Genomic DNA, 144,179 nt, shown 5'->3' with positions numbered 1-144,179 from the left:
GGAAAATTACAAACATGCTAATGAAGCTTTTCATGAACAGGAAAACTACAGCTGAAGATTTCTTTTGTACTACAAACTGTTGTTTTGTGCACAGAATGTTGAATATGGCACTCCATGACTGCTCAGTTTCTAGGTAGGCAACTGCTTTTCTTTTTCTCTGTGCAACTTAACTGCAATTAATGAGTATAATTTTATCTATTATCAAACAGCTGTTTAATTCGCTTGCCATATGGAGATATTTAAGAACCAGTTCTACTACTGAATGTCACCTTTTCTTCCTCAATATAGATAATGTGTAAGTATAATATTTTCTTCCAAGCTTCACATATTGATTACAATATAGTAGTTACATACTGTAGGGAAAGAATCTACACAATATAAAATGAAAAACACATGAATAAGGTGTTTCAAAAGATGTTGGAAAGAGCAAAAATGCAGTGTTAAAAACACAAAAGGTGTCTGTGAAGTCCCTTTTTGTAAAATGGTTCTTAATTTACTTTTTGCTATTTGTAACAGGTTGGAAATATTTTCCCTACCAACTTTTGCTTTCCATTTGTCTAATGTGTGATTTCAATTCACCTTTAAGCCCCACCATTTAAAATTGAGGTGGAAAAAAACAAGGCATTATTTATTTTATGCAGCACCTTGTTATACCAAAACATATTAGGACAAGATGCCAGTAGCAGAAACTAGCATCAGCACAGATCTGAGAATTGTTTATTAGTTAAGTGCCATCACACAGAGCCAGTCTGTTATTGTTTTATTGAGTAGATCAGAGTAAGCACCCTGGCGGGATGGGCCAGTTTGTTTACCTGCCGCGTCAGCAGGTTTGGCTGATCATGACTCCCACTGGCCGCAGTTCGCCGTCACAGGCCAATGGGGGCTGCGGGAAGCGATGCAGGCGAGGGATATGCTGGCTGCAGCTTCCCACCTCCCCCATTGGCCTGGGATGGCAAACCGCAGCCAGTGGGAGCCACAATTGGCCAAACCTGCCAACGCGCAGATAAACAAACTGGCCCGGCCCGCCAGGGTGCTTACCCTGGCAAGCCGTGTGCCAGAGGTTGCCAACCCCTGGAGTAGGTGCTAAACAAAGGAAGGGCAGATTTTCTTACAAGAATATTTGCCATTTAGAGACGTTTATGAGAGTATAACACTTTCAATGTAAGTCTGAATTTTGGCCTAAACACTTCAACATTGATCCCTCTTGTGTGTTCAAACTGTTTTATTAGAAACTGGGGAAGGTTAAATACATAATCATATTAATAAAATCACACAAATACATGCAAAACAGAGAAACACTTCTGAGACTGAAAAAAACAAACATATGGATTAAAGAGAAATAGTGTAAAAAAGAAGAGAAACAAATAAAGTATAGAGATATAGATATATATCATGCAAGACATTGGCCAAACATATTTTGTCCCCTAAACATTTTGACCACACAAAAGGATACTAGCCTGTTACTGCTTATAACTAGTGAAGTCAGTCTTCTAGCTCTGGTGCTAGAGGCCTGAGCTGGAGATCTAAAGTTCATTCTCTACTGATGATCTAGCCAGGTGCTCATTTAATAAGTTCTGCTACAAAAAGGAGAATACCTTATGTCATCTTCCTTTTCACTACGGATATGCAAGATTTTCAGTGTACAGGGATGACCTTGCTTCCTGTGCAACTTACAGGCTGCTCAGAACCCTTTATCTTCCACCCACTCACACTTCATCCAGGACAGTCTTGAAACCATCATCCTTTACCCCACATCACAGCCTTCATCGTCACACTGCCTTCAGTGTGTTGGACAATTGGACCCTTTCCACTTCTGGACTTTTGTGGTGATCCGGTGTGTTCCCTATCCCCAAAAACTCTGAAAATATTTACTTCCCACTAATTGTCCATGGCAAAACTCAATAGATGCTGGTCATCAAAATGCTCCACTTATTTTGCTAAAGCTGCCTGAAAGGAATGTCACCTGTTGTGTCCCAGAATGTGCAGCATGCTAACAGGTAATCATGTAATGGGGTTCAGTTAGGGGATTCCTATTACCACCCACTACATTTGAGGTCACATCAAAACAAAACTCCGGATAAACTGCTTTTGGTTTCACTTTGAGCCATCACTGCACAATCACAGAATTTTAAACGGTTGCAACTTGAGACATAAACCGACACAGGTTTCCTCAAAAATGAGCCAAACTCAGCAAACCTTTCTGTGAATTTGGCTCTCATGTCAGGTTTGTCATTAAACCCCAAGACACAGGTTGGTTGGCAGGAGGTACAGCACTTTTATGAACCACATGAACAGCCAGGTCAGTGGGAAACTGTTAGCGCTTCTGGAGAACATGAAGTTCACACAGGGCATGTTCTGAGGCTTTATATATAGTATATAAAATTAACAAAGCCAAACCTATATTAGCATTCTGTCATTAATTAAAATAAGCACTCACTGACTGATAATGGGACCCCGACCCTTACAACAAACGGGTGAGTTTTGTTACAAAAACTGTCTGGCCTGGTGCCAAGACAAAGAGCCATGGGAAGGCAGCTACAAATCCCAGAGAGAGGCTGGGTGAAGGCAATGAAAAAGAACTGCTGTGCAAGTGGGGCAGGGGAGGGGACAATCATTCTATAAAAGAGATGGAGAGGTTCAGTTGATGTTGGTGTTGGTCCTGCTTTGAGCAGGGGATTGGACTAGATGACCTCCTGATAGTCTATGATTCTATACAAAGATAGGGCAGAAATAAACAAATCAAAGGAGAGAAAAGAATAAAGATGGGGGTGGGTCAGAGGGAAAGAAATATATTAAACCCAACTTTAAGATAACTGCAGTTTATTTAATTGATTCAAATAATTTCCATTATTTGTGTTTCCCTAGCAGAAAAGGGGACTGGAAAGGAGTGGTAAAATCATGGTTCCGGGAAGAGCAGGAGACGGAGAATCTTCCAGCCAATCATTACCATTGAGATGTAGGGGAAAGAAGAGCAAAACAACTTTTGTTTTCCTCCAGTTCATTCACTGCTAGATAATGTGGTAGTTTGAAAATTGGTATAACCCAGTGGTGAACTAAGCACAGAACTCAGGCCTTCTAGATTTACAGCCCAATTTACTGGTACACTCCAGATGTTTTGAGCTATTATTGCAATGCAAAGCAGCTGTAAACCCAGTTTTAGCTGTCTGTTTTGCCAGGTTCACATCAGAAAAGCAGGAGTGTACTGGTGAATCTGGATCTTGATCTTTAGTTCCTGAATTGGTTTTGAGGGGCAGAAATAAAACAACAAACTCTTAGTCTAAAGGTCTTTATTTTTCGGTGAACAGGCCCATTGAAATGGACCACACTGGGAATAAGGCACTACTCAGTGTGCATAAGGGCAACAAAATCTGGCCCTATGAAAACTAAGCAAGAAAATCTGATAGCTGTCCAGATATTTTATCCAGTGAACTGATCCATGTGAACTTGCCGTAGGGAAAACCATGAGGGAAGAAGATACAAACAAAAATAAGTCTATTTCTGTAAAGCTTTGATGTTTATTATTAGTAGCATTTATTTATTTATTTATATTATCGTAGTGCCTAGGAACCCTTGTCATGGAACAGGACTCCATAGTGCTAGGTGCTGTAAACAGAACCAATCTCAAGCCCCAAACATCATACGCATCAGCCATAACTGTATGGCTGTTGCCATGTGTCAAGCCAGTGTACAGTTAAGGGTGTCTATATCTCCATAAATTAACATATTTGGATTTATTTTATGTCAAACCTGAACTCTGAATTTCCTAAATGTATAATGTTTGGGTTTGGGATAATTACAATATCCATTTAAGGTTTCTGTGCTAAATTTGGTATGTGCTCTCAACTTTAACTGCAGGTTTTGTTGTTTTTTTCCCCCCGGTAATACAATAAAACTGTTGTTCTTGACTGGGTCCAGAAGCAGTCACTTGTGTCTTCCTTATACTTAACCATACTTTTACCCTGCAACCAAGGGCATGTCAGGGTCTGTTAGGGTTACACTGCAGTCAGGAGGTGTGATTGCAGGTTGTGTAGGTATACTTCAGCTAGCTTTATTCTAGCTAGCATGAATACCCCTAGCAGTATGGGCTAGCAACTCGAGGAAGTACACAGGGTCCAAAGCATAGCTGTACTTGGGAGGCTCGCTGTGCCACTGCCCCTGCTGCTGCAGTTACACTGCTTTGTTAATCAAGATAGCTTTATTCTATCTAGATCAAAGTTGTTACCGAAATTGGGCCAGCTAGTAAGCTTAGGGAGGACTAATGACTCACCAGAGTTTTTAGAAAGCATCATTTTTATTATACCAATAGCTAAGCTCAAAAGAAGGCAAGGGAGGTCACACTCACACTTGAATACTCACGCTCCCAGGACAGGCACGGCACTGGAGATGTCAGGATTCCTCAAGATAAGTGTCCCACAGCACAGCCATGGATGGTACAATGAAGGTAAGTCTTCCCGAGGCACAATGGAATGCAACGTGGCGAACCATTGGCTAGGTGGTGTGGGCGAAGGGCCTTTACGGGAGGTACAATCTTGTGAGTGCACTGCTGAGGACATGGCCCTTTCCCCCTTTTAAGGACCTGCTCCTCATGGCCTGTGACTAGAGATGACTTGGCCACATCTGGTTGGTCACACTCCACCTCAGGCAGTGTCCATGCATTGGGTGTGTGAGCACTGCCTAATTAGAGTCCCAGACATCTTGTCTATCTAGGAGCTCTTCTGATCTTCCAGCTGTTCAAACAGCCCATTCATTCCACAAGTATTCCAGGAGGGAGGGGAAGGGGGAAAGCCACTTCACAGGTATTCAGAGAGGGAGAGGAGACAAAAGGGGCGGGGATGGAAAGTGTAACAGACCTTTTGAGCATACAGGTTATACATAGCATACAGATCACTGGTGTTCCTACAACAAAAACTAGCTCAGGTATGTCTACACAAGCTGCAATCATAAGCTGCTGATTGCAGTGTAGAAGTACCCGTAGGTAGGTTGAGAATTATGAAGTAGCATGGATACACAGTGTAAAGTTGCTGAGACATGTAGGAAATACAGTTAAAAATGGACTATAAATTGTATTTATTCAATGGATAAGTCTATTTCCTGGGGATTTTTTTTCTTAAGGCCAACGGCCCTGTGTGGTATTGCAAGATTTACCCTGTTTTACACAAAACAACAGTAGGTAGTCAGAACACACCAGACGGCTATTGTTAGCTCAAATTGATTATATTTCATTTCACAGTAAGTTAGATTTTCAAGGTGCCTACGGTACATTGTTATCACAGCTTGCTGTAAAAGGCTGCCTTTGGTATGTTCCTGGATTTATAACCTCTTCCTAAAGTTAAATGGTATTCGCCAATAGTAACAAAGAGAATCTGACATGAACAGCTGGGAAATTAAGTTTTAGAGAATCAGTAGATAGCTTTTGATATATATTGCTGATACTTTAACCTTTCACAAAACAAGTTTTCATTTTCAGTATAAGTTGAGACTGTCCTTGGGGTACACAGATGGTTCTAAAACCATATGGCACCAAAACCTTTTTACTGTACATAGTTGACATGGAAACAGCTAGTCATCAAAGAATGAGAAGTATTGTGGGTAAATCATCTGTTCCTAACGTTCCACTTAGAACATTTTATTTACATTCGAGGAGCATGTTTAACAAAAATTAGACAACAATTTACAGTATCTCGTTAGACTAATTTGTCCACAGAACTAAACCAAATTAAAATCCTTGGGCTGTTTTTGTACTGGGCTGAATGGCAGTAACTGACAAAGCATTCATGAATAAATAAGCAGTCATCAACATCTGGGTGACTTTTTTTTCATATGTTCAGCTTCATTCTCATTGTATATCATTACATTGTTCTAAATTGTTGAAGTTGAAGGTGAAAACTAATTCACATTTTAAAAAGTTGACTGAAATGGCAGAATCTGCTTTGCTTCCTTGGAATTAATAAATAAATAAATAAATAAATAAATAAAAATAACAACAAGAAATCAGTGTGAATACCCAGGCCATTTTTAAAAAAAAAAATGGGTGTGTATGACGGTAGGTTTCTATTTCTATCAAGCTATTATTTGGGTGCCTAAATATGGATTTAAGAACTTTGTCCCAGGCACACATTTTTGACAAGTTTTGGTCCTAAGCTCTTATTTGGGTACATAAGTAATTGGCTTTACTTGCAAAAATGCTTATGTCTCACTAAATTCAATACTGGGAAGGTGTGGGTTCTTGTGGAAAAATAGATTTTGATAATGTAATTAAAGACTGTATCCTAATGTATTTGGAGGAAGGGGCTGAGGTAAGGTTACATGGCCAATCTCAATTCTGGCATTTTCTAACTTTTGAGTACTTTAAGACTTTATAGTCTTAGTTTTCTTTAACATAGTTTTTTGTATGTAACAAAATAAGAAGAGTAACAAAGCTACTGTAATCTAACCTAACAGTATTTCAGTCCATGCCAACGGTGTGTGTGCACGCATGTCTCTCAGCAAGGAAATGTAGCAATGCACAGTGCGCTAAAATGTATAGCAACCTGAAGATTTCCCTTTATCTGACTGTGATAAACTGTAATGACACAATACTTCTGCACGAGCCACAATCAAAACAGTATATATTTGTTCTCATTTTCCATATTATCAGCTCCTCTGACTTTCACATACAGGTCAAATTGACTTCAGTGGAGCCAGGATTTCACCTCAGCTCTCCTCAATATTCTCCATATTTTTGACAGTGGATTTTCTCATTGCAGTGACACAGAAATAACTTTCTCCTTGCTGTAATCAGCATCATTTTCTCAAATAGTTGCAGTTTGCTGTGGTGTATTGAGGGTTGTGTTGGAATTGCAAGTAGGGCTGTCAAGCGGTTAAAAAATGAATCACAGTTAATCACACTGTTAAACAATAATAGAATACCATATATTTCAATATGTTGGTTGTTTTCTACATTTCCAAATATATTGATTTAAATTACAACACAGAACATGAACGGTACAGTACTCACTTGATATTTATTTTTATTACAAATATTTGCACTGTAAAAAACAAAAGAAATAATATTTTTCAATTCACCTCGTACAAGTGCTGTACTGCAATCCCTTTATCATGAAAGTTAAACTTACAAATGTACAATTATGTACAAAAAAATTGCATTAAAAACAAAACAATGTAAAACTTTAGAGCCTACAAGTCCACTCAGTCCTACTTTTTGTTCATCCAATAACTACCCAAAGCAGTGCCGACCAACATGTTCATTTTACTCATCTGAGTCAGATGCCACCAGCAAAAGACTGATTTTCTTTTTTGGTGGTTCGGGTTCTATAGTTTCTGCATCAGAGTGTTGTTCTTTTAAGATTTCTGAAAACATGCTCCACACCTCATCCCTCTCAGATTTTGGAAGGCACTTCAGATTCTTAAACCTTGGGTTGAGTGCTGTAGCTATCTTTAGAAATTTCACATTGGTACCTTCTTTGTATTTTGTCAAATCTGCAGTGAACGTGTTCTTAAAATGAACAACATGTGCTGGGTCATCAGACAAGACTGCTATAACATGAAATATATAGCAGAATGCAGGTTAAACAGAGCAGGAGACATATAATTCTTCCCCAAAGAGTTCAGTCACAAATGTAATTAATGCATTATTTTTTAACGAGTGTCATCAACATGGAAGCATGTCCTCTGGAATGGTGGCTGAAGCATGCAGGGGTATATGAATGTTTAGCATACCTGGCACATAAATGCCTTTCAAAGCCAACTACATAAGTGCCATGCGATAGTCCGTTCTCACTTTCAGCTGACATTTTAAATAAGAAGCGGGCATCATTATCAACTGTAAATGTAAACAAACTTGTTTCTCCTAGCGATTAGCTGAACAAGAAGTAGGACTGAGTGGACTTGTAGACACTAATGTTTTACGTTATTTTGTTTTTGAGTGCAGTTATGTAACAAAAAAAATCTACATTTGTAAGTTGCACTTTCACAATAGAGATCGCACTACAGTATTTATATAAGGTGAATTGAAAAATACTATTTCTTTTGTTTATCATTTTTACAGTGCAAATATTTTGTAATAAAAATAAAGTATGAAGTGAGCACTGTACACTTTATAGTCTGTCTTGTAACTGAAATCAACTTATTTGAAAATGTAGAAAAAATCCAAAATATTTAATGTTTCAATTGGTATTCTATTGTTTAATAATAACATTATAACTGTGATTAATCGTGATTAATTTTTGAGTTAATCATATGAGTTAACTGCGATTAATCTACAGCCCTCGTTTAAAATATTCTTCTTTTCCAACAAGGGACAATTTCAAAATACCAAACCCTTTGGAAAGTCACACAGTATATATTTTAAAGTTAAATTCATGGCTAAAAAAAAATCTCAATTTCAAGATAAATATTTCTGTAATTGATCAATCTGACTGTGGAAGGGCTCGGCCGAGGCTCATCCCTCCGCAGGGCTGTAGGGTATCCCACCGCCTCGCACTAGTTCGCTCTGGGCCCAAGCCCTGGGTTAGGGTGGGCCAGTAAACAAAAAGTCAGGAGCTCGGGCCCTTAAGCAGTGGCTGAGCCAATAGTTCAATATGAGCCCTGGCCCTAGGTCAGGGCGGGGCAGCAAATACACAGTCAGGAGCTCAGGCGTCTGAGGGCAGGTCTACACTGGGGGGGGGTCGATCTAAGATACGCAACTTCAGCTACGTGAATAGCGTAGCTGAAGTCGAAGTACCTTAGATCGAATTACTTACCATCCTCACGGCGCGGGATTGACGTCCATGGCTCCCCATGTTGACTCCGCTACCGCCATTCGCGTTGGTGGAGTTCCGGAGATGACAGGAGCACATTTGGGGATTGATATATCACATCTAGATGAGACGCAATATATCGGACCCCGAGAAATCGATTGCCACCCGCCGATCTGGTGGGTAGTGAAGACGTACCCTGAGTGTCTGGTGCGAGAGGGAGACTGCCACCCGTGAGTGGGGTGGAAGCGGGGACGCAGACCCACCCACTCCACTGCATCCCAGCCCAGGGCCCTAGCAGCGGCAGAAGACTCGCTGCTGCGTCAGTGGGGATCCTGACCGCAACACACTGACATTGGTTCTGACCCTGCTGCAGCCAGGCCAGGGTCGACTGCCCCCGGGCTACTTCCAGACTCCCCCTCGTAAGGTACCTGAGTTTGGCCGGTGTCCTCGGCGGTTCCCAGCACCATCAGTTCCTCCGGGTAACTAGCAAAGGGTAGGCTCGGCGCCTCCTTGGGATAGCTGGCGAGGGGTAGGCTCGGCTGCCCCAGCCAGTAATCGGGTCAGCTGTGGCCTGCCGGCGTCCCCCAACCCGGAGCTAGGCCACAGGCATCTGGCCTCTCCAGTGGCTGGCTTCCAACTGAGCTTTACAGTGGGGCTTTTCTACTTCCTGTCCTGCACCCTGCCCTCTGGCGGGTGGGCACAGGATCCACTGGCTCCGCCCATGTTGGTGCTAGGGGAGGCTCGTCCCTCAGCGGGGCTGTGGGGTATCCCATCGCCTTGCTACACTAACCTTAAATAGATTTTAACATCTTCTTTTTCTTAATTGCTGTGTATTCCTAGTCCCACACCTATATCACAGTAGAAAGTCATCTCACCAGATATCATTGCAACTAACAATATATGCCAAGTGGTCTGTCCCCTACTTTAGAAAATTATTTAGGATATTATAGGGGGCACATATGTTTTCCTTTTCCTTTTTTTCTGAATGGCTATTTCCCTCCCTATTTTACATCTGTTGCACCCTATTACATATCAACTACAACTTCAAACAGAATGCAAACCTGCCAAATGAGAGGAAGAATGATACCTCTGAGGTATTATTCTGCAACACTTTGTTATTGGGATCTTGAGGTCAATGGAGCAGAGGAGCAGCTTGCTTGGTCTTGCTCTCTTTTTTTGGTTACTGAGGGTCCTTGTTTTTTTTTTTTTTAATGAATAAAAGTAGTTTTACACTGCAACCTTCCAGCAAGAGTGTTTTATGTGTTTTATCTAACTTCTCTGTTATGCTATGAACATAACAGTTGCTCTATCCTATTCCCCAAAGGAGGCAGAGAGTTGTTGGGGATATGCTGCATCCATCCATCTTTCCTTCCTTCCGAGTACACTGGTATGGATTTATGCATCGTGATCCATGGCACTTTGCACCTCCTGAATCTCCATCCGTGCATAACCTATAATGTACATGGTATGCCACAGCTGGTGTACAGCATTACTTGTGTATTGCACATCCCTCCATTTATACTCTAAAAGCCAAGTTTGGTGGAAAAATACTTCTACCTAACTACTGTGAGTGGAATATGGCAGACAATCTCTGTAGAAAAAAAATATTCCAAATGGTGCTAGGGGTGAAGAAAAGTTTTGAGGTGATAGAACTCTAGCTGGTGAAAATCACCCTATCTCCATTGGCTTGAGATACACACTCAGAAACTATGAAGTTGCAGCACCTCGATAGAAAGTTACCTCGTTAGGTATAAAACCAGAAGTCTGCCTCTGTGTGCAGTATGGAATGCATTTACTTTAATGTCACAATTTGATGTAAATAAACTATGTGGGAGGTAGGAAACTAGACAAAGCAATTGCAGATGTAAAAATCACTTTATTTTAGGGCTACATTAATAATAGAAGATCACTGCCTCAAACTAAAGCAAAATACCAAATTCATAGACTCCAGAAAATAATAGAATAGCAAATATATTTTCTTCTGATCTCTTCACTCTTGGGTATGAGTGGGTATTAACTTTAATAGAGTAGACCTTTTCATCCATGAAAGCCAAATACGTTTCCTCTGTATTTTGGTGATCCACAGCACATATGCTCTACATTCATAACTGAGACACCAAATAAAGTTCCCACAATCACTAGCTTTAAATTAATACAATACCAAGGAAAGACTACAGCAGAAGTGAAATTTCTATAGAGAAATGGATAGTAATGTATATATGTGGGAGTGGGGAGAGTTCTGGGGGTGTGGGCTCTGGGGTGGGGATGGGGATGAGGGGTTTGGGGCGCAGGAGGGGGCTGGGGCAGAAGATTGGGGTGTTGGGGGGAGTGCAGGCTCCGGGAGGGAGTTTGGGTGTGGGAGGTTACTCCAGGCAGGGGCAGGGGTTGGGGTGCAGCAGGGAGTTCAGGGTGCAAGGTCCCAGCAGTGCTTACCGCAGCTCCCAGGAAGCAGCTGCCAGGTCCATGCAGCCCCTAGGTCAATGGGAGCTGCGAAGCCTGTCCTTGGGGTGGGGACAGCGCACAGAGCCTTCCTGGCAGCCCAGGCATCTAGGGGCTGCAGGGACCTGGCGGCCGCTTCCGGGAACTACACAGAGTTAGGGCAGGTAGGGAGCCTGTCTTAGCCCTGGGCCTCCATTGCACTGCTGACTGGACTTTTAAGAGTCCAGTTGGCAGTACCAACCACAGCTGCCAGAGTCCCTTTTCAATGGGGCATTCCAGTCAAAAACTGGATGCCTAGCAACCCTACGTCTGACCCTGCTCTCATACAATTCTATAGCAAATATCTCATTAACTTCACTGATGCAGGATTGAGTCCATGATGCCTTCCTTATATAGGGCTCAGTCCTCCAAGGCCCTGAGCACTATACCTGATCCAGAAAAGCTCTTTAGCAAACTATGTAAGTAGTCCTGTTAAAGTCAATGGGAGTGCTCACATGCTTAAAATTAATCACATACTTAAGTGCTTTGCTGGATCAGGGCCAGAAAGTTGAGCACCTTGCAGAATGGGGTCCATAAAGAACAGAGACATGGCTACTTCTGCATAGTCAACCTTAAATTGATTACTCCGGTGTTCAATTGCCCAAGTTTTTCTTCCTGTATACTGTTCTTCCACCCACTATTGGTTACTGAGACAAAGAAAGAAATTACCTTAATGCAGAGATGGCTGTTCCAACACTTTGCTCATCCAAATAAATTCCATAATACACATATTTTTTCCTCCCATTCCCCCAAAAGAAAACCTTGAATTCTCACAAGTTACTAGACATTGTCATAAACACTTCTGTCATATTCCAGGGTGCAGTCCAGACCTGTGAAGGTTTGTGAAACCACCTGCCCCACAACCTTGGGTGCCACAAAATGCTTTGCTGTTGTAGCTCCCAACCAGGGCAATTCACAAACAGCCTAACAACATGCAGGTCAGACCCTGAGTGTCTGTGTACTGTTGCAGCCCTGGCCCAGCAATTCTGACCCTACAGCAGCCTGTCAGCAATGTTCTAGTCAGACTGGCTTCCACTAGCCCTTGTTACTATTTGTAGCGTGACTCCAACACACTTCCAGTCCTGAGTTTTCCCCTAAACTTGTGTTCTGAACTGTTCAGCCTTTTCCTGGACAAATCAGATATTAAACGTTTTTTGCCCCATTAGGGTGGGGTCAGTATTCAGCAGTTTGCTGCTTTAACTGGAGTTACCAAACAGTTCAATTTAAATACAACACTGGATTAGTTTTGATTAAAAAATAAAACAAGTTTACCTTACTACAAAGAGAGATACTGTGAGTACAAGTATAAAATATTAAAATCAGAAATTGTTGCAAGCCAAATCTAAAACGCTTTCTAGTAGCTAAACCAAGCCAGACTTGGTTGAAGTTAAAATTCTTACTGCATGTTCCCAGCAACAAGGCTTACCAAATTCTCAGGTCAGGATCTCCCCCCAAAGTCAAAGGATTGGTTTCTTTGTCTTCTAAGGTGAAAGAGAGAGAGGGAGGGAGATGCCTTGGTGTGTTTTTGTCCCTCACCTTTATACTTCAGTCACTCTTAGAACTGAGGATTACTCCTCAAAGCAAAGTTTATTCAAACAGTAAAGAAGGCCACAAGGAGTCTGGTGGTTAAGGTGGCTTCATGCTTTCTCCTGTCCCTCCTCTACCCCAGCTGAAATGCAAATTTGCCTTGTCTCCTGCCATTTCCCCCTCTTGCTGTCTCAATGACCCTGTCTACTACTTATATGTAAATTGAAGTAAACACACATTCCTTTGTTTAGGATAGACCTAAGTTTAACAACTTTTGCCTAGCCAGTTGTGTGTGGGTTTGAAAATCTGCTAACAACATCATGCAGGGAGAATTCAAAACTTTACATATGTACATTTTACCATGATATTATTGACCAGGAAGTCATTTGTTTTCAAACGATAACTCACAAGGCATATTTTGTACAATGATTATTACAACAATGTGTAGGATGTGAATACAGGGGTATTTTCAGTCACATTAGTTAATGAGACAAAAAGAAATTACCTTTCCACAGGAATGACTGCTCTTAACGTTTTGTACATTTAAAAAAATCCCATGATACACATCTTCTTCCTTCCCTCTCCCAAAAGAAACCTCTGAAGACCTCCATTCTCACAAATTACTAGACATTGTCATAAACACTTCCATTTTCCACTCTTAAAATAATTGACTTTAATGCTTCTGGAGACCTATTCTGCCACTGTAGATCAAATTACATTGGACCCTTATAACTGCATTTTGGGTTCATTAATCCAGTCTACAAGGTTAATTTCTGTAATTTTGACCTACTCTTATTTCAATTTATTCTAAAATATAGGGTTCCATCAAAATAATCCTCTCCTAGACATTGTATACACATCTTTCCTACATTTCCAAGTATTCAATCAATTTTATTGAGAATAATATAATTTAATTTGATTCTATCTCTTTCATTTCAAGAAATAGTTTGACTAAACGTTTATGAACCAGCTATTACATTACTAACATTATCTAATGGCAAAGTTCTTTCACAACACAATCAGTAAGAAAGTGGTCTGGGAAGTTTTTCCCCTCTCATACAACATTTGCTGTTTAGCCAACTAATCACACTACTCACCTGCATGATTTTAAAATAAAATGCAAACAAAATAAATGGTAGTGAATTATTCTGAAAATTGATTTCACTTTAAAAATATACAGTTTTTAATTAATAAAAAATAGAGCCTTTCTCTGAAACATAGAAACAGATTCACCTCCTTAATACTTACCTCTCCTTTGAGGCTTACATAAAATTGCCATTTTCAATCCTGCCATCTTCTTGTGGCAAAAAAGTAGACTTTCATTTGCATAAAATTACATATAATTTTGCATAATATCACACAAATGTGCACAAAATGCAGCTTGATGGTGCAGAGGGATTTCAGATTCTCCCAGAATGCCAATTAATTCCATATCCCTCCAAACCCATACTGCCTATTTCCTAGCCCTACATCAATTAATTATACACCCCTCAACCCAATATCAATTAATGTAGTGCTTCCCTCACTCTGATGGGATTATCCCACATGCCCATAGATGGGTCTGAAAACTCATTCTAAGGGAAAACCTGTATAAAGTTGTCAGGCCTGCTTTTGACAACAACTAGACAAGTGGTGAGTTTTGAATACTTAGACTGATTTCTGCTGATTACATATGTGAATTGTGCATAGGGATAGTTTATGCTAAAGCATTCTATTGCTCCTCTTAGACAGTCCCCCCTCCCCATTACCCACTTATTTGCTTCATCTGTAGACTGTAAAATAAGGGCTGTCACTTACTATACTATATGTGGGTACAATGTTGGGGGGGGGGGGCGCAACCTGTTTGAAGTCTCTGGCTGCTACTGCAATGATAATAATAATTTACATTTATATATAAAACGTTTCCTCCCGAAGCACTTTGTAGAGTGTGGGAAACAGTGCAGCTTCTGCATAATAAATAAATAAAAAGTGCCTACTCACAACAGCATGTCTGACTCTTTTTAGTCATTTTCTGTAAACATTCATAAAAGATACATTTATATCTTCCTCAAGGATCTTGACAGAAAGCAAAAATCTTGTAATTTGCTTGGAGGTTTGTATCAGAAAGGTTAGCATGGCCATCTTGAAGTCAATCTGATTCTTCCCAACCCCCCCGCCCCATTTATTTTCCCCCCAATCATTAAGACAACTCCTTGAAATCAATGAGAGCTTCTCTGGATCGGGGAGGGGAGGTAAAAGAAATACCATGGATTTAACAGATGAAGCACACACTATGAATAATGACTAATAAAAGACATAATAGAAGTAACTGCTTTGTGAAGAATCCATAGGGCAAAATATGTGTGCCTATAATGGCTGAACAATCTTAAATAAACATTTTCTTAAAGGACAACAAACAAACCCATCCCCCAAATTTTGATCTCAGCTATTTCATTCACAGAGAAAAGGTCTAAATTAATTGAATATATCATTCTCAAGGAATCATAGATTCTAAGGCCAGAGGGGATCATTAATCATCTAGTCCAGGGGTTGGCAATCTCTGGCCCGCGGCCCGCTAGGGTAAGCACCCTGGTGGGCTGGGCCGAGTCCGCAGGTTCGGCCGATCGCAGCTCCCACTGGTATTTGCTTCTTTCCCTGGTGCACTGTGATAATATCCGACTTTAAAATCATTACATTAGCTGTGGAAAATTACCATTTTGTCCAAATCACAAATTAAGGGAGTATGAACTTGTGTAATAGTGAAGATATTTGAGTGAAAATCTGTGACAACAAATTGTAAATTTCAGAGCTCTCTAGCATTAATGGTAGCTTCAGCAAAAAGAGTTACCTCTAAACTACTCAATGATTTTGTTATTTTGTTCTACTGGCTAAAAAGCTTCCATTTCCTTTTCCAAAAGATCTTCTGGGATTTTGTTGACCAATTGTGAATGTACCTGCTGGATAAGCCAGTGTTTCAGCTTTTAAGATGCAATCTCCAGGCACACTACAGGCATAGGTGGCAGGTTTGTATAATTTTTGGTGGGGCCCAAAATGGTGGTGACCCCCCGCTCCCGCCCTGTAAGCCGATATAAAATGAAGCTACAACGCGTCAGTGCCACAAAATTACAAGGGTCAATTAAAAGTGGAAAATCAGAAGCAGCACTTGCCTACTTCAATATACAGTATTATATTTTGTTGCACCTGTTGTGATGAAGTCGGAATGTTCTTAACATTTTCTCTGAATACTGTGTGGGTGCCTCAGTTTCCCCTGCAAGATGCCAACTGAAGGTGTTGGGGACAAAGAGATCAGGTGGCCTCCTTGTCCGGAAGAGACACAGAGGCCAGAGGAGGGAGTGTCAGTTTGGAGCTGGCTGGGAAAATGGGGAGAGACCCAGAACTTGGTTCTGGGTGGCTCCCCACCCCCCAAGATGGACCTGACAGAGGGGTTCTGTTTTCTGTACCAACAAGCTCTGTTTAAACTGTGTTCCCATCATCTAATAAACCTTCTGTTTTACTGTCTGGCTGAGAGTCACATCTGACTGCGGAGTTGGGGTGCAGGGACCTCTGGTTGCCCCAGGACCCGCCTGGGCAGACTCGCTGTGGAAAGTGCATGATGTGGAAGGGCATGCTAAATGCTCCGAGGTCAGACCCAGGAAGGTGTAAGCTTCTTGCCCTGGAGACAGTATGCTCCGAGAGAGGAGGCTCCCCCAGAGTCCTGACTGGCTTTGTATGGAGTTGTTCCAAAGCATCACAGCATCCCCTTCCACACCATGCACTTCCCAGAAGTCCGCACAGGCACTGACACTCCCTCCTCTGGCCTTTGTCTCTTTTCCAGGCATTAGGAGGCCACCCGATCTCTCTGTTCTCCAACACCTTCAGTTGGCACCTTGCAGGAGAGTGGCCCAGGCCATCAGTTACCAGGAGACAGGGTTTCAGCCATTCTCTGTGCAGACAGCTCACACTGTCCCCCTAGGGCTCTACAACAATCACACCCCCTTATCCTACCATCTAGATCCTTGAGAAATGCAGAGAGGAAACTGAGGCACCCACACAGTATTCAGAGAAAACATTAAGAACATTCCCACTTTGTAATACCTGTATACGACTAGTTATATACTTTAAAGGGGTGTAAAATAGTCAAGTATCGTTCTAAACAAAATGATACTCCAAACTGACCACCAAATTTAAGTTGCATGTTTTTCCCCTCAGGTGAGGGTTCTGGGGTGGGGCTGGGGATGAGGGGTTCACAGTGCAGGAGCGTGCTCGGTGCTGTGGGTGCAGGCTTTGGGGTGGGGCAGGGCTGAGGATGAGGAACTTGGGGTGCAGACAGGCTGCCCCAGGGCTAGGGCCAGAGAGGACTCCCCATCACCATCACTGGCAGCAGCAAGCTCCAGGGGAGGGACCCCTCCTCTCCCCTCCTACCCCCCACAGCACACTCACTCTGCACCACAGTCACTGCACATGCTCCTAGGGCCCCTCTCAGGTCCAGAAAGCTCACTCACCTCCCCTATAATGGGTACTGGGGGGGTGGGGGTTGCCATCACAGGTGGCTTTCCATGTTGCTACCCCTCACCATAACTTCACTGTGGATGGGGGATGGGGCTGCCCCTTGCCCAGCATGGGGCAGAAGTGGGGTCTGCAGGGTGGTGGCTATGGGGCAGGGGAGCAGGGTGTCATAAAATTCACCCAAGCCCCAGCTGCTCAGGTCTAGGAAGCCTCCCTCTCCCATCCCTCCTGTGGCGGGTGGGTTGGTGGGTGCTGGGGGAGAGGGCACTGCCTTCACATGTGGCTTCCTGCCTCCCTGACCCCTGCTGCAGCCTGCTGCCCCTCACCATAGCTTCACTGGGGGATGGTGGTAGGGGATGGGGCTGCCCCTTGCCCAGCATTGGGCTGGGGCTAGGGCTGGGGCAGGGGGGGAATCATAGGGTCAAACACTCATGGAAGCCCCAGCAGCTGCTAAGGTGAGTGATGTCCGTCTCCTGGCCGGAAGTCCCCTCGCGTCTCCCCCAGGTAGGGGGAGGGGAGGGGAGGGCTGCCAAGCACGGCACGGCCCCCTCCACTCCCCTCCCCCTCCTGAGGTGCTACAGTTACAGTTATGCTGTAGCCCTTAGGCGGAGGCAGCAGCAGCAGCAAGGGAGAGAGACGCGCGCTGCGCGCTCTTTACGTTCAGGCAGGGAAGCTGGGTGGGGGGGAAGCTCCAGGCCTGGCGGCAGCGACGGGGAGGAGGTGAGAGCAGTGATGAGCTGCCAAAATACTAACAACCGGTTCCCTCCTCCTCACCCCAGGAGGGGGTCATGCCCCCCCGGGGGACTCCTGCCCCATTCAACCACCCCATGTTCCTTGACAGCCCCCCCCCTCGGAACCGTGCCCTATCCACCCCCCTTCCCTGTCCCCTGACTGCCCCCTGCCACCCCATCCAACCCCTTCTCTCATTCCTGATGGCACCCCGGGACCCCTGCCCCATCCAACCACCCCTTCTCCCTGTCCCCTGACTGTCCCTTGAATCCCTACCCCTAACTGCCCTCCACCGCTCCATCCAACCCCTGCTCCTTCCTGACTGCCCCCCCGGGACCCTTGCCCCTGTTCAATCCCCCTGTTCCCTGCCCTCTGACCGCTCCAACACTAATCCACCCCCGCAACTCCCCAGCCCTCTTCCAACACCCGCTCCCTGCTCCCTTACCCTGCTGCCTGGAGGTGGGGGCCCAGCTGGGCTGGGGCTGGGACCAGAGCCACCCGGCCGACATCGGGGCCGGAACTGGGGGCTGGGGCAGGAACTGCGCCGCCCGGCCAGACCCAGGGGCCGGACCCCGGGGGCCGGGGCAGGAACCGCGCCACCCGGCTGGACGTCGGGGCCGGACCCCAGGGGCCGGGGCAGGAACCGCGCCGCTCAGCCAGACGTTGGGGCCAGACCCTGGGGGCTGGGGCAGGAACTGCGCCGCCCGGCCGGACCCAGGGGCCGGACCCGGGGCCGGGCAGGAACCGCGCCGCGCTGCCCTGCCCGGCGAGGTCGCAGCTGGACCCCGGGGGCCAGGAGCCACACCGCCCTGCCCCAGAGTCCGGCCGTGACCTCGCCGGGCGGCGCGGCACCTGGAGCCCTCCTCCCGCTGGCACCCCCACCCTCCAGCCTTGGCCCCAGCTCAAACTCACCTGCAGGAAGCCACTGCTTTCTTCTCAGCCCTCCCAGGCTTCCCGCACGAACAGCTGATTCGCGGGAAACTGGGGAGGGGGAGGAGAAGCCGGAGGAACATTCAGAAGAGGAGGCGGAGTGAGGTGAGCTGGGGCCAGGGGAAGGGTAGGGAGCTGCTAGAGCTTTTTAAAAATTTAAAGCCCTTTTTGGAACTGTTTGTCCTCCAGGAAACAACGTTCTTAAATGGGCTTCTAAATTCTTTCTTGAACAGTGAACGCTGCTCACCAGCACTGGGTGAGGGGCGAGGGGGGGGGGGGGGGGGGGGGGAGAGCAGCTCAAATATTGGTGGAGCAGAGCCCCTGACTTTGAATATTCCTGGGGCTTTCGCCCCAGGAGCCCATATAAGTTGGCACCCATGACTACAGGGTAAAATAAAAAAATGACAAAACACTACTTAGCATCTGTTGAATGTATTTTACACTGATTTTATCTACTTTTTTGCTTCTGCAGTTAGCAAACAATACAATGAAAATGAATAAAACTGGTTATTAAAGCAGCCTTTATTTTCATATTGTACTCAGATTATCTGCCAACATCCTGTGCTACAGGTCAACAAGAGAATATATTATTATGATGTGAGTAATATTTGAACATGGTGCAGTAAATTTTCCATCAATACATTCATTCCATGGTGCACTTATAAATGCTTATATATTTCTTTCATTTACAATCTAAGGTACACTTAGCTATATTTAATGATTAATGGTTCATTTAATGATTAAATGACCCTGGGAGGAAAAAAAATCAATGGGCCAAATTCAGACCTGGTATAAGTGGGTACAACTTCACTGATATCAATCCACTCTTGAAGTCAGTGAAATTGGATCCACTTACAAAAGTCCCCAACTTGGTTCAATTAGAGGCAACAAGTGTGATGTTCTCTGGGCCTAAGGGTCCAGCTACACAGACTCAGTTGCAGGATCAGGGCTTTAAGCATTATAATGTGAATGGACAGACTCCTCCTGCTAACAGACGGCTTGCCGTGGATTGAATCCATAACTGAAGGACTCTTGTGTTTTCAAAGACCTAGTTGCAGGATCAGAGCTTACCTCTCTCCTACCCTTTTGTAATTTTTTTTTCTTTTACTCACATTTTATATAAGAAAATTGTTCTTCTTCCTTCCACCCCACAAGTGTTTTGGGAACATTTTAACAGCTGTCTAGTAACTATGATCATATTCTTTTTTCCCCATTTATATTAAAGTTTGATGCATAATCATCTAAATAAATGGTTCAACAAATTGTCCCTTTGCAATGCAGACTAGCAAAATAGCTCTCTCTAGTACCATAGAGTTATACTGCGAAACATTATAATCTGACATGTTGTAGATGCATACCTCTATTCTGCAAACAAGGCTATAAAACCACTTTACTCTGATAATTTTCACCACACTGAGATCACTTGTTTAAAGCATAAGTCAATGACAGGTTTCAAATGATACTGACCTCCCAAAACAGTATTTCGTATAAAAAAGGAGACCCATCCTGAAAGTGGCATTGTTTATGAGGAAAATAAAAACAAGGGTTGGGTTTGTTTGTATGGTGTTAGAACAGGACTTCTTGCTTATGAGGCACAACACACATGCGAGTCTCAAGTAGCTTCCTTCTGGGATTGACCTCAGGAGCTGAAAAGAAGAAAGCCACCTAATCCCATGGCTGGTAGGACCCAAAGGGAGGAAGTTCTGTAGATGAAAAGAAGCAACCCACTCTTTCCCTCCCTCCACTGCTTCTGACTGCTAATTCTTTCCTTCCCAGCACCAGCCAGAATCCTCTTCCTGCCACTTCTACCTCCCAACAATATCCTCAGTCATTGGCACTCAAAGAGATATGCATTCCTGCCATTATTCCATTCCTGCAATCCTCTTCAGCCATAAGATGGCATGGCATGTGAGTAGGTTGCAACAAGAAATCATAGCTGGCTTTAGGGTGCAGGTGAAAAAGGTTTTAGAGCCATTAACTACAATGACTGTGTTTTGCTTTGTATTAATAACAGGTATCGGGATGTGGATTTTATATTGTACATGATCATGGAAGCAGAATACTATATTACTAATAATGAAACATACAGATTGAACATAGATAAATGAATGGTAATATATTGTCCAGTATAGCTTCACAACAAGTGAATGCTAATTACTGTAGAAAGCAGTATTAGGGGAAATGATAATGGGTTGTAATGAATAAGAAATATTATCTATTATTTGTACGGGAGTAGTATCTAAAAGCCCTTGTCAAGAATGGGGTCCTATTGTGTTAGGGGCTGTCCACACACAGTAAGATAAGCCCCTTCCCATAGAACTTGCAATCTAAGGGCCTCATTGAAGATAGTGGAGTGACTCATTGATTTCAGTGGGTGTTATATCAGGCCCTGTATCTCAGTCCTGCAAGTAATGCTGTGAGGGCTAAGCTTCATATCGGTTTGGAGCCCTTCTGAGGTCAGTGCTACTCCTTCTGGGTACACGTGTCAGTTAAGACATTTGCAGACACTAATTTAAGACAAGACACAGCAATTGAGAGTAACAAACAATAGGAGGCAATGAGGTAGATATCATAGTGATATCAGCAATAAGAGCTAATGGTTACATAGGAGGCGTTTTGTTTGGTGCTGAAGTATGTGATGTGTAGTTAACCTTGTGGTATGAGAGGATGGAATTCCTCATACAAGTTTAGTATGTTGGATCAACAAGTATTTATGCATTTGCTTAGGTTATCCAGGTTTTTGTTTAATTAAAATGCCAGCAATATTGTTTATTTTAATTACTCTTTAATGTGATATAAAGAAAGTCTACATCTCCTTAAAAGAGAACTCTTTCACACAGACCTCTTTCTGACACATAACTACATCTTGAAAGATTTGGCCAGATCCTTAATGTGTGTACATTAACAAAGTTCAATTGACTTAAATGGAGCTATGGTGATTTACCCTACTTAAGGATCTGATTCAGTACAAGGGCCAAATTCAGCATTGGCATAAGTGGGTGTAACTGCTGAATATTTGAAAAAACACACCAGTACAAAGTGACTTCAGCGGTCACACACACACACACATACGCATGCTTGAGTTTTGCCAGAATTGTCCATTGCATAGATTATTCATGACTTTATTAACTGGGAATTGCAGTAGGAAAGTTGCAAGCCAAGCTTTTTCTTTATTAAATAAAATCAATTATTATTTAAATGACAATTTCATTTAATCCAAAAGGTGCAAAATGTCCACATTTCCCTGATGCTGTTGCTAAGGTAACAAACTGGGTCACAGACATACAGACACCATGATTGTCAGTGAAGGTTGAATCCATCACCTTTACAACCAAATGCCAGCTTGTATCTCCTGAAGTGAATTAGGCTTACTGGGGAAACCCATTAGAGGAAGACAATCACAAGAACTAAGACAGTGTTTTATACTCACACAATTCATTAACACTTCTTGTTTCTCCTTGATCTCTGACTCTAGATTTATCAAATAAGAACCACGGCTGTGGGACATCACTAATCATATTTGCTTAACTAGCAGGACAGGAGAAAAAATATCATCTGACTGCTGTTTGTAGGTAATACCATCTATGGGCCAGATTCTCCTACACTTACCAATATTGAGTAGCACCTTAATCAAGGGGCAGATCAGTGAGAGTATTCACAGAGTAAGTGGTTATCAGAGCCCATTCCTTAGAAAGGATTCAACATTGTATTAAATTCTTACTGTGGTATTATTGCAAGAAATCTTAATGTTAGAGAAATAATAAAGTACAAAATTATCTACAATGAAGGGTCTGCAGTGATTACACATCAAACTCTATACATCATAATATTGAGTAAAATGACAGCCACTTAATAGAATATTATCACACTAACTGCAGTATACAGCACTGTGACAAACAGACATCAATAACAGACACAAAGATTAACATGAATTCAGTGATTAGAAGTGTTAGTCCTCTTTAGGTTTTCCTTTATAAATCTTTGCTTGAAGAAAAGACAATTACCAGATTAACTGTGAACAACATCTTTAATTTCCAACTAGTGGAGCGTGGATATGTTTATATGAACCTCTCCCTGTTCCATTTAAACTACTGATGTCAGTGTTTTCACAGTAGAAAAAGATTTAATTATAATTCAACTAATTTTCTCTTCCCAAGCTAATCTTAATTGTTTGAGTTTCTAAGGGATTTTCAAAAGCCATAGAAATTCACATACTTCAGAAAAATGATAATTTAGTTTTAGAAAGCTATAATCCCAATCCAGATTTTCCTCAGTAAAATTAGTTCAGTAAAACTACTCTTCAATTTTACTCATATTCAGTGAACCACCACCATTAGCATAGCTTTAGCCCCAATTTAGCAAAGTACTTGAACATGCCTCTGAGGTCAAAGGGACTACTTAAGTGCTTACAGTTTCATTCACATTTAAGTGCTTTGCTTGACCTCTATTTCCAACTATGGCAGATTCATTTAGCTCTTACCTTTCAGGGTCCTGTGTTTTTAAAACCCCAAATTTATGTTGACCTCACTGGTGTCTGCAAATAATTTGTGGCTGCAAAAGTGAAAGTAAAAAAGGAAGTTTGACGTCACTCAGGCCCACAATACCGAAATTGTGCCCCTATTTGTGCCTCCACACACACTTCCAGTTTAGGGACGCTGAAGTGTTGAAATCTGCTTACAAATTGGAGGATTTCTTCATTCATGTCATCATGAGCATATTCTTAGCTGGGTTCTTGCATGATATTCCAAGTTCTAAGAAATAAGATAGTGTTATGTTGGAACCTTCCAGCAAGAGTATTTCTGTATTTTTATCTTATTTATCTGTGTATATGCCATGAACATAGCAGAGACATGATTGAGAGACCATGTCTTTTTCTACCTTGTTCCACCTCCCTTATTGGCCCTCTAAAGTCCATCCCCTTAAAAGAGAAGAAAGAAACTCTGCAAACTCAACCCTGCTAAAACTTCTGGAGACCTTCTTCCTTTCCTTTGAGTCTATCAATGGGAGGGGACAATTTGGCTTCTGATTCTTTGTTTTTTAAAAGTATAGAAAACACAATAATTGTCAGTTTTCATTTAGAAAAAAATATATCTTTTATCAAGAGGTAAGGCCATTTTGTGCGAAGCTTCCAATATTTTAACGGTCTGAATATTAAAAATTCCTCTTACTGTTATAATTTCACATTTATATTTTAGTACCATCTAAAGACCAGCTAGGTTAGGGCCCCATTGTGCCAGGTACTGAACAGACATAGCTAGTCCAATGTATCACTAAAGGTATATTATTAGATGGAATCCCCCCAAAAGCATGACAGAGTTAGGCATAATTTTCTTTTTACTTCATGTGTGATTTGCCTACAGCTTTAAGAAAATCTATTACACAAATGTTCATGAAAGAGCCAGGCATAGGGTTGCCAGGTGTCTGGTTTTCGACCGGAATGCCTGGTCAAAACGGAAGCTCGGTGGCTCTGGTCAGCACCGGTGACCGGACCGTTAAAAGTCCAGTCAGCAGCGCAGTGGGGCTAAGGCAGGCTTCCTGCCTGCCCTGGATCTGTGCAGCTCCCTGGAAGTGTCCGGCATCTCTGGCACCTAGGCACAGGAGCAATCAGGGAAGCTCCATGTGCTGCCCATGCCCCCAGTGCCAGCTCCACAGCTCCCATTGGCCAGGAACTGTGACCAATGGGAGTTGCGGTGGTGGCGCATGCCCTGATTCGCCTGGCCATGCCTCCACCTAGGTGCTGGACATGGCGGCTGTTTCCAGGAGCAGTACAGGACCAGGGCAGGCAGGGAACCTACCTTAGCCCTGTTGCACCACTGACTGGGAGCTGCCTGAGGTAAGCACTGCCCAGCCAGACCCTGCACCCCAAAAACCCTACCCCAGATCGGAACCCCATCCTGCACCCTAACTCCCTCCCAGACCCTGCACCCCCACCCGCACTCCAAACCCTACTCCAGCCCTGAGCCCCTTCCCACACTCCAAACCCCTCAGCTCCAGCCCAGAGCCCCTCCTGCACCTCAAACTCCTCATCACTGTCCCCACCCCAGAGCCCACACCCCCAGCAGGAGCCTGCACCCCCTCCCACACCTCAAACCATGCCCCAGCACGGAGCCCCCTCCTGCACCTTGAACCCCAAATTTCTGGCCCCACCCCAGAGCCTACACCCCCAGCTGGAGCCCTTACCCCCTCCCACACCCCAATCCCTTGCCCCAGCCCACTTACACTGAGTGAGGGTGGGGAAGAATGAGCAACGGAGGGAGCGGGGGCTGGAGTGAGTGAGGGCAGGGCCTCAGAGAAGGAGAGGGGCAGTGTGCTTGGTTTTGTGCAGTTAGAAAGTTGGCAACCATAGCCAGGCAGTGCCGGCTCTAGGGAAAGTGGCACCCTGGGTAAACTTGTATTTTGGTGCCCCTGGCCCCTGCTGCCTCCCTGGACTCCTCCCAACTTTCTCATTGCTCCTGGCCTCCACTGCTTCCCCAGGCTCCCCACCCCCATCGTCCCTGGACCTCGCTGTCTCTCCTCACCCCATTGCCCTGAGTTCCCTTCTGTTGCCTCACACCCCAGGCCCACCCCACTCCTTGTCTCTTGATCACAGAGCACCCCACCCCCCGACCATGGCACCCTGGGCTCACCAGTAAGGCTGGCCCTGGGCCAGGCATGTTCCCTACAGGTTTTGTAGAAATAACGTGCCTTATGATATGCCTCTTCTGATCATATTTTAAAAAATTTGGTGCAAAGTGCGGGAGACGGGGGGAGCAGAATGCAGAGAATTTGGGGAAAAGAACTGAGTTTCATAATTCAGGAATGTAAATCACAGAGCAGTGATATTTTCTCAGAAACTACTTAATGATCACTTACTAAAATAGCTGAACCAAGAATGCCAGCCATACAGCTGCAGTTTCTCAAAACAAAAACAAAAAAAATCACAACTAAAGTATGTTTTCCTTTTGTTCAATACTGTACATCCAATGTAATTTCTCCTGGTTCTCTTTGCATGGCAGCCTTAGATCATTCACTTAGAAGAGAAATTAAATGTCTCATTTTTATATATTAATATAGTTAAAAAAGCATAAATTCATTTACTATTTCAAATGGGGCAAATTCTGTAGTCCATATTTAAGAAAAATTCTCAGTGGCAACAGATAGCCGTAGAATAATACATATTTATTTATGTATTTGTAATGCAGTAGCACATAGGGTTCCTAATAGTCCCTGCCTCAAATGCTTGAATTTTAATATATTCACATGCATCCTACAGTGCTTTGCACTTTTATTTTCAATTATAGAAGCTGAAACCAGTTGCTGAGAGCCAAATCTTTGTAGTTCTCCCTGCTCGTAAAAGACACTTGAAGTAGGAACTTGAAAATGTCTTTAACTATAGTTCATCCTTGATACTTTCATCTCTCCAGAGCTTATTTAAACTTCAAAGTCTTGACCCATTCAAATGACTTAAATGGATACTCTGAACTTGAACAAGATATACGACAACTAATAAAATTGCTCATAATATGAGCTCTCTTTGCTGTGATATTTCCTAGATGGCAGCAATAGAGAAAACGTCAAATATCTGAAAGGAGGAAGTAAGTTAGATTAATTATATAAAATACTGTAGTGGACTTTAAACATGAAACACTCTGAGGACATATTCATTCCAGCCTAATAAGCATACACTTTGTTGACCATTTTTGATGCAGGGAATTGTTCCATATACTTATAAACTGAAATCACAATCTCTCTCCGAGTGTCAAATCTGCACAAACCGACTGAAGAGGAAAATAGTGACAAGATTGATCATGTTTGAATAAATAGATTCTGGTTTATCTCCTCATTTAAGGAAACAGGACCACATTAATCTTTTAAATCAGGTTGAGAACTATTTCATTTAGATTTTTTGTGCGGTTAAATCCACTAATTGATCCTTTTTATTATTTTTTTTTAAAAAACTGTCTAGTGTAAACAAATCCTTTTCCTTGACTCTTCCATGATCACCCCCAAAATTACATCCACCCACCCCAACATACATGAAAAATGGCATGACAGCAATCTAAAAATACTTTGATGTAGCCAGGAATAAGGTATATTTAGGTTTTATAGTATTCATTAATTTGGTAATGCAAATACTGTAGGCCTGTAAGATAGCTAGCTTAGCAAAACAAATCAAGGCCTAACGCCTTAATAAGGTTCACACAAGTAACTAACTGATAAGTAACCCTGAAGTCCCCCAATCAAGTGTTGCAGTAAAGAGCTTTGCTAAATGCTGGTGACTATGGAATAAGAAACTGCAAAATGCCAGTTACCGGTATTTCGAGCAATTCCTAAGAAATAAGGGTAAGCAAAACCTGCAGATGTTGAACCCCATTGCTATAGTGACTGATTGGTGTAAATGCTAATGAGTATGAGGTGAATAGCTAATAAGCCTATAGGAGTTAGGAATCACAATATTAGTATGATGGAAAAGCACAGATGACGGAGTTGTACACATTATGAATACTCATAGAATACAGTGGGCATCAACGTATCCCATCGTGAAAGGTGCCACTCAGAACAGGGCAATTTATTGAGTGATCCATCCCCAGTTGTCCAGTCCCAGCTTCTGGCAATGACAAGTAATGCAAGTGCTATACATTCTGTATCTTGCTTCTCTCCCTCGTTATAGTACAGTGTTTGTGGGTATGGTTGTGTTTGGTATAAGAATATTAATAAAGAAAAACGTAATTAGTTTAAACTGTGTCTCAAGTGCTCATCAGGTCTCTCACTCTGATATTAATCCTGATACTGTAGCTGACCTGGATGCCAAATCCCCTCAAACCATTGCTGTCTAAATTGTCACTCCATAATTAATCTCTAAACCTATCTATTGGGCAACAGTGATACCATCGGTGTTGCTAACTCCTGCAATTTTATCACAAGTCCTGTGACTTATGGGGTTTTTCTTAAAGCCCCAGCTCCTGGAGTTATGTGAATTTGAAAATCTCCACTTTCTTTTCTTTTCTTTTCTTTTAAACAAACAATTTACTAGCCTTTATAGCTGGGGTGAAAAGCTTGAAAACCTGGCTCAAAGGCATCCCTAAAAGGTTTTTTTTAATTATATATATATATATATTTAAATCTCATGATTTTTGGATTCACAGGTTTTAAAAATTGGGGTTGACAATACTGTAACAGAGCTAGACTGTAAGCCCTACCTCCCACCATTATGTGGCTTCTGAGACTACATGTACACTACTGCCTAGGGGTGTGATTTCCCTGCTCATGTACATATACTTGTGCTAGCTCAATGAGAGATAGCACAGATATAAGTAGCAATAGCACAGGGAGCAGCAGCAGAGGCCTGGCTGAGCCATGCCAAGTACAAACTCACATGAAACTGGTGGGTATGTACTCAACATGGCTCAGCCATGCTTCTGCTGTTGCTACCCATGCTTGCCTGGCTACCAGTACTATTTGTACTTATGCCTGCTTAATGAACGCTAGTGTGAGTATGTGACCATGAGAGGGGGACTCACACTCCTAGCTCATAGTATAGACCTAGCCTCTGTGATGGCTGGAAGGAGTAAGAAGCTTCCCCCTTCTTTTCATGGCCTGCATAAGGGCTGTTCAGAATAGTAGCCCATGTATTTGGAGAGTGCAGAGGTTTTTCTGAGTAATTCCCTGAATCCCTGGAGGAACTCACTGGAAAAAACGTACGGTGAGGGATGTGGAGTAGATGATACCTTATCAGAGACCCTCCCACAAAAACCCACTTCACCATGTACTAGCCAACAGAACTAGCCAATCATGGCATCACTTTTTAAAGTGATGTAAATTACTGTGCCCTTAATATAACTTGGATGCTTCAGGAGACATTATGCCTCTCCTGCAGAATAATATTTTTATATTGATCCAGCATTTTATTGGAATCAAGAGGTTGATAAAATAAAAATTAAAAAAAAAATCTGATTACATATTAAGTCAGATCTGTAACTCCCACATAGTTACCAGAACTTTACAGTTCTTAAAAGAACCTTCCTTAAAAATCTGACAAAAAAAAACATTAAATCACAATTTCCTCTACATCACAGAACTGGAAAGTTGAATCATAGACATGGATATAATAGTTTAAAACTACGTTCAGCTTTGTTTAAATTTTTCTTCCTCTAATGGCGTACTCATGCTCTCATTGGCTTAAATGGGAGCAAGCTCAACCCCTGTTGTTTTATCCGAACCACAACAGGTCAAATTGTGGTATTCTGACTCCTGTTGAAAAGTGTCTTACACTGAGAGTAGCTCTATTAGAATCAATAAAAATTTTGTTACAGGCTTCAGTAAAAACAGGATAAGGCTGGAGGATGCAGAGCAATTTCAATAAAATGTATTATCTGTCAGGCTCTTCTGTTTCTCTCTGTGCCACAGTGGTGGAATCAACAGGACTACTCAAGGAGTAAGTACAACTCAATGTGAGTAAGTCTCACTGAATATAGTCATACGTTTGACAGCATTATCCCCACAATGGCAGTGCTGCTGCAGTCTTCAATATAACAAAAATAAACTACCAAGGCAAAGATCTGAGGCCATTTTCTCCGCAAACTATATTTCAATCGCCTTTCAACTAATTCATTAGATCAAAAGTGCAATCACAGAACTCCAACTGTCCTTTGCAGACACCAGTGATGAGATCAGAGAAGCAAACAATAATTTTAGACACAGCCTTCTTCATGAGCATCACTATTTAATACAACGATTTCCAACACTGAAATATTTAGATACTGTAGTCCTGAGAATCTGGGATGAATTTTGCAGTTTTATTTTCTAATACTCTGCTGACATCTTCTGGAATGCTACCCTTTGGTAACTTTAAAGCAGGCTCGTTTTTCTGATAATGATGGATTCTTGTATTTGTCAACACTATTCACCATGCTGCTGTTTACAATACAAGGAAACATTTTGGTGTTGCTGCATCTCCTGAACATACTAACTTTAAGCCTCCTGATGTATTTCACATTCTTATTTTCTAATCTTCATTGATTTTACAGTATTAGAATTACAGATCATAAAGATGAATGAGGAACAGAACTGGTGGTAGAGGATCAAGTTTCAGGAGAGTCGAATATTAGAAGCATTTCAAAGGCCCATCTTCTGGAGCCAAGTGATTATGTGACAATCTCAGCCTTCATTTAAAAAAAAAAAGAAACATAAGAATGGCCAAAGGTCTATGTAGCCCAGTATCCTGTCTTCCGACAGTGGCCAATGCCAGGTCTCCCAGAGGGAATGAAAAGAACAGGTATTTGTCAAGTGATCCATCCCCTGTCACCCATTCCCAGCTTCTGGCAAAAAGAGGCTAGGTACTCCATCCCTACCCATCCTGGCTAATAGCCATTGATGGACCTATCCTCCATGAAATTATCTAGTTCTTTTTTTAATCTAGTTCTTTTTTGAAAAAAGTAAGTGTCTGGCCCTTATGAATGCAGAGAAAACCTTGAAAATGTGACTTGAGTGAACTCTAGTGGCTCATAAAACAGAATTCAAAGAAAAATAAGCCAACCTTTATTTATACTATCGTCTTTAAATTTTCCTAAAGATGCAAAAAAAAAGTAATTGTAAAAAAAATTAAGTACATCAGAAGTGGGAAGCTTGCCAAAAAAGGTAGTTAGGCTACTAGATGACTAGGTGTTAAAGGAGCACTCAGAGAAGGCATGGCCATGGCAGAAAAGCTAAATGAATTCTTTGTACGGGACTTCACTTCAGAGGATGTGATAGAGGTACTCACCCTATTCTTTTTGGGTGACAAATCTGGAGTGCTGTCCCAAATTGATATGTGAATAGAAGAGGTTTTAGAATAAATTGATAAACTAAATGAGACACCAGGACCAGATGGTATTCACCCAACAGTTTATATGCATCTTATCTAGGAAATCACAGAGCTACTAACTGTGGTATGTAACCTATCACTGCAATCAGACTCTTATCAGATGGTTGGAAGGTAGCTTACATGTAACACCAATTTTTTAAAAAGTGTTCCAAAGGAGATCCTGGTGACCCTAACTATTATGGTAGAAATTATATTAAAGAGTAGAATTTTCAGACACTTAGATAAACACAATTTAGTGGAGAAGAGTCAACTTGGCTTTTGAAAAGGAAAATCATGCCACACTAATATATTAGAATTCTTTGAGAAAGTCAATAAGCATGTAGATCAAGCTGATCCAGCCCATATAGTGTGCTTAGATTTTCAGAAAGCCTTTGACAATGTCCACGCCAAAGGGTCTTATGGGAACTAAGTAGCCATGAGATAAGAGGGAAGGTCCGCTCATGGATCAGTAACTAGTTGAAAGATAGAAAAGAAAGGGCAGTAAAAAATAATCAGTTTTCACAATGGAGGGAGGTGAACAGTGGGCTCCCCTAGGAATATGTACTAGGACCAGTGCTATTCAATATATTCATTAATTATCTGGAAAATGGGGTGAATATTGACGTGGCAAAGTATGGAGAGGGTACAAAATTATTCAAGATTGTTATATCCAAAGCAGACTGCAAGGCATTACAGAGTGATATCACACAATTGGGTGACTGGGCAACAAAATGGCAGATGAAATTCAATGTTGATAAGTATAAAATAATGCACACTGGAAAAAGTATAAAGTCATACACATTGGAAAAGATAATCCCAACTGTACATATACAATGATGGGTTCTAAATTAGCTGTTGCCACCGAACAAAGAGATCTTGGAGTCACCAAGATAGTTTTATGAAAACTTACACTCAGTGTGCAGCAGCGATCAAAAGACTAATGGTATTTAGGAACTATTAGGAAATGAATTAAAAAACTGTCAAAATATTATAAGGCCACTATATAAATCCTTGGCACATCCACATCCTTAATATTGTCTCCAGTTCTGGTCACCATTATTTTAAAAAGATGGTAGTGGAATTGGAAAATATTCAGAGAAGGGCAACAGAGATGATCAAGAGTGGCTATAGTGGACCTGGAAAAGGCAAAAAAAGATGATAAAGGGTACATAAAGGCATCTGTAAGAGGAGATAGTAAAAAGATTAGGCTGGCCATTTAGAAAAAAAAGACTACTAAAAGGGGATATGATATGGGTCTATCAAATCATGAATGGTATAAAAAAGTAAATAGAGAAGTGTTATTTACCCTTTCACACAATATAAAAACCCGGGGTCACCCAATGAAATTAATAGGTAGCAGTTTTAATACAAATACTTTTTTCACACAACACACAACTAACCTGTGGACCTCATTTCCATGAGATGTTGTGATGGCCAAAAATATAACTGGCTTCTAAAAAAGAACTGGATAGGTTCATGGAGGAGAGGTCCATCAGTGGCTATTAGCCAAGATGGTTAGGGACACAACCCCATGCTCAGGGTGAACCTAAACCTCTGACTAACAGAAGCTAGGAGTGGAAGACAGGAGTGGATCACTCCATAATTGCCCTATTCTATACATTCCTCCTGAAGCTCTGGTATGGGCCACTGTTGGAGACAGGGTCCTGGGTAATGTGAACCCAATGTGGCAGCTCTTACATTCTTATAAAACTCATGATTTTAAGCCATTTTCATATTTTGGGGAGGTTTGTACTCAAGATGTTTGAAGACTTGGGGTTGGCAATACTACACTGGTGAGGGATTACAGACTGCTAGTTGTTAACCTTTTGGGTTCTTCCTGATAGTGAGATGGAGAAAAACACTGTGAACAAGTGATACTGACATCACAGAATGTTTACTAATGCTCAGTTTCTTAAAACTCTGCCTAGTTGTTATAGCAAATATTCCTAATTAAACATTGGTAAAATCTTCATAGATTACCTCCTCCATCCCCCTTTCAGTTCAGGATTATTCCCTATTGCACAATTTCTAGAGCTCTTCCAAGACTCCTTGTGATGAGACTTCCTCTACTTTCCTTGAAAATCTGGATCTTTCTTGTACTGAGTTGCCCAGAACTTTTCCAGAAGTGGTCATCTGAGAGCCAGATAGAGAGAGACTTACCCTTTCTTATTGTCATCCCACCCAACAGAGATGTTAGGACTTAATAAGGTTTTGGTAATTTATTTCAGTTCAGTCCGCTGAATTAGATGTCAGACAATCTAATGTAACACTTGTTCAATTTATTTCTGAAATGTGTGAATAGTTTTACTAGAGCTGGTTGAAACAATTTTCAGTTGGAAAGTGCTGATTTGACAAAATTGGAAGATTTTGTGGGAACATACAGCTTCTCTGAAATTTTTTATGGGAATTTTCACATTTTTTATTTTTTTTTAAGTTGTTACCTGGCAATAATGACATTGCTGCTTGACCTAATGGCTTGTGAGGACCATAATATCCCTACACAGATGTCATGACACATTCAGGCACCTACAAGTGTCCTCATTACAGCTAATTTGTACTGGTAAGACTGAACACTTCACACTGGTAAGCAGTTACTCACATGAATAGTCTGCTATTAACTGTGAGTAACTGTTCACCAGTGGGAGTATGGGGCTCACACATCTGACCTTGAATTATACTGATGGAGATCACCACAGTGCTATAATGTTAACCAGAAGTTTTGGTTTTTTCTTTTCTTTAACACGAAAGGGCAAACAATTAGGTCAGATAGGGGAAAATAAAAAGAAACTTTTAGACCAATCTACAGGGCAAAGTGTGTATCTGAGCAGGGGAGGGGATGGAGGAAGACCACAATCAATGCATGTGGGAAAAGGGGGGTGATCCAGGCAACCAAACATATTGAAATACACAGTGTGAAATGAAAAGCCATAAAACTCAATTTATATAATACAGTGATAGTGTAGTTTCAAATGGAGTGGGGACATTACATACATACTGACATAAAATTGTCAATAGATATTGCGTGCCTGTACTCCTCTATTTCTAAATCCATTTTAAGAGCATTTCTATTTTTCAGAGACGTCGTAATTTAAACAATGAGATATTCTAGAGGGGATTTGTCTTTTGCTGTTATCGTGATTTTGTGTTTTGTAAACATGTTTTATAGCTTTCCTCTTCCTGGGTGAAGATTTGCTATCTGCTAAAGAAGACTTCTGATGGGATTTAGTGACAAAACCACCACAAAAAAGCCTTTAGCCTAAGGTTTCTGCAGGCAGATAAGAACTCCTGGGGGGGGATGGCACTTAAATATAGAACCACTTCTCTTGTAATATTGTTGTGTCTCTTGGAATTGTAATGTGCCTATGTGGTCCAGCAATTTTAAAAATCATATTGTATTGGAGCTTGATCATTCAGTATGCTGAGGGAAGCTAAGAGGAGGACTGAATGCCAAAGTGTCAATCTTCTTAGCACCTGTTGCAGACAAGCTGCCACAGAGCTAGCTCTGGAGGTATCAGACAGGAGTCAGCACAAGTGAAGTCAGCAGAACCAGGTATGTGAATACCTCATCTCAAAGAGGAAGCCAGAAGCAGCCAGAGGGCAGCAGATAGAGATTGGATTGCTTGTGCAGCTGCTTTTGAGAGAAGGAGGGCAGGACTTAAAAATTGCCAACAGTTCCTCTCCCCTGGGTTTGGTGTGAGAAAGTGAAGATCCATCCTAGTGGCTCTCCACGCAGCAGCATGGGAGAGAGCCTATGAAGGGGAGCCAGCCAGGAATGTGTAGTGTGTATAGGGAAGAAGTGTGCATGGGGAGAGGTAGAAGTCAATGGTACATGAGAGCAAAATAAGAATAGATTATAGGGGGGATGCACAAAATCACAAACACAAAGGAAGTGATGTCTCCCCACACTGAGCAATTCTGAAGTGTCCTAGTTGCTGGACTTGCACATGATGCAGAGAATTGCTCACAGTGCTTAGGAATAAAAAAGTCTATTCTCACCACTAAGCTGAGCACATGACAATGGAGGTACATGAGTGATAGAGCATGAGTGGGGTATGGGAATTTAGTGTGAGCCAGTGAATGAAAATAATATGGAAACAGCCATTTTCCGCTATTCCTAACAGCAGCCATGGTAGTAGCTACTCCAGTGTGTTTGAGAGCTGCACTAAGTAGCTCCCTGTTTATTCAGGGAAATATGGCTTGGCTGTGGATTCTAAGCAAACAAGATTTCTCACAGCCAGCTTCTCAGGTCCTCAAGTCATATGCCAGGCACAGCATCCTTGCTGGCTCAGCTCCCTCCTCTTACATCAGCTAAGAAAGTACCAAGCCCATCTGTTCCAGAAGAGGTTCAGTATTACTCTCTGCCAACTTGCATCCACAACTGTGCAACTGAGCCCTCTGTGCATGATATCTGGCCCTGGGGTGGAAGAGAACAGAACAATGTTTACAGGATATAGCAGCATGCAATGCATTTATCAATAAAGCAGTATGAAAACGTTATACAAATATGCCAGTTTGAATATGTACTTCCTTGGATCAAATATTAATCTGCCTTCCTATTATTTATGGGTGCAAATATAAAGTCCAGCACTAAAAATCACTCCCAAGAAATGTATTGGCCAGTTGTTGGTGGTGGTTTTTTTACAAGCACACATTTAGCTGTTTTATCAATTACCAGGCAAGAGGTTTATTGAAGTTAATCTGTTCTTGAACTGAACAGCAGCAATAGCTAGCAAAAGCTATTCCACTCAGGGTATGTCTACACTACAAAATTAGGTCGAAGTTATAGAAGTCGATGTTTTAGAAATTGATTTCATACAGTCGATTGTGTGTGTCCCCACTTAAGACCATTAAGACCATTAACTTGGCGGAGTGCATCCACAGTACCGAGGCTAACATCGACTTCCGGAGCGTTGCACTGTGAGTAGCTATCTCACAGTTCCCGCAGTCTCCACCACCCATTGGAAATCTGGGTTGAGATCCCAATGCCTGATGGGTCAAAAACATTGTCTCGGGTGGTTCTGGGTACATGTTGTCTGCCCCCCCTCCGTGAAAGCAATGGCAAACAATCATTTCTAGCCTTTTTTTCCTGGGTTACCCATGCAGACGACATACCATGGCAAGCATGGAGCCCGCTCAGCTCACCATCACCGTATGTCTTCTGGGTGCTGGCAGATGTGGTACTGCATTGTGTGATGGAGCAAGGCCGGATGGCTACAGGAAAGTACTCAGGAACAGGTATGTTAGCCCCAGGCTAAGCAAATCCCTAGTACCATGGGAACCAAAATGGCAGTTGCTCCAGGGTAATTAAGGCACCTGGGGCCAATTAAGAACTTTCTAGAAGGCACCGGAGAGAACTACATTGATTGGAGCACCTGCAGCCAATCAGGGCAGGCTAATCAGGGCACCTGGTATAAAAAGGGGAGCTCACTCCAGTCAAGGAGGAGGAGACAGAGGAAGGAAGGGCGTATGAGGAGCTGGGAGCCAGAGACACAAGGAACTAAGAAGGTGTACTACTGGAGGATTGAGGAAACACCATACAATCAAGCAGTATCAGACACCAGGAGGATCCTATGGTGAGGATAAGAAAGGTGTTTGAAAGAGGCTATGGGGAAGTAGCCCAGGGAGCTGTAGCGGTCAAGCAGCAGTTACAAGTAGCACTATAGAGACTGCTGCAATTCACAGGGCCCTGGGCTGGAACCCAGAGTAGAGGGCAGGCCCGGGTTCCCCCCAAGCCTCGCTACTCCTAATCAGACATAGGAGGAGGTGATCCAGATTGCGGGTTTCATCCAAGGGGAAGACCACTGAGGGGAGGAAATCTGCCAATAAGCGCAGGACCTACTAGAGGAGAGGAGGAACTTTGCCACAATTGCTACACAGCAGCAGCTCATTGCCTTTTGGCAGAAGATGGTGCATTACAATTGGTAGCCATCGTCGTCGTCTTCTGGGTTCTCTTTTAGCCGACCTTGGTGAGGTTTGTCAGGGGTGCCTGGACATAAATGGGAGTGACTCCAGGTCATTCCCTTTTTAAGTTTCGTCTCCTGGAGATAGAGACCTTCCTGCAGTTGTAATGCACCATCTTCTGGCAAGCAGCCAGGAGACAACGATGGGTAGCAGTCGTACTGCACCATCTGCTGCCAGCCTAAGATGTATAAGAGAGATGAAGTAGATCAAAACAAGAAAGAGACCAGATTTGTTTTGTATTCATTTGTATTCATTTGCTCCCCGCTCCCTTCCTCCGTGAAATCAACGACCGACAATCATTTCAGGGAGGTCTGTTAGGGGCACCTTGAAACTTTTAATGGAGGTTCAGTCCTACCTGTACTAGCAGGGGGAAGGGTAGCTCAGTGGTTTGAGCATTGGCTTATTAACCCAAGGGTTTTGAGTTCAATCCTTGAGGGGGCCATTCTGTATGACAGTTGTGTGACTTTCTCCCTGATGCAACCCCCCACCCCCCTTGGTTAATTTTAATTCCCTGTAAGCCATGTCATCAGTCAACCCTCCCTTGGCACTGCTGCAGATCCTTGTTATAGCCTCTGTCCTTCATGCCCTTAGAGATTTTTTCAAATGTTTGGGCATTTCGTCTTTTGGAACAGAGTTCTGATAGCACGGATTTGTCTCCCCATACAGCGATCAGATCCCGTACCTCCCGTTCGGTCCATGCTGGAGCTCTTTTGCGATTCTGGGACTCCATCATGGTCACCTCTGCTGATGAGATCTGCACTCACCTGCAGATTGCCACGCTGGCCAAACAGGAAATGAGATTCAAAAGTTCATGGGCCTTTTCCTGTCTACCTGGCCAGTGCATCTGAGTTGAGAGCGCTGTCCAGAGCGGTCACAATGGAGCACTCTGGGATAGGTCCCGCAGGCCAATACTGTCGAATTGTGACCACACTACCCCAAATTTGACCTGGCAAGGTCGATTTCAGCACTAATCTCCTCATTGGGGAGGTGTACAGAAATTGATTTTAAGAGCCCTTTAAGGAAAAAAAAAAGGCTTTGTCGTGTGGACGGGTGCAGGGTTAAATTGTTATAACGCTGTTAAATTCGACCTAAACTCGCAGTGTAGATGAGGGCTCAGTTTTGGTCATATGACTTGTTTTTCTAGGTTTCATGCACAAGTATACTTACAATGAATGCCATTTTTAAGTTGTGTCAGTGTTCTTCAGTGTTTCTTCCCTTCCAGTCCATGTCAAATTCAGTTTTCTTAATCTTCTCCTTAGTTAATCCCATCCACATCACCACAGCTGGCCTCCTTAATGATTATGTATTATTCCTCTCTTACCAGTCATCTTCAGGGGGTTGCTGGCAGAGCTTACTGTTCACCACATATGCCAAGTACTGCTATGAGCCAAGTTGAAGAGCCAATTTCTTTGTTAACAAGTCAGTAAGGGGATGGGGGAGGAAATGCAGTGAAGCACCAGAGCACTTTATGGAGCCATTATCAAGATGTCAGCTGTCCTGCACTTCATACAATCACAGAAGTGCAGGAATGGAAGGGACCTCAATGGGTCATCCAGTCCAGTGCCCTGCACTCAACATTGATGAGCTGTCATGGGAAGATTGAGTCTACTCAATTTTCTAGAAATCCAGTAACTAGTGAATCTGGTTTACTTAATAGTGGGTAACATCAGGCTGCCAGCCTTGTTAATAAATTTTTATTCAACCATCATTGTAAACTACAGTTTAATTCCTTTGCAGTGATGCTTTTGGAACAGCTCCTAACCACTAATGTATTTTATGTCCACTGATCATATTCTGCCTATAACTTAAGGATCCAGATAACTTCTTGTTGGCAGATATCTAACCAAGTGAGATGGGGGACTGGCTGCTTACCATCTTTTCTGGAAAGATCTATAAGGATGTTTAAGAACATATATTCTCCTGGGGAAAACAAAGAAACGTGCTAATCTTTATATCAGAACAGTTTGTGAGCTTAGCTGATAGCTCTAAGGGAACCAGCAATGCCTTTGGATGCCCTTGTCAAAAACTCTTATCTTGTTTTTTACAAACTACTTCAACATCTTAAAACTTAGAAATATCCTATTTTTAAATTTAATTTGTAAACAGGATGTTCCAAAGTTTTACCCACTTCCGAGGCTGGATATTTAAAGCAACATCAAAAGTTGCCCCTCATTTGATTAATATTGCCTGTGTACCAGTACATTCCTAGAAGTCACTTTCACGAAGGTGACCTAATGGATGTAAAGGGAATATAAGTAATTAAAAATAAATGGAAAATTCCCCAACTACTTCAGCCTGTTCACATACTAATGAATAGGAAAAACACTGAAGGACTCATTGCAATTTTTTGTATGCTAATGAACTTAATTTCCCACCTTCTTCCCTCCAAGGGAATTGCTGATTGAAAGTGCTCCTGTTTTCAGTTGAAAGGTAGTGTGGGGGTTCATTTACTGCTGATGTTAATGGACATTTTAAACAATGCATACTCCTTGAGGAAACGGCTGATCAGTGTATTGATTTTTTTAATATTCTGCTGTGCTAAATGTGGGTGGGGGACCGTGAGCTCTGTCTTGCACACTGAGTAACCATTTTATCTAGGCAAAGTGGGTGGGTGGATGGGGGGCACCAAATCAGAAAAGCTGCCTTTTACATCCACTTCACCTTCTCTTTTCTCAGGTTTAAATGACTACACTGGATGATCAAGATACTAAAGGAGCTCTCAAGGAAGATAAGGACATTGGGGAGAAACTAAATGAATTCTTTGCATCAGGCTTCACTGCAGAGGATATAAAGGAGAATCCCACACTTCTGCCATTCCTTTCAAGTGACAAAGCTGAAGTAAATGTCCCAGATTGAGGTATCATTAGAGGAGGCTTTGGAACACTCACAAAGTCATTGTGTGACTCATGCAAAGAAAGGGTTGAGCATCCTGCAGAATAAATTACTCAAACTTAACCCTTAAAACATTGGTAGAAGTCAACAATGTAGTCAAACAGTCCCTGTCTATCCTGTATTCTGTTAATTCAGAGATCAAAAGCACATCCTAACATTGAAATGAACTGTAGACATAGGATATTGCTGTATTCATCTCTCTTTGAAATGTATAGCAAATCATCTGCAAAAAAACAGGCAATTGTCTTATGTTAATCTGTGTGAATAATTACCAGTGATGCTTAGGAAATGGGTCCACTTCAAAATCCCCATGAGTGCCTAGTGTTTGCCAAGGGACTCCAAGCTGTCACAAGAAGGCCTGAAATTGTATGAAAAATGGCTTGGGTCCTGATCCTGTTTATCTCAGATGTACTTGAGGCCTCATGCAGGGGAAGCCCAAACCACAAGGACTGAGATCCCAGTTCTGACTGGACATCCCTGAATACAAATATTGGACTATAACCTATGGACTATTTCTGAAAGAACTCTTTGCATTTACAAAGCTCACCATCTCTGCCATGAATCTGAATCTCAAGGTTGTACTCAAGTCTGTATCTATACTGATATTTTAACCAATTCTCTCTCTTTTCTTTTAAAATAAATTGTATTTTAGTTAATAAGAATTGGCTGTAAGCATGTATTTGGGTAAGATCTGGAATGTTCATTAACCTGGGATGTAATATGTATGATCCTTTGGGATTGGTAGAACTTTTTTATATGATGAATAAGACTTTCAGTGATCCTCATATTTGACTTGGGTGTCTAGGTGGAGGCCTGGAGCTGTGTTACTTTAAGGGAACTGTGTTGTTGACTTCTGGGTAACCAGTGAGGTATTATAGAAGCTGTTTTGTGCTGTTTTGGTAAATCTAAGTATTGGAATATCCACCAGCTTTGGGGATTGTCTTCCCCATTTTTGATAGTTCACCCTAATTGAGTGACCTCAGATGGTTCCCCTGGGACTCTGGTCACACATGCACTCAAAGGCTTGGTCCTCAGCTAGTGTAAATCCATTGACGCCACGTTGACTTACACCATTGGAGGATGGCAGTATTGAACTGTTGGAGGAGGCTGATTGATTGATGAGTATGTGCTTTATAAAGATCAGTGACATCATTTTTTAAAATAGCCTTTTACATATCTTTCCCACTCTCCATTATTTGTAACATCTTCTTAAAAGCTGTTTAGTAGTTAGGGCCTGGTTAGATGAGATCCTGGCCAGCTGTCATTCCCAGTCACTTCAAGAAGATTTGTGAGGGTGACAGACTGACAATTTCCTGAATGAATATTATTGAATTAGGTTAATACCTTTGGGGCACTGTGCATTACCAATGTAATTGGATATATGTTATTGTGGAATTGTATGTATTTCCATGGAAATTGTAAATAGGAGAACAACATGGGGTTATTAGACACATTCACTCAGGTTGTGACATATCCAGAGAAGCCACCCCACTGGGAAGGTGTGTGTATACTGGATTCCTTCAAGGACTTCTTTTCTGCTCCCTTCTGGGATGGGGTGTGGCAGGACTGAAGGGCCTTCTAGAGGGCCTCAAAGAGTCTGGTACACCCTGCCACATTTGTATAGGAATTTATGTGCAGTACCATAGGCAACCTGTCTGTGCTAGGAATAACATAGTGAAGGCAGGGAACAGTGCAGCCTGGAAATACTCCAGTGAGAGGGGAGCAAAGTTTCCACCCAGAAAGGCAATGGCTGGGGAGCTGTGAGCCTGAGAGTGGGTGTCCTTGCTGGACCACTGACTGAAAATATAGGTGCAGCCCTAATTGTTTTGGTTTCCAGGAAGGCCTGTAAGGGAAAAGCTATCCCTAAAAGAGAAGATGGGCAAAGAAGAGTAGGAGATACAGGGCCTGGTCCTCTGACATTCTGAGTACCCTTCACTCCCATTCAAGTTAAAGATTGCTGACAGTGCTTGGCCTATCACAGGAGGAGACCCTAATGACAGGAAAGCCCAAGAGAATGGAGACATGGTCATCCTTTCCCTCACCCCAAGAAAGGAGAGATGCTTCCAGCATACAACACTGGACTGCTGCATAGCCACACTGAAAATTATTGTTATTTGTTTCAATCAGCTCTCACCGTAATAAGTCAGCAACAAAAGTTCCCCCTTTTTAAATATACCGTTCTAAGCCATCAGGATGATACTCTTTCCAGGGCTGCCAGAACTCAAAGTTAATCACACTAGACATCAGCATTGAGAGACATTTTGATTTACTCTCTGTGAGTGCGAGGTCCACGCAGGCCAACCTGAGTTAGACCTTGGTTGGACTATTGATAACTAGGTGAACTCACTGTGTGAGACACCCACTGTCTCAGGCAAGCCAGTGACAGGCTCCCATTATTATAGTATTTGATCACTTCTCAGTCTTCCTTCCTCAACAACAGAGCCAGGTTAACTGGCTTTATACAGGTGCACAGAGAGTGGAAGAAACCTCTCCCTCTTCAGTTGAGTGCCCTGTGTTAGGGCCAGGGATAATTGTACTTATCGGGGGCTCAGTGCTTGCTCTCTGAGCGTGACTACAAGGGCACTTGTTGCTTCCTAGACAATTGGCAGACAGCAGGCCATAACCAGTCCCTGACCTCAGCGCACTGGGGAGAAAATTGCAATAACCTAAGACAGGGGTCGGCAACCTCTGGCATGTGGCTCGCCAGTGAAGTGGCGCGGGCGAGGGATGTGCTGGCCACAGGTTCCTGCCACCCCCATTGGCCTGGGAGGGCAAACCCTGGGGAGCCGTGTGCCAGAGGTTGCTGACCCCTGACCTAAAAGATCAATGTGATCAGCAGGCATGAGAGTGTTGTCGGATTCTCGACTGTAACCCCTCTTTTTGTGTGAGGCATCTATTGTTTTAGCAAGAAGCTGGGTTGGGAGAGGGAATGAAGGAGGACAATTTCCCTCAACTTTTATCTCAGTGGCTAGGATACTCACCTGGGATCTGGGAGACTGCTGGTTTAAGTACCCACTCTGCCTGAAGGAGAAACAGGATTTGCCATCTTAGGCAAGTGCCCAAACAGTGAGATATTCTGATTTAGGTGACCCTTCATCTCTCCTGTTCAAGCTGGTGCACTGTGGCACGATAATTTTTAAAAGTCATTAGAGCAGGGGAACTGGATCTTGGGTCTCCCACCTCTCAGATGAGTGCTCTAACCACCGAGCTACCGAATCATTCTCATTCTTGTGCGAACTTAATCTCTTTTGCTTTCTCTTGTTCCCCCGCCCCCACCCATATGACATCTGGTCACCGTAGTTATGAGAGAAGTTCCTCTCCTCACCCTATGTTTTGTATAACCTCACCTACAGGTGCCCAGGTGAGCTCTGAGCACTCTTCCCGGATTGGGCCCTGCAGGTGAGTCAGGAAGGCAAATGCCTGTCTTTCCCTGGTTCCTGCACCGATCTGAGGTTTAGGCACACAGGCGCCTGGCATGAAGATGCAATGAACATACTTGAAAGCAGAAACATAGGCACCTAGGAAACTTACAGTGAAAATTTAGGCACCTACATTTTTCAGGGGCAGCTGAGTGGGGTTTTGTGAATCCCAGTGGAGTCTAATTCTGGATTTAGGTGCCTAACATGGCAGTTAGGCACCTTAATTCTTTTGTGAATACAACTCCTTTTACACACCAACAAATCAAATAGGAAGCTATATTATGAGATTTTTCAAGTTGCATTGTGAAGCATACAAAAGTCATGAAATGCCAAAAGGCAAGACGGCACGTACACTCTTAACTCTGTCCTTTATACATATGCATTGCAATATACTATTTAATTACAGGATTGCACACTGCTTCTCATTCAGTATAATGGCATGCCATGTTTTTTTTTCCTCACTATTTTAGAACTGTGCAACTTCTTTATGAGCAACTTCCATTAAAAAAAAAAAGAGAGAGAATGTTAAGGTTGCAAGGTTAAACTGCATAGTCAGATGCTGTCCCTCTGAAGGTTTCATATTCAATCTTAATTCTGCCTCTGGTACAGATGCAGTATACTGATATAAGCTCCAGTCCTGCAGTGGGATATTCATGTGTTGCCCCCTGTACCCTACCTCTGTAGCAGGAATCTGTAAAGATGTAAGGGGCTGAGCTAATGGATCCTGGTGCAGGATCAGTCTATATAGTCCTTCATTACACAATCACATATTTGGCCACATTCTCGGTTGGTGTAAATTTCTGTAGACTTATTCCAGCTGAGGATCAAGCTGATGGTTTTTTGAAATAATACAGTGCAATAGCACATGGTGTTTTTTGTTTGTTTGTTTGTTTGTTTTTTTCCAATAACCTGGTCACATGCATCTTGTAAGGTTAGTGGAACCCTTGTTTTGGCTTTATTTGCCCAACACCTGACAACAAGGCAGTTTGTACAGCTTGATTACAGGAGTTCTTCATTGCAATTCTATGATCTTTGCTTTAACCTATGGTATCTTTTGGCTTGGTGGGGTAAAAGGGGAGTGTAGCGGGGTGGTTGCCCCGCTTCCGCCTAAAAGGGCTAAGAACAGCCCAGGAGAGGGCTGTGATTGGGGAAGCAGCCTCAGCTGGGCCACACCCCAAACAGAGCACAGCTGGCCCTTATAAAAGGGCTGTGAGCCAGTTGCTCTGAGGCGCTCTCTCTAGCCTTTGGAGAGGGAGAGACCAGGCTGCCTGAGGAGCTGAGGAAGGTACAGAGGGTAGAGCAGCACTGGGGAAGGGCCAGGGAGCTGGGGAGATCCAGCCTAGCAGAGCTGCAGGCTGAAGTAAGGGCCCACTAGAGGGTATTAGGGCTACAGAGGGGCAGCTCCGCTATAGGTAGAGGCAACAGGTCCAAGCCTAACCTTGCCTGTGATGAGTGGCTTATACTGCAGTCTTCCCCAGGGAACAGGGGCTAGTTGGTGACTGGAAGTAGCCTACGACTGAGGCGAGGTGGGGATAGGAGGTGCAGGTTCCTTGGGGGTTTACTGCCAGTGCAAGGGGCACCGGGTCTGGGAGGGACATGGGGGCCTGGCAAAAGCGGGGCAGTGGCCTACAGAGGGCGCTCTGACAGGTGGAGAGCTAATTCCCAGGAGGTGCTGCAGGGGTTAGTCCCGTGCAGTTACAGGGAGGCACAAAGGACAATGAGGATGTCCTCTCCCATTGAAAGTTAATAAGAGTTGGACACCTAATTTTCCTCTGTGCCACTGAAAATCTCCCCAACATGAATCTCCATTCCCATTTTGGCCTTACAATGACTGGATGTATTCTTGACTTTCCCCTCCCCCTCTTTATCCTTTGGCAGGCCACAATTTTTCTACCATCTTCCAGAGACATAAGGATCAAACCTAATGAAGGCCAAAGAGTAAATGATGCATCCTCACTACCACTTAACTTGAGTAATTGGCTGCCACTGCTTATTTTGCAGATTTCTGAGTGAAACCTTACAAGCAGAAACGTTAAATGAGGTTGAACAAAAGACTGCTAAGCTTTTCTTGTCATTAGGTGGCAAGTAACCTACACAATATTAACCTTCTGAAGCTAACTATCCCCTCAACATAGAACCAGAGCTAAGGTGTAATTATAATCAGAGCTGTGGATCCACAGTTCTACTGCAATAAAATCCTCCCAGTGACTGAAATTTTAGCTGGATAATAATTGCAAATGGAAGTTCTTCTATACAGAGCAACTGTGGTAGCAGATCTTCCTTGAATAACTGCAGAGAGCATAAAGATTTTTGAACTGCCCTGAAAGAAGAGCAGTGCAAAAGTGAGGCTGAAAGCTCTTTTGCAGGGAAACCTGAGACCATAGCTTTTGCATGTTTCTGTAGACTCACCTGGTTTGCAGAGTGAGTAAAAAAAATAAAAATAAAAATCAAATAAAAAATCTAATAAACAAATGCACAAATTTATGGCAAAATTGTTTTCTGTTAATTTTCTGTATATCCCGGTGTAGAAATGTGATCAGTACTGGATTGGCAGGTATAAAGATAAAAGTCCTCTATCTGAAACAAGTGTCATAAAGCTGGTGTCATTGCAAGCCCCCTCACATCTATATTTTTGCACATGCTTCATAATTTGCTGAGGTAAAACCAAGTAATCATTGAAGAACTGCCCTTCTGACTCCCAGATTTTTGGCTACACTCAGATAGGAAGAAACTGTGGAACTACTCAGATTTGGGTGGCAGCCAAACTGCAGGTGCAAAAATACCAGCATAAGTGTCATTCACTCTGATCCAGGCCACAAAAGATAGGGCTGAAAATATAAGCATTAAGTCACTCCATTGGCATAAATACCCATTAATTTAGCTTTATGACAATGAAAATTTGAGGAGTTGAAATCCAACCTCATAACGCAAGATTAGGGGGCTGCACTGAAGTGCAATCCCACTTCCTATTCCAGTTTATAGACTGGCATAGTAACCCTGTCTAGGACCTAGGGAATATAGAGTAACCTCTGCATAGTTGCTCCACCAGTGTCATCCTCTGCTCCTCCACCTTACCGCCCCTACTCCAAAGAAATGTTAACAAGAGGTACAAGAAGGCCTTCACTCCTACTTGTTGTGTGGCTGTGCACTAGCCCTGAATACATGGGTGGAAGTCACCCTACAAACTTGACCTTTTTATTAAGATACCTAACAAAGTTGGCTTTTAGTACCAGTTGTGATGATGGTTTTCTTATGTGGATACTCTTTCCACTTGGAACTAAATGAAGAACACAAAACTCTTCTAAATCCACAGTAACAACATTTTATGCTTTCAAGTTGGTGAGATAGTGGTGGAAGAGGATAAGATATTGGACTAGATGACCTCCTGAGGTCTCTTCCTACCATAATCTTCTATGATTAGAAAGATGAAACAAAGTATGGGCATTCAGTCTTTTTCCTTTTTAGATTACATCCACAAGTAGCTGGTGTAGCCACATCACAACCCTGAGGAAATCTCCAGTGTTAAACTTTCTTTCTTTCATTCCAACATGTCAACCACCATTTTTCTGACTTAAGAGGGCTATATGGGATGCCTTTTGGATCTCATCAATACTGCTCCTTAATATTCCAGAGGTATTGACATTGAGGTATATGCAATACATCCTAATCCTCCGTAGGAAGTCATTATGTTGCTGCAATCACTAAGTACTATACTTTAATTTAAACACAAGATTAATACCGTTACAATTTGTAGTTTTGCATGACCTCCTGATCAACTTGTATATGAGTTGACAATGTTAGATATAATTCCTGAAAAGATAAAATAAAAATAATCTGTTAGGCCTGAAACAAAACAACATAGTCACTAATGTCCCAGTATAACAGTGAAGCTAATATGTCTGTCTCCTGACAAAGCATAAACAATACTGCTGCAGCAAATACACCTAGGATTCATAGACTCCAATGCCAGAAGGGACCAGTATGAATAGCTAGTCTGACTTCTTGTATAAGAACATCCCCAAAATAATGAGGGAGGAGGCATAGCTCAGTGGTTTGAGCATGGGCCTGCTGAAGTCTAGATTGTGAGGTCAATCCTTGAGAGGGCCACTTAGGGATCAGGAGCAAAAATCAGTACTTGGTCCTGCTAGTGAAGGCAGGGGCTGAGCTTGATGACCTTTCAAGGTCCCTTCCAGTTCTAGGCAGTAGGTATATCTCCAATTATTATTATTTTTTTAAATTCCTACAATATATGTTTTATTATTATAATAAGATGAATTTTTAAAAGCAGTAAATGATATACACCTTTGAAAATGTTACTTCTGGAGAATAATTCCTGAGGCTGAGGGGGAAAAAAAATCTTAGTCAAAATAATCCAGCCTTACTGCCAACCTCAATTGTTCAACAATCATGAGTGATGGCCTAAAATTCATGACACTTAAATACATTGTGGGTTCTTTTTATTTGCTTTCTGGCTTTTGAGCCTTTAAAGGTCACATTTTCAAACTTTTCTCTGCAACTATGAGGTCTTGAAACTCTCTCTTTTTTTTAAGGTGCTAAGATTCTGACAAAATCACATGACTCCAGAAGATGGGGCTTTAAGAAAAAATGCCAGGAATTATGAGATGTATGAGAGTTGGCACTAATATAGGACTCATCCAGTCAGCTCAGTAAGAGCCTAAACCTGTGAGGTGTTGAACATTTTGATTCTGGCAGTCATCAATGCTTAAATCGGTCTGAAAAAAACTGAGGTGGAGCTATCATAATCTGGAAACAGCAGCTTTGCAAAGACTGTTCTTAATGTGTGCCCTTGAGGACCTGGCTTGATTTTAATGTTTCCTTGGGATTTTTTGGTCTGTCACCCTCCCACACAAACATACTTTATGCACGGGCATCATGCAGCACTGTGCCCTAAAACACCAATTATCAAGTATAACCTAAGGGGCAGGGAGTAAACCAGGTTAGTTCAACTGCACATACTGGCACCAAATTATATTTTAAATTAAGTATTTTGAATATTTAATAGAGTCCTCATATTAAAGGGGGACAAATACGTGGGGGAAGGAAGGCAGAAAGGAAGGAAGGAAATACACTAGGCCAACTCTTCAAAAGTGACTAATGCTTTTTAGGTGCCCTGTGGCAGGGCAGGGGTAAAACTCTCTTTAAAGCCCTGCCAAAATGCTGGCTGCAGTCTGCTCTCTGGCCAGGAGGCCAGGGTAGAGACACAGGTATTCAGCAGTGGGTCCAGCTGCAAGCCCTAATCAGGGCTGGCTCAGAGGAACATGCTGAGCTGAGTGCTCACAGCTGGGCTGAGGCACAGGAGGGCTATACAAATCCTGAACAAACCTCAGTGAGGAGGCTAGACTGGGAGGAGATGGGAGGGTAGTATTGCTGTCTCCTTACTAAAGAGGGAAGCCTCAAAGGCGGAAGACCCTAGCGCTGTTGGGAGACCAGGGAACTGCACAAATGCTGTAAATAAAGACACTTGGGTGATCCAGCAAAAGAAGGCGTGGAAGACTCTTTATTATACCAGCCTAAACATGGGGTGCAGGCACAAAAGTGGGAGAGCCTGCACTCACTCTGTGACATGCCCAACTTGAAACACCTTAAAGAGACTTGATTTCCACTAAGGGTGGGGTCCACAAAGAGACTTAGAATTGCAATGCTGAGTGTCACAGCACCTAACTTTTAGTCTCATAAAAAAATCACAGGAACAACACTGTGTTCCACAAAGCTGTGTTAGGCTCCTGTCACAGAGTCTACTCAACACAAGGGATGCCTCCTTCTGGCCGCTCTGGGGATTAGCTCTTGCCAGGCATTGCCCTCCTCTGGCTGTGTCTCTTCCCATTATCTCTTTCACACTGCGGTCCCTCTCATTCCCAGAGCTGCAGCTTCCTGTTCGTGGCTTGGCCTGCAGCCAGGTCACTAAGGTCCTCCTCTTCCAGGGAAATCAAAGTCCTTCCAGACCAGTTGTCCGGTTGCCATCTCTAATGCCCTGTACCACTTCCCGGTGGCTGTTAGGAGAACCTAGGCCCTCCTGCTACACTGGGTTCCAGCCCAGGGACCCTACAGACAAGGTCTGTACGGTCCTACCACTTGCTGCTGTTTCCCTCGGTTTCTACCTACTTATCTGGCTTCCTCCTCCATCTGGATTTGCCAGACCAAGCTCCCTCCTCCCAGGGACTGTAGACTACTTCCTTGCAACCTCTCACTGATCACAGCTTCTGGGCTTTAAACAAGCTCCTAGGGTTACCACCTCTGAAATGCAAAACAAACAGTATCCCAACACACAACTGAAGAAGTGTTTTTTTTACCAATGAAAGCTTATGCTTAAATAAATCTGTTAGTCTTTAAGGTGCCACTGGACTCCTTGTTGTTTTTCCAACACACAACAAGGCAAGCCCACCTCAATCCCAACCACAAGGCAATTCCACAGCCCATACCCCTTAAATAGCCACTTACAGTATCTAGAGAGATAACACATATAGGTAAGATTGATTAAAATCATTGATAACAAACAGGCATTTGTTTTATCAGCACATTTTGCTAGCCAGCCTTTGTATTCTGCTTCATTTAGTCACTTGTCATTGAATGTGCAGTTTCTGATGTGAGCGTTTTTTCCTGTGAGTGTATTAGGATCAGTTCCACCATCACCCTGATCTTCCATTATGTAATATGCCTCGCATGTCTTGTCACTCTCGCATGAATCAAACCCTCTCTCTCCCCCCCCCAATACACACATACGTGATGCACTTGATTGTTGGTGGGCAGACAGCTACTGTATTTTCAACAGTTTTTATCTGCTATTGCTTAAACTGCAGAAATGGGAACACTGCAGCATCTTGAGCTGGACACAGAAACTTTTAACTTTAGAGATCCCAGTGTATTGTGATAATAATGTAAATCTTTAGACCCACATAAAAAAACCCCCAGTAGATTACATTATTTTCCTGGCAACTGGCAAATCCATTAAAAAAAACTCAGCCGGGCCAGTCAAACACCATTAGGTGGTAACCCCACAGGCCACTCCTCCTCCTCCCTGCTGAGCCTATTTCCAATTCATAGCTGGCACCCTGGCTCCTTCTTCAGGTGCAGCCTGAGCAGCTAATTGGCCTGCCTAGGCACTTCAACCCTTTTGTGGCCTTTTGTGGGGTGAGCACCCTGTCACAGTTCCCTATACCATGAATGGAGAAAGACAGCTACCTTCAAATGCAATCTACAAACGCCAACGAGGTAGGTGGGGAACTGCTGAAGCTAGCTAGTGGAAGCAGCCAGTGAAAAGGGTTCGTGCTAAACCATGCCCCTCTCAGAGAGATTGGTGTCTAAGGGTACGTCTACACTATGGGACTATTCCGAATTTGCATAAACCGGTTTTGTAAAACAGATTTTATAAAATCGAGTGCGTGCGGCCACACTAAACACATTAAATCGGTGGTGTGCGTCCATGGTCCGTGGCTAGCGTCGATTTCTGGAGCGTTGCACTGTGGGTAGCTATTCCCTAGCTATCCCATAGTTCCCGCAGCCTCCCCCGCCCCTTGGAACTTCCGGGTTGAGATCCCAGTGCCTGATGGGGCAAAAATCATTGTCGCGGGTGGTTCTGGGTAAATGTCGTCAGTCACTCCTTCGTCTGTGAAAGCAACGGCAGACAAGCATTACGCGACTTTTTCCCCTGGATTGCCCTGGCAGATGCCATAGCATGGCAATCATGGAGCTTGTTTTGCAGTTTGTGACTCTCACCGTATGTGTACTAGATGCCGCTCACAGAGGCGATTCAGCAGCGCTACACAGAAGCATGCTTTTGCTTTTGCATAACAGCAGAGATGGTTACTAGCCATATTGCACCATCCAAACCCTTCCATAAATTGGAACTGAGGAGGATCATGGCTACCAGTCCTTTTGTACCATTTGCTGCTAGTGCCCTGGCCAATCAGCCAGGCGCAAAAACAAGATTGGTTATTAGCCATATTGCACCTTCCATCATCTTGTACCATTAGCTGCTGTCATAAGTGCCCCTGGCCGATCAGCCAGGGGCGCAAAAGCAAAAATTGGGAATGACTCCCTGAGTCAATCCCTCCTTTTTGGTATCTAAAAATAGAATCAGTGCTGCCTAATATAGGCAAGTGTGCTAGAGAACCACCGTATCATAGAACCAGAGAGCACAGCTGCTCTGTGTCAGAGCCTGCAGAAATTATTATCTGTATGCTATTCACAGGGGGTGCTCCTGTAACAACCCCATCTGTTGATTCCAGCCTTTCTTGGCTACCGTAGCATTGTCCCCCCACTTGTGTGATGAATTAATAAAGAATGCAGGAATAAGACACACTGACTTGTTAGTGAGAAATGAGTGGAAGGCAGCCTCCAGCTGCTATGATAGTCCAGACAGGACATAAAGCAGTGTGTAGGAGAGAAGCCCAGCATCCCACTGCTAGTCCAGGGGCAACTGAATCTTTTCTTTACACATGAAGGGTGGGGGCTGATGGAACTCAGCCCCCTGTTGCTATGATGAGGATGGTTACCAGCCATATTGCACCATCCATCCACCAGAAAAAATTAGGGCCAATAGGCTGATGATGAGGATGGATTTCCAGCTTTTTGTACGATCAGCTTATGCTGATGATGAGGATGGATTGCCATCATATTGTACCATCAAGCCGCCCATGGCGGGGAGCAAGGATGTTGGTGTTGAGTGCTGCACTATCGCGTCTATCTGCAGCATTCAGTAAAGATAGGGTGACATGTAAAAGAGTCAGAGGATTGTTTTACCTTTCGCTTCTGGGGGTGGGTGGGGGGTGGGTGAGTAGATTGCCAAGCTATGCCCTGACCCGCGGACACTGTGTTTGACCCTAGAAGCATTTGGAGCTCAGCCAAGAATGCAAATAATTTTCGGAGGCTGCAGGAACTGTGGGATAGCTTCAGTCCTCCAGTCCATGCGCATCCATTTGATTCTTTGGCTTTCCGTTACGCTTGTCACGCTGCAGTGCGCTGAGTCCCTGCTATGGCGTCTGTCTGGAGATTTTTAAAAAAGGATTCTGAATTTCATCTTCTGTAACGGAGCGCTGATAGAACGGATTTGCCTGCCCTTACAGCGATCACATCCGCATGGTCCATGCGGGAGCTCTTTTTTTATTTTGATTTCGGACTGCATCGCCACCCGTGCTGATCGGAGCTCCACGCTGGGCAAACAGGAAATATTCAAAAGTTCGCGGGGCTTTTCCTGTTTACCTGACCACTGCATCCAAGTTCAGATTGCGGTCCAGAGCGGTCACTGGTGCACTGTGGGATAGCTCCCGGAGGCCAATACCGTCGATCAGCGTCCACACTAACCCTAATCCGATATGTTAATACCGATACTAGCGTTACTCCTCTCGTTAGGGAGGAGTACAGAAACCGGTTTAAAGAGCCATTAAAATCGATATAAGGTGCCTCCTAGTGTGGACGGTTTTGGCGTTAAATCGGTTTTATGCTCCTAAAACCGATTTAAACGCCTAGTGTAGACCAGGCCTAAATCTGGGCTGCAGAGAAGTACCTATATCTGCTTAGCAAGCTATGGACAGGAGCCAGCTGTCTGAAATCAGTCAGTATAGGTGCCTAAGGCATTTCTTGAACTAATAAGTTAGACACTTGCCTCATTACACACAAAGTGGCAATACCAGAAGGAGGAAGAGGTGGTGGTGCACTTGCCACCTGGGGCGGCTCTAGCCATTTCGCCGCCCCAAGCACGGCGGCACGCCGCAGGGGGCGCTCTGCCGGTCGCCGGTCCCGCGGCTCCGGTGGACCTCCCGCAGACGTGCCTGCGGAGGGTCCGCTGGTCCCGCGGCTCCACTGAAGCTGCGGGACCAGCGGACCCTTCGCAGGCACGCCTGCGGGAGGTCCACCGGAGCCGCCTGCCGCCCTCCCGGCAACCGGCAGAGCGCCCTCTGCGGCATGCCGCCCCAAGCACGCGCTTGGCGTGCTGGAGCCTGGAGCCACCCCTGGTTGCCTCTGTCTATTTTATAACTAAGCCCATTGATTACAGCACTCACATTGTATGTGGGAGACCCAGATTCAATTCCCCTCTCTCTGCCAGAAGGGGAGAAAGGATTTGAACAGGGGGCCTCCCTCATCTCAGGAGAGTGCTGTAACTACTGGACTATGAGATACTCTGATGATACTCCCTCAGTCTCTCCTGTGGAAGCTGTGCACTCTGCATAACAAATGAAAGTGGTGCAGAGAACTGGGGTTTCCCAGGTGAGTACCCTGACCACTGGGCTACAGAGTCATTCTCCTTCTCTGGCTGAATGACTGTTTAAGTATTCATCCACAGTGGAACAGCTTCAACAGGAAAGATTGACAGAGCCATACATCAGAATATCCCATAGTCCAGTGATTAGAGCATTCACCATCAAATCTTTTCTCCCCCTCCGGCAGAGAGGGTGGAATTGAACCTGGTTCTCCCACATCCCATGTGAGTACTGTAATCACTGGGCTCAAAATTATAAACAGTACCACCACCTCCACCTATAACCAGATTATGAATGGAGCCTAATCCCATAGGCAGCCTCTGAGCATGCCTACCATATTGGTCCCCACACATTACTTAGGCAGCTACCTATCTTCCCCTGGTGTGTGAATCACTCTAAGGCTGAGGCAGGAAATAGACATCTGGCTGTCTAGAGGAAGGTAGCAGTGCACATGCCCAGAGACAGAAACATAGGCACCTACGGAACTCTTACCCTGAAAATTTAGGTGCCCAGTGAGTGTAGGCATCTACAGGGCTTGGCAGGAGTTTTGTGCTTCATAATGGAATCCAAACTGAAACTTAAGTGCCAAGTATCCAGTTTAGGAACTTAAATATGGGGTTTAGGCATCTGAGTACTTTTGTGAATCTGGACATTAATACTTTCTGAAAATCAAGTCCCTTTAAGGTACATCAGGTTGGGCACCCAAAAAACTTGGAATTCAAAATCACCATTCCTCTGTGGTCTTTATATTTTAATGACTTCAGAGTTGATTGATAAACAACTGGTCACAGGATAAGGCTCTTACTAAGTTGACTGGATGAGTGATACTTCCATGTTGTCAACTCTAACGAGTCTCTCAATATTTGTCTATGAACTTTAGAGTCATGTGATTATGTGAGACTCTCAAGTTTCATTGAAAAAGTTTCTAGACCTCAAAGTTGCAGAAAAAAAGCTTGGAAATATGACCTTTTAATATAATATACTTTAAAATATTTCAGAGAATCATTACCATATTCTATCTCATATGTAATGATTTAGTATACGATCACCCTTTCTTATTACTATATAAATCATTGCTCTTTCTAATGAGATTTGCAAATGTCTGAAACAGTGACCATTTTGAATGAGATATCTGCAACCTACAGTAGCCATGCATTTCTGATAATTTCCTACAGCTGTCTTTATTTCCCCAATGGAAGAATGTCATATCTCTGTTGCTAAATAATTAAAACTTTGTAATATTGTTATACTTTATTTAAAAAGAGAAAGTAGAAGCATACCCTAATAATTCTGAATTTTGCCACGCAAATATATGTTTTGTAATTGATGTGCTTTGATAATGACTTGACTTGATCTTTAGCTGATCACAGCTGAGAATAATTTATCTTCCTAATTAAACAGACTTTATTCCTGATAAAACTGCATTAGTAAATTATACTGAGCACTTGAAATGTTGCCTTTGAATGTTGTAAATGACCTAACTCTAATTAGATGTACTTAAGTCTGAATTGATTTGCTTACTATGTCATTCAGAATAAATACTTTTTTTCCATAGAATCAGGTTTCTAAGCTGAATGCTTTTACTAGAGTGAACGCCAATCTCTATTGGAAGCAGTAGACTGGATTTTTGGTTTTCACTTTTGCTTTCTTTAATAATCCCTCAACTTCCTTTTGTTTTTCTGTCAGCTTTTGGTGTGGCAAAAACAATTTGGTTAGAACGGAAGGAAGAAGTAAGGTCCAGATTTTTAAGAGTATTTAAATTCCTAACTTCTATGGGTGTCAATGGATGTTTTAGGATCTGGACCTAAATACTCAGGAATCATAGTGATACACATTATTGCTTCAAACAAGACTATTCTTCAGTTTTTCCCTGTCTGAGTAGTCCCATAGAAACATCCTTAACTTAATTATCCCAGAGATAAATTCCTTATTCCCCTATTAATACCATTGGAAATCAACCCAAACCAGTTTTAATAGGATACCAGTTTAACTTCACAAGCTATAATAATAGCTTCAGTTGCCATATTGCTAATATAAGACTACTTTATACTAAAAAGCTTTTGAGGAGTAAATTTATATAAAGGTTTGGGTATAGTCTCTTTTTGCAGGCACAAGAAGGGTAGATAATCAAGTGCAAGGTCTGTGGTACCTGTGACTGAACTGGGAAAATTTGGTTGCAATGCCATAGGGATGATACGAATGATATAGAAATGTTCTCAGATAGGCCCTTATTCAACAAAGCACTTAAGCATATGTTTACGTTTAAGCATGTGAGAATATTTGTATTGTTGTCCTTACTCGGTGCCAAACTCTCATTAACTATTGTTGAAAGTTTAATTCCCTATCTGTTCACCTATTTAGGCATATTTATCCTGTACTCATTATCTTGTTGTTTGAGCTGCTGTTATCTGAGTCCTGAAAAGTCAGTGAAGGATTGGGCCAAGATTTGGTAACAATGTTATTTTGTTTTTATTTGCAGGGTCATTTTGTGTATCACAGTGTTCTTTACTAGAAAAGCTGTTTTACACCAGGAAGAATGGGACAGAAAACATGCACAGTGATTACAATTAAAGAGTTGACATATTCCCACAGTTACCACAGCATGGTAACTGAGCTACTGGACTTTATCACAAATTAAAAAGATTGATCTCTTAAATTACATGATTGTTTTTTGTTTTTTGTTTTTTTTCTATATATATACAGCTTGATAGTGTTACAAAAATGCAGCCTAGGCTGTTAAGTCACTGTTTGTCACACCTGTGATTCATGCAACATTTCTAGTCAAGAGTCCAGACTGAGAAATTGCTGAAGAGGACAGTAATAAGGACTGATTGATAATTAAGGTGCAAGGTACCGGATGCCTCCTGCAGGATGAAGAACACTCTCCATTCCCAATGACTTCAAAAGCTGTGGATGCTTAGTACTGGCAGGTGTTCAGCACCTTCTATATTAGTCCTAAAAGACGAGAAGAGCAGAGATCATAGAATCATGGAATATCAGGGTTGGAAGGGACCTCAGGAGGTCATCTAGTCCAACCCCCTGCTCAAAGCAGGACCAATCCCCAACTAAATCGTCCCAGCCAGGCCTTCATCAAGCCTGACCTTAAAAACCTCTAAGGAAGAAGATTGCACCACCTCCGTAGGTAACCCATTCCAGTGCTTCACCACCCTCCTAGTGAAAAAGTTTTTCCTAATATACAACCTAAACCTCCCTCACTGCAACTTGAGACCATTACTTCTTGTTCTGTCATCTGGTACCACTGAGAACAGTCTAGATCCAATCTCTTTGGAACCCCCTTTCAGGTAGTTGAAAGCAGCTATCAAATCCCCCCTCATTCTTCTCTTCTGCAGACTAAACAATCCCAGTTCCCTCAGCCTCTCCTCATAAGTCATGTGTTCCAGTCCCCTAATCATTTTTGTTGCTCTCCGCCAGACTCTTTTCTATTTTTTCACATCCTTCTTGTAGTGTGGGGCCCAAAACTGGACACAGTACTCCAGATGAGGCCTCACCAATGTTGAATAGAGGGGAATGATCACGTCCCTCGATCTGCTGGCAATGCCCCTACTTATATCGCCCAAAATGCCGTTAGCCTTCTTGGCAAAAAGGGCACACTGTCGACTCATATCCAGCTTCTTATCCACTGTAACCTATAGGTCCTTTTCTGCAGAACTGCTGCCTAGCCATTCGGTCTCTAGTCTGTAGCAGTACATGGGATTCTTCCATCCTAAGTGCAGGACTCTGCGCTTGTCCTTGTTGAACCTCATCAGGTTTCTTTTAGCTCAATCCTCTAATTTGTCTATCACTCCTCCCAGTTTAGTGTCAGCTGAAAACTTGCTGAGAGTGCAGTCCACGCCATCCTCGAGATCATTAATGAAGATATTGAACAAAACTGGCCCCAGGACTGACCCTTGGGGCACTCTGCTTGATACCGGCTGCCAACTAGACATGGAGCCATTGATCACTACCCGTTGAGCCTGACGATCTAGCCAGCTTTCTATCCACCTTATAGTCCATTCATCCAGCCCATACTTCTTTAACTTGCTGGCAAGAATACTGTGGGAGACCATATCAAAAGCTTTGCTAAAGTCAAGGAATAACACATCCACTGCTTTTCCCTCATCCACAGACCCAGTTATCTCCTCATAGAAGGCAATTAGATTAGTCAGGCATGACTTGACATTGGTTAATCCATGCTGACTGTTCCTGATCACTTTTCTCTCCTCTAAGTGCTTCAGAATTGATTCCTTGAGGACTTGCTTCATGATTTTTCTAGGGACTGAGGTGAGGCTGACTGACCTGTACCTCCCTGGATCCTCCTTCTACCCTTTTTTAAAGATGGGCACTACATTAGCCTTTTTCCAGTCATCCAGGACCTCCCCCGATCGCAACTTCTAAACTTAATCAAGAGACTCTCAGGTTTTTCTGCAGTTCCATACCTGAGCTCTGAGCAGTAATACTACTCTCTTACATACAATGCAACTCCCTCACCTTTTTGCCCTGCCTGTCCTTCCTGAGCAGTTTATATCCATCCATGACAGTACTCCAGTCATGTGAGTTATCCCACCAAATCTCTGTTATTCCAATCACATCATAGTTCCTTGACTGTGCCAGGACTTCCAGTTCCCCCTCCTTGTTTCCCAGGCTTCTTGCATTTGTGTATATAAGATAACTCGCTGATCATCCCGTTTTCTCAGTATAAGACAGGAGTCCTCCTCTCTTGCAGTCTCCTGCTCGTGCTTCCTCCCGGTATCCCACATCCCCACTTACCTCGGGGCTTTGGTCTCCTTCCCCCGGTGAACCTAGTTTAAAGCCCTTCTCACAAGGTTAGCCAACCTGCTTGCAAAGATGCTCTTCCCTCTCTTCATTAGGTGGAGCCCATCTCTGCGTAGCACTCCTCCTTCCTGGAACACCATCCCATGGTCAAAGAATCCAAAGCCTTCTCTCCGACACCACCTGCGTAGCCATTCGTTGACTTCCACGATTCAACGGTCTCTACCCAGGCCGTTTCCTTGCACAGGGAGATAACTGAAGAGCTAGGTCAGGACACTTTGCAGAGGCCCAGAATCACTACATGGGGATGGGGGGGGGACATAGATTAAACCAAATATAGATATTCTTCTGTAGGGCAAAGGGGATCTTGAGCAATATGAAGATGACATGGAACATAGAGATATTTCTATCAAAAGTTAATTTAGAATTAATTTATGTGAAGCAGCAAAGCCTAAAGAAGAGTTTGCAGGTTTCCAGCATTAGAAAAGGAGGACAATTAACTAAAACTGAAAAGGGGGTAGAGTTGGGACATGATAGTCTGACTGGACAAAAACTAGGGCCTGTTGAATTAAATTTCAACCTGAAAAGATGTTATGTTAAGATAAAAATGGGCAATAACAGCAGAGGGGAACAGTGCTCTCTTTAAGAAACAAGATTTGCATGAAGTTATGGGCATGGACATCTGTAGTCATGTGAAATGAATACAGAGCAGCCTGAAATAGCTCTTTTAACTGTTTGGAAATAGAGTAGGAGCTGATCTGGATCATAAACCAGAAAAGGGAGGCAAGACTCCATCAGAGTCTCCTCAGGCAAGAGCCCAGAAGAAAAACAGCATCCATTGCTGGAAGTGGGATTTTTTTTTTTTTTGCTTTTATTGCCAATTCATTTTGGCAATAAAATATCTAATTTAGATATTTAGAGTTTGATATCTAAAATATGACTGTAATTCACTAAGCCTGAGTTAGGCACCTAATCTCCTATATAATGAATGGGGAAAGATAGCACCTCCCACCCACCGGCAGCCCTGCCGATCAGTGCCTCCCTCTCCCTCCTCCAGATTAGCTGTTTCTTGGCATGCAGGAAGCTCAGGAGGTGGGAGGAGCGAGGGCATAGCAAACTCAGAGGAGGGGATGGGAAGGATTGGAGTGGGGGCAGGGCCTATGGCAGAGCCAGGAGTTGAGCAGTGAGCACCCCCCGGCACATTGGAAAGTCGGTGCCTGTAGCTCCAGCCCTGGAGTCGGTGCCTATACAAGGAGCTGCATATTAACTTCTGAAGAGCCGCATGTGGCTCCGGAGATACAGGTTGGACACCCCTGGATTACATGTTCATAAGCATGAATACAATTGGTAATATACAGCAATACAGCTTTAAGCAAGCATCTAACATCATTGGTGAGTTTCCGCTGCTGCCTGTGGTTTTGTAACAGCATAATAGAAACTATGCAGACTGCACTCAAAAGAGCAAATGGGGGTGGGGGCGTCTGGCTACAGTTAGAGCATTCACCAGGGAGGTGGAAGACCCAGGATCCTGCTCCCCTGAATTTTTGATTATTTATCCAGGGTGCAACAGCCGGGGCGGCTCCAGGCCCCAGCACGCCAAGCGCGTGCTTGGGGCGGCAAGCTGTGGGGGGCACTCTGCCAGCGCCGCGAGGCAGCAGGCATGCTGCCCTCGGCGGTTTGCCTGAGGAGGCTCCACTGGTCCCGTGGCTTCGGTGGACCTCCCGCAGGCGTGCCTGCGGAGGGTCCACTGGTCCCCCGGCTTCGCGAGGTCCACCGAAGCCGCGGGACCAGTGCACCCTCTGCAGGCAAACCGCCAAAGGCAGCCTGCTTGGTGCAGCAAAAACCTTAGAGCCGCCCCTGGCAACAGCATCAACAGGAGAGACTGAGGGAGCCCCACATCAGCATATTAGTTCAGGCACCACTGAGTTTGGCAGAGTTTTATGTGTCACAGTGGTTGCTAAAACTGGGATATTACTGCATTATGCATCTAGGCCTCCCCAGCAACCCATGCCCCCATCTTAAATCTCATGAGGTGCCTTATGGTGAAGACAACATCTACAATAAACAAATTGGTAACCACTGCAGGTTTCTCCCCCATGACCTTGAACTAATATCAAATGTAGATCAACAGCGTGTACAGGGTTAATGGTAAGAGAAGAACATTAATTCATTGTGTCTTCTCCTCGGGGAATGCATCAAGAATGACTTAGCTACATAACCGACCTATTTAGAGGACATACCCTACAGCAATGCCTAGAGCAGCATTTTCTTAAGGGAAGTGGGTCCTTGCATTTATCAGAATTCATGGATTAAAAGAATGCAAATAGAATCTGGAAGGTGAAGGAATGCATTTTTCCTCAAAAGACTAGGTAAGGTGCACTGATGGAAAGTAAATCAAACATGACTATGTGCAATACTTACAAATGTCCTCTTTACATAATCAGATATTAGAAAAGCACAATAAGTCTTTGTACTTGGGTGTAAAGTACTTTAAGTCTACAGACAATGATTTTAACTAAATAAACAGAACTTTTTACTTTGCTGTTTTGTTCGAGAGAAAAAAGGTGCTTTTTGTCTTTCACTTTTTCACAAAAAGAAAAACACCCTCTCTTCTCAGATTTCTTACTATAGAACTTTTTCCAACCTTTGTTCTTACCCTGCCAGCCAGCTGTCACACTTAATTTGCTGTTTCAGTTAAATTTTCAGTACACAAGGAAATGGGCTATTGGTAATAGTTGTGCACTGTTCTGTTCTATTGTTTGTAAGGAACAGCGAACCACAGCTACTGGGAGCCGCGAGTGGATGTACCTATGGATGCTCAGGTAAACAAAGCATCTTGTGGCCCACGAGGGGCTTACCCTGAACAAGCCACAAACCAAGTTTGGGAACCCCTGGTTTAGAGGAACTGTTCCTGCTATCTGGGTGGAAGCAATGGAAGACAAGAAACTCATTAACAAGCTCCAGTTTATTCCACTTTTTCTCACTGCCTTTGCTTCAATGGCAGCAGTAGTTTCTAAGCCTTAGGACTGTATTACATCCAGCACGGGGAGAGGAAGGGATCAGGAAAACCAAAATGTTAATGGGGGAAGGGTCTCCCTCCCCTCGGATTGCTTGAGGAGAGTATCATCATTATCATGGTCTCCCCTGTGTCTTCTCCAAGACAGAGCTCCATATTGTAGGTACCATATTATAGGCTTTTGACTAGGTAGCTACTTTCAGTCTCTCCATGGATTCACTCAGTGAGGACAGAGCCTGCCCCCACTAGAATTCACTTAGTACCTGCCGTCTTCTCTGATGTAAGGACCTGGCTGTATTTTATGACAGTTAAACTGGACAGAGTTTTGGACTCAGCCTCAGGAAGGGAGATTTGGATGGCACAGAAATTGTATGCCATTGTCATTCAGGATACCAACTGGTCTGAAGTTCTTGATGATTCTTGGTGTGCCACAGAACTCTTCTATACTGAAGACATATACATACCCGGGATTGTTCTCACTGGAAATATAAGTGGCATTAAAAATAGAGATGGGCCCTAAACAAAACTCTGGATCTGAGCACCTCCACATTTTGTTGAGGTGGGAGAGAAGGGAAGGGATTAAGACATCATCTTGATCCCAACTCTAGTAAAAAGAAAGTGAACCCTTACAAAAGGTATTTAGAGAGAAGGAGAGGTAAATATTTGTCAAGCAAATATAAAAACAATAGAATAAGTATGTGTGTAGTGGATTCGAGTCGTTCCTCCCTGTTAATGTCAGAGGAAGGCCACTCCACTTCACTATGCCACTCAACAGGGGATTAGCACAGTAAATCAGTAAAGAGTCTTGGGCCCTAGCCCCTCTAGACAGGGCAACTGGCAGTCTTTAACCCAGCTCCAGGCTAGGGCAGACAACCACCACAATCAGGCTCAGCGCTCTAGGCAGGGCAGAGCAATAGCAGTCTGTAGCCAGTTCTCTGGCTGGGGCAGACAACATCCAAACACAGGCCATCCCGCCGAAGGTAGGTAGGCTCCCACACAAGGGTGGAGTTGGCAGCAGAGGGTAGGAGGACCCATGCCCACCCTACTCCACTGGGTCCAAGCCCAGGGCCCTAACAGTGGTGGGGATACTATCAAAACATGATGACAGTTGTTTCAGCAACACAACCGGACTAATATCTGGTTTCCCTGGGCTACTTCCTACCCCTACCTGTTTGTAGGATTTTGTTGCTCATGATCCCTCAGGCTCCTTGGAATACTCAACAGCCAGCAGTTCCTGCACCTCCTTGGGGTATTTGCCAGGCGGCAGCTCCTCTGGGTATTTCTCAAGAGGCAGGGGGTTGGGACAACCCAGTCCCTGGTTCAGCAGCAAGGCAGAGGCATCCAACTCCTTCCATGGCTCTCCCTCAACTGAGCTGGAAGTCCTGCCTCTTATACTTCCTGTTCTGTCCCTCTGCTTCTGGCACAAGGGGCAGGCCAAGCCTGGCTCCACTCACCGGGGCGTGGGGAGTGGTTCCTCCCTGTCAGCGTCAAATGGAGGCCACTCCACCTCCTTACAATATAGGAGATAGCTAAGCAACAACTACCACCAAAGGACATTAATTATAAGAAAGAGTAACACTAAGCTGAAAAGACAAAAGTACAGGCACTACTTTGCTTATAGAGGAAGTATGATTTTTCTTCTAAATGTGAAAACTAAAAAGCCCTTCTCTTGTATGCTATTATTTTACGGTAAAGGTATACCTCTTAGCATATACTGGGCAAGCTAATAGAATTTGGCAGACGCTATAGATTCTTGACGTCTTGTGGTGCCCGCTGGCAATGTTCAGACACTCTGCTCAAAGAATGGGCCCATAAAATCAGCCTCTTGACAGTCAACAGTGGAAAGAAGTCAAAAGGCCACATCCTCTCAGCTGTTATCTCTATTGCTCAGTGAGGAGGTTAGGCTAGTTTGATGTGAACCACATATCAGGCATATATTTAAGTAGTGAAGCTTAGCACTGCCTTTCAGCTAAAAAAATACAACCTTTTAGCACTGTAAGCAGCCAAGAAGGGAGAAAGCAAGGGAGATTGATTTTAGGGCAGATGTTCCCATGAAAGGTTAATAAATCAAGAGTGAAAGTTTTCATTCATTATGGACCCCTTGCAGCTGTAACAGATATACTTAACTCAGCCTCACAGCCCATTTACTGCTAGTGCCTTTCTGAATAAAAAAATGGAATAATAAAGGGAAGTTTCAGTATTAAAATGCTACCAATAATTCAGTCTAAAAGTCAGCTACTTATTTCAGGATCTACTGTTCTACCTTTGTATTTTTGTCACCTAACAACAGTAAGCACTCAAGTATTTTCCAAGCTGATGAGTCTACATAAATTCCGTATATTTTCCTATTCCTATGTAGAGGAACTACTTCTACAGCTCATTTTCAAAATACTACCCCTCAGTGACTCATGTGTCCTGCTAGCTTGGCCTGGCAGCAAATTGAACAGAACCTCTTTCCACAAATCCCAGAAAGCCAGAATAATGCAGGCTTACAATGTTTGATTACAGAGGCTGAGCAATATTTAGGGCTGAATTTCCTGAGGGGAATCAGGCTATGGATTTAACAGAACCCAGAAGAGATACTTTAAATTTTTAAGGCTACATTTTTAAAACTGGTCTAAATGTAATCTAACTTGTTCTAATAAAATGTGCTTATGCACCCACCCTGGCTTCAAAATAAGCATTTGTGTAAGGAAAATGAGCTATTGTGACATTTGTTAGTTCCCATTGTTTAATTTACAGTTGTGTGTACAACTGCATATTGCACTTGTATAATATTTTAGAAAAAAAGAGCCTTTACTTAAACCCTGAGGAGACAAAAAGTGAAACACAAAACAGGTTTTGGACCAGTTTTAAGGTTTCATGCCCAAAGCTTTGAGAAACTTATAGTAATCTTATATAGCTATACACAGTTGAGCAATATAAAGGTTTCCAAAGAAAAGCCAGCTCATTCCTGTACAGAAACATAGGGTGAAATCTTGGCTGCAATGAAGTCAATGCAAAAACAATAAAAATAAAGTAAACTTCCTTGAATTCAATGCAGCTAGAATTTCATCCATAGTCTTTGCTGCTTTAAAAAAAAAAAGTTTATAGTTTTTCAGGGTGAAGCAACACAACAGACCACAAGATGGCGCCAGAGACCCTTGATACAGGCTGTTTATTAATTAATCTGTTTTTCCTGAGAACTCATTTTCAAAGAGGCATTTGAGAATAAACTATAAACCCAGCATCTTAAACAAGTAGTTAAAATAATTAGAAGTAGAATCTAGATATTATTGTCTATGCTTTAATCATAAGGAAGCTCATACATTTTAATCACAGAAAAATTAAATGCACTTGGACCATTTTTTTTAAATGGTACATTATCTTTTTATAAAATTGTTTTTTTCTCTAAAGTTCATAGATGAATCAAAATGTAAATTCTCTGCATTCAGTGGATGTCTCTTTAAGATAAGGGTATTGCTATTGCCATGGTTTCCACAACTTTGCTCCATAGGTGCTCCTGTAGTCTCATACTGCTTTCTAACTTTAGCTTTCTCCTGTATATGCAAGAAACCTGAAATATATTCTGTTTACTCAGACTCAGCTTCCTTGTTGCCACTAAAATTGTTTACAGGACCAAAAAACAAAGAAAAGAAATTAAAGCTCCTTTCACTCCAATGTGAAATGACTGATCTTTAATCCCCAGATTTGGGGTTCATTGGGATTAGTGCAGCAGCATGGTGAAATACACTTTGTTATCTGCACCCTGTGGTTTCAACAGATTACAGGACAAATTAATCTGCACCCCATGCTGCTGTGGGTTCTTGAATAACAACTTTTTTATCACCTTACATTTCAGGGATAATATGACTGATAACCTTTCAAGGTGGTAATCTAATTCAACCAAAATGTATTTGTTGTATTAAGAGAAGTATATTATCCATGCAAGGGACTTTAGAAATTCAGATCCTGATCCCAATGGAAATTTGGCCACCAGCTTCAGTAGAAGCAAGATTGGACCATTATTAACCATGCTGGAAATGACACTGATGACATATTTCCTGCCATGGTGTTTGTTATCTTTGCAACAACTTCTGGAATGGTACTGTAAAGAGATGCTGCTGCTCAGAATAACAATCTTATCTAATTAGTTGCGATAGCAATCATGATTAATATTATTAGGAAGAATAACATGAATTAATGTGAATGGTCTATCTTTAAAAAAAATAAATTGCTGTCTGAATATGATTTGTATGTTTGACTAGACAGAGATATTCAGACTTGTGTGGACACATTACAAAACAGACTTAAAGAAATGTTGAATTTTTCTATACTTAAAGAAAGAAAGTGAGACAGAAAGACAGCATGCCCAGGGCAAGTACTGTCAGGGAACAGAATAGTGAAGTCTTCCTTTCTATCACTGCCATTATATACTTGCTCAGTGATGAATGAGAGTGTCTATCTGAGTGTCTGAGAGTGTCTTTGAGCTGCTTAGGAAAATCATGTATAAGTGACAAACAACTTAGAAACAATTACAAAAAAATCTTGTTGCATGACATTCCATCTTGCTGTTCCAATAATATTTCTATCTCCCTATCATCATCTCTCTAGTCTTAAAAAATATATATTTCAGAGTGTTCTGTTATCCAGAATATTACTATATGCAAATAACAGTGATAGCTGAATATAGAAATGTAAAAGCAACAATATAAATGATGGAAGGAACTGGAAATTTGCATGTCCCTCACTTTTTTTTTTTTAATTTATGTGTAAAACTGAACTCCTTGACTGATACAGCTTAAGAGCTGGGCAATAGTTCTAAGCATAAAAAAGAGAACATGCTGAAATATAACCAGCTTAAATAACCTGAACTGGAACATTCAGATTCCAAGCCTGCAAAATATCAAATATGTTCAGAACTGGCTTTATTTAAGGGGAGCAACAACATGAGATTTGACTTACAATTACAAAATGTAGGGAAGTCACACCTATCAATCCTTGTAAACACTAAATCAAATTCTCCACTGGCTTCTTCTTAAGGGAATATCAGTGAGTGAGATTTTATACCATGTGAGGGCACACCAATTTCTCTCTTTTCCTTCCCAGAAAAATCATAACCACAGTGACGCAGAACTGTCTAGGTTCTTATATTGGTACCCATCACCAGAGGAAGCTGAGTGGTGAAGAGTATGTGTGAGATTCAGGCCATTTGTTTAGCTGCCTAAATATGGACTTAGGAACCTAACTTTAGACCCTCATTTTTCAAAATTGTGGCCTTGGTTTTTCTAATGTTTCAATCTCCTGTAGCCAGAACTGCAGGGAAAAAAACCAACATGTTAAAATCAGAGTCCTCCAGCAAATTGAGACTATAATAACAAGCGTGAGGGCAAGGCGATATTATACATACTCTATGGTTTATTACACCAACAATAACGGCCTTCTTTTGCTACTAGAAGGACCCCCACCTGAATGCCATTGATAGCTGAAAAATGATCGATCAGCACTACTGAAAGAACTATTAGCACAGAGCAGCCTTCCATGCAGACCTGGCACTTCATGTAACCTGTGACCCATGATCTGCATTTCTCCATACAAGGGGCACACCCGGCAGCAGCCTTGCACTGATGTGAGTGTGGGCCACAGGAGTAATTGGTACATAGCCAGTGACTGGCCTAAGGTGTTGGGATGAGAGCCTTATGGCTACAGATAAAGCTTACAAGTTGTAACAGCCACAGAAAGGCTACAGCTCCTGTTCCAAGCTCTGCTGCCAAGTTGAGAAGAATCCATCTCCCCAGTCCTCAGGTAGGTCCCCTGGGCAATTTGTTCACTCTGCACAAAGCCAAGACTAGAGACAAACATAAACATACAAATAAGTTTGTATTCAAATTTTATTTCTACTAAAGCAGGAAGGAGTCACAGGACTAATATAGCATCTAACTCTCTAAACACGTTGGCCAGCAGATAAGTCAGCCCTAAAGAGACCCAGGAGAACCTGTGTATACAATGCCAGATGAGAACTTGCAGACAAGCAGTGCTCTGTAGAACTGCTTTATTAAAAAGAGGGTGGGATAAATGTGGAGCACCAATGGAAACCACAATGAGGAAACATATTTTAATAGCATGTTGAGAAAGTGGCTGAGGCAGAGCGAGAGCAGCAGCATTGGAAACCACAATTCCTGTTTTAGAAGTGCAGGAAGCAGCAAGCAGAGGGTGGCCCAGGGTGTGCTTCAAGGAGGAACTTGAAGGGATAACCAGACCCCATTTGACTATAAAAGTCTGAATAAATCATGGAAACACAGAAAAACAGAGATGCCAAAACGGAAGGGCTAGATTATGGCACTGCACCGCCACAGGAGCTGTCCTGGGAAGGGTTGTGTCTCAGTGACACCTCTCTGAGGTGCATTTCTCCAGAACTGCTCTTGCCTGAACAGGCAGCTGCAGGGGCTCTGTGTCAGCAGGGGCGGCCCTTTCCCAGGGGGGCGGCAGGCTGGTCCGGTGGACCTGCCGCAGTCATGCCTGCGGGAGGTCCACCGGAGCCCGGGGACGACCGGACCTGCCGCAGTCATGACTGTGGACGGTTCGCTGGTCCCGCGGCTCGGCTAGACCTGCGGCAGCTCAACCGGAGCCGCCGGACCAGCGAACCGCCCGCAGCTGCGGGAGGTCCAGCTGAGCCGCGCGACCAGCGGACCCTCCGCAGTCATGCCCGCGGCAGTTCCGCTGCTCCCGCGGCTCGGGGGCGCCTCCCGGGCATGATTGCTTGGGGCGGCCAAATTTGTAGAGCCGCCCCTGTGTGTCAGGCCTTTCTAAGACACAGCATGCTCCCTCTGGTCAGCAGAGGGGGAAGAGGGCATATCTTCCTTACTCCCCTCCCTTCCAACTTCATCCTGGGCTGCACAGGGGATCTGCAGTGCTGTGGATCCCACCTCAAGCTGTGGGAAGCCTTAAGGTGGCCCTGCTGAGGATGGAGAATCAGCCACGTTAGTGCCAAGCACAATCTAGCTCTAAGTGAATAGCTAAACCTGAAGGGAGCCCATCCCCCCTTCAATAGAAAAGAAAAGTTAGGGCCAGAGGGGGCTGATGCTTTGCCGCTTCTCAAGCTTGCTTGACTGAAGCAATTGCCTGAGTGATTTAGAACATCTCACTTGCACCCTGAAAACAAAGTAAATGGATTTTTTATTGGAAAAGAAAAGGGAAAATGTTTCATTTTCAAAGGAAATGTATGTGCACTCTCACATCCCTCTGCCCCCCCCCCAAAAAAAAAACCACTGCCTCTGACTCTGAAGCAAATTGTACATGTGAGCTAAAATACTTCTTTCAACTAATGAAATATGTCTGGTAATTTAGTGAAAATTGACAAGATTCTGATTTGCTTTTTCTGAGAAAGTGTGTGTATCTTAAAGTCTTTGTTCAGGGCCAGGTTTCGGCTGAAAGCCACAGCCCACATGGAATGGCTGCATTGCACTGAATTCTGACTCATACAGTGCTCCTGGGCCCTCAGGGAGCACAGGGTAGAAAAGCAAGTCTCCCATTTGTAAAGGGTGTATATACAGCATGTTCTCACCACCTTCCTATGGTGGCTGATCTCTGCTGGATGGTGCTGAGGGGTCATGGTTCTACCCTTACCCTCGCCCCTTTTGTGATTGCTAATACCACTGGGGCATAAGCTTTGAGCAGCTCTCACACTCAGGGAACAAAAGGACAGTCCTTTTCATGGCATAGTGAAAGGGGAGGGATCTCTTTGTGTGCCTGTTGTTCATCCCCTGCCCACTTGCATGCCTGTCAAGGGCCAGCAACAAGCAGGACCTCAGTTATTACTTATGCAAACCTCTCTTTGACATCAATTGTCCTTACCCATTTCTTATTCAGGATATTTAAAAAAATAGTAATAATAATAAAAAAATTAAACTCCCAAGCACTTAAAAGGCAGCTTTTCTTGAATAAAGCATATGGACCTGGGGATTTGCCCCTAAGAGAGATGTGTTGGAAGAAGGATAGAGTAAAAAAACTTCAGAATTTTCTTCATTGACTTCTGTGGGAGTTGCAGATGCTGAGTAGCTATCAAGACTTAGTTCAGTACTAAGTCAGAGAGAAGTTTTACAAAATAATTACTGATCTTTGAGTTTTTGACTGACATACAGTGACAAAAGTCAGTCTTTGCCTGCCCCTAATTAATTCACTGGAGTATAGAGATGTTTAGAGCCAGTATTTTCCTTCAGCGCATTGTATAGAAAAGGAACAACCATAACATTCTGATCTAGATCTGGGTTCAGAGTCCTTTATTATTCAGGCGGTTTCTCATAACCAGGGTTTGGTTTAGTCTCAGGACCAGCATCCCCAAAATGAAAATGAGACATTAGAGAAAGTGTAGTCCATGTAGCTCTACAGCCCACCTCTCATTTCTTACTTCTCTTTCTCTCATTGCTTTCCCTTCTCCCCTCTCATGAAAGCTCAGCACAACACAACTTCTTCAGTGATCTATAAGCAGCAGTTCTGTGTAAATATATACAGAACATTTATACTAGCAGATATCATTTATACTGGGTCTAGTGGACAGGGCACTGAACTGAGAGTGAGGGTCCTATTCCTGGCTATGCCACTCACTTGCTGTGTGATCTTGGGCACCTCCCTTCTCACCCTTTGTCTGCCTTGACTATTTAGACAGTAAAAGCTTTAGAGCATGGAAGGTCTCTCACTATGTGTTTGTACAGTGCATAGCACAGAGGGATCCATTTAAGGTTGTGACCTATAGGTGCCACTGTAGTATGCATCATAATATGTTGTAATGTCGGTATAGCTATCTTCCTATAATAAAGATTATCTTTGGCAAAGCCGCAAATGGTTAATGAGGATATCTATTTATAGGGCAGATCAACTCCAACTGTTTGATGTAAAAATTTCACATTCAGTTTGTGTAACTCTTGGCTTTTAAACACTCTCCCTTAAAAGCACTCATTGGAACTGCTTGTCCCCGGTAGGTGTTTTGTTGTGTGGTGCTTTGCTAAATCGTCGGATGGCCCTTTCTGACAGTGAGTGGGAGAAAGTAGATGAGAAAGAAAAAAAAAGAAGACAAGACAAAGGACAAATAAGGGAGATGGACTGCAATTTGTGGAGTCCTAAAATTCCTCCTGTCTTGCAGAACATTTTCTGTCATGCAAGGTGAATTACACTGAAGAATACTGAGTTCCTATTATTAAAAATATTTCCTTTCTGCGGGAAAGTTGGAATGTGAAGACACCAGAACTGTATGTCCCACAATGAACTCTGCTTTCACTGACTAACATTCTCACATTTATCTCTTCCACACTGTGAAAATATACCATTTTTTTCCTACTTCATCAGGGTTAAGCAACTACAGCTTTGACATTTTTTTTATTATTCATTATTATTGAGCTCCATTATTGTGCTTAGCACAGTATAAAACACAGAGGAAGAGTCATTCCTAGGAGCTTATATTCCAAACTGAATAAACAAAATGTTCAGGCACATTTTATTTCTGACATCCAGTTGAAGCCAATCTCAACGTGTTGCAATTTTATTTGTAAAGGTTATCCAAGAGGTCATGTTAATAGACAGTATATATAGTTACTTGCAGTATATATAGACAGTGTATATAGAAGGTGGTCAAAATTTTCAGAAATGACGAGTGATTTTGGATGCCACAACTTTTGCGTGCCAAATGGAGACATGTTAAAGGGGCCTGATTTTCAGAAGGTGGTGCTCAACACTTCTTGAGAAACAGAGCCCTTTAAGCTGTCTCATGTTGGACATCCAAAAAACTGGGGCACCAAAAATGATTTTGAAAACCCTGGCCTGTGTATACAGATACAGATATAGCTATAGCAACCTCACTTACCTGAATCTTGGCTATCCAATGCTAGGGCCTAACTTGCAAATGCACGCACCTATAAGTAACTTTACTCATGTGAGTAGCTCCTATGGATTTGGAAGACCCTGTTTTTTTGATTGTTTGTTTGTTGCTTTGTTTTGTTTATCAGAAATGAGTTAATGTCCTCAATTTTGGATCAATATATCAATAGGTTCCCTTATCTGAAATCTATTTATCAATATTGATTTTATATGTCATCACACCCATCACATCCCATTTTATTTGGATACATGAAATTACTCTACATATACTAAGCTCTTGACTTCATTGTATTTTGTGGTGATGAGTTGTAAAAATAGTATTTCTTTTAATTAGTTTTAAACTTGTTCCCTTTCAGTGTCACTTAACAGCCCTCAGTTTTGCATTTCAGGAGAGCAAATAGGAATGCCTAATTTATCTTTTGTACACTTATTTGGTATCCCTCTGTCCTGTTCCTTATTCATTTCCTCTCTAAACTGAACAATATTAACCTATTCAGAGGTTCTTTATATGGAAGCCTTTCCGTGTCTTTAACAATTGTGATAACTCACCTTGGAACTCCACTATTTCTATCCCACCCTCTTTGAGATAATATTAATGTAAGTTATAATATTTTGGTCTCTTACTGCAGAATCCCCCAATAAATTCACAAGTGTTGTTCCTTTAAAACTAGAAGCATTGTGGAAAGTCTTAGAAGCATTATGGAAAGTTAGCAATCATGACACAGCCAATTCTAATGAACTTTCTTAAAGAATGCTGAAAATTCTTCACCCTTCATTAATAAACCAAAGCATTTTCTAGAAGGTACACACAAGACAGTATTAGTATGCAAAGTGATTCTTCTTTGCTCAGGAAAGAGCATATCAATCACTTTGTTTAGACAATTTAATAGTAATCAACTGGTGGGTAGCACAACATCAAAGAGAATTGGCTTCTTTATTTGTTAGGGCCAGATTGTGAATCCTTTATTGCACTGATGAGCATTTATTCACATAGGGCAGTTCCACTGTAGTCAGCCAGATGAGTTACATGAATAATTGCCTACCAGTGTGAGGAAGAAGTTGTAATCTGGTCCAAGACAAGAGTCCTCATAACATCCAGTTTCAAAATTCTCATCTCCCCCTGTAACATGGTATGGCCTGCGGAACACAGATTTAAGGCTCTCTTTTTACAGCAGCTGCAGGACATGAGTAGGAGAGAAAATTGCCACACCAACAATAAATTTTATGGAACACCCTTCAGTTAGCTGAACACATGAGCCTGTTAAAAAAGAATATTTGATTAGACATTTGTGAGATTTATGAGTTCATCCCCCAGCCGTTGTCAGTTGCCGCCTTGTCAGATTGCTTATAAATTATAACAAATTAGAAATATTGCATGCGGTGCTAGTCTCATGCAGTGGGCTGGGGCATAAAGACAAAGGGACATATTCTCATCTCAGTTACACTGGTGTAAATTGGAAGTAACTCCACTGACTGCAGTGAGAGTTATGTTTACATGACTCAAACAATGTCTGATCTGTTTACGTTGCCACCTCCTCTGGATGGAACTCCTTTGAATTTTTAATCCATTAATTGCAACTTCAGCTTTCAGAGATAATAGCTAGGTTCTCCTTTAAAGCAGTGACACTGAAAATTGTATACAGGAAAACTGTATTGCCTTTAGAAAATAAATAATATTTTATGAAATTATTGAATTAAGGCATTGGGAAGATAGACTAGCAAGTAACACCTCCTTTTATTGCTTAAATGCATTTATAAAATGGTTTTTGTGCAAGGAAAACAAAATAATAATAGCTTTATTTTAAGAGACCATCCTGATTATTCAGCACTCTGCCAACATAATATTGCCTGGGAATTTATTCAAAGGAGCCTAAGGAAGTTGAAATTCAATGGGAATTTTGCCCCCCAGTTTCTACAGGCTTCTTTGGAAATAGCAGCCATTATACATATCACACAATAAATATATATACAGAATAATGAAGTCTCAGACAAATGTAGAGCATGTATGTTGTCTCTTCATGTATTTAGCATAAACTATATGAATCTTTGTTATTGTGGAGGTGGGGATTACCCTTGCTGGAATTATGTTCTCCAACATTGTTCCAGTGGTGTCTCCTCTGGGAATGGATTAGAGGATGGACACCTCCTACTTTATCTGCCTTCGACCATGTGCCAGCCCACTGGCTTTGTACTTGTGTCTCTTAGATATTGATTTTTTACATTCTTACCTGTCTTCATTCCTGTGCATTTTTTCTTCCCAATTTTGTTTTTGTTTGTGCTTTCATTTTGTGACTCCCCAGTCATGAGATGGTAGCTACATGGAGTCTGCCCCGTACCCCGTCTCAGAGTCCACTACCGAAACATGAAACACTCTCCTATTGGAACATTCCATTAAAGAGAAACTCTATTCCTCAGACCTCTTGAATATCCAGCATTGTGAAAGCAGCACACAGAGACATGAAGTAAAATAAGATAGCTTCAAACAGGGAAATCATATATGCTGATTGACAGCAGAAACCTGTCATTTCTGTGGAATGCTGGTTACATCTTGGCACACCTTTATCTTCTATGCTTGACTATAGGTGTTGCCAGAGGCAGCAGTCCAATATCCATGCCTAGGAAAAAAATAATTTCCTTTCCTGAATGGCTGAAACTGGCTCCAGGGATCTTACTTAGCAGAATTCAGAACTGTAGACAAATGGAGTCTGCATTTATTAATCTGGCTGTGGCAAATCCCAATAATTACATTTTAAATGAACTTTTAAAAGATATTATGACCCAGAACCTTTCGTTCTTACTCAGGCTAAACTCCCACTAACCTTAAACCTTGTCTAGAAAGAATAAAGTCTACCAGTTTATATGGCCACATAAGGGACACTGTACAGACACATCACCAGACGGGGAGGCCCAGGAGGAATTTGAGCATGCCAAGGGGATGCACCCACTGCTGCATCCTTTTGGGAAGGACATTGTAGTTCTCCTACTGCACATTACCCATCCTCCTTGAGGTGCCATGGACCCATGCTTAATACTGATGGATCAAAATTCCTCCACTCATTTGAGTGTAGTTCAACTTGGCCTTTACACAGGGCATGCAAAGTGGGGGCAGAAGACTCTTTAAACCCACTCCCACCACTATATGCCTGTGTTAGCAATTTGACCTGTTATTAGTAATGGCCGAATTCTGTTCTCACTGACACTGGTATTAATCTGGAATAATGCCACTGACTTCAGTCAGCTTTCTCCAGATTTACCAGTCTCATTGACAGCAGAAGTTAACCATAATTTAGTTACTGAAAGCTCAGAGGGAGAAGTTTTGACCATTGGCAGGCAGGTGCCTGGTTCAGTCCTGGAAGAGGGGTGGCTTCTCAGCATAAAAAAACCGGGCCTGGAGGCCACGGCCCATTGGCAGCCAGTTGCAGATGGTTATCTTTTAACCTCTGAGTACTGCAACCTGTGACTCCCTCTATAGCTACTATGGCGTCAGACTGCACCTGGTGTTGGAGAAAGTGGCCTGAGCCAAACTGCAGCAGCAGCTGCTTTAAGTTGAAGGAGAGCTAGTGGTGGAGAAGAGATGAGCAGGGTGGCAGGATCAGGCTGGTATTAATAGTGGCCGGAGAGGCACTTACAGCAGCAGTGAGTGAAACCTAAGGATTCAGAAGCAGGATGTGAATGGAGGAGCCTTAGAGGTGCTGCTAGAAAAGGAGTCCTTCCCTCCCCATGTCATGCTGCATGATACAGCTGGGATGAGAGCAAGAGGCAATTCTTCCAGCTGAATTCTGGCTGTTATTAGAAAGTTGACCAATGGGGTTAATTTACAAAGGCCAGTAAGAGAAGATGCAGGGTCTTGAGACTTAACTGCCATGTGCTGGTAGAGGTGAGCAAGTCATTAGCTGAGCTTGATCTTTGTGTATGTGTGAGACACTCACACATCAGCCTCTAGGCCAGGGATCAGCAACCTTTGGCATGCAGCCAGTCAGGGAAATCCGCTGACGGGTCTGGACGGTTTGTTTATCTGCAGCATCTGCAGGTTTGGCCGATTGCAGCTCCGACTGGCCGTGGTTCACCGTTCCAGGCCAATAGGGGCTGAGAGAAGTGGCGGACAGCACATCCCTCCATCGGCCAACCTGCGGATGCTGCAGGTAAACAATCCGTCCCGACCAGCCAGCGGATTTCCCTGATGGGCCGCGTGCCAAAGGTTGCCGATCCCTGCTCTAGACAGTGGAGGGTCCCTTTACACTGAGGATAACTTATTGTGAAGTTTCAGGTGCTATTTCTCCCCCTTCTGTCCCACCAAACCAACATCATAGTTATTAAAAGTACAAGGACTACACAAAACTCACTTCACTCTGTTAAGGGCTTTTTATTATAATATTCCCTGATATATTTATGATGTAGCTTGGATTCTAATTTCACTGAATCCTGTGATATAAATGAGTGAATTTTAGTTTATGGTCCCATCAGCATTAGTCACACACATGCATTGAGAAGACAAGACTCTGCAGTGCTTAGTTCCCAAGGATGTGCAGTATTATATACATTAAATCCGCTAATATGTATTTATACTGAACATATTTTGAAGTTAATGTTTAGGTATTAACCATGCCGTTTTAGTTCATTAGTATATTAGTTCACTAAACATTACTACTTAATGAGATAGAACAGGGGTTGGCAACCTCTGGCACACGGCTCGCCAGGGTAAGCACCCTGGCGAGCCGGGCCACTCTGTTTACCTGCTGCGTCGGCAGGTTCAGCAGACTGCATCTCCCACTGGCTGCAGTTCACCATCCCAGGCTAATGGGAGCTGCAGGAAGCGGCGCAGGCAAGCGATGTGCTGGCTACAGCTTCCCACCACCCCCATTGGCCTGGGACGGCAAACCACAGCCAGTGGGAGCCAGGATCAGCCAAACCTGCTGATGTGGCAGGTAAACAAACTGGCCCAGCCCACGAGGGTGCTTACCCTGGCAAGTCGCGTGCCAGAGGTTGCCGACCCCTGAGATAGAATATGTTAATTAATATATTAACAAATTACTAACTGTTCATAATGTAAAGCAGATGCACAAATCACAAATGGATAGCTTACAATTTTATAATCTGCCCAGAGCAAAGGCTGACTCATAGCTGCAATGCTCCAAAAGCAACTCAGACAATGAACTGGGACTCAGAATCACAATTTCTTTCCTTTTCCAGATTCGCTCTGAGGAGAAGCAAAATTATTTCACCCCCTTTTTTGGAACCGCTTGCTGCATGCTCAGTCAGCTATAATGGCTTGGGAATGGCAGGATGGAGCCAGAGCCCTACCAAATTCACCATTGATTTTGGTCAGTTTCACAGTCATACAATTTTTAAAATCTTCAATGTCATGGTTTCAGATACGTAAATCTGAAATTTCATGGCATTGTAACCTCGGGGTCCCAACCCAAAAGTGGGTCTGTGGAGAGGGGGATCGCAAGGCTACTGTGTGTGTTGGGGGGTCAGAGTATTGCCATCCCTACTTCTGCGCTGTTGCTGGCAGCAGTGCTGCCTTCAGAGCTGGACATCCGGCAAGCTACCGCCACCAGCAGCAGCATAGAAGTGAAGGTGGCATTGTATGAAGGGGTCCTCGCTTTTTTTGGAGGGGGGCAGGGCCAGCCTTACAGCTGGGCGACGTGGGTGACCGCCCAGAGTGCTCGTTTGGGGATTGGTTCCATGGTAATCCTACACACACACACACACACACACACACACACACACCAAGGCCCTCTTAACCCCCTAGTACCAGTGTGCTGGGCCCAGAGCTGGTCTGGGGGTGCCAGGGCTAAGGGCTCCTACCATATGCCAGGCTCCAGCTGCTGCTCCTGGGTAGGCTGGTGAGGGATGGGACTTTCTCTTTCCTTGCAGGGGCCACTCCTGGGGCCTGGTCAGACCCATTTCCAGGAACCTCCCCTGTCTGCAAGAAGCTCTGCAGCTCCTGTCTGGGAGTCCAGTTCTGAAGGCAGCACTGACACCAGCAGCAGTGCAGAAATAAGGGTGTCATGGTATGGTATTGCCACCTTTACTTCTGTACTGATGCTGGCTGTGGCACTGCCTTCAAAGCTGGGATCCCACCAGGATATGTCACTTTCCAGCGCTGAAAGCAGCGCAGAAATAAAGGTGGCAATACCCATCCCCCCTACAATTGCCTTGAACCCCGCCCCCATAACCACCTTTGGGTTGGGACCTCCAGTTTGGCAAATGCTGGTCTCCCCCATGAAATCTGGATCATATAGGATAAAAGTACACAAAAGACCAGATTTCATGGTCTGTGATGCGTTTTTCATAGCCGCGGATTTGGTAGGGCCCTACTCATTACCCATCCCCTTTAATCTCCTTCCTATGCAATCGATTGCAGTGTCAAGTACTGGGCAAACAGCCCATACCTTCCCCACATGGCTAGAGTCACATTCTGCAATATTCTTTTTACTTGAGCCTACCTCAGAAAGCCTTTTGGAAACTATAGCCAATGGGAACCTGCCTGTTTAGAGGTGTGAGCTGCAGAAAGCATACAGTTCCAAGTGTACAAAGACTGCTTTGGTTTCATTTGTGCTTCTTTGAACACTTAAGAGTGTTAAGTCTAACGTATAAAGCCCTACACAGTTTAGGATGGCTACATGCTACACTACTTCTTTTCCCCCTTGTAGCAGTGATCCTAGCAGATTGCAGACCTAGCAAAAATCAGGATGTTTTTACTGATAATCCTGAGATATGGAAGTTTGGAGTTAGGGCCTTTCTGGTGGAGAGTTTAGGAATTTCTCTCTTCTACTGCTTTGATAGCATCCAAGTCTGCTAGCTTTCCTGGCATGGTGTAGGACCCCATGGCATGGAATATGAACTCACTGCAGGTGGCACGTCTTCCTGTCTGTTCTGGGATTATCTCTCTTCCAGGTCCAACACCTCCCCTTGCAGTGTCTCCACTCATTATCCTCTCTCTCACTCGGCAGACTGTCTCACTCCAGGAGCTTCAACTTCCTCTTCGTTATTCAGCCAAGTCGCTATGTGGTTTCCACTTCTAAGGTTCAGTGTCTCACTGCATGCGCTGTCCTATCAATGCCACTCCATAAGTAGTTGGTAGGGGAACCTGGGCCCACCCATACTCCAGGTTCCAGCCCAGGGATCCTACTACATGTAGTCAAGGTCTGCTCCATCCTCCCTGGGCTGCTTCCTGCTCCACCTCCCACAGGCTTTCTTCCCCACCCTTCTCTCTTCTGCCGTACCTTTCCCTCAGAGCCTAGCTCCTACTCTTTTGCTCAGTTCCATCCTTCTCTCTCTACTGCATAGAGAGTGACTGCAAACTTCTCACTGAAGCCAATTTTTTGTTGCCAGCTTCCTGGCTTTATATTAGCCCAGACCACACCTGCTCAGCTGGGTTCCATCTACTAATCAAGGGTTGCTTCTCCAGCTTAAACCCCTAATTGGCCCTTTCCTCAGCTTCCTTAACCCTTTCAGGGCTGGTGTGGGGTGAATGCTGCATCACACTCCATATCCAGGCTTTCATCTGAAGGAATGTTTATAAAGATGATGTCGTTTGATGATGGGTTAGAGTAGGTGAGTCTTCAGATGTTGACATTAGTCAAAAAGTGTTCTACACTCAAAATTTATGTTAAATTGAGTTACATCAGTTATTTGCCTCTGTGTAAGAGAGACCATTGCTTCTTCACAAATTATTTATTTTTTTTCATAAAGTGAACTATGACATTTTCTTCCCAACAGACTTTTCTCTGAAATGAATTACAGTTATTTGTATAGACTATAGCTCATGTTTGCTGGGCTACATTTAAAGGCAGGCATGCAGCTGATAAAGCACTTGGTGGAGTTTTTCATCCATCAATCTTTTCACAGCCTGTGAAGCATATAGTATTATCTGTAAACAGCATAATTTAATGTAAAAAAGTTAGAGAAGGAAGGACTGTGGTGGCTTTTTTTTAAATGATAGCAGCCTTAGATGTGATTTGTTTTTAGATCAAATAATAATGTTTACAAATGCAATGGATACCCTTAAACCAATACTTATGTTTTCCCATCTGGTGAAGAAGACTTTCATCCTCCCGAAAGCTGATTTTCATATCTTAACGAGGAAATGAAAATATGTTTGTGTTAATAATGCATCTATTTTTAATATTTTCTTCCTGATCCGCCAATGGCTATGAACACAATTATATGCTAATGCAGATGATCACTTTGAGAGCTTCACTTCTGTATATGCTTAGAGAAGATCCCTCTCTTGAAAGGCAGACTGATTTCAATGCCATGGTAAGAATAGCAAACAATAGTAGCTCTATAGACCTATGAGAGGCACCTTCTCAAGGCATACCTTTATGAAAAATGATATAATACCTTTTATATGATACAAGGGCCTCATTTATTCTATGGCCACATAATTTACCTGCAGAATTTGCTACAGAATTTTGGTACCTTACATTGGTAAATAGCTCTAGCTCAATATAATAGAAAGAATGCCTGAGACATGAGGCCTTGTATACGAGGCCCGGTATGAGGCCTGAGGACTGAACTAAAGTAGTTAAGCCTTGTGTGATGCGTTGGATCACAGAAACCCCCTTGGGAACTGCCAACCGATGTGCCAAGACTATTTCTGCCCCTGTTTTCCTGCCCTGGGACTTCAGTGTCCTGCCTGTTTTGAGCCAGACTCGCTAACCTGCTGCAAACCCAGACCAAGGTCTGAACCTGGTCCCCTAACAGCTGTAGGCTTAATTGAAAGCCACTTAAGACGTGTTCCCGTCTCTAACACTCAGATGCCCAACTCCCAATGGGGTCCAAACCCCAAATAAATCCGTTTTACCATGTATAAAGCGTATACAGGGTAAACTCATACATTGTTTGCCCTCTATAACACTGATAGAGAGATATGCACAGCTGCTCCCCCCAGGTATTAATACATAGTCTGGGTTAATTAATAAGTAAAAAGTGATTTTATTCAATACAGAAAGCAGGATTTAAGTGGTTCCAAATAGTAACAGACAGAGCAAAGTGAATTACCAAGTAAAATAAAATAAAATATGCAAATCCAAGCCTAATACAGTAATAAAACTGAATACAGATAAAATCTCACCCTGAGAGGAGTTCCAGTAAGCTTCCTTTTACAGACTCGTCTTCTTCTAGTCTTGATCCAGCAATCACTCACACCCTCTGCAGTTACTGTCCTTTGTTCCAGTTTCTTTCAGGTTTCCTTGGGAGTGGAGAGCCAGCTGAAGACCAAATAGAAGGGTCTTACAGGAGTTTAAATAGACTTTCTCTTGTGAGTGAAGACCCCCTCCTCTCTCCTATGCAAAGTCCAGCTCCAAGATGGAGTTTTGGAGTCACATGGGCAAGTCACATGTCCATGCATGACTCAGTTTTTACAGGCAGCAGCCATTGTTTGCATGCTACCCTAACGTCCTCGGGTAGACTTATGTGATTGGATCCTTCCAAGATTCATTGTCCTTTAAGTGTTTCTTGATTGGGCACTTAATTTGCACATTCCTTTCTCAAGAAGCTGACCAAATGCTTTACTAAGGCTACTTAGAAATCAAGCAAGTACACAGCCAATATTCATAACTTTGAATCCAACAATGACATATGCATACAAATAGGATGAATAGATTCAATAGATCATAACCTTTACAGAGATATGTTACATGGTATATGTAGCATAAAACATATTCCAGTTATGTCAGATATATACATTCATAAGCATATTTCCATAAAGCCTTATGGGATGCACCATAACACCTGGCTAATATAAAGCAAAGATAGCAAACATCAGGCTGTGAGCAGAAGTCAGACCCTGTTATAAAACGTGTCTGCTTGATCCCACCAACTGGCAAGAATGGGGCTGGTATTGTAAAAACACACATATTCCTGAGAAGTAGTAGGCAAACACATTCTAGAAGGGTGCTACCAAAACACCCTGATAACAAGTATGGTATGAACACACTCCCCAAAGATGATACAAGGACATACTGACCCCTTCTTAAAGATCAAATTACAGTGTGGTGGACAGAGGTGTTTTGATTGAACCAACACATACAGGGCAAAGGGTGGTAACTAGCCATGTCAGGGAGGCAATACAAAACTTGTTTGTATTGGTGTATAAAGAGGGGTCTCAGAGGGCGTGTCTTTGGCCAGCCAAGGAGGGAATGGAAAGTCCCACCATTCAATGACCTGAGTCCATTGCAGTAATAATGCATACATAGGCATACATGTGCTATTGTAACCATAGACATTGATCTGGGGAACTAGGACTGTTCTTTGTTGACAATAAACTTGACCTGATGCCTTCACTACTAAACCAAGTCTTGTGTTCTTATTGGGCAGGTCAATTGGAGCCTGCTGAATGGCCTATCTGGCCAGAGCTAGTGCAGCACAGAGAGAGAACACACACGCAGCCAACAACTAACTACACCAGGGGTCGGCAACCTCTGGCACGCGGCTCACCAGGGTAAGCACTCTGGTGGACCGGGCCAGTTTGTTTACCTGTCACGTCAGCCGGTTCGACCGATCGGGGCTCCCACTGGCCGCAGTTCACTGTCCAAGGCCAATGGGGGTGGTGGGAAGCCGCGGCCAGCACATCCCTCACCCGTGCCGCTTTCTGCTGCCCCCATTGGCCTGGGACGGCGAACCGTGGCCAGTGGGAGCTGCGATCAGCTGAACTTGCCGACGCGGCAGGTAACAAACTGGCTCAGCCCGCCAGTGTACTTACCCTGGAAAGCCGAGTGCCAGAGGTTGCCAACCTCTGAACTACACCCACATAGCTGTGGAGATACACTGGAAAATGTGGTGCAAGTATAACAGATGAATGCAGAGAGTTCTGCCTGAGTTTGATGACATCTTGAAATAATATCTTAGAGGTGTGAGCAATCTAATGCAGCTTAGTAGATTTTTGACTCTGAAACCCAAATCTGAAAGCTAAAATTATGAAAATAGTGTACAGCAGGGGTCGACAACTTCTGGCACACAGCTCGCCAGGGTAAGTACCTTGGCAGGCTGGGCCAGTTTGTTTACCTCCCATTGGCCGCGGTTCGCCATCCCAGTCCAATGGGGGCGGTAGAAACCGTGATGGGTGAGGGATGTGCTGGCCGTGGCTTCCCGTCACCGCCATTGGCCTGGGATGGGGAACTGTGGCCAGTGGGAGCTGCGATCGGCCAAACCTGCTGACATGGCAGGTAAACAAACTGGCCCAGCCTGCCAGGGTGCTTACCCTGGCGAGCCGCGTGCCAGAGGTTGCCGACCCCTGCTCTACTAACTGCAATCTACTACTGTTATTACTTATTTTGTAAGCCCTACAGATATACTACTAAGAATAACATGAATGTTACTGATATTATTACTGGTTATACTGAATCAGTGGACAATGAAGTAACAATAAGTAATCTGAAGTCTTTGACATTATTGCAGCATACTGTACTGCTTTAATGGTTTTGTGCATCTCTATTATTCATCGGCAAATTCATAGAGCAAATAAACTGTGGATAATGAGTCACCTAATTTTGCCTAAGTGCATAGTGGTTAGAAAGCCAAATGACCAAAATCCCAAGTGAGCTATTAGATTTCTTAGATCACATCTTTCTTAATAAGATGGACACTTCTTCTTTTTATCCTTTGACTAATTAAGCTTCCTATTGAGTATATTTTTGTGAGTGTATTGCTTAAATTTATATTAACACATTTAGTTTCTAGTACCCATAACTACTATCATAAAAGCAGAATCACTGAAGTGATGATATAAGATTTGTTGACTCTGTTATGGAGCAAGCAAACTCTGGTTTGTATGAGCAATCACTACAGTCTGATTAGTATGTGGTGTTACAGCCCCAGTAATGCTTGCTGTGAGAATATTTTATTATTGGGATGAGTTATATACACATAGAGCAGTGATAATATGCAGAGGACCCTGTCTTATATTCATTTAGTAACATGTAGTTGTTAATACTTATATTCATACCAGTATATCCAGGACAGAGAGGAAAATTCATCCAGAAAACCATAAAAATCTAGTAGTCTTGTCCAACATTGTCAGAAAAACCTATTAATAAGCAACAAATACACACTGAAAATGCCTCATATGCAGCACACCCACCATATTTTATTCAATGCAGTACATCCCAATATTATACTGACAATTTAGCAGAGGTTTTGTGCTGAATTCTAGTAGGTTGCTTTAATCCACTAACACACATCACTGTAGCTAGCTAAGCTAAACTGACCCTTTTCACAATATCAGTCATTCTTGAGTTTGCTCTTCTGTTCTGCTGTATAAATGGGTGCATGACAGTGTGGGGGTGATAATTTTTACATCATACCTCTGAGAGGATAGTAGAGCAGCTCCACATTCACTTCTAGTGTCCATGCCAATTTCATCTGGAGAAAAATAGCTATGTCCTGCACAGATCAGTTGATAGTTAGAAAAATGAAGAAAGGTTTTGTCCCATAAATTTCAAAATATTATAATTTAGAAGTGGCAATACCATTTATACACACTTCCCTGCTGTAGGGTATAAGAAGTTCCCATGGGTAAATTAGTCACTCTTTCATGAATTACACTCTATTTATGTTCCTAGACCTCTTTGTCCTTCTGATCCAAAGTGTGATTTAGCATCTGAATGCTCACATTCCCTAACTCCACAAGGCATGCTAGGGCCTGATTCAAAGCTCACTGATAACAAAGAGTATTTCTATTCATTTCAAAGGGTTTTGGATCAGGTCCTACTTCTGTTAGCACTGAGAACCGTCAGACTTGCCTTCGTGCAATTATTAAACTTGTAAATGTAAGAACCACCATATAAGGTATTTAAAGAAATAATTGGCCAGATTTAGAAAAGGCATTAATCAGCATGGTTTAATTGATTTAACTAATTTACACCACCTGAGAATTTGACCCAGTGTATGTCACTATATAAATACCACAATACAATAACAGTGGTTACCTCAGTTGTCAACTTTACCAACCATTACAACAGACTGTGATATTTGAGATACTGCAATTATTTCTTATTATAGATATAGCTACATGGCTATATGATAACTGTAAATGAATATTGACCTTTTAATGCCACCCACTTTACTTCAGAGGGCTTTGGATCCGACTTATAACCAGGAAAAATGAATTACACTGAAATGTCTTGTATTTATGGTGTTTGTGACTTCCCCATCAGCTACTTTACTGCAGCAATTAGCAAAGTATGCAAAACATGGTTCAGTGAGTAGCGCACTAGCCATGGACTTGGGAGACCTGGGGTTCAACTCCCTGGGCTGTGACAGACTTCATATGTGGCTTTCGGCAAATCACTCAGTCTCCCTGTGCCTCAATTCCCCATCTGTAAAATAGGAAGAAGAGCACTTCCTTACCTCCCAAGAGGGCTGTGAGGTACATAAATTAAACACTGTGAAGTGCTTTCAGATCTACCGATGAAAAGTACTGTGTAAGAGCTAGGTATTATAAACTTAATATAATTTATATTTTTTCTTTTAAACAGGATGTTGGCCACAATTTGTCACAATGACTATTTAAGTTAGTTAGTCTCTTGCTCCAAAAGTCAGGTGAATTGTTTATCTTTTAAAGCTAGGTGCTTTGAGCTTGAACTGAGTCAGTGGGCTCCACGTACTGTATTTGTCATCTGCCACAATGATTTAGAAGGCAACAACCTAACAGTGCAAGACGAGGTATTTCAGTTGTACATCCAGCAAACAGCATTGCAGTTTCTTGTGGTTTATGTAAGTCTGTGATTCAAGCACTTTCAGCTACAGATTTATTTAATACAGCATATGATTGCTGGATTTCCATGAGATTACATGGGGGATCCAAGTATTTTAACAAGTCTCTCTCATTAAAATAGCCAAGATTTACTTTCTGACTAAGCCAGAGTGCATTATGTAGTGATAAGCTAACTGTACTGGCAAACTGGAAAGTAGGAAATATCCTGGGTATAGAATGGGGAATGAACAATAACAAGAGAGAAGAGAGAAAGCAGGCTAATGATTCAATGGGCATGCTGTTAACTCTAACCTAGACCTGCTTCAAATACAGCCCGTGTCCAAGTGATTAAACAAGGCACAAGGACCTTATGGTACTCCTTCACTTCCAATGCAATCCACAAAAAAACAGCATGCTGGTGGGGAGCTGCCTAAACTATCTAATGGGAGATGCTGATGACAAAGGTGTGGCCTAAGCCTCACCTGCTCTCAGATATAGGCCTTTCTGATCTGGCTTCATGGAGGCACCTATCTCTGCATGTGTTCCATGAACAGGAACCAGATGCCTACAGTCAGGTGTCTCAGATGCCTTAGGAATTTCTTGTAGAATTGAATTATGTGCCTTCCTCTGTCCATGCCAAATAGGTGGGGGGGGGGTGATAGTGATTTTCACTTTATAATTTTAAGTCTAGTGGTTACAATACTCACCTGGCATGTGGGAGATCCAGGTTCGATTCTCACCTCTTCCAGAGGTGGGGGGAAAGATATTAATAGGCGTCTCTCACCTCTCAGAAATGCTCTAACCACTTAGCTATGTGATGTGGGACTCCTTCAATCTCTCCTGTTGAAGCTATTGCTTTGAGGCTATGTCTATACTTGGAGTTAGGGATGTGGTTCCCAGGTCACTCAGACATACTCATGCTAGCTCTCAAGCTAGTATGCTAAAAATAATAGTGTAACTGCCACAGCACAGGCAGTGGTGAGTGGCAGCATGGGTTAACTGCTTGAGTACATACCCATGAGGCCCAGTAGGGTTTCTACTGGGTCAGCTAGTCCATGCCACTACTGCCTGTGCTACTGCGGCTACACGACCATTTATGGTGAGCTAGGTCAAGAAGTGCTAGTATGAGTATGTGTACGTGAGCTGGGAATCATACACCCCAGCTCTAAATGTAGACATAGCCACAGAGCAACCGCTTCAATAAGAGAGATTGAGGGATTCTACCCATCAGTATATCACACAGCTCATTCTTCTCTCTGTTGTGTAATAAAAGATCTGATTAAGACTCAGCGGAGTATCTAGTTGCAGACCAACAGAGCTGAAATCACGGAGAGCTGTGTTAAGTGGCGAGACCTCAAGCCATCCCAGACGGTGCAGAGTGGTGCGTGGCTGGTGGAGCTGTGCACAGTACGGCCGATGTCAAAATAAGCTACTGGACAGTGGAGTGAACAAGGTGCCTTTCTTCCTTTCCCTCCCTCCCGCAGACGGATTGGGATATGAACTCATCAAATAAATCTCTGAACTCTTGGTCTTCACTGACCAAGGACAACTACTGTGAGTGGGGTGTGGTAGAGGGAGAAGGGAAGGGCACATTAAAGAAACTTTTGGTTGCTGGACTTAAGAACTTGAGGCAAAAGGACACTCTCCAAAGTATGTTTATGAATCCTGCTTGTGGTGTTTTCCCAAGTTAATGCTGGGTAACTTTCTCCCTTTTTATTAAAAATGTATTTTTACACTTTGACTCTGTGCTTGTGAGAATGGAAGTATTGCCTCTTACAGGCGCCCAAGGGATGGTGTGTAATTATTCCAGGTTACTGGGTGGGAGCTCTAGCCTGTTCTGTGTTGTAGTGTTGAAAAGGAACCCGACTCTTGTTGCTGCCAACTCCAGCTGGCAGAAGGGTTATATACGGAGCACAAAACAATGGCTGTAGAGCCTCCAGGCACCAAATACTATCCTATTTAGAGTCTGGGAATGGGGGAAAACAAAAGGACTGGAAACTCCTGCTGAAACTAATACTGAGGTTTCTGATGGAGATGGGGTGATTTATATCAACAGTATGCAGGGCCAATGAAGAGCCAGGATTGCTCAATCCCTCAGTGGGATGAAAAAGCCTGACTCGGAGACAAAAGGACTAGTTTTAGTTTCATTTTTAGAACTTTTGAGTTTGGAGCTGTGAGAAAAGGAAGGCAGCTCAGGAAGTCTCTGCTTAACTCCCACTCCCCACAGAGGGAGACTTCAAACTGCTGTGGTATCTAGTGCATGGTTAGACAATTCCAGTCCTTCAGAGAGCAGTGTCCAGAGTGGCAGAGATCTAACCCAACACTAGCTACCAAGAGCCACCTGAGACCACCACAGGGCTTCAGGGAGCCAAGGAAGAACTCTACCCGACTCAGGGGTGAAAATGCTGCAAGAGGGCCCTTTTGTTTTCTTTAACCGGCCAAATTTTGCAGCACTACTACACCCATCCCCAGGCTCATCCTAGGTATTCCATCTGCCTGGGAAGGTGCCAGGGAGGCATCTGGGGTTTATGGTATTGTTATGAATGTCGGGAGGTGGGGAATCTGTTACATCTGTCTTTTAGTTAATCTTGTCCCTTTCCTTCCCTAAAGTTAGAGCCTCTCTTTTTTCCTGACCCCAATAAAGTTATACAGATATGTTATACAGATATATTTTTATATATATTTCTGTTATTGGGGTTTGTATTAATATATGTTGTTGTTTATATACTGGGTTATACTCCTTGTTAAGAGTAATAACATTAGTTATCTTCCTGAGGGATAGCACCCCTTGTGTCCCAGGCACAATGAGGGGGGGTACCTTGGGTGGAGGCATAAAGCATCAGAACAAAGAACCCAAGACCCAGCCCCCTATGAGGAGAAGAGAAGTCTCTGAAATTCACAGACACCAGGGAGGAAGTTTGTGTTAACCCTCAGGGAAGGGATTACATAAACATGACCCAAACCTCTCTCTACTTGCACCAGGAAGTACATATGTTGAAACCCATGATAAGATTATTGTGATTTACAATTTTGTTATTTAATAGTTCCAGTGGGAGAAAAAATCAGCTATCCAAAAGAAATTCTAGTTATGAATGAAGGTGACAGTGAAAAATAAAATGTCTGATGGCTGTCAGTTCATTTAAAAAAGAAAAATAAGCTGATTTAGACATTTAAATCTTGCCTTGTAATTATCCACACTAGACTGCTCCTGTATCCATTTTACTTAGGTTAGGGTTACCATCTGTTATACTACCTTAAGTGAATGGATTGGGGAGAACCTTATGTTCCCAGGAAAATGTCTGTCATTGTGGATATAGTTTCCTAGAGCATTTTCGATGTTTGTTTCCCTGTGATAGCATGGCAAGGTCTATGGATTTTTCAGTGTCCAGGAAAAGGTCTCCACTAACATGCTTGCACTAACCTTAGATTGGAGAGTTTGTATTCAGGAATTATGTCACACAGTAGAGACAGTAAGACTGGCAAGTAGTCCTGAATGGGGAAATCCTATTCATCATCTTTACTCCACAACCCGAGAATAAAATCATTCAAAGGAGTATTGTTTTTTCCTTCTTTTTTTGCAATGTATTACACTAAGACATCATGAAACTGATAGCACACAGGTAATGTATTAGTGTAATATAAGCATCAGATCAACCAAACTCTACCGACATCTGACTCAAAGCATAGTCCAGGGATAATGGATCCAGGGCTGGGCGCTTTTTTTCTTGTTGTGTGTGGTTTTTTTAGTTAGAAGTCATCTGATATTTCCTGATGCCAGTCTGATGGATTAACACTTAATTGGCTCTCTGGCATTATTTTTGGCACAATAGTGCTGGATTTATTACTCTGCAGTTCAACCACACTAAGGGCCTGCCAACTGCAAAGCCACATTTCACAGTCAAGCTCGGATTAGCCCATGTGATGAGAAAAACATTAATAATGTGTGACTGGGGCTTGAAATACTACTTTATTTTTACTAGGTAAGGAAAGGATGAAACTCCAGGATTTAAGAGACACAATCTGTTGTCTATGTAATACAGTGATATTTTACTATATATATATATATATATAGTAAAATATATATATATTTAAGACAATGAGTTTTTAAGTTCATGTTAGTGGAAATTTCTTTCTAATTTCCACTTCAAATAAAAAATCCAAAACAAGTTATAGCAAGTTCTCCCAGTCTTGCCAGTGCTCCTGCATAGTCTACCTAGAGTTACCTTGAGGCAATCAGGGGTACTGCATGGCCACTTATACTTTCCACCTCTTCAAGCAAGTGGCCAGGGAGTGGCAAGGAATGGGCAGAGATTTAGTTCCATCCCCAGCTCAACATAGCAGTTCCCAGAGCTGAGTTGGCTCAGAGGAGGTAATAATTTAACCAGGGGCGGCTCTAGAAATCACGCTGCCCCAAGCAGCGCGGTGCGCTGCGCCGCCCTTCCCCGGTCCTGCGGCGGGTCCCCTCTTCCCGCGGCTCCGGTTAAGTTCCCGCAGTCATGCCTGCGGCAGGTTGACCGGAGCCCGGGACGAGCGGACCTCCCGCAGGCATGACTGCGGCGGGTGCCGTGGTCCCGCGGCTCCGGTTGACCTGCCGAGCCGCGGGACGAGCGCCCCCTCCGCAGTCATACCTGCGGCAGGTCCACACTCGTCCTGGGCTCCGGTCGACCTGCCGCAGCCATGACTGCGGCAGGTCCGCCGGCCCAGCCTGCCGCCCCCTACATTTTGCCGCCCTAGGCACCAGCTTGTTTTGCTGGTGCCTAGAGCCGCCCCTGAATTTAACGTTTATTTAAGCCAACAACAAATTATTTTCCCTGGAGTAAAGAGGAAATTATGTCTCTGGATTCCTTCCCTGGGAGACTCCTGTGGTGACACAGCACTGCAACACAGCACTCTCGGCCCAAGGGAAATGGGCAGCTAAGGTGGCTTTGCTTCCTTCTCCTATGATGCTCTAGAGTGGCCCCTCAAGTAACTTAGACAGTTTTGGGGCCTAAGTTATAGCAGCTTGTTGTAGCTGCCCGATGGGACACCATGCTGCCCAGAATCTCTACAGCACTCGATGTTTCAGCCCCTCCCACAGCACATCCTCTACACAAGGGCTGATGGAGGGGTCATCAAAGACAGGCTTACAGCTGTCTTCTACCATGCCTTTGCCAAGGGAGCCCTCCCTCTACTAATACCAGGAAATTTAGAGCTCCTTATTTTAATTCCCAGCCCTTTTATGCAGCCAAAAGGGCCAGAGTAAGGGTGAGGGTCTCACTCTTAATTTAAATAAGAATGAAGTTATAAAGTATTTCATCTCAGGCATACAATAAGTACTGGTCTAGTGACAGACTTGTTCCTACTGAGTTCAGAAACTTTACATTCAACTCCTTAATAATTGCCTTGTTTTTATATTTAATGCTGATTGCTTGATGGAAATCACAACTTTCTTGTTAGTCTTGGAATCAGTTCAGATTGGAATTCTTGTGCATGCTTATGAGAAGTTAGACAAAGAATCTAGTGTAACTTTAGTGCTTAAAGCCTTTAAAGTAAATAAAACCCTTTAGTTGTTGGATATCTGTGCAGTGTAAATATATTGGAAACAGGTCAATGAATTAGCACACAGTTCCAGAGTCAGTAGATTTTTTTTCCCATTAACCAGCTAAAATTGAGACCTATTTTCACTCAATAGTTATACACACACAGGCTGAAAGAAACCCTTAATATGGACTATTCCATTATCACATGGACTGATTCCATTCCTCACATGGACTTGCTTCTTTATATGGACCGAATTCTCTTTATCGCCACCACTCCATTATCTACTAGACATCCATTAGAGAGGAATTGTCGCACAGTCTGTAATAATGCAATCATACAAGTTAAAGGGTCAAAATTGTACTGATGATGCCATTATAGTTAAAGAGAAAGAGCACTCAATTTGGGTACTGCTATTTTTTTAATGAAATATATTTTAATAGCTTTGAAATTTAGGTCTAGGAGAACCAAAAAAGAATTGATATTAGAACACATTCATATAAAACATGACATGTGTATTTTCTGAAATGAATGAAATATATGCCAATGTGGAGGAGTGGGGGTAATTGTTGTTTGTTTATTTTGCCTTTGTCTTCCTTTATATCCACATGTGAGGTTTGGATGAACATGTTTTATCATAAAAATTAATCAGTCTAAGGGTTAAATGTTAATGCTCATGCTTATCACGAATATCACCTTCCTCCACAAATGGACCACCCGAGGAGTATTCAGTGGGATTAAGGGTGCCAGAATCTGGATTTGAGTGAATCAAATAGACACTCAGATCTGAAAATGATTGGAAATAATCTTGTGCTTAATGTTAACATCCTTATAAGTAATGCTTGAAAAGGTGATATTAACTTAAAAGCTTGTACCTAAAGTCTATGGCACAATTCCCCTTTGCAACTATAGGGGCCAAATCAAGAAAGCAATTAAGCACATCCTAACATTTGGATCTGAACTGGGATGCTTTCCTAGATCAGGGTCTAAAAATGGCCACTCTTGTGACTTAATGAAAAAGAATAAGTTATCTAATGTGGTTTTGTAATGTGAATTTAGGTACCCAACATTAGGTACCTACATCTGAAAATGTTAATCTGAAGCCTTCACTGAAAACCCAGCTGTGGCAGTTACAAACTACCTAGATTATGATCTTGTTAGCTGTTGCCTTGTGTCACATTGCATTGCAGTGCCTTATAACCAGCTTATCAGGTGACAGAATGTAATAACACAGTGTGTGATACTATGATACAACAGCTATAATGAAAGGTGAAAAGATGTTCCTTTGCTACCAAAACCTGAATGCAGAGCTCCATGTATCTTCATCAACTGATGACAGCACTGATTTCGCACAATGTTAGGCGCTGCATCCTCTATATCCTTTACTACAATTTCAGTTGCAGTCATATTACATCATCAACTGCAGCACACAAAAAAAAAAAGGCAAACCAAAAAAAATACAGAGAATCCTGAACTTGGATCCTGGAAGATAAATGATAATTATAGAAATCATTCATGTCATTCCCATCTTTGATCTTCTACATGCATGTCGCCTATTCTGTTAGGGACTGTGTATTTTACACCGTGTGCAGAATCAAGTACATCGCTGGCACTTCATGTTCATCAAAGTTGATTTTCAAGTATTTTCATTTTTAAAGTGTGTTTATTTGAGATAAAATATATGCATTCTGATAATGGATTTGTATATGGAATAATTTTATATTCACTTATTTAAAAAGAAATCATAGCAGCTCAGTTTTGGACAAGTGAATTAGAACATTTGAATGAAAAGGAGAAAGCTACTATCAGTTTGGCTATACAGTGGATACCTGATAAGAATATTTACTAATGGACAGCAGCAAAATGGATGACATGTTCACAGAGAGGCAAGAAATAGTAGGTCAAATTTGGGTCTCTATTGTGCATGTTATACACTGTATTAGCACTATATCTTTACTTACAATATTTATATTTTTCCTGCAGTCCTCATGGTAAAAAAGCTGCTGCCAACTTTTGCCTCCATTTTTAGAGTGACTTTAAGATAGCTCATTCCATTTGTACTATATCATTTGCTAACTGTCCACATTGGAAATGCTGGATTCACTCATGCAAACCTGTAACATTATAACTATTTACAGACATAGACTCTAAATTTAAGCACATTGAGTGAACACTAAAAATAGAATGTCTTTGTTCTAATGGGATATGCAATTAGAGCTAGATCAGAAACTCACTACTTATGATGGATTTAATGATATTTGTACTAAACCTTAAGAAAGTATTTGGTGTATTTTAAGATACCATATCTTAGGGCCCAATTCTTCTAGATGTTGAGAGTCTCTCTTCAATAAGAGATTTGATTTCAATGGGACTTTATGTTACTCAGCACCTCCCAAGGGGCATACAGCACCTCACAAGCTGATGTCTTGAATTTCTTAAAAGAAAATATAGGCAAATTCTATTGTTTTCTAATGGTAATTAACCCAAAGCTGCTCTGAGGAAGTTTCAGAACAACTTTCCAATAGATGACATCAATAAACATGCTTTTATAAAAGATAATTTACATTGTCACATACTTAGCACTTCCATGTTGCTCCTGGCAAGAGGTAATGATACTTACCGCCATGACATGACCTTGAAAATTTTCCAAGAGACAAGACAAAATGGGAGTTGGGTGGCTAAAATCCAGTTCAACTCTCTGCAAATATAAATGTTCAGTGGAACCCAGCTGAATTCTCAACTCTACATTGGTACATGTTCACTTCAGCTGTACTTCTGCCAACATCAGCTTTAGAGACCTGGGGGGGGGGAGGGGTGGTCTGGGGGGAGAAGGGAGAGTATTAGAAAAAAACGCTCCTGTTTTTCTTCTGTGACAAGGCAAAGTGCTTTGTTACCAGGTGAACATTAAAATTTTATTTCTATTGCATGTATTGTATGTTTGGAGAAGCACTAGTTTCATTGATCTAAAAGTGTAACTGTGACTGAGATTCAGTGAGTTAATAAAATTGTTAGCATGACATATTGGGATATTCTAACTGAAAGTATTCATTTAAATAGGCCCACAGCATAAATGGGGTTGCCATGTGTCCAGTTTTTGACTGGAACAACCGGTCGAAAAGGGACTCAGGCAGCTCTGGTGTGGTCAGCAGTAAAGCGGGGTAAGGCAGGCTTCCTACCTGGCTCCATGCAGTTACTCGGAAGCAGCGACGTGTTCCTCAGCTCCTAGGCAGAGGTGCCGCCAGGAGAGCTCCACGCACTGTCTCCACCCCAAGCACAGGCTCTACAGCTCCCATTGGCCAGGAACCATGGCCAATGGGAGCTCTGGAGGCAGTGCCTGTGGGTGGAAGCAGCGCACTCCATGCAGAGCTGCCTTGCTTCGCCTACACCTTGCAGCCAAGGGACATGTTGCTGCTTCCAGGAGTCGCCCAAGGTAAGCACCACCCAGAGCCCTCACTCCAACCCCCTATCCCATACCATAACATTGAAAAGTTCCGTAAAATCAAACTGCAAGTTCTCAGATGATTTCTTTTTTCTGTCAATGAAAACTGTAAATATAACACTGAATTTGGTGAATAAACAGTATAATGAGATTTAGGTCTGAGATTGTACCTGCTGCCACACACTATATTAATAAAATGTTAACTCCAGCAGTAAACAAGGTAAAATGCCCTAACTGGCATCATAGGGCTATTTAAATATTAGTTGCTAAGGTTAAGTTAAAATAGTTAGCATCATTTGATTATAAAAGTAATTTCAGTCAGGCAAGGCATTTAGGATGACAAAGCATTCCTAGAAAAGCCCCAGTGGATTATTTAACCACAAATGTGATAAATCTTTTCTTCATTAATTAAGCTCGTAAGTATTTAAAATGTAATTCCCACTAGTTCAGTTAATCTCTTCTCAGTGAACCAGAATTAAAGCACTTATAAGAGGATCAAGACTTGAACTGTGTATAACAACCTATGTTTCACAATTGATTTTTATCTCTTAACAGGAACTCCTTTTTGATAAGCATTAGTTTGCATTACATAGAGGCAAGATTTCAAAATGTGCATGAGGTACAGGATGTACCATAATACAGACACTGTGCCAGAAATAAATTTGTACTGTACATCTAACAATGAGATTCCAAATGTCAAAAAGTATAGAAATATCTCCTAAGCTAAAAAAAAAGAATATAAAATGTGACCATAGACAGGAAAAGAGAATCAGATCTGTCTGAGGCAAAAGATCTGATTACAATAACTAGTTTTATGTATCTGTCTGTCTGTTTTAGGGTTTTATATTACCACTCATTACCGTAGTATTTGAGTGCCTTCCATGTAAAATGGATTAACAATAGCAAAGTCCCTACCATACGTCTTAGAGTCTCTGGTTCTTGTACTTGTTTGGAGAGAAATAACTGCAAGAACAAACTACTTTCAAAATTACATACAAGCTAGAGCTGTATGGAACATTTTTGACTATTTTGTTTTGGTCAAAATATGCTGTTTCATCAAAGGTGAAGCAATTCATTGAGGCATATCCAAGAAACTGCTGTGGAAGGGTAGGAGGCTGGTGGGGCAGAGATTGAATCAGTCTAGGGAGTATCTGATGAGCTATCCTAGGCCAGCTTTATTTTGAGACCAGATGGTTAGTATGCTGCTGGAGCACCACTCCCCTCTGTTTACCCCTCTGACAGGCAAGGGGGCCCAATTGCATTTTTCAACCAGGCTGCCCACTAAAATCTGCCACTGCTATAAAACAAACAAGCAATTAAAAAGCAACTGTGGCTTCAAAGTAGCAAATAAAATGTATTGAGAAAAAGCAAAATCATGAAGATGTGTGCAAAAAATGCTAAACAATCACATGATTTTACTGCAGCCTTAAACCCATTTCCTTTTGTCCCCCATTTTCTTCCTATCTTTCTTTTTCTCTTCTCTTTTTGTGAGTTTGTTTGTTGCTCTAAAGTTATTTCTCTGTAAAGCATCATAGGACCATATACTTCATAATTATACTTAATATTGCTCCTACTAATGATATAACTGATCAGCTCTCAAATACCCTTGTGAACTAGGTAAGAATGTGCTATGATTTCCATTTCACAGATGGGGGGACTGAGACAAAAAGAAGTGCAAAAACTGGCTTGAAGCCACACAGAAAGTCAGTGGCTGTGCCATGAGTAGAACTCAGGAGCATCTGGGTCCATGCTTAGTCTACTAGATCTCCTGTGACTTCAGCATGTGTCTAATGGACAGAACCTAGAGGTGCTTCTGGCAGTGAAAACATTGTGAATGTAAAAAACCAACAGCAGAATGCTCCAAAGAAGCTTTAATGTTGGTAAAAGGCCAAGTCACATTGTAACAAATGGAAGCCATCATGAAAACCAAAGATAGGGCATTCCAAATCGCCCAGCTGCATAGGCCTGAAGATTCCAGACTTCAAAATGAAAGTGGGCTCACATCGGTGGTTTCCAGAAAAACTTTAATCACATTCATGGTTGCAGCTAACCCAGTATTCTGTGTTCCTAGTCAGTTATTTGTCCCAGCTTTTTATATTGCTGAGCAGCTTTATGTTTGCTTAGGATCACTCTGAGAATCATTTTAATCTGGAAGCTTGGCTCTAAATCTGGTATTATTAGAACAAATGTACTTGTGCATTCAAAGGTTGGGAAAAGCTCAGATATTGATTAATGTAGTGCAGCACTTGCAGTATGGGTTAGCCCCAATTTTCTGAGAAAATCTGATAGTATGAAATGATAAAGTCGAGAAGTAGTAATAATGGCGAGCAGCTACATGGGTGTATTTTACCATTCTTTGCACACTGCTTCATGTCATCCTAACCCAAATGCCTACATGGCTCATTGTAGACGCCCTTCTTCACAGTCAACTATTCAAATTCAATAATTCTTTCACTGCAGTCACCACATGTACAAGCAACAAAACCAAATATATTTGATTATGAAGAAGTTATAATGATGCTTTTTTTTTACTATATTATGTCATCATAACACACACACTGCTTTGCAGACATTCTATATGAAAAAAGAAATAAAATCCTGGCCCCATTAAAGTCAATGGAAATTTTTTCAGTAACTTCAGGGGGGCCAGGATTTCACCCAAGAATTTTAAAAGTAAGTGGAACCACATCAAGTAAATCCAACAAACCATAAGGGCTAGGGGAGATAGAGGGTTCACAGAAGAGGAGGATATGCCTTCGGAAGAGTATTATTTACATTTGCAGATTGGAGCTGCCATCATTTGAAGTGACTTGCTCTCTTTTTGTTTTGGTGTATTAGTTACTTTACAGTTTGTATTATTTTTTTTCTACCCAGCCCCATGACTGGGTGCAGGCATGGCAATGGGAGGTGAAGATGAGTGGTGGGATGCTAGCTGTCAAAGGTGGGTTTTAAAGAGGGGTGGTAAGGGCTGTTTGCTCACTTGGCACAGGAGAGGAGAAAGGCTGAGCCAGCTGTAGGGGAAAGGGTAGGCAAAAGCATAGAATGGTGATTTAGGCCTGGTCTACACTAAGAGGTTATGTCAAATTTAGCAGCGTTAAATCGAATTAACCCTGCACCCGTCCACACAACGAAGCTATTTAGTTCGACATACAGGTCTCTTTAGTGCGATTTCTGTACTCCTCCCTGACGAGGGGAGTAGCGCTAAATTCGACATGGCCATGTCAAATTAGGGTAGGTGTGGATGGAATTCAATGCTAATAGCTCCGGGAGCTATCCCACAGTGCACCACTCTGTTGACGCTCTGGACAGCAGTCCGAGCTCAGATGCTCTGACCAGCCACACAGGAAAAGCCCTGGGAAAATTTGAATTCCTTTTCCTGTCTGGCCAGTTTGAATATCATTTCCTGTTTGGACATCGTGGCGAGCTCAGCAGCACTGGCAACGATGCAGAGCTCTCCAACAGAGGTGTCCATGCAATCTCAGAATAGAAAGAGGGCCCCAGCATGGACTGATCGGGAAGTCTTGGATCTGATCGCTGTGTGGGGCTGTGTGCTCCAAAAAATGGAATGCGAAGATCTATGAGAAGATCTCCAAAGCCATGACAGAGAGAGGATACAGCCAGGATGCAACACAGTGCCGCGTGAATATCAAGGAGCTGAGACAAGGCTACCAGAAGACCAAAGCGGCAAATGGACGCTCCGGATCCCAGCCCCAGACATGCCGCTTCTACGAGGCACTGCATTCCATTCTAGGTGAGGCCGCCACTACTACCCCACCACTCACCGTGGACTCTAAGGATGGGATAGTGTCAACAGCCAGTTCCTCGGAGATGTTCGCGGATGGGGAAGATGAGGAAGGAGATGAGGAGGACGAGGCAGTCGACAGCGCTTACAACGCTGATTTCCCCGACAGCCAGGATCTCTTCATCATCCTCTTGGAGATCCCCTACCAACCCTCCCCAGCCGTTAACCCGGACCCTGAATCAGGGGAAGGATCAGTCAGTAAGTGCTTTAAACATGTAAACATTTATTTTGAACAGAACAGGAATATTAACAATGGAAAAGAAGGTCAATATGAACGGGGATAGAACAGAAATCCTCTTGGGAGATCTCCACGAAGCTCTCCTGGAGGTAATCGAAAAGCCTCCGCATGAGGTTCCTGGGGAGAGCAGCCTTATTGCGTCCTCCGTGGTAGCACACTTTTCCGCGCCAGGCTATCCTCATGTACTCTGGTATCATTGCCTCGCAGAGCATGGCGGCATAGGGCCCTGGTTTTTGCTGGCTTTCACGCAGCATGCGGTCTTTATCTGTGTCACTGATCCTCAGCAGGGTGATGTCGCTCATGGTGACTTGCTTTGAATTAGGGGAATGTTAGTATTGGGACTGCTTGCCTGTTCCTTTACATAACTGTAACCGGCGGTTTACAGCCACGCGGTGGAGGTGGGACAGGGGCAGAGTTCATGCTTTCCGGATTGCCGGCAGCAGGAACTGGCCAACGGTAGGAGCATTGCTTTGACTGTGAAAGGAGGGCACTGCTATAAATTAAGTGTTAAGCAGCCAAAAGTCTATGGCTTACCATGTCTGCCTGCTACACGAATTCTGCTGTCCTGCCCCGCTTGTCTGATCTCCACTGCAAGACCCCAGGCACTGAATGCGAAGGCTGAAAATTCGAACTTGTCCTGAGTGCGCATGAGATAGGTGCTGTGCATGATCTTGTTCACAGAGACAGACTAGGCTATATTCATTGTTCGCAAAAATGTATCTTTGTAAGGAATTCACTCCCTTTTTCCCATCACACAGCTGCGACTGTCTCCCGACCTACCCCGACATCCCCCTCACAGAGGCTGGCAAAGATTAGGCGGCGAAAGAAAAGGACACGGGACGAGATGTTCTCAGAACTTATGGGCTGCTCCTGAGCCGAGGCGGCCCAGCAGACCCAGTGAAGGGAGAACATGTCGCGGTACCAGCGCTCACACAGCAAACGGGAGGACAGGTGGCGGCAGGAAGACCAACAGGCGACTCAAACGCTGCTTGGACTAATGAGGGAGCAAACGGACACACTCCGGCGCCTTGTGGATGTTCTGCAGGACAGCAGGCAGGAGGACAGAGCCCCACTGCAGTGTATCTGTAACCGCCCTCCCCCGCCAGAAAGTCCCATACCTCCCTCACCCAAAGTATCAAGAAGGAGGGGCGGCAGGGGCCGTGAAAACTGTCACTCCACCCCTGCAGAGTGCTCAAGTACAAGAAGGCTCTCATTCCCAAAACTTTCATAAGTCCTTTACTTCCCGCCTCACCCAAGCCCCCGTCCCAGTTTCATCCCCTAACTGTCTAGTTGATAATAAAAAATACTTTTGTGTTAATTACTGTTTCCATCATGTTCTTTTAGAGGAGACTGTGTTTGAAGCGGGGGAAAGGGGTTGGTAATTGGACAGGACAGTCACCTTTACCAGGGTACAGACACGGGGGCAGGTTCAGCAGCAGGTCACACACACAGTGCAGTCACTAGGCACCCTGGTCAGTCTGGGAGGTTTTCATGTTCTGTTTCAGGGGTGCTATGTGACTTTGTGGCGGGGGACGGCAGTTAGAGATCTTATGCAGTGGTCCTTATCCTGGATCACAGAGCCACGCAGCAGGGGATCTGTAACCGTCCTCCCCCGCTACAAAGTCACATAGCCCCCACACACAGAGTCCCGAAAAGGAGGGGTGGCAGGCTCCGTTGAAACAACCAGTCCGCCACTGCGGACTGCTCTAGGAGCAGGAGCCTGTCATTCCTCGAGTTTAGAAGCGGTCTTTACATCACTACACACCCTACCCACCACAGTCTGTGTCCCAGTTTCAACCCTTTACCGTGAAATCAATAATAAAGAAAACGTTGTTAATTAACAAAGTTCCATGTATTTTATTCTTAAGCATGCGTTGGAAGGGGGGGAACGGGGTGAACGGGGTATGTAACTGCAGAGGATAGTCAACATTAGCTGGGTAAAGAAACGGGGGCAGGTTCAGCTTCTCTGTAAACAAACTTAATAGTCACAGGTTACCCTGCTCACTGAGGAACCTAGCTTTCAAAGCCTCCCGGATGCAAAGCGCTTCCCGCTGGGCTCTTCTAATCGCACGGCTGTCTGGCTGGGCGTAATCAGCAGCCAGGCTATTTGCCTCAACCTCCCATCCCGCCATAAAGGTCTTCCCCTTGCTCTCACAGAGATTGTGGAGCACACAGCAAGCTGCAATAACAATGGAGATATTGGTTTCGCTGAGATCTGAGCGAGTCAGTAAGCTTCTCCATCTCCCCTTGAGACGTCTGAAAGCACACTCCACCACCATTCTGCACTTGCTCAGACGGTAGTTGAAGAGTTCTTTGTCACTGTCCAGGGCGCCTGTATAGGGCTTCATGAGCCAGGGCATTAGCGGGTAGGCTGGGTCCCCAAGGATCACTATAGGCATCTCCACATCCCCAACAGTTATTTTGTGGTCCGGGAAGAAACTACCTTCCTGCAGGCATCTAAACAGACCAGAGTTCCTGAAAACACGCACATCATGAACCTTGCCCGGCCATCCAACATTGATGTTGGTAAAATGTCCCCTATGGTCCACCAGTGCTTGCAGCACCATTGAAAAGTAGCCCTTTCGGTTAATATACTGGCTGGCCTGGTGGTCTGGTCCCAGGATAGGGATGTGAGTTCCATCTATAGCCCCACCGCAGTTTGGGAATCCCATCGCGGCGAAGCCATCTATGATGACCTGAACGTTTCCCAGGGTCACTACCTTTGAGAGCAGTAGCTCAACGATTGCGTTGGCTTCTTGCATCACAGCAACCCCCATGGTAGATTTGCCCACGCCAAAGTGGTTCGCTACTGACCGGTAGCTGTCTGGCGTTGCAAGTTTCCAGAGGGCTATGGCCACTCGCTTCTGCACAGTCAGGGCTGCTCGCATCCGGGTGTCCTTGAGCTTCAGGGCAGGGGACAGCAACTCACACAGTTCAAGGAAAGTTCCCTTACGCATCCTAAAGTTTCGCAGCCACTGTGATTCATCCCAGACCTGCAGCACTATGCGGTCCCACCAGTCCGTGCTTGTTTCCCGGGCCCAGAATCGCCGTTCCACAGCATGAACATGACCCATTGCCACCATGATGTCCACGGCGTGGGGTCCCGTGCTTTGTGGGAGGTCTGTGCCACTCTCAGACTTCATGTCCTCACCGTGCTGCCGTAGCCTCCTCGCCCGATTTCTCAGCATCTGACTGTGAAAAAGGTGGACGATAAGGTGCGAGGAGTTGACAACGGCCATAACTGCAGCGATGATCACAGCGGGCTCCATGCTCGCAGTGCTGTGGCGTCTGCGCTGTCACTCACCAGAAAAGTGCGCGAACTGATTGCCCGCCGGTGCTTTCAGGGAGGGAGGGCAGGAGTGATGGTTGAATGAGGACAGTTACCCAAAACCACCCTCGACACATTTTTTTCCCCCAGCAGGCATTGGGGGCTCGACCCAGAATTCCAATGAGCAGCGGGGACTGCGGGAACTGTGGGATAGCTGCCCACAGTGCACCACTTCCAATGTCGACGGTTGCCCCGTTAGTGTGGACTCACAAAGTCGAATTACTGTCCTTAGTGTGGATACACACATTCGACTTTGTAATATCAGTTCCACAAATTCGATTTAAGTAGAATCGAACTCCTCTGGTAGTGTAGACATACCCTTAGAGAAGGCATCCTAGATCAATTGGTCTAGAAAACACATTATTTGGATACATTTCGCAGTGAATCTAGCATTGAACTCTCTGCTCTACTCATTGAACAGTAGCCAGTGCATTTGATTTCATGATTCCAAAATAGCACACCATAGATCAGTCTGCCCAACACTTTGGAATTGTATACAATTATCCTTACCCAGAAAGTCTGGGCAATGTACAGTAGTCGATTAATCTTTTCTTTTATCATTATTTATTTATTTTTTTATTTATTTTCCTTACAGTAAAATCTGCTAAAATATACAGATTTAAGTATCAGAGGGGTAGCCGTGTTAGTCTGGTTCTGTAGAAGCAACAAAGAATCCTGTGGCACCTTATAGACTAACAGACGTTTTTCAGCATGAGCTTTCGTGGGTGAATACCCACTTCTTCGGATGCAAGCAGTGGAAATTTCCAGGGGCAAGCAAGAAGCAAGCTAGAGATAACGAGGTTAGATCAATCAGGGAGGATGAGGCCCTGTTCCAGCAGCTGAGGTGTGAAAACCAAGGGAGGAGAAACTGGTTCTGTAATTGGCAAGCCATTCACAGTCTTTGTTTAGTCCTGAGCTGATGGATGGCATTGCGTTCTGCACGACTTAGGGATAAGGCAAAGATGCCACATTTATTGTAAATACCATAACAAAACAAAAAACAATGTTTTTCTACTTGTTTCTATTACTACTTATTCCTTATACATATATACATACACACACACATTAATTTACACAATTATTCATTTAGGTTCTGTATAGATGTTATAGTTACCAGCCTAGATGTTGAAGATTTGTTCCGGTGTTAGTGTAGGGAGTGTCCTAAGTCGTGCAGAACGCAATGCCATCCACAGCCTCAGAAACCATCCTGACATTATAATCAAAGAGGCTGATAAAGGAGGTGCTGTTGTCATCATGAACAGGTCTGACTACCAAAAGGAGGCCGCCAGACAACTCTCCAATACCAAATTTTACAGGCTACTTCCCTCAGATCCCACTGAGGAATACACTAAGGCTTTGGCTACACTTGCATTTCAAAGCGCTGCCGCGGCAGCGCTTTGAAGCGCTAAGTGTAGTCAAAGCGCCAGTGCTGGGAGAAAACTCTCCCAGCGCTGTCTGTACTCCACTTCCCTGTGGGGAATAACGGACAGCGCTGGGAGCGCGGCTCCCAGCGCTGGGGCTTTGACTACACTGGCGCTTTGTAGCGCCGCAATTTGCAGCGCTGCAGAGGGTGTGTTTTCACACCCTGCTGCAGCGCTGCAAATTTGTAAGTGTAGCCAAGCCCTAAGAAACTGCACCATCTACTCAGGACACTCCCTACACTAACACCGGAACAAATCAACATACCCTTAGAACCCCGACCAGGGTTATTCTATCTACTACCCAAGATCCACAAACCCGGAAATCCTGGACACCCCATCATCTCTGGCATTGGAACTCTCACTGAAGGACTGTCTGGATATGTGGACTCTCTACTCAGACCCTATGCCACCAGCACTCCCAGCTATCTCCATGACACCACTGATTTCCTGAGGAAACTACAATGCATTGGTGACCTTCCAGAAAACACCATCCTAGCCACCATGGATGTAGAGGCTCTCTACACAAACATCCCACACACTGATGGAATACAAGCTGTCAGGAACAGTATCCCTGATGATGCCACAGCACAACTGGTTGCTGAGCTCTGTGCCTTTATCCTCACACACAACTATTTCAAATTTAATGACAATATATATCTCCAGATCAGTGGCACCGCTATGGGCACCCGCATGGCCCCACAATATGCCAATATTTTTATGGCCGACCTGGAACAACGCTTCCTCAGCTCCCATCCACTCACACCCCTTCTCTACCTACGCTACATTGATGACATCTTCATCATCTGGACCCATGGGAAGGAGACTCTAGAAAAATTCCACCATGATTTCAACAGCTTCCACCCCTCCATCAACCTCAGCCTGGACCTATCTACACGGGAGGTCCACTTCCTAGACACCACGGTGCAAATAAGTGGTGGTCACATTAACACCACCCTATACCGAAAACCTACCGACCGCTATGCCTACCTTCATGCCTCCAGCTTCCATCCCGGGCACACCACAAGATCCATTGTCTACAGCCAAGCACTGAGGTACAACCGTATCTGCTCTAACCCCTCAGACAGAGACCAACACCTAGAAAATCTCCACCAAGCATTCTCAAGACTACAGTACCCACACGAGGAAATAAGGAAACAGATCAACAGAGCCAGATGTGTACCCAGAAGCCTCCTACTGCAAGACAAACTCAAGAAAGAAACCAACAGGACTCCACTGGCCATCACATACAGTCCCCAGCTCAAACGCCTCCAACGCATCATCAGGGATCTACAACCCATCCTGGACAATGATCCCACACTTTCACAGGCCTTGGGTGGCAGGCCAGTCCTCGCCCACAGACAACCTGCCAACCTGAAGCATATTCTCACCAGCAACTGCACACCGCACCATAGTAACTCTAGCTCAGGAACCAACCCATGCAACAAACCTCGATGCCAACTCTGCCCACATATCTACACCAGCAACACCATCACAGGACCTAACCAGATCAGCCACACCATCACTGGTTCATTCACCTGCACGTCCACCAATGTAATATATGCCATCATATGCCAGCAATGCCCCTCTGCTATGTACATCGGCCAAACTGGACAGTCTCTAAGGAAAAGGATAAATGGACACAAATCAGACATTAGGAATGGCAATATACAAAAACCTGTAGGAGAACACTTCAACCTCCCTGGCCACACAATAGCAGATTTTAAGGTGGCCATCCTACAGCAAAAAAACTTTAGGACCAGACTTCAAAGAGAAACTGCTGAGCTCCAGTTCATCTCTAAATTTAACACCATCAGCTCAGGACTAAACAAAGACTGTGAATGGCTTGCCAATTACAGAACCAGTTTCTCCTCCCTTGGTTTTCACACCTCAGCTGCTGGAACAGGGCCTCATCCTCCCTGACTGATCTAACCTCGTTATCTCTAGCTTGCTTCTTGCTTGCTTATATATACACCTGCCCCTGGAAATTTCCACTGCTTGCATCCGAAGAAGTGGGTATTCACCCACGAAAGCTCATGCTGCAAAACGTCTGTTAGTCTATAAGGTGCCACAGGATTCTTTGTTGCTTATACAGATTTAGTGAGTAGGAGCATTTTAATGGAACATTAGTCCATTTCCCCCTTTATTTGTGTTATTAAAGGTGTCTCTTGAATAGCTTTTTTGACATATGTAACTAGCAAAATATATTGTAGTTCACAAAAGCTACATAGGGAGAATGAAACTGCTAGCAAATGGTTCTGATTGAAATTTTCAGGACCTTTATTAACTGACTTAACTCTTGGGATTGTGCTTGTTTGGGTTTGTTATATTGCTTTTTAGACAATATGCTAACTTTCCCTACCATAGACTTCCTTCAATTGAAGAGAACTGGAACATTTGGAAAATAATTTTTATTCTATTTTGAATCATACTACAGCTCAGTTAATTCACTACTGAAAATGTGTAAATCTGTCTTTAACATTTAGGAAAGGTGTTCCCCACATTCCTTTTTCCTTCTTGGGGCTAGCCCACGTGGAGATTAGTGGTAACTCTTGTTGTCCTAATGCTATAGTTCAATGTTTCCCAAACTTGGGATGTTGCTTGTGTAGGGAAAGCCCCTAGCGGACCGGGCCAGTTTGTTTACCTGCCGCGTCTGCAGGTCCAGCTGATTGTGGCTCCCACTGGCCGCGGTTCACTGCTCCAGGCCAATGGGAACTGCGGGAAGCGGCGTCCAGTACGTCCCTCAGCTGTGTTGCTTTCAGAAGCTCCCATTGGCCTAGAGTGGCGAACCGCGGCCAGTGTGCACCGTAATCAGCCGAACCTGCGGACACAGCAGGTAAACAAACCGGCCCAGCCCACCAGGGACTTTCCTTACGCAAGCGACATCCCACGTTTGGGAAACACTGCTATTCAACTTGAGAAAACAATAACAGAATAATACCCCTCTGTGAATTAAGTTCTCATTTATGTATAGAGAAGGGTTGAATGTCATGAGGGAAGGGTACAAGGAGACTGATATTAACCATCCATCTGTCAATTTATAATGCAACTTTACCATGGTATCTGACCAGTAGGACATGAGCTAGAAAAGGGATATGAATTCAGTAAAATGTAAGGCAGTTTCGGATTGTAAAAACAAAGTGCATTAAAAAATATAAGCATGGAACAGGAAAGGTTGCGAAAGTAGAATTTCCTAGCATCAGCTCCCATATGTATCTACAAACCTTTCTCATTTGTTAAACATAGAAATGATCACCTATAATATAGCCAAGTTTTTTAAAAAGATGCACCACATATGGAAAATATTTTATAAAGGCTTACAGCAAAATTAGTATATTTTTATTAAATTAGGCATGGAAGCAAGTTAAAATGAAACACTGATAACAGTTACAGAGTATCACAGTTTTATTACTTTCAAATTAAAGAAGAACATAATCCACAGTGGTTTTGTTCTTGTCCTGATTCAGTTTCAATAAAATTCATATTTAATTGATGTTATACAGCAGGATTTTGTAGCATAGAATTTATCTATTTATAATGAAACTTAAACTACATAAGGTAATAATGTGACCTTAGAAAAAAAACCAATCCCAGAAATGCTGTATCTTTGCTTTCGTATTACCCTGTAACAAAACGGCACCGGATTATAGTGACATTGCTTCAATACAATGTGAATGTAGATATGTAGTTCCGATGCCCAACCCAGCATTGCAATGCCAGCGATGAGTCATAGCTTAGTTTATGCCCAAAGTCTATGGTTACCAATTTAACATTCTCTGTTCTGTGCTAAAATCTGAGCTGAATCTCACTGAAGTTAATAGCAAGACTCCCATTGGCTCCAGTGGGCTTTAGATCAGGCCCTTATTGAGTAGGAAGACGTTATCTGTCAGTCAGAACTCTTATGTAATAAACATGCCTTTGTTCAATATTAAGCAATTCATCTATTCCCCAAGGCCTATGTGGCAGCCATCCATCACCATAACTTTGTCTAATTGCAAAAGGAAAATTGGACATTTCTTTTACGGATAGCTACTTTTGGCAAGCATGCAGAGAAACAGAAAGATAGATAGGTCCAATGCTGTCACTCACTACCCACTCATTTAGCCTCTCTGTTTCCCCAGTGGCAGAGTGGAGCCAGGGTGAAAGTAACTGAAAGGACTTACTGATACGCCAGAGTCCTGAGTGGAAGCATGATCTCAACTGGAAGAGGTGTGGTCTCAACTGGAAGAGGCGGGGCCTTGGCTGTGGCTGTGGCTGGGCCCTTTAAATCACCCCAGAGCTACCAGCTGCAGAGGCGGCTGGGAGCCCCGGGGCTCAGTGGCAAAATAAAGGTCCTGGGACTCCGGCTACCGCGGAGCTCCAGGCCCTTTAAAGTGCCACCTGAGCCCTGCTGCTGGAGCTCCGGCAGTGATTTAAAGGGTCTGGGGCTCCCCGCAGCAGCAGGAGCACCGGGCCTTTTAAATCCCCACTCGAGCCTGGCTGCCAGGCTCCAGTGGTGATTTAAAGGGCCAGAGGCTCTGGCCGCTGTGGGGAGCTCCAGGCCCTTTAAAGCGCCACCTGAGCCCCGCTGCCGGAGCTCGGGAGGTGGCGCTTTAAAGGGTCCGGGGCTTCCCGCAGTGGCTGGAGCTCCAAGCCCTTTAAATCCCCACCTGAGCCCAGCTGCCAGTGCTCCGGTGGTGATTTAAAGGGCCTGGAGCTCCTCGCAGTGGCTGGAGCCCTGGGCCCTTTAAATCACCACTGGGGAAGCCGGTCCAGTCAGGCACGGCGTACCAGCTCTTGCCGGTATGCCATACCAGACCATACCGGCTTACTTTCACCTCTGAGTGGAGCATAACACTGTATCAACTTGCTTTACAAAGGCAAGTTCAGTAAAAAAGTGTTTCTAAACTTCTTGTGATCCTCTTATAAACTCGCCATATCATTATTAATTCTTCTTATTATGTTAATATATTGTTGTTCTTCAAGATCCCTGAATCTACATCACACTTTTGTTCATATGGTTAAAACTGAGCTGTGAGGTAATGTATCTAGAACTGCAAGCTGTGTTTGGGTCACTATGAGTAAAAAGTAGTGAACATTCTAGGAGCTCTACAATAGGATAGGTTTGGAACCCGTAGTTACAGGGTCTAGGTGCAAGGGCGGCAGGCAGGTTGTCTTTGGCGGCATGCCTGCGGAGGGTCCGCTGGTCCCACGGCTTTGGCGGACCTCCTGCAGGCATGCTGCCGTATCCGCGAGACCGGGGACCTCCCGCAGGCAAGCCGCCGAAGGCAGCCTGCCTGACGTGCTTGGGGCAGCAAAATACCTAGAGCCACCCCTGATTAGAATTATATAAAATTACCATGTCACACATTAAATGGATCCAAAACTAGCTAACTAATAGGACTCAAAATGTAATCGTGAATGAGGAATTGTCACCAAGCAGATATGTTTTAAGAGAGGTCCTGCAGGAAACAGTTTTGGCCCTAGTCCTATTTAACATTTTTATCAACGATCAGGAAGAAAACAAAATCATCACTGGAAGTTTACAGATGACACAAAAATTGGGAGAGCTGTAACTAATGAAGAAGACAGGTCACTGTTTCAGAGTTGTTTGGATCACTTGGTAAAATGGGCACAAGCAAACAGATGTGTTTTAATACAACTAAATGTAAACGTGTACATCTAGGAACAAAGAAGGTCGGCCATACTTATAGTGACAAGTGAAAAGTGACAGCGGAAATGGATGCATGGGGCTAAGTGTTTAGTCTCTCCGTGATGCCTATATAAAATATAAAATGATGTTTTTCTTACTTCCAGTCCCACAGATTCATCTCTGCTCATCAAAGTGAGTTCTTTCAGTCTTTTACATTACATTATCACCAGTTCTACCGGGCAAATTTTGCTCTTAGTGAAAACTGTGCAAACCCTCTTGTTTTCAAATTAAGCTCTCAGTAACACCTGTATAAACCAATGGCAGAAAGTGGATTTACACTGAATGGAAGCTAGCTGATGATGCATAATAAAAGCACTCACTCTCTCAGCTGAGTTGGCTCACCAGGGCTAAAAGGAGTAAAAAGCAGTAACACCTTTTGTAACTAACGTGAACAGTTATGATTCTGAATGCACACAGGGGACAGACTTGTTGAATATGCAGCTACCACTTTCTAGACCAGAACTACCCATGAGGAGAAAATTGGAATATTGGGTTATGTTATTTTAAAAGTGGTCTTCAGCTGGCCTAGTTACAAGGTTCTGCCCCACTATGTGGAGTGAGATGTGATTACAGATCTGGCCCTGAATAGTCTCTTCTGTGAGGGAAGAAACTTTACTGTGTGTCAGGGACATGACCAGGACGTGAGCAGTTGGGTCTAATGGTCGGAACCTAGGGGATAGCCAGGCCTAAAGGTTAGAGCAGAGTCAAGGCTCACGACCAGAAGACATCTCAAGTGTAGTTGAGAGCAGGCTGAATGCCAGAGCCAATGGGTGAGATGGACACATGGTCAGGAAGCAAAGCCAGGATCACAGCCAGGAATGTTAAGATATAAAAAGGCAGGGGCTCAAGCAGGCATGAGAACAAGCAGGGCAGGAGCCCAAGGCAGGTGCAGGAAGCAGGACCAAACACAGCTGCAAGCATGGAATGTGTTGAGCAGTCAGTGAGCTCTGCCTGTTTCTGAGTTAAGTAGTAGCATGCCCTCAATCAATCCGGAAGTGAAATCAATCAGTAAGCCCATGCTAGGATCAGCTGTTTCCAATGTGTTGTTATGAGACTGGCCCTACTGCAGCTGGCTCTCTGACATTGTGATGTGGTAAAAAGTGCCATCCCTGGAGTATCAGTCTTTAGTTGGGTTGGGCCTGTTAACCCCAAATAGGCTCGGAATCCAGGAACAAGCAGACCCAAAGCCTGCAGATGAGACCTATGGAGCAGGAGACTGTCCACTTTCCTCACTAATAGCACACCTCGCTCTTACTATGCTGCTATTGGGTTCTCCACCATGAATGTGCGTTCCTATCCCATGCTGAATCCCATGCATTAACATCCACAACAATTTAATGTCATCTTCATTCCCTTTCCCACTGAATGATGCTGAGTACAGCAATGCTCCTTGGCTCTGTCTGCACCCCAACCAGTTTCTCTCTCAAACACAATGTTCATACAGAGGGGTTTGCACCATATGCACGATGTGGCTAAACATTTACAAAGCCAACATTCTCCTCCATGTATCCTTCACATATAGTAATGAATATAAATTAGAAGTTTGGAATTATAGGAAAATGATAAGGGAAGCAAAGGAACACAAGGAGAAATCTATGACCAGGAGATTAAGAACAATAAGAAGATTTTTTTTTCTTTTTCCCTGGGAAGCAGGGATTCTCAAAAGATCTGGGATTGTGGTGGATAAGCAGCTGAATATGAACTCTCACTGTGACACAGTGGCCAAAAGAGCTAATGAGATCCTGGAATGCATAAACAGGGGAATCTAGAGTAGAAATAAAAAGGTTATTTTTCTTTTTTACTTGGCACTGGTGTGTCTGCTTCTGGAATACAAGGTCCAATTGTGGTGCCCACAATTCAAGAAAGAGGTTGATAAATTGGAGAGGGATCAGAGAAGAGCCATGAGGTTTACTAAAGGATTAGAAAACATGCCTTACATTGATAAACTCATGAGCTTAATCTATTTATTTTAACAAAGAGAAGATTAAAGGGTGACTTGATTACAGACTATAAGTATCTACATAGGAAACAAATATTTAATAATGGGCTCTTCAATCTAGCAGAGAAAGGTATGATATGATCCAATGGCTGGAAGTTGAAACTAGACAAATTCAGACTGATAATAAGGCATATTTTTTAACTGTGAAAGAATTAACCATTGGAATAATTTACCAAGGGTTGTAGAGGCATATCTATCACTGACAGCTTCTAAATCAAGATTGGATGATTTTCTGGGGAGTTCTACAGTACATGTTATACGGGAGGTCAGACTAGATGATCGCAATAGTCCCTTTTGGCCTTTGAATCTATGAATGCAGAAGACCTCTGGATTAACCGAAAAGGTCAGAAGCACAATTACTGTTCACTAGCCAAGCATAAAATTATTATGAAACCTCTTATTACATAGCAAAGAAGTTAAAAACACAATTAATCAGCAACGTACTCTAATTATTAAACCTGAGGAAACATATAGAATATATTTTAGGTAAATCAGCATTGATTTTAGTATCTAGTGATCTCCCTAAAGCATCTATTCCCAGAAAACAGGGAAAGAGAAATCAAAGCAAATATTTCATTTAGTTCCTTTACCTTCCACCTATTTGTAAATACATTCTTCAAGATTTTGTTCACAATAACTAATTAAAAAAAAAAGGAAATGGCATCCTTCTTTTGAGATGACTTCATTAGTTGAGAAGAGGAATAGGTCAATGGATCACTCTTAACTAGAAAGATTTTAAATCTTGTAATGGGATTGTAAAACTGTGATTCTCATACATTCTGCATAGCTAGAATCTCGACCCTTTTCTTATTGGCTTATGCAGGAATATGAGTAGGGATATATATGTTTCTGCAGTAAAGGTTGAAGGTAGATCCAAACTAATTTGTCGTGTGTTATTTGAATAACATGAAATCAACAGGCTCAATCTTTCCTTTTCACATAACATAGATCAGTGTTTCTCAAACTGGGGTCACCGCTTGTGTAGGGAAAACCCCTGGCGGGCCGGGCCGGTTTGTTTACCTGCCCCGTCTGCAGGTCCGGCTGATTCGCGGTTCACTGCTCCAGGCCAATGGGAGCTGCTGAAAGCGGTGCGGGCCGAGGGACTTACTGGCCGCCGCTTCCAGCAGCCCTCATTGGCCTGCAGCGGTGAACGCGGCCAGTGGGAGCCGCGATCAGCCGGACCTGTGGACAGGGCAGGTAAACAAATCGGCCCTGCCTGCCAAGGGCTTTCCCTACACAAGTGGTGACCCCAGTTTGAGAAACATTGACAGATAAAATAGACTGCTACTATGGAGGTGAATTAATACCTTATCTGGAAGCCTAAATTTGGCCTCTGGGACCTCTTTCCTAACTTTCCTTATGTCATTGGTACCTACATGTACCATGACCATTTGCTTCTCCCCAGCGCTGCGTATAAGTTCTGTCTAGCTGTCTTGGAAGATCTGCAACCTTTACACCAGACAAACAGTTCACTATGTAGTTCTCCCCATTGTCAGAAGCCCGGCTATCTATATTTCTAATGATTTAATCCTGCATTACAATTATCTGTCTCTTCCCAATAAGTGGTATCCCCAAGAAAGGAATCCTCAGTGCAAGGGGATACCATGACATCATCTAGAAGAAGGGTCTCAACTACAGGATTGTTTCCTTCAGCTCCAATTTAATCTACTTCCCCGAATCTTTCATCATCCCCAACAGTACAGAGGCTTTCAGACTGGAAGTGTCCCAGAAAGTATCATCAGTGACTGCTCTGTCTCCCTTAGTTTCTCTAGTTCAGCCACTCTGGTATCAAGTGCCCATGCTCAACCTCAGAGGGCCATGAGCTCTTTACACTGAACACATGCCACATGCTCACAAGGCAGGTAATCATACATGCTGCATGCAGTGCAATAAACTAGATAGTTCCCACTCTGCTGATGGACTTCTGCCTGTATTTTTTTACTCTTGCAGCTTTTTGGTGGGGTGAGAAGAATATTGTTTGTTTTTGGGGGTATGGTTATTGACCTAAGTTTAGAGAATGTTAGGTGTATTGTATCAGAGGGGTAGCCATGTTAGTCTGGATCTGTAAAAGCAGCAAAGAGTCTTGTGGCACCTTATAGACTAACAGACATTTTGGAGCATGAGCTTTCGTGGGTGAATACCCACTTCATCGGATGCATGTAGTGGAAATCTCCAGGGGCAGGTATATATAAGCAAGCAAGAGGCAGGCTAGAGATAACGAGGTTAGTTCATCTCTAGTCTATAAGGTGCCACAAGATTCTTTGCTGCTGTTAGGTGTATTGGCTCTCATGCTTCCTGTCTCAACTCCCTTGCAAATCTCCCATTTGCTGCTCCCGTTCACTAGCTCAGGTTTTATTTGTTGTCATTATTACCATTAATTTTGCTTTCCTCTGCATTTTCTGGTTCTATATAGGAAAGGAAGCGGAAGTACTAAAATACTATAAGAAAAGCTGTTTTCACTCTATTTCTAGTCCATCTGGCACCAGGAAGAAAATCTGCTCTCATAAGCTTTCCAGACCCAATTTTTGCAGACCTCAGGGATTCAAAGTTCAGATAAGCCTGCAAAGATTTGTGTACTTATCAGAATTGAACCAAACTTCTGAACCTTTTAAAGTTTGCCCATTACTAACTGCCATTACTTTTGAGTACACATATTACATATTCACATACAAGCAAGCAGGTATCACTCAGATCTTCGTTTAAATGTACTGTAACTGTTATAAAAAAATCAATGACTCTTTTGAAAACATGAAACCAGTTAGCAGCACAGGTCCTGTAGGTAGAGTATGCTAAAAACATAAGTCAACTATAAATTAAATGCTGAACTCAGGTCATAGAAAGAAAGAAAAAATATACTCACACACACAGGAGCAAATGCAATTTAATAAAGGGATATGGATAAATTAGTAGGATCCCAAACGATCACCCCTTTCAAAGCAAGTAGATGTTAATAAACAAAATCCAGCTTTTTTAAAGAGATAAAATATATGAAAATATACACTGATTAATTGATAAAAAGCAATTCATAAATTGTTTGAGAGCCTGCAGCAATTAATAGCAGTAAGCTCACTACCATACTTTTTTTTACCAAACTTTTCAACAGCTGACCTTGTGACTAAAAATGGATCATGCAAGGAGGTTCTCTTGAAGGAAGTAGTGCAATATTAAAATGATATTTAAAGGACTAGTCCAAAAGCCTAACAATTACAATCTAACAACTTTGGAGATGCACTGGTTCAGACCCTGGGCCAAGTATCTCATTCTCTGGTTCGGAAGATCCTGTGCAAATCTTTCAAGTAAATGTACTTCTCTCTTGGAAACCAAGCACAGGAGACAACTGTAATTGCTAAGACTAGATGACAGGTTCAGGTTCAAAATAAGGGCGAGTTAAGACTCCTTTTACTTTGATCTCAGTCCAGGTTGATGTAGGGGATAAGCCTCCAAACTTATGAAAAATGGTTATTAATAAAATTATAATAATTTAGATTTTATGTTATTATAAATCTATCTTTGCCTTTTCTGAATTTTAGGAAATATTTGTAATTATTTGAATACATATGATGACTGCAGAATAATAGATTACATGCTTATATTTTCATTGCTTATTTTATTAAATGAAATGTTCAGACTATTTAAAGGAATTCCTAGCAAATATCTGTTTTCTCCCAGCAAGTGACAGGCACAAAAAGCTTCAAGGGGAATGCCTCTCCTTGGCCATAAATCTGTACTTATCACCTCTAGGTCTCATTGCACAGGCTGGAATGCAGCTTTAGAATTTCATTTTTGCTTTAATAGTCTATATAGTTTCTATATTAGAAAGATATATTTCAATATTAGTTGTTGTGAATGTTGCCTTGCACAGAATGTCTGGGAGAAATTTTAATTGAGAATTGTGAGTGAAGCTCTTATAGATTGTAATCTAGGGAACTGTTTGATTAAAAGTCAAACAGGAGTGTCTTCTCAAAAAGCAGGACACCTCTCTCTTTTTAGAAGTTGTGAAGATAATCAGTTTGGTTTATATCCTGGTCTTGCTCATCAGAGCATATTCTGTGGTATCTGAGTGCCTGGCAGAATATGCTCGGAAGAGAAAGTCTGGGATATACACCTTAACACACACAAAACTCCCTTCATCAAATAACGACACTCCACCAGAGAAACAGATTTCTTCATTGAATGAGCCACCCAAATACCCAGAGACAACCTGCTTCAGTACAGATATAAAACCCCCTCTTGACTGCACACTTGTAGTGTCACCTACCATGCCACATTGGAACCCATACAGGGTATCATCAAACAACTGCAACCCATTCTTGATGGGGACTGCATCCTGAAAGAAGTGTTTCCTGAATCCCATCTTCTGACCTTCAAAAAAACCCCAACCTCTTCAAGCTCAATGCCAGAAGCAACTTTCCCACAGACAAGAACACACCAACTCAGACCCTACCACAATAACAGATGCAAAACCTACAGACATATCTCCACTACTATAATGATCAATCCCTGCACCCCACCCCATAACACACCTTTCAAGATCCATGGATACTAGACATGCCTATAACAACATGTAGTATACCTCATCCAGTGCACTAAATGTCCCAACGAATAGCAATTATGTGGGTTAAACCAGACAATCTCTATGCCGTTGAACGAACTCACACAGAAAAATGATAAAAGACAAAAAACACCCCATCACCTGTGGGTAAACGCTTTTCACAAAGCAGTCTCTCAATATCTGACCTATCAGTCCTTATCCTCAAAGGAAACGTGTACAACACTTTCAAAAGACAAGACTAGGAGCTTAAATTCATAACTTTTCTACACATTAAAAATCATGCACTGAATAGAGACACTGGATTTATGGCTCTTTACAGCAATCTATAACCCATTAACAAACTCCCCCAACAGCTGACTTTTCCTGCTCTTCCTTCGCCCCCCCCCCCCCCCCATGAGTGGAAGGATGTTAACGGGTCACTTCATCTTGACTGGTCCCTTGAAATATGTGTTAACTACTTATGCTAAACAATCTGTTCTACCTTGTAGTTATCTGTGACAGTACATTTCAGCTGTGAAGAAGAACTTTGTAAGCTCATGTCTTTTACCAACAGAAGTTAGTCAAATAAAAGATATTATCTCACCCACCTTGTATCTTTTCTTATAAAGATTTAAGTCAGAGGTGGGCAAACTATGGCCTGCGGGCTACATCTGGCCCACCGGACCCTCCTACCCAGCCCCTGAGCTTCTGGCCCGAGAGGCTGGGCCCCATCCCATCCCCTGCTGTCCCCCCTCTCCCGCAGCCTCAGTTCACTGCACCACCGACACAATGCTCTGGGTGGCAGGGCTGTGAGCTCCTGGGGCAGCACAGCTGCAGAGCTGCAGCCTGACCCCGGTGCTCTCTGCTGCACGGTGCATGGCTGGCTCCAGCTGGGTGGCGCTGTTACAGTGCCACCAGCCACTGGTGCTCCAAGCAGGGTGCAGGGAGCGGGGGGCAGGGGATAGTGGCGGTTGGATAGAGGGCAGGGGAGTTTGGGGTGGTGGTCAGGGGGTGGGGGTGTGGATAGGGGTCAGGCCGGTCAGAGGGTGGGGAACAGGGGTTGACTGGGGGCCGGGGTCCCAGGGGGGCAGTCAGGAAGAGGGGGGCTTGGATGGGGTGGTGGTGGGCAGTCATGGGACGGGGTCCCGAGGGGGTCGGGGACAGGGAGTGGGGTGTGTGTGGATGGGGCAGGGGTCCCAGAGGAGCAGTGAGGAATGAGAAGAGGGATTGGATGGAGTGGCAGGCAGTCAGGGGCAGAGGTTCCAGGGGTAGTCAGGAGACAGGGAGAAAAGGTGGTTGGTTGGGGCTGGGGTCCGGGGGGGGGAAGTCAGGAAGGAGAGGAGGAGTTGCATGGGGTGGCAGGGGTCAGGCAGGGGCAGGGGTCCCGGCGGGGTTGGGGACTGGGAGCAGGGGGGTGGATGGGGCAGGGGTTCCAGGAGGGCCATCAGGGAACAAGGGTGTTTGGATGGGCCAGGAGTCGGGGGGGGGGCAATCAGGGGGCCAGAAGTGTGTGGGGGGGGTGGATAGGGGGACAGGCCACACACCCCTCCCCTAACCAGCCCTCCATACAATTTCCAAAACCCAATGCAGCCCTCAGGCTAAAAAGTTTGCCCACCCCTGATTTAAGTCTTCATTCATTTAACTTTAAGGAAAATATTATAGCTGGAAATGTTTACTTCTAACTTCATGCTTCCATTTTAAGGTCAAAATCTGTTTATCTCTTAAATGCTTGAAATGCTAGAAGCTTCTGTGACACTGAGCCAGAGAAGGTTAAACGGCCAGCAGGCTGAATGACCCAAAATCGACCTTTAAGGACATATTCAAGAAGTATTGAAATGGCAAACAATGCCATTTCTTATAGCTACATATCAAAGCCATGTTAAGTAGACTAAATTCTTTGAAATGTAAACTTGTATTGTTATAGAATTAGAGGTAGATACTAATTGTATTTGTCTGTGTTTACCTATGTCTTGTTAGAAGTTAACAATGTAACCAGATTAGCTGGTAGATACTAATTCACTTTTGTGTCTTAGCTACATTATATTATGCATGCCAATGGTTCAGTTAACCTTAAAATCAAAGATGTATGATATTGCAGGAAATAGTATTACCTACCGTACTTTGTCTTCATCTTAAAATGTCTGTGCCATAATGAAATACCTCGATCATTTGAATGCATAATTGCCTTGTGTTAAATACCACTAGTTTACCTGTGTATACATAGGAAATAGAAGTTTAGCTTCAAAGCAACAATATACACTCCCTATTCTTCATCCAGGAAGGCCCCTGCTGTGATGTTTGATGTCAAGATGCTCTCAGCTTGCTAGAGAACTGTAAAGTGAGCTTTGGACTATCCCTCCAAATTCTCATGGAAGAATTTGAACAAATTCTACACATGGACTGTCTATTGGACTATAACCTATTGAACTGATTCTAGAAGGACTTTTACAAACCAGCACCCTCACCATCTCTGCTATGATACTGACCAAATAACTTTATTCATATCTGTATGTATATTGATCTTTTAACCAAAGTAACTCTTTTTCTTTTCTTTTCTTTTTTAAATAAATCTTAGATTAGTTAATAAAATTGGCTGCAAGTATGTATTTGGGTAAGATCTGAAATATTCATTGACCTGGTAAGTAATGTGTATGATCTCTTCGGATTGGAAGAACTTTAAATATGGTGAATAAGGTTTTGAATAACCCTCACCATATAGACTTGGCTGTCTGGATGAGAGCCAAAGGCTGTATTGCTTAGAGGGAACTGTATTTTAGCTTCCTGGTCATCAGTAAGGTATTACAGAAGCTGTTTTGTTACTGGCTTGGTAAATCTAATTAGTAGACTAAACCAGTTTTGGAGATCATCTGCCCTATTCTTTGCAGTTTGCCCAAATTGAGAATTCTCAGTGTGGACTCTCAGTCACAGCTTCTTTTGTGATATTAATTTGCAAATGTTTTGCATCTAAGGTAATAACTTACTGATACCATTCCTATGTGAACAGTAAGGTGTTTTATGTACCATTCTGGAATCAAATGATCTTGCTACAATTTTTACTACTATAAGAAGTCATTTGAGTATCAAATATTTATATTAACTGGGGAACTAATTAAATATTTGGCAAAGTTTCAGTAACCTCCTTACCCAGCTCAGAAAGACTAGAATCAAGGATTGTTAAAAAGAGGAGACTGCCTTCTTTGATGACTATTCATGCTTAAAGACTGTCCTTAAAAATCATTTAAGTTTAAAAATACTATTTTGAAAGCTCAAAGACTTTTATATTGAAAATAGGAGTGCTTGGACTCATGTAGAAGAGAATTTCATCTACTAAATCCTGATGGATTTAAAGGGATATCTCAGAAAATTAACTGAATAAAAGAGAGAGTTAATCTTTAAAGATGTCCTGAGAATGTCCTACCACAAAGACAAAAGCAATATGCAAAAGCGTAAGTTTAAGATTTACAGTCCTCTGCATGTGCATTAGCAGATTCTGTGTTCATGAAATTACTTCCAAGAAAATCCCATGAAGCCAATGAAATGGTGACTGATTTGGATTTGGATTCAGCCAAGTCCCTAAAAGAGGTGTGACTTCCACCTTTAGTAAGAGTATGGACAGAGAAGGGTGTCCAGGTGTGACAGATGATAATTTCCTTCAATATTCTGAATAAATTTTTATTGAATTAATTAAACCTTATTGAATTAGGTTTAATACCTTAGAGCAGGGATTGGCAACCTTTGGCACGTGGCTCACCAGGCGGGCCGGGCCAGTTTGTTTACCTGCCTCATCTGCAGGTTCGGCTGATCACTGCTCCCACTGGCCACGGTTCACTGCTCCAGGCTAATGGGGGCAGCAGGAAGCAGCAGCCAGCACATCCCTCGGCCCGCGCCACTTCCTGCCGCCCCCATTGGCCTGGAGTGGCGAACTGCGACCAGCGGGAGCCGCAATCAGCCCAACCTGCAGATGCAGCAGGTGAAAAAACCGGCCCAGCCCACCAGGGTGTTTACCCTGGCAAGCCGCATGCCAAAGTTTTCTGACCCCTGCCCTAGAGGTCCATTGTATGGAAAATGAAAGAATGTATTATTGTAGGATTGTATGTAACTTTTCTAGAGACATGACTAATATAAATGTTAGGAACTTCAAAGAATTGTTTGGAACAATACATGTGAAATGGGTTTCCTATGAGATACTTGCAAGGCCTTTTGAAATTAGGACCTGTCTACTGACTACTTGCTCCTGGAAACTCCAAATCAAAGATCCCTTGAACTTAGGGTTGCCAACTTTCCAATTTCTTAAAACCAGACACTACAGGCCCCTCACCCCCATCGCTTGCTCCCCTCTCCGCAGTTGCTCACTCGCCCCGTCACTCACTCGCTCCCCTTCCCTCATGACTCACCTGCCACCTGCAGAGCTGGATTGGGAGCTGATGTGGAGTCTACCTGCCTGCCTGCCTGCTCACAAGATCCAGGTAGGTGGTAGCCCCGGCTTACAAGGGGATGGTGCAGATTGATGGCCCGCTGCCCCTCCCCCCCCCCATGCTCCTCTGCCCCCTGGTCTGGCCCTTCCTGGTCATCATGTCACCAGCTAGGATGGCAGGAGATCGGGCAGGCTGATGGTGGTGTTTTCAGGCAGCAAGCCCCTTGTTCTGGCAGTTCTGCAGGTGGTAACCAGACTTCTGGTATCCGGTCAGTACTTCTTACTGGACATCCTATAGTACTTCAACTGGACTTTCCAGTCAAAAACTGGGCAACCCTACTTAAACTATATGAAGGATGGTCTAAACTTTTCATGAGGATGCTAATTCTGAGCTGAGGCACTTGTGACCATAGACAAGACCCCTTTGTATGGTTTGAAGGATTACTCCTGCCAGAGTCCATGTCGGAGTAGGGGTGATCTCTGGTAAGCTTATTATTAGGTATGCAGATTCTTTAATTGTTTTTAATATGTTTTCTCTATGGTGCATTCATTATAAGAATAAATAAGCTTGCGTAAAAAAGAGATGTGTTATAGCTTAACTGCATGTAGTTACACTGTTAGTCTCTCAAAAGGAAGCAAAAAGACTGTATTTTGCTGAGAATAACACAGTGAAGGCAGAAAACTGTTCAACCTGGAGATACCCCGTCAGAAGGGAGAGAGACACATGTCTCCACCTAAGAGAGGTGGGTATGGATGCTCTTGCTGCTCCATAGAGGACTACACATGTATTTTCCCTGAACTCTGACAGCAGCTACAGAGCTAGCTGGACCTCTGGCCCCTTTCTGGCATCTCTCGTGCACCCCCTCAAGTGTCAGGTCTCATGATTTTATCTATCTAGAATTAGAATTAACTAATCTATTTCTAGACTGGGTGTAAGGCTACGGTATCTGGGTTTTTTTCCCTGAAGGTCCTGAAGTTCTTCTCTTCAGAAGACTGTGACCAGTTGTGTACATTGAACAGACAGCCTTCTTAAACCGAAGTAGGATTACCTCAGGGTTTCTCAAACAGGGTTTCTCAAACAGGGGTCACTGCTTCTGTAGGGAAAGCCCCTGACGGGCCGGGCCGGTGTGTTTACCTGCCCCGTCTGCAGGTCCTCCCGATCGTGGCTCCCACTGGTCAATGGATTTTGGATCAAGCTCTTAGATGGAAAATTCAAGAGCTGACTTTGAATATCCAAACAATAAAGCTTTTTTTTTCCCTCTGAAGTGAGACAGTCATTATATATGTGACAACAGTGAGGCCTGACAGTAGCATTGATGACATCTTGGGGTTGGCATCAACTTAATTTGAAATAAAAATAATTGATTTCTCTAATCTTCATTTAGAATAGTGCCTTTCTATTGATTACTTCATTGTTGCTTAATAACAAACTCAGCACTTAGACAATAAAAAGTATATTCAGCTGATTTTAGATAAGTATTGCACCATGTTAGCCTTAATTTCTTTATTCCACAACATCATGGGTAGTCATTTGTAAAAATTATCATTTGCACTGACTGTCATCCTTATAGATAGTCAATTATACTCTGTGGCACAATTTTCTCTGATTAAATCTCCTTGGTATAAAGAATACACTCGTGGCGTTTTAGAAAATGGAAAATAACATAGATCAGTGAACTAGTAGCAACCTGCCAACAGAAGAGAAAGTTAACACACTCAGAATGGTAGTAATATTCCAGTCTAATTACACTGAATGGTCCCACTCTCCACTCTCTAGACATGGTACATTTGTTGTTGTTTGTTTAAGAACTTGATTGTACACTGTTTAATAGGCTTCAGAGGATGGTCAAAGGGGGTTGATTATAAGGAACAAATAACTGAAAAAATAGAGATAATTTTATTACGATGAGATTTCTTAGCCATGAAAAATGTTTCTGAGTGTTCAAATGCTAAAGCATCTGACTACATTGCATCTACGGCTATTTATTGTACCTCTTTTTATTTTTATTTATTTTAACTTCAGCCAAAGTCCATCCTGTGGTGAACACTGTAGAATCTCAACAGCAGATAATTATATCATGAATATGTTTATTTTACTACGTATAAGAGATTATGCTACTTTCATGATTATTTTTGTCCAGAAATAAAAGAACACATTTTACACCCAGTGGGAGGAAGATCAGACCCTAAGTTCTTTAATAGCAATATACCTAAAAAGGAGCTTGGGGATGACACATAAGAGAAAATATTAAAGACAAACTGAACAATAAAAAAGCACTTTACAGTACGCAATAAAAATTGCAATTTTTTTTTTAAATTTACTCTCCCTTTCTTCTCAAATTTACTTGTTTGAATTTATTCAGCATGGTTTTTATTCATTTTTCATAATGAATTGATCCGTTTTCTATGAGCATTCAGTACATTAATTAAAATATTAAGTATAATAATAAGTAATCAGTATTTTGTTAAGTACTGTGCACCTCCATGGTACTTAACAAAATACTACTAATACTAATAACCAAAATGACTAATTTTAGTAATGCATTTTGCCTATTCAATAACCTTGAGAACTGGTTGATGCCTTTGATATCATTGCTCCCAGCAATGTTGTAACCTTCCTGAATGATAATGAAACTTACATGACTGACTCATGCTATGAAACCACTGTTACCAGTCTTTGTGACTCTTGAAACTGGCAGTTTCAAGAATGGCTTAAAAACCCCTTCATAAACATCACTAAAAGGAGAGAGACAGAAAAGGCAACTCCAAAAGGAGAGACAAAATGTTGGGTGAAATTAATCCTTTTAGTACCTGCAGGTATCCCTTACACTGAACTTCACACTGCTTGGCATTATGGGAAATTTTGAGTCATTCCTGAAAGTGCCAGCTATAGAAGGCACTTGTCTGGTAACAGTGTTGTCATAGCATAAGTCAGACACATTTTCAGGGATAATGCGTTATTTCTGGGATCAACAATATCCAAAATAGCATGGTCACCAGTTAACTAGGGGGTTGGACAGGCAAAAATAATGAGTGGCCTTTGATCCATCTCTTACAAGATAATTTGACAGTTAACATCAGACCAAGATGAATTTGTAACAAGGGAAGACACAATGTAGGAAATTGCATAGGACCACCATTAGATGCAGATACCACCTGAAATAACAGAGAAATGGACCTAGATCTTGGAATGCCTTCATAAAGCAAGAAAATACAATAATACAGGATTAAGATGATGTATATGAATGAGGGGAGGAGGCTTGTGTAGGAGCTGTCAGTTCCCTCGGAGATTATTCAATTGTGCTTTGACAGATAAATTATGAAAGCTGATAAATATGCCTGTATTCAGTAGCTCTGAGCATAATCAAATACTTCAGCACTTGCAAATCTTTACCTGTCCCTTTTGTCAGCAAGAGAATACAGAAATGGTGGAGTAACTTTGGAAAATGCTATCACTTGTGGTTTTGGCTCTCTTTAAACAAGTGTCCCAGCTCTGAAATTTTAAATTTTGTTGCTAAATATGGCCCTGGAATGAGGACGCTGCTTGTAAAACAAAAAAATCAGTTATTATTTTATGTTTAACACTCTTTAGATTTCACAAAGGGCAAAAGACCCTTTCAAGTTGTTTTTAAGAGTACTTTAGAACTGAGCATTTTGGAGAATGATAGATACAAATGGCCTGGAACAATATGTGGCTGTTCCTTGTCTGTTTTTCACTGTAACTTCCATTCACAAAGTAGTGAGCCCTCAGGCATCCAAATGCCTTGCAGTAATTATCCCCAAATATTTGGTATTTATGAAAATGCAATTTGCTATGGAACATACTTCCCTAGCTCCACTATAAAGGCATGTTACAACAGCACATTCTAGCACTGCTATAATTATTAGGCTGTCACTGGTTCCATTTTTTCTGGGGCTATTTCTTCTGTTGTAAAAAATTGCTACTGGCTAAAACTTAGCATTAGAACTGATGTGGGAAAAAATCTTCTTGTCTAGGAAACCTGGAACTATTTGAAAATCTGAGGATTGGGTCAGAAATGCCTTTATAAATGGAAATGTGAGGCCAGACTCAAAGCCAAGCAGCCATAAATTGGTTGTCAGGTTTACTGGCCAAGTCGGAGCACTCCTGAAAAGCCAGCTAATGCCAATGCATCTGACCCATGTTGTAGCTGATAACACAGTCAGATGGCAATTCAAAATAATGTCCAACAGTAACAGGTAAAGTGGTAGTGCTGCTGCACTAGAAAATAGCACTGGTAGTGAGCCATATTGACAAAGCAGGGTTCAACAGTGGCTAGGCCTTATGTGGTCACACAGAGAAAGAGGGACTCTTCCACCTGACACTCATTACCAAGTCTGCATTATAGCCACACAAAATTGCACCCCCTGCTCCAGGAGAAGCAAGGAGTATAGGCAGAACCAAGTCTCTGTACCCCTGTGCAACCACTAATAGTGAGGATAATATGCTATGCTCTTTAAATTGCTATCATCCCATTGCCATCTGGAACTCTAGGAGACATTGTACAGTGTCTTCTGAGGCTTCTTTTGGGAGCCAAAAATGAAGGGCTGCGAATAAATGCCACAATATTTAGATCCCGACAGGCTATTTTACAAAGAAAATTACTCTTAACGACTCTCTTAAGGAGATAATTTATAAACTGTCACCTGTCCTAAGCAATAAGGGTCCAATTCTGCTGTAAAAATGGCAGAATTTGCTCTATAGAGAGCTTGACACTAGAGATTTTTTTTTTTTTACTGATTGAGGGTTTTTGTTTTGTTTTGTTTTGTTTCGGAAGGTGGATGTAGGGAGGGTTGTTTTAATGATACCATAGTTAATAATTGTCTTATAGAGTAATTTAGTTTTACACTTTAGAATTTAATGGATAATAGTTGGGTACCAATAGCTGGAATCTACACATCTAAAGACCTAGAAAAAGTTGCTGCTTTTGAAGAACAATTCCATTTTTTATTTCTTCTTAGCAAGCTATCACGTGGAACCAGAGCCTGAGAGATGCTGAGCATCCATGACTCCAGTACCTCTCACTGGCACTGAAAGGCCTACACTTCTCAGGCACATAGGCTTGAATAGGAAGTGCACTGTACATTCCAGAATTACATGCTTAGAATGCATGTAGGTAAATTTCAGCCAAGATCTGACTACAAGGCGTACAGCTGCCATAAGTGAATGCCTTGTGCACTGAAGGGATTCATTTGGAGTTTAGTTATCAAAAACTGTTGGAAAGAAATGTGGTTTATGGGTGGGAGCATGGGACTGGGAGTGACACACTGCTGAATTCTACTTTATAAACACAGGGCTAGAAGTCAGGATATCTGTTCTATTCCTTGTTCTATTACTAACTCACTGGTCGATAGTGGACAAATTACTTACGTGAGTATTAAGACAGAGAGAGATTAAGGCCAAATTTTTCAAGATCAGGTACTTAAAATTAGGTACCTACGTCTAACTGTAGGTTCCTAAATTAATAAGCTAGCTTCCAGCAGATCTTTTGAAATCAATATGATCTGCAGTCTTTCTTCACTTTTGAAAATTAGGCCATTTATGCCAAATTGCTAACTAAATGTAGTTAACCATATTTGAACCTTTTATCTTAACCTCTTTCTCGCTCTCTTTTTTTTACCCATTTGTAAAATGGAAATAACATATCCGTACTTTATAGGTCTACTGAGAGGCAAAATTCATTAATGTTTATAAAAAACTTTTGTCAACCTTTGATGGAAGGTGTTATAGAAGTGCAGTGTTATTATATAATCAGGAAGCAGCGTAGAGTGAAAATTGTTAGGGCTCTGAACCTTTAATCTGAGAACTGACACAGTACTTAACTCACCCCAGACTTTGCTGTATACTTGAAATGCAGAGTCATATGATGCAGATCCCACCCTAAATGTCTATTCACATTCTATGCCAGGGGTCAGCAACCTCTGGCACGCGGCTCGCCAAGGTAAGCACCCTGGCAGGCCGGGCCAGTTTGTTTACCTACCGCGTTGGCAGGTTCGGCAGACCGCGGCTCCCACTGGCTGTGGTTCACCGTCCCAGGCCAATGGGGGCAGCGGGAAGCGGCGCGGGTGAGGGATGTGCTGGACATAGCTTCCCACCACCCCCATTGGCCTGGGACGGTGAACCACGGCCAGTGGGAGCCGCGGTCTGCCGAACCTGCCAACGCGGTAGGTAAACAAACTGGCCCGGCCTGCTGATGCAGCATTTTAAGTGTAGACCTGCCCTAAAGAAGCTATGACAGAACTTCTCCAGGAAAGATTCATGGATTCTTAGCCCTGCTTTTGACTGAGGTTGTGATCGGCTGAACTTTGTGATTAATTGACAATACTGCAGAAGTGCAAGTGTTTGTGCATTTCCTCCTGTACACTCAATTTCCAATCATTCCATAGCCTGAAGCTGAGCAGAAGGGAATGATGTGATTTTATTTTATTCTTGAATTGCAGCTTCATTGGTATCGGAATATTTTACAACAATTGTGCTGTAGTGTTGACTACATCAATAATATCATATCTAGGGGCCTATCTACACTGCAGAAACTGCCATGCTTGACATAATTGTTTCAACGCTAACTAGGGTCAGCAGCAGAGGGGCAGTTCCATATTTGACACCTGGTGCCTATTGAATGGCAAAGCTCCCATTCCCGTCACTGATTTTTAGTGGTGCAGGACTAGGACCCTGATGTCAGTAGTGGTCAGTTTCTGTAGTATAAACAACACCCACAGTGTGTGAGGTACAACTTGAACATTTAAAAAAAGAGAGTCAAAAACCTGAATCTACTTTCCCTATGAAACAGCTCGTGCAGGCAGTGCCTACAAACTAAAAAGTGCTGTAAAAGTAGATGAATCTGGTGGAGATGTGTTCAGTTTTTCTTCTGAAGCCACAAGGAAAGTGAAACTCAGACAAGAATGTGAAAATATCATGAACACTGAGAATCAGAATCAAAATCCCCAATGTGAATGTGACAACAACAGTTTTAATAAGAATGAAGAAAAGCTAAACTTACTCATAACTCATAGCAGTGGTTCTCAACCTTTCCAGACTACTGTACCCTTTTCAGGAGGCTGATTTGTCTCACATACCCCAAGTTTCATCTTGCTTTAAAAACTACTTGCTTACAAAATCAGACATAAAAATGCAAAAGCGTCACAGCACACTATTTCTGAAAAATTGCTTACTTTTTTCATTTTTATGATATAATTTTAAAATATATCAATTGGAATATGAATGTTGTATTTACATTTCAGTTTATAGTATATAGAACAGTATAAACAAGTAATTGTATGAAATTTTAGTTTGTACGGACTTCGCTAGTGATTTTTATAAAACTAGGCAAAAATCTAGATGAGTTGCTGTATGCCCTGGAAGACCTCTGCACACCCATAGGGGTACAGCGTACCCCTGGTTGAGAACCACTGACTCATGGCATCTAGATATCTGACCTGGCCATTGTAGGACTTCATAAAGTAGCCAGTTATATTTCATCTTAAAATATACCATTGACTGGATAAATTTCCTATTTCTCACACAAAAAGATTATTTGCAATGTTGTTGTACCTGTGTTGGTCCCAGTATATTAGAGGGACAAGGTAGGTGACATAATATCTTTTATTTGAGCAACTTGTGTTGTTCACCAACAGAAGCTTGTGAATTTACACAGCACTCTTCTTCATGTCTGGGAAAGGTACCTAGGAAATGTACATTTCCCAGAGCTGTAGACAAGCTCTGTATAGCTCACAAACTTCTCTTTCGCCAACAGAAGTTCATCCAATAAAAGATATTACCTAATTTACCTTGACCCTGTGAAAAGATTGCCATTTGTGCAAACCTAGGGGACCTTCCCCATGAGTCAACGGATGGGCTTGTGCATGAGGATCTAGAGTGGGGTGCAGTAAAGCTGGGTTCAATTCTCAGCTCTATCACAGACTTCTTGGGTGTGTCAATCAGGCTCCCTTAGCACCTGCTGAAATGGGTGTAATGATGGTATGGACTTTATCTATCTTGTTTGTTTAGATTGTTAGTCCTTTGGAGCAAGGTCTTTAAGTTGGTTTTGGTTTTGTACAGTGCCCCAAGGAATGGGTCTCCAATCACAGTGAGCCTCTAAGTGCTACTGTAAAACCAATATAAATAATAATGGGACACAGAATAAAGGCTGAGATGCTTCTCACACTTACTAACAAAAGTGGGAGTACCTTGAACTAGGATGTTCAACTCTCACCCAAATGTGATTGCTCCTTTTCTAATCCATTATTGTTGTTTGCTCATTGTAAAAAAATCATGCTGTGTGGTGTGCTATATGAGACAGGAAGCACTTTTAATAGAAAATGTAATGTTTGATTGGTGCTTTTTACATGCAACCCTTGTTGTAGTGTCACCGTAATATTGTTCTTTTTTTTCTCCCCAAACACCAGCTAATATGCTTCAGCTCGTTGTGCTTCATTTATACATCTTTATTTTATTGTATACTGTATGCAATGCTGTATTTACTGCAAGAAGAAACAGAGAGGTGATAAACTGCTAATGAAAAAAACCACCTCATTTTGGTATGCTACATGTACATAAATTTAGATGAATCTCTACTTAGAACTCACAAGAGGAGAAACCACTATGAACAATTCTGCTGGACTATCCATGCAGGCTCTTGTATTATGAGAAACTGTAGGGATTTATTTTATTTTGAAATCTGGAGAGTACACAACAGGCAACTCAATTCCAAATTATTCTCTGAAATTAATAGCTGTACCAAATGAAGCAAAACTGCTGATTTGTTCTAGGGAGGAAAAACGAGTTAAAAATTGTATTGTTCAAATGGCACAGAAAAGAGAAAAATACCAGAACAAGCAGAGGAGTCAGCAAGACTAGTGGCTAAAGTAAATGCTGCAGCCTTGCAAAACTGCCATGATGACTTACCAGCCAAAGCACAAAATCTATTTATCTGTCTTTTTCCATGATCATTGATGACACTGAAAAAATGATATTTTACTTATCCATCAAAAACAATTTCTTGCCCTGTGTAGAATTTTGCAAGGATGAAAGGGAAAAAAAGTATCTAGAATAAGACAGAGCAAACAAAAATGAGTCAGAAAAAAAAAAATCTGGAGAAAGTAGCAAACATCCAATCTTGAAACAGTAAGCGGAAGCTATGAAATGTAAAATGAAAAATAGACTCCAAAATAAAATGTCATGAACAAGTTTTATTTTGTTGTCTCTTCTTTTTAAACTGTTTCACAGGGCTAGTGAGCCTTTAAGCCCCCTTTAAGCAAAAATTAGGGTGTTCCATTTCCCCACACCAACAATACCCTGCAGACTCTGTTTGCAGCAAATGGCAGTGGGTGAAGTTTTATAGGTTTGCTTGGAGATTCTAAATCTATAGAACCAAAATCTCCAATAATCACCACCCTCCATCCATAAACTCTCTTGAAGAGAGAGCTGTTAGGCTATGGATTGAAGAGCATCTATGTCCTTGGGTTAAGCGTAGCAGCACTTGCTGTCAGATGCAGGAGCATTTCCCAGCTCTGACTGCTGATTAAGGAGGTGGGGTTTCCTGCTCCGACCCTCCCAAAGGTGCTTTAGGATTTGCTTGCAATTACTGTTCCCTGGTGACCCTCACCAAAGACCTTGAGAAGTACAGCCACCCTGTGCCACCTAAACACTCTGGAAAGAAATCATTCAACCTCAGAAGAGAATGGTCAGGCCTCAGGCCTTTGCCCCAGACTCCTCAGAAGATATTTAAAACAAAGTTGCCTGTCCCTCAGAGCCTGGCATGTTGGACATTTGACTGGGGATCCTGTCTGTGGAGAGAGTGAGGGATTAGTGAGCCTAGGAATGTGTAAACATCACTTCATGCCATGAATATTCATAGCCAGAGGCTGTTGTTTTTTTTTCCCACACTTCACAGCAGAATCCAAGTTCACCTGATTTCAGGGATCTTAATTAATTCCTCACACAGCCCTGATGAAAATGTCCCTCTACTGTGTGACTTTCAGCAAGTCATTTCAACTGCCTCCGCCTCTGCTTCTCCTCCCACCCTTTGTCTGAATTGTCAATTTAGATCATCAACTCTTTGGGGCTGGGACTGTCTCTCACTATGTTTTGGGCAGTCCTAGCATGAAGAGGGCCTCAATATTGGTTTGGGCCTCTAGATACAAGTGTGATACAAATGAAAATGATGGTAATACATTGCAGGTCTGTCTCTTCTTAGGAAATTCACACCAAGAAGTTCTTGGCTAGAACTCAGCCCAACAGGAAGTAGAGGCTGTAATGATTTTAAGCCATTATTGTGGCCTCCCCATAATGGGCTCTGGTTTAGGAATGGGGATGGCCCCTGACAAATGTCAAACAACCTTGGGGGTATCTTGAAATTACAGCAATTTCCTGGATAGCCCTATAGGTCACAGTGCTGTCAAGGATCTCCACAGCACTGGGTACTGTGGCCCTGTCCCCAACATGCTCTTACTCACACCCTGATTTGCCCCTTACGCTAGGGTTGGTAAGAGGTGTAACGATCTTGGGGTTCATTAAATGACAAACCAGTCAATGAGAAAGGAATAAAGCTTTAATAAAACAAACTGGAGAACGTCTGTTGTGAGCCATGCTGTGTCCCCAACCCCCGCCTCCAAATTTCCACACCCACAACACTATCCCTTATAAGGGAGCTTCTCCAAATCACAATCTTTCATAAATGTATCTTACAAGAGGATCCTCAGAGAAAAGCCTTCCTCAGCTCATGTGATAGGAGAATTCTGCCCCAGACAGATCTTGGGCCTTTAGCAGCCCCCTTAAACAACTCCTACCTTTTTACCTAGTGTAAAAGGGCCAGAGTGGTGGTAAGGATCTCACCCTCTAGCTTTACCAATACATTCAGGTACAGTGTTCAAAATGACCCTCATTTCACTAGTGTCAATGCAAACTCTGTATTGAATATTTCTCAGTCTTCATTCTACATCTACTCTCTAATTAGGGATGGGTGAACCAGTTCACTTTAAATATGAAATCTATCCTTATTGCAACTCAAAAGCTTTTAAGAAGTTCAAGTTAGCAAACGTTCCAATTATTTTTTCCTCTTGGTGCACCACTGCAGCTTTAGGATGTGTTGGAACTAGAACTGGAAGTGCTGAAATAGGAAAGCAGAACCTGTTCCGACAAGAGTTCCAATGCAACTTTGCAGACCACAGAGAGCATTGGATAGTTCAGCTGGAGTTTGGAGAAATGGCCAAATTCTGGGGTGTTTCTGCAAAATGAATCCAAAGTCTGAACCTTCTGAAGTTTCCCCTTATCCCCAGCACTATGTTTACTGTATTGTGTATGGAATTGTTCTCTTTATTGCACTGTTTACATTTATTTTTCCTTTGGGACATTTAACATAAGCCACTCCCTTTTAGTCTCTGACACATACTGTGTCCTCTGGGTATCCATGCTGAAAAGTATGATTATATTCAAAACAAACTTGCAAACTGAGGGCACTATCCTTTAGAACAGGGGCAGGAAAACTTTTTGGCCTGAGGGCCGCATCGGGTTTTGGAAATTGTATGGAGGGCCAGTTGGGGAGGGGGGGCGTGGCCTGACCCCCACCCCGTATCCACCCGCCCCCCGCTTCTGGCCCCCTGACGGCCCCCCTGGACTCCGGGCCCATCCAACCCCCCTTGTTCCCTGATGGCCCCCCTGGAGACAGCCACGTACCACGCAGCAAAGGGCACTGGGTCAGACCGGGCTCTGCAGCTGCGCTGTCCCAGGAGCTCGCTGCCCAGAGCATTGCACTAGAGGCGCAGTGAGCTGAGGCTGTGGGGGAGGGGAAGCAGTGGGGGAGGGGTCAAGCCTCCTGGGCCAGGAGTTCAGGGGCTGGACAGGAATGTCATAGTTAAGCAAACTCTCAATGTTCTTTCCAGACTCTTATTCATGTAACTTAAGTCTAACTACTCTATATTATTTCAAGAGTTATTCTTGAGATTACTAGTATCTTTTTTGAAGATTCCCCCAATGGCACTGTACAGTGTACATTGAAATTAACTGTACAGGAATGGCCACGAGAGGTAATATTGTGTTTGAATATCCACAGGCAGAGCTGTGTGAATAACTGATGTTTCAGTTTGGTGGTAGTTCTGAAAAATTGAAAGAAAATTTCTGTTTGGGTTATACTAAATGTGAAAATATGGTGAAATAAGAAAGTCAATTTTGAATTTGCTACAGAGAGGGGATTCAAACATTGGTTTTTGTATATGCTAGATGACTACACAAACCACTTGTCATGGGTTTATTCCCCACTTGGAACTTTAGCGTCCACAAGATGGGGACCTGCATGGGCTCCTCTAAACTTAAATCCTAGTTTAGATCTGCCACCAGCTAGAAATTCCAGTGTCTAGCTCACTCCCTGTTCCCCAAAAACTTTCCCGGGGGAACACCGATCCAAACTCCTTGGGTCTTAACACAAAGGGAAATAGCCCATTCCCCCACCTCCCCCTCCCTTAGCCGTCGGGAGAGATCACCTTGATTCAAACTCCTTGGATCAAAACAAAGAGGGATTCACATTCCCCCCGCCTCTTCCCCTGAGGTTCCAAACAAGGGAAGAAATCAATCAGGTTCTTAAAAGGAAAGATTTTATTAAAAGAAAGAAAGAAAGTAACAGTATCTCTGTAACACCAGGATGAAAAAATATACAGGGTCTAGCTTATAAACCTAGAGGGACTCCCCCCCCCCACACACTTTCTCAGAATAATCAAAAGTAACAGCAAACAGAAATAAAGATATTTCTCCAGCAAACACACATTTGCAAATACAGAAATTAATCACAAAACTAATCCACCTTGCTAATACTCACTATACTGAATAGAAGGAAATATTTCAGGAAGCTTGGAGAGCCTGGATGTACGTCTGGCCTCTCTTAATCCCAAGAGAGAACAGCCCCCAAAACAAAGAACACAAACAAAGACTTCCCTCCACAGAGATTTGAAATTATCTTGTCCCTTGATTGGTCCTCTGGTCAGGTGTCCGTCAGGTTCACTGAGCTTGTTAACGCTTTACAGGTAAAAGAGACCTTAACCCTTAACTATCTGTTTATGAGATCGTTTGGTGGTAGTTCTGAAAAATTGAAAGAAAATTTCTGTTTGGGTTATACTAAATGTGAAAAGTGGTGAAATAAGAAAGTCAATTTGCTACAGAGAGGGGATTCAAACATGGGTTTTGTATATGCTAGATGACTACACAAACCACTAGATTAAACACTAGCAGGGTAAAAGGTAACACTAGCAGCCCCACCTATTCTCCTCTAGCCATTTTGTGACTGGCCAAAACTATTTGTGTCAAATTAATGAGTCAACCAAAATTTCAGTTTTGGGTCAAAATAAATTATTTCTCTAAAAAAAATATAATTGCAGCTCTAGTCACACCCCCTCAGTATCTCTCAGCTTTGCTCTCTGGTGCCGCAGTCTGTCAGGAGTGTAATTCATTTTTTAGTGACTGTTACTTGTCCCATGCTGTGCTTGATTCAGGCTGACATTATACCGTTGCCAGCTAAAGGACTTAGTAGGTGATAGAAACACACAAAGATTTCCAAAGAAGGGTGTAGGCTCACTGATATCGGAACTTATCATGAATTATATATATATATGTATTGTGCACAGATGCATCTTTACAGGTCACTCTATAATTTGGAGTTGGGTGAATAATTCTAAGAAAACCAGAACACAATGCATTTGACTACAAAACTAAACCTATGGAAGAATATTCAATGTTCTAGTATCGTAAGGCTGCATTACTTAATAGTCAGGCAAACTGCTTGAAATGTAACCTTACGGACTGTATCCTGCTCTTAATACTTTACATGGAGCTCACATTTACTTCAAAGTCTTCACGTGCACAACCCTGGGCAGAATTTAGGCTTTGGTTTGTCTGCCTGCTTGCCTGTCCTTCCTCATTGTCTTCCCTGACTGTTCTGCTTCTACACAGAAAAAGAGTGATCATATAGTTTCAGTTGGAATTACTTTTTCCTTTAGAGGAAGCCAGGAAGAATAGAAGTATAGTCCCCATGAAAGAGTGTGGTGTGTGACTTCAGCTTTGCCGCATCTAATGGCAGCTGTCCCAGAAGTCAGACTCTTCAGAAACTTAAATGTGTGGTATAGAGAAACCAAAGGCATAATAGCTCTGTAGCTATATAAACCATCTTTTTGTGCTCCACAGTATAAAGCTGGCTGAGCTATTTAAACGTCTCTCAAATTCATCCTTTTAGGGTGAGACGCTAGCTGCTTTGGCTTATCATATATTCCAAAATCCCTTTCCACACATGTCATATGGATATTCCAATAATCTTCAGGGCTATGGTACATTTTTGAAAGAGGGCCAAATTTACGGTGCACAATTCCATGTAGTTTTGTAATAGAGAAGTTGGTATACTTTATTTTCTCACATGTAGATTTTTTTTTCTGGTAAGGTGCTGATGTGACTGGATGCTGTACAGTTTGCTGCGGTGAGGCTGATTCATAATTAGTAATAATAATTAATACCTATCATTTATACAGCACTTTCCATCAGACATGCCAAACCCGTGAAAAAAAACCCACAGAAATTAGGCTTGTTTTTGGCTTAATTGGCTTGTGAGTTGCTTGTTTGGCTTGTAGCTTGTTGCTTGTTGTAGCTTGTTGCTTCTTTTTTTTTTTTTTGATTGGCTCCCGGCAAGCAGGTGCAAGAGAGAGGGGAGGCAAGCAGGGACAAGAGGCAAGAGCAGGGGAGAGTCGGGTTGCGCAACGGGCCCACCAGAGTCCCAGACTGCACGCCAGGGGGATCTAATCACATAGAGTGTTGGGATTCTTAAGGATTGGCTTGTTTTGGCCTTGTTTTGAAATGGGATTAGCTTGATTTTTGGCTTATTGTGAAAGTCGGGGTGCTTATTTACCCTGTGAAAGTTGGTAACTGTGCTTTCCATCCACAGAGCTCATGACTGAATTATTATAGTGTGTTCTTTTGTACCATATGGAGGAGTAATTCTGGACCATATTCTCTCATTCTTATTTGGTTGAAATCAGTGGGACAATTTGGACAGTAAGGGCCAAATTTACAAAGGTGTTTAGGTGCCTAATGATGCAGATAGATACCTAATAAGCTTTACAAAAGCACCTAAGCACAGGAGTTACTACCTAATATACTTAGGCCTGCTTGTGAATCCCACTAGGTGCTAATTTATGTTTTTAGTCCCCTAAACACCTTTGTAATCTGGCTCTAGGATTAGAGATGGTTGGGAATTTTCTAGTGAAATATTTTTGCCAGAATATGGTAATTCGTCAAAACCAAATCTTTGTTGGAAAGGTCTGGTTTTGAAGAATCTCCTGATTTGAAAAGTTTCAAAATTGTCAATGTCTTGTGAATATTTTCGAAATGAAAAGTTGTGTTTTCTAGTTCAAAATGACTTTTAGTTTTTGAAACTTTTTTTGTTAATTAATAGTTTTTAAAAAGGGAGGGGTTAAAAAATTTTCAAAGATCAAAATCAAAATGAAACACTGTGAAATTATTGACATGAAACCTTTTGATTGGCCTGACCTGGATTTTCTTTGCTTTTTTTATTTGGATTATTGATTCACAAAAATGTTAAAGATTTTTTTTTTTTTTTTAATTTTGTCCTGATTTGGGATAGGGAACATTTTCTAAATCTCAAAAACCCTTGTGAGACAAGTCAGACAGGAAATCCATTTCCCATCTACCTCTTCTTAATACACTATTCAACATGAGCAAGCATGTGAGGATCTGGTCCCATAGAGTTTGCATGTTTTTTTTAATTTCATAGTGCATTGTTAAAACAGGATAATGTTTATGTAAACTAGGAAAATAGTTTTTTTTATTATTTTAATTTGGGAAGCAGGAGAATTTTAGCCAATACTGACAAAGCTGGCTTCATGGAGCATCTATGCATTACAAGTATTTGCTCAGATAATGTGTTTATTGAAGCTTGTGACTTTGAGAGAACAGGACAGACTGATTAATGCTTTGGCAAATAGAGTGAGGTAATGAATAAGTTTAAGAATATTTAGGTCCAGTAGTTGAGCATTCCCCCTTTAAAGGCTTAAAAAGGCAAACATGGTTTGACACCTAGGCCTGGTCTACACTAGGCGTTTAAATCGGTTTCACACTAGGAGGCACCATATATCGATTTTAATGGCTCTTTAAACCGGTTTCTGTACTCCTCATTAACGAGAGGAGTAACGCTAGCATCGGTATTAACATATCGGATTATGGTTAGTGTGGACGCTGATCGACGGTATTGGGAGCTATCCACAGTGCACCACTGACCGCTCTGGACAGCAATCTGAGCTCGGATGCAGTGGCCAGGTAGACAGGAAAAGTTTGAATATTTCCTGTTTGCCCAGCGTGGAGCTCCGATCAGCACGGGTGGCGATGCAGTTAAAAATCAAAATAAAGAAAGAGCTCCGCATGGACCATGCGGATGTGATCACTGTAAGGGCAGGCAAATCTGTTCTATCAGCGCTCCGTTACAGAAGACGAAATTCAAAATCATTTTTAAAAATCTCCAGACAGACGCCATAGCAGGGCTCAGCGCACTGCTGCGTGACAAACGAGCCCAAGAATCAAATGGACGCTCATGGACTGGAGGACTCAAGCTATCCCACAGTTCCTGCAGTCTCCGAAAGTATTTGCATTCTTGGCTGAGCTCCAAATGCTTCTAGGGTCAAACACAGTGTCCGCGGTGGGTCAGGGCATAGGGCAATTTACGCACCCCTACCCACCCCCAGAAGTGAAAGGGAAACTCTCTTGACTCTTTAACATGTCACCCTATCTTTACTGAATGCTGCAGATAGACCCGATGCTGCAGCACTCAACACCAACATCCTTGCTTTGCCCGCCATGGGTGTGGCTGATGGTGCAATAAGACTGGTACGTCCTCATCATCAGCCTATTGGCAAAAGGGGCAGCAAAGGACTGGTAACCACATGATGACCAGCATCTGTTAGGTCGATCAAGGGTGCCTGGTCCTAATTTTCATGGTAGATGGTGCAATATGGCTGATAACCATCATCGTCATAGAAACAGGGGCTGAGCTCCATCAGCCCCACCCTTCATGTGTAAAGAAAAGATTCAAGTGCCCTGAACTAGCAGAGGATGCTGGGCTCCTCTCCTACACACTCCTACTGTCCTGTCTGGACTATCATAGCAGCTGGAGGCTGCCTTCCACTCATATCTCACTAACAAATCACTGTGTCTTATTCCTGCATTCTTTATTACTTCATCACACAAGTGGGGGACAATGCTATGGTAGCCCAGGAAGGCTGAGGGAAGAACGGAATCAACAGGTGGGGTTGTTGCAGGAGCACCCCCTGTGAATAGAATACAGCTCATAATTTCTGCAGGATCTGACACAGAGCAGCTGTGCTCTCTGGTTCTCTGATACAGTGGTTCTCTAGTACACTTGCCCATATTCTAGGCAGGACTAGGGACTTGCCCATATTCTAGGGACTTGCCCATATTCTAGGGCAGGACTGGTTCTATTTTTAGATACCAAAAGGAGGGATTGACTCAGGAGTCATTCCCAACCCTGGCTAAGAGCAGCCAGGGGCACTTATGACAGCAGCAAATGGAACAGTGCAAAAGGACTGGTAGCCACAATCATCTTATTACCAATTTATGGTATGGTAGATGGTGCAATATGGCTGATAACCATCCCTGCTATCATGCAAAAGCAAAGCATGCTGCTGTGTGGCGCTGCTGAATCGCCTCTGTGGCGGCATCTAGTCCATATACGGTGACAGTCACAAAAGGCTACACAGGCTCCATGATTGCCATGCTATGGCATCTGCCAGGGCAATCCAGGGAAAAAAGGCATGAAATGCTTGTCTGCCGTTGCTTTCCCAGCGGAAGGAGTGACTGACGACATTTACCAAGAACCACCGCGACAATGAATTTCTCAACCCGAAATTCAAAGGAACTATGGGATAGCAATGCTCCAGAAATCGACGCTAGCCTCGGACCGTGGACGCACACCACCGATTTAATGTGTTTAGTGTGGCCACGCACACTCGATTTTATAAAATCTGTTTTACAAAACCGGTTTATGCAAATTCGGAATAGTCCCGTAGTGTAGACGTACCCTTAGTAACATTTTCAAACATCTCCATGTTTCCCTTAGAAGTTTTGGAACTAGCAGTATATGTATAAATAAGCCATCATGCTGGTATCTTGAAGCTTACAGTAGCTATTTGAACCAAACATATTCTCTGCAGTGTGTTGGATACCAGTCGAATCTATTAGGCATGGACACATTGGATACTTGCAGTTACTAAAGCAGGATACTTACTTCAATACCCATCTATTCCTACTAAAAATTAAAAACAAAAAATAGACAAACAAAACCCCAAATCCTGACAGCCCCAAAGCTACTAAACAGAGGAATAAAGGCTCAATATAATCCTGACTGTGTGCTTTTCACAGCCTGTTGTTGCAGCAGCAATAAATATTATAGTCTTAAATTTAAGACTCAAACCATTTATAGCACACTGCAAGCAAGATAAAATATTTAATGCCACTTTGTTTTGGACTTCATCTTTCTAGAGTGTTTTGTGCCTCATGTCCCGTAAATTATTTGATTTATTTTCACCTGTGTCCAGTTGCTTAAACAGATCTCTTTATTAAGATGCAGCCGGATATGGGTCCATTCCATCCGGCTACTCAGCACCACATAATACTGTATATTGCATGGAAGCATTTGCTGATCACAGAAAAAATGAAAAACTATAACATGTCCCTTTAAGTTTAGAGCTGTTCTGTAAAGTAAGATTTCTTAGTGTTTTGCTGGAACACTCCTAATTCATCTTCATAGTTATTCACATCACATCCAGAAAGCAGGTACTTTTAGGTAGGCTATAAAATGTCTGATATTATGTCTGAGGTTCAAACAAGAACTCTGAACACAATTACATTAACAGAAAAACACACACACAAAAGTGACCATATACTATATGCCATTAGACATCCACCCTAGGATAATAAATACCATTTAATCTACATATTTTAATGGTAAGAGTACTTAATAACAGACCTTGACCCAAGGACATAGAAACTTGTGTGATATAGACTGGCATTATATTTTTCTAAGATTAGAACCTATTTTATATCCTAAATGACCTTTTTCCTTCCCTTATGTTAACCATAGTCTGTACAGCATATAAATACATTCCTAATTTTAACAGTACATATTGTATTATTATGATTATTATTAATACCCAATTTGGATATAAGTTCCCATACACTGCAGTGGAAATGTGCTCGCCATAAATCCATCTAACTTTTTATAGCTATGCAAAGTATTTCTAACTGTTACTAATGGGTTTTCAATAATATTTAAATCCCATCCAAAACAACAAATCACAGCCTGACTGCGTAGCTGCAAAAAACCCCAAATGTATTGGAAAAATGAATAGCTAAAGATACATTGTGTCCCTTCCTATCAACTTGCCCTGTCCTGTTATATCATCTTAGTTCTAAATGATGATAATCTGGAGCATTGAGACAAAATATTAGTATCTGCCATACTAGGGGAAAAACACTTTCTGTCAAGAGTTTCTACTTAAAATGTGAAGGTTTTAGCATCACATTTTCCAGAACTGACCTCTGATCTATTTAAAGGAGAATGTCTATTGAGCTGAAGCAGACAAAGCAATCCCTGGCCTTTTTTTTTGGAGCAGAGGCATTTAATCAACTGCAAAAGTTGTTCCCTGCAACTATACTCCAGTGCCACGCACATTATTGCTACCACAAAGGCAGCTTCAGGCAATGCCACTTACAAAAAATGCATTTTTTCCTTCTTTTCTGAGGCTTTAGAAGCAATGTGATGTATTTCTGTCACTATCTTCCTGAGACTATTAAATGGTACTGACATCAGGGACATGGTTTTCTTTGGATACAGGAGCATGAGGGCAGTCTAAAACTAACAGCTGTGACGAAGCTTTTCCCCTCTGGTTATTAAGAGCAAGGGGACTTTTGGGGCAGCATGGTACAGGGAACAGGGCACTGGATTAAAACTTGGGAGACATGAATCCTATTCCCAGATCTGCCACTGATCTTCTCGGTGACCTTAAGTGAGTCATTTTCCCTCTCTGTGCCTTTTTTCCCTCATAACTTTGGTCAGCCTTGTCCATTTAGGTTATAAGCTCCTATGTGTATGTTTGTGCAGTGCCTAGCACAATAGGGCCAAAATATGAGGGGTCTCTAGGCACTAGTGCAACCCTAATAATGAATAAGAAGTGGGATTATTATTAATAGTGAGTGGAACTATCCAATGTGGTTCAAAGTGGGGAGGATGTCTCCTCCCTGGTACTGCACAAAGCCCTTCCTCAATTGCTGCATGTGGAAAGAACTCTACAAGTTAATGCAGTAGGGCCAGGGGCTGGAGACTCTCCAGGCCACGATCGGGTGCACTTTTTTTTTTACTTTATCACAAAATAAAGCATATGTATTGTCTTTGTATGTATTTGTCTCTATGTATAATCATGCGGCAGCAAGAAGTTCCCCTTCAGCATGCTCTGGGCCTCCTTACAATATTCAAAATCCTTCAAATTGACAAGAATTCCAGGTGCAATTCCCTATTTACTGCCATACTCATAATCCCTATCCCTATACCTGACCCACCTCCTCAAAATCCTCTAGAGGGTCCAGGCCCTGTCTCAGGAGTATCTTCCTATCCCCTTCCTAAATCCCAAAGGCTTATGAGTGTGTCTGGAAGGTTAACAGATCCAGGCTCAGGTGGTCCATAGACAGAAGTAAGTCCTAAAAGACAAGGAGCCGAAGAATGCCCTGCCAGCAACTCCCTCACATTTAAACCAAGCTCGGGCATCTTTGTTGATCTTCCCTGTAGCTTAAGCCCCACATTCAAAGAGAATATCTACATGTAATGAGAGATCTTCAGCATGGCTGTGGCTGGCCCAGGTCAGCTCACATAGACTCAATGAGAGTGGGCTGCTGAAAATTGCTATGTAGAAAGTTGGGCTCAGGCTGGAACTAGGGCTCTCCTCCCTCATGGGGTCCCAGAGCTAAGGCTCCAGCCTGAGCCCAAAGCCCGAGCAATTTTACAGCCCTGCATCCCAAGCCCCATGAGCCCAAATGTGCTGACCCAGCCACAAATATTTAATTGCTCTGTAGATGTACCCAGAGTGAGTTAGGTGCCTAGCTCTGGGTTGGAGGGAAGATCCTATCTTTCCTTGGGATTCACAACTCGTAAGGGCCAAGCCATATTAGTTCTTTTTTTTTTTGTATTGAACTTAATTCCTTCCCCTTTCAAGTATGCAGTAAGATGCAGACTTTAATTTTATGAACACATCTTATTCCACCTCCCGCCTTACAAGTCTGCTTTTGCATTCTCCTGGAAAAGCTTGAATCTAATAGTCCCTTCTCCCAACACATGTGAGAAGCAATACTGGAAAATCAGGACATATTGGGAATATCAAAATCAAGATCTGACCCGGGAACTGAAAAAGAGAATTTTGCCCTTACTAATCAAGGGTTGATATTTGAAAGGAATAACCAACTGAGGGAGAAACCTGGGTGGAAAAGGACTGATCTGACTGGATTCATGTAATGTCATTTTAATGAGAATTTTAGAGGCAAAATTTCAGTAGTGTGTGTCCCATATAACACAGGGACCATATGTACCTAAATCAAGCACACATCCCTTGGAAAATGTGGCCTTCATTGTTGTTTGTGAGAGGATGTTGTTAGATTTTTATGGCCTCTTAGTGTCTGAAATTAATTTTTTCATGTATTTCAAAGTGCTTCTTTATTCTGGGCCATTTGAAAATGGATGACAAGTAGTAATTGTTAGGACAGGGAACTGTCTGAGGGGTACGGAGTTCTGTGGTTGTTTCTTTTAAGTCGTTAGACATAGGATGATATACTTTTAAATTATATCATGGGCTCCTATGGCACATGGATAGGTACACTATTAGCACTTTTATAAACTGAAATCGATAAATATATTCAGTCAAAGCAGCTGAATCTCATGTGCCAATGTTTCCCTTGAATACAGTGAAACACGATTGCTTTAGTGGAACAAATTGCTGTGGTTTAATATGGTAAGTATTATTATGCTAATGATCCATGGAGCAGGGTGTTTACTGTAACTTAGAGCAACACCATGCAAGCACAGAAAATTCTTTCAAACTCAGCAAAGGTGAAAGCAACAGAGAATTATATCTTTAATTTACCAAGATACTGTTCCAGGACAATTTTCCATGGGTCATAAACACATGTTAAGTTATGTTCAAGTGGTAGTGAACTTTATTTAGATGAACTACTGGCCTACAACAAGCTTCAGGCACACAAAAGAATCTTCCTATGAGATAAAACCACAACACATACCACACTAAAGGACCTAGGTAGTGGAGATTAGATTTCACTAAATGAAAACATATTTCCTATCCTGAACATTATAATTTGATCATACCTTGATAGGATTTTCAGTATCAGTAAGTATGTTGTGGCATAGCCTAATGATTAGGTTGTAATATTTAGGTTTCTTGTATGTAAGATGTCAACCGAAGCTAGAATTAAAATCTCATTTTAGCAGATCCAGCATCTGTATTAAAGTGTCATTTTTATTGAAGTTTATTGTTGCAGATGGAAGCATCTACTCTCTGTTCAGAATTAGAATTACATGTGCTTTGAAATTAATAAGCTAGAGTGAAACTCACACCTCACAAGGTTAATTTAAGCCTGTCCTACTCCATGTTTTACTGGAGTTTTACATTATGCAAATTGCAGGCTAGGATGTGAAAACGCAGGAAAACCCTCAAGTCACTAAAACAGGTCACAGAGATGGAACAGGAATTAGAATAGCTGGGGATCAAAGGGAATGTCCGTACCTTGTCATTCATTGCAACTCTTTCTTCTTCTGCAAGATTTTTCAGAACTGCTGCTTTATCTCTTCTATGAGATTATCTGAGATGTGAGCTCCTTCAGAGCCAAAAAAAAAAAAAAGAAAGAAAGAAAGAAAAAAGAAAGAAAGAAAGAAAACCTTGGAATTTAGACTTCTAAAAATAAATAAGCAAACAAACAAACAAAAAAGAAACTTCATGGTGCTTAAAATTCTTAAACCTGATTCAAATGGACTGAAGTCCCCTAATAGATATTCATTCTTTCCTCTATAGAGTTTTCAGTTCAGAATTGCATTTCACTTAAAAAAAATCATAAACAGTAATTATTCTGTCACTTGTCATTAGTATTAGATTTCAGGACAAAAGATCAATCTGGAAAAAAAAAATCTAGGCCTGAAGTGGTGTAAATCAGTGTATTTCCATTGACTTCACTGGAGCGACACCTATTTATTACAGATGAGTGTCTGGAGGCATGTTTTCAATGCAGCTGTTATGTATTTCACAGCATATGTTCTAGGTGTATTTACCTTTAAGGTATAGATTTCATGGCATGAATATGATTATTTAAAACATGATTTTAAATGACCATATTCATGATATTTAAAATACAAAACATGCCAATGTCATTTTATTCAATGTGCATGTTAAAATATTGTGAAGGGTTTTATTTATATATTTGTCCCTGTCTGGGAAAGATTCTGTATCTCAATTTCAAAAGGAAAAGTAAAGAAAGTGAAGAAAAGCCAACAATTATTTTGCCATGTGCAGGCACGTGGCAGATTATAATAATGCTGTTTTGGATGCAGATTCTTTGAGTTACTCATAAGGACTAAATTGTGGTTTTTAAGACACAGACCTGCATAGAGAGCACTGTGGAGCCTCCTGACCCAAGAAGAAGCACCAATGAAAGTGTATCTCTGGCAGTCTCTCCCAGAGCTGCCCCTTATGCATGGGAGATTCACAGTTTGCATCCTCCATTCAATGGGGAAAGATTGCTCCCTCGGGTGTTGCTCTCACTCCACTGACCCCTGTGGTAGATGGTGGAGGCATTGGTGCATGTCTCGTCTCACCCTCTTTTCAGCAACCTGCTCCTGGATCCCTGCACTCCCCAGAGCTCAGGGATTGTCCTTGTGTGCTGGAGGAAAGTTGCATGTGTGCCTTTCCACCCTTTTACAGCCACACTAAATGGTGGTCCCGTATGCAGAGACCAGGTAAACAAGCCATATATAAGGGGATAGAGAGAGATGGAATCTACCCTGTCACCTGTGGGATTGTTGTGCATGAGAGTGTGAGAAACTGACATGCAAGTTTCAAGGATGAGGCTAGTTCTTATCTGCTGGTAGGCAGTAACAGGATAATAAATTAGAAGGTTAGACAGAATGGCAATTACCCAATGAAGTTACAGTTGTGCCTGTGTGTACCTTATTAACCAATTAGCAATTGCTTGATTGCTTGACCTTAATTGTATATAAGAGCATGCTGGAGAGAAATAAATGACTTTGCTGCCAATCACACTGATTGCTGAGCTTTGTTCATGTACGCCTGCGATGCAACAGTCACCCATTGGCAAGTGGTTCAAGATATTGCTAGACACTATAGAAGTCCATGAGCTGTATCATGGCTGCAGTTCTCGCATACACATTAGGACTTTTGACTAGTGGATCAGCATGCTTCAGACCCACAGACTACACCTTCACTCTCCCCTCTGGGCTGGTGCGTCCAATGGCCAAGGTGCATACTCTTTGTGAGTCCCTTCTCTGCAGTCTGACTTCCTACACAGAGTACATTGAACTTGCACCTCTCCAGCTCAGCCCACATTGGCCTCTGCAGTTGAGAAGCCCAGCTCTCTGCTCTGAATGGATAAAAGCCATTTTCCATTATGACCCCAGTTGTGCTTATTGGATGTGCACTAGAAACAAATCCTCTATTCCCTCTCTGGAGCTCTTCCCTGTGCTGGGAACTGCGACTCTGATCATGAGTACAATGCCTGGGGTAGGAGCCATAAAATAGTAAGACTAGACGTGCTCTTGTTTTTCCCACTGGAGTCTCAAGAGGATTGTTACCGTCCTTAGCCCTGTAAAAATGTCTGCAGCTGCCCAGCCACTGGAACACTGAGAGACAGACTCATCATAGGGATCTATGGAAATGGGAAGGAACACAGCTTTGTTAAATGAACTCCCTGCCTGCCCAGCAACTCTCTGCACTGTCACCCACAGACTGAGTGGAGGTTTCTGTTCCCTTGCACCCTGGGATGACCTGTGCCTGCAGAAACTACTCAGTGCATAGGTAAAGCATGTGCCCAAAAAGACTCTTCATCCTTTAGCCCTATGTACAGTGCTGTGCTAATTTTCGGTTTTGATGGTTTTCTATTCTCAGCCCACAAGAGATT

The 144,179-nt window shown here is 42.7% G+C and overlaps 1 long non-coding RNA gene across 1 annotated transcript; it reads left to right on the top strand.

Annotated features, from left to right (window-relative positions):
• Positions 1-19,384: 19,384 nt before the first annotated feature.
• LOC120395498 lies at positions 19,385-22,601 on the top strand. Its single transcript, XR_005592664.1, has 3 exons — positions 19,385-19,484; positions 20,664-20,795; positions 22,363-22,601. It is a non-coding gene; the product is annotated as an uncharacterized LOC120395498 (long non-coding RNA).
• The last annotated feature ends 121,578 nt before the right edge of the window (positions 22,602-144,179 follow it).

This window comes from Mauremys reevesii, linkage group 1 (assembly GCF_016161935.1).
Source record: "Mauremys reevesii isolate NIE-2019 linkage group 1, ASM1616193v1, whole genome shotgun sequence".
In the NCBI taxonomy this organism is placed as follows: Eukaryota; Metazoa; Chordata; order Testudines; family Geoemydidae; genus Mauremys; species Mauremys reevesii.
The sequence above is the reverse complement of the archived record's forward strand: the minus strand, read 5'-3'. Positions and strand labels throughout refer to the sequence as shown.